This window comes from Musca vetustissima, unplaced genomic scaffold (genome assembly GCF_032173495.1).
Source record: "Musca vetustissima isolate MV318-11 ecotype Yass unplaced genomic scaffold, APGP_CSIRO_Mvet_v1 utg5888, whole genome shotgun sequence".
NCBI classification, from domain to species: Eukaryota; Metazoa; Arthropoda; class Insecta; order Diptera; family Muscidae; genus Musca; species Musca vetustissima.
Window position 1 is genome coordinate 293,402 of NW_026885167.1, and position 144,179 is coordinate 437,580.

The 144,179-nt window shown below is 33.5% G+C and overlaps 7 protein-coding genes across 11 annotated transcripts; 4 read left to right on the top strand and 3 right to left on the bottom strand.

Annotated features, from left to right (window-relative positions):
* The first annotated feature begins 16,987 nt into the window (after nt 1–16,987).
* LOC133332296 (peptide transporter family 1) lies at nt 16,988–58,567 on the top strand. Its single transcript, XM_061540699.1, has 6 exons — nt 16,988–17,023; nt 49,111–49,189; nt 53,795–54,023; nt 54,085–55,414; nt 55,479–55,715; nt 58,277–58,567. The coding sequence occupies exons 1-6, from the start codon at nt 16,988–16,990 to the stop codon at nt 58,565–58,567; spliced, it is 2,202 nt and encodes a 733-aa protein (XP_061396683.1).
* A 5,061-nt stretch (nt 58,568–63,628) lies between these two features.
* LOC133332289 (microsomal glutathione S-transferase 1) lies at nt 63,629–67,424 on the top strand. Its single transcript, XM_061540690.1, has 3 exons — nt 63,629–63,779; nt 67,026–67,105; nt 67,171–67,424. The coding sequence occupies exons 1-3, from the start codon at nt 63,630–63,632 to the stop codon at nt 67,421–67,423; spliced, it is 483 nt and encodes a 160-aa protein (XP_061396674.1). The 5' UTR covers nt 63,629; the 3' UTR covers nt 67,424.
* A 298-nt stretch (nt 67,425–67,722) lies between these two features.
* LOC133332297 (uncharacterized) lies at nt 67,723–78,617 on the bottom strand. Its single transcript, XM_061540700.1, has 4 exons — nt 78,499–78,617; nt 73,147–73,285; nt 69,750–73,087; nt 67,723–67,807 (listed from the first exon to the last, which is right to left on the bottom strand). Exons 1-4 carry the CDS (start codon nt 78,615–78,617, stop codon nt 67,723–67,725), a joined length of 3,681 nt encoding a protein of 1,226 aa, XP_061396684.1.
* LOC133332298 (translation machinery-associated protein 16 homolog) lies at nt 78,616–80,058 on the top strand. The gene is made up of 3 exons (XM_061540701.1): nt 78,616–78,651; nt 79,401–79,773; nt 79,844–80,058. Exons 1-3 carry the CDS (start codon nt 78,616–78,618, stop codon nt 80,056–80,058), a joined length of 624 nt encoding a protein of 207 aa, XP_061396685.1.
* A 95-nt stretch (nt 80,059–80,153) lies between these two features.
* Nucleotides 80,154–80,767, bottom strand: LOC133332309 (dynein axonemal light chain 1). The gene is made up of 2 exons (XM_061540712.1): nt 80,502–80,767; nt 80,154–80,444 (listed from the first exon to the last, which is right to left on the bottom strand). Exons 1-2 carry the CDS (start codon nt 80,763–80,765, stop codon nt 80,154–80,156), a joined length of 555 nt encoding a protein of 184 aa, XP_061396696.1. The 5' UTR covers nt 80,766–80,767.
* Nucleotides 80,768–81,470: 703 nt separating this feature from the next.
* On the bottom strand, nt 81,471–84,312 carry LOC133332291 (uncharacterized). 5 transcript variants are annotated; one of them, XM_061540693.1, is made up of 5 exons: nt 84,034–84,312; nt 82,276–82,388; nt 82,007–82,209; nt 81,796–81,946; nt 81,471–81,736 (listed from the first exon to the last, which is right to left on the bottom strand). In XM_061540693.1, the coding sequence occupies exons 2-5, from the start codon at nt 82,331–82,333 to the stop codon at nt 81,588–81,590; spliced, it is 561 nt and encodes a 186-aa protein (XP_061396677.1). In that variant the 5' UTR covers nt 82,334–82,388; nt 84,034–84,312; the 3' UTR covers nt 81,471–81,587. The 5 variants fall into 5 exon arrangements, 2 of the variants coding, with proteins under 2 accessions (XP_061396677.1, XP_061396676.1); XM_061540692.1 differs by lacking the exon at nt 84,034–84,312 and adding an exon at nt 83,484–83,782; XR_009754414.1 differs by lacking the exon at nt 84,034–84,312 and having other exon boundaries at nt 81,471–82,209; nt 82,276–83,782.
* On the top strand, nt 84,290–90,964 carry LOC133332299 (lipoamide acyltransferase component of branched-chain alpha-keto acid dehydrogenase complex, mitochondrial). The gene is made up of 5 exons (XM_061540702.1): nt 84,290–84,338; nt 89,385–89,538; nt 89,600–90,188; nt 90,254–90,724; nt 90,792–90,964. Exons 1-5 carry the CDS (start codon nt 84,290–84,292, stop codon nt 90,951–90,953), a joined length of 1,425 nt encoding a protein of 474 aa, XP_061396686.1. The 3' UTR covers nt 90,954–90,964.
* The last annotated feature ends 53,215 nt before the right edge of the window (nt 90,965–144,179 follow it).

Consider the following 144,179-nt stretch of genomic DNA (forward strand, 5'->3'; position numbering starts at 1 on the left):
TAATATTTTAATCATGTCTGCATAATGTTAGTATCGGTACGCTCCTTCTAGTAACTCCCCCACAAAGGGTCAACATTTTGAAAAATTGTAAATTTCATATTACGGAATATCCAATTTCATTAAACTTTGCCCATATTTACTTTACATAGATCAAGCTTGAATATGGAACCCGTTCGTCCACTCCTTCTGTTACCTTCCCACAAAGTGTTGGCAACATAATAATACTATTATATATGGGAGATATAAAGCAGAATGTGATCTAATTGACAGAAACAGGTTTTTGTGCACAAATTACAATCATATTGACTGAAAAATGCGCCTAGGATCATCAATCCACCTAAAATTATATTGATAATTTTTGAAAAGATGTTTTCCACCTTCCAAGAATCCAGAATGCACAATTAAATTCACATTGGAAAAGTTGGTATATGGTGAATTACAGTCTTCATTACAATACCCAACAAAGGCGGGAACTATGTAGAATAATTTGAACAATCCAATGAACTGGGAATGCCAAATAACTTTCCACAAAGAAGCCTTATTCTATTATTTCATGTAGAAAACAAGCCATTACTCAAAATGGAACTAAACTATACCCCAACACAATTCAATTTTTCTTTGAATACTAAAATAACAAATTTTACTGGAAAATCCGGCATGAGAAATAAGTCAACACATGGACCTCTAATAGAAATGTTTTGCCAGGTGATTTGTTTATACTCTGAAACCACGACATTCTCTGAAACCACAAAACGTTTGTGAGATTATTTCTGCTCATGTTTCTTGCCCTCATGGTGTAGAGGATTCAATAAAAATAGAGTATTCAATAATCAATAAAAATATTATCGTTTGGAAAATAGGTGTGGTAGTCAAATACAATAATTTTTGGATGTTATAAAATCATAATAAAAATGTTTAAAGATTTGATAACTTTTATTTTCACACGAATGCACGCGTTGTTAATTAAATATTTACCTAAACATAAATGTTATCATGATTATCAAAAATGCTTCCAATAAATCACGTGGCGATAATTGGATAATCAAATTTTTCTAACTCCCACAAAAATGGTCCAAATTGAACAAAACGTAAAAATCGCTCATATTGAAAATACTTTATTTTTAATAAAAATAAAAGAAATTGAGATACATAGAAATAAATGTTTTTATTTTTGACTATAAAAGGTTCGTACGACTTTAATAAAGTTTTGGTTAAATTTGGACCTTTTTTGTGGGAGTTAGAGTGATAAGAAACTGAATTCGATGTTTTAACATGAAATACGAACCCCATGGTAGTATTAAAAAATTCAATTTATAATACAAGGTCGCGAAACTGCAAAAAAAGTTATAAATAGTTATCAATGATTTTATTTCACAAAACGACACCATGAAATTGAAAAGCATTTAACAAATTCGAGTCATATAAATAGTGAACAATTTTTCTGAAAAATATGTATCCGGGCAAAAACTCTGGTGAACGACGAGGAAATTCGAGATTGTAAATTTTATAATCCTCTTGGAAAGCCGAAGTCTACGTAATGTGGATAAGAATATCTACCAACTCATGCACTATGGGCCAGAGATCTAATTTTTTGGTTATTATTGGAGCAGTGTGCTTATGAAAAAATAAATATCACATGTAAAGGTTTCGGGGACGTTGATTACAATCCTGCAAGAAAAAAGTATAAATTCAATAGGGTGGATCGAAAATTGTGGCCAAATTTTTAATTTATCAAATTATTTTTGAACTCGTTTTGTAGAATTATGTTCACTGATTGCAAATTTGAAATCAGATTTTGAATATCAAACAAAATTAATACAATATAGGAAAACATAAACATAAGAAAACATTGAATTAAAAAAAAATAAATCAAAATCAACTCTTCTATTTTTGGAAAAAAATATATGTATTTATTATGTCATCAGTATTCACTTCAGATTTATGCATAGACATAAGGCTTTGAATTTCATTTCTCAGATACGTTTTTACTCGACATAGGGTAGGTAGAAATCTTTCTTACCGGCATTGTTATTATGATTTGTAACAATATATTTATATTTGAAAATATAATTTCGTCACATACTAAGGTCGCATCAAGCGGATTAGATATAGCCGGGGATCTTTCGCTTTCCACATAGTGATTCACATATCCACTTAAGTTTATACTTCCTGCTTACAATTTCGATAAACTTTTTCAAAAAATCGTATGATTTCTTAAAAATATTTGATAATGTTTTACCTATTTCATTTTCGTCTAAACATGGAACAACTAATGTACTTCTATTCGATTCGGAGATCGAACTCATTATATTTGACCTGTAGTTTTGCGTAACAACCTTTCATGGCACCAAATCATAAAATCCTATGTCCTTATCATCGCGTCTTTGTAATAATCCGTTTTTTTCTTGGAAGATTAAGCATTAAATAGAATTTTTATACCCTTCACCACACTATGTCTTTGTGCATATGTTTGTAACAGGCAAAAGGAAACGAGATACACTCATGGTTCCTTTTGAGAATATGCATAGAATCACTTTCTAAGTCGATTTATGCATGTCCGTCCGTCCGTCTGTCTGTCTGTCCATGTATTTTTGTGAGCAAAGTACAGGTCGCATTTATGATCCGAATTGGATGAAATTTGTCACAGCTCATTTGTTTGGCCCAAGGACGAACCCTATTAAAATTGGGAAAAATCGGTTTAGATTTAGATATAGCTCCCATATATATTTTCGTCCGATTTAATGTAAATGGTGTACCAAAGTCCCTATATATCTTTCGATTTGCACGAAATTCGGTATAACGTACTGAATTGGGCCTAGAGTGATGTCTGCCAAATTTCTTGAAAATCGGTCAAGATTTAGATATAGCTCCCATATATAGTTTCGTCCGATTTCATGTAAATGGTGCACCAAAATCCCTATATATCTTTCGATTTGCACGAAATTTGGTATAAGGTATTGAATTGAGCCTAGAGTGATGTATGCTAAGTTTCGTAAAAATCGGTCCAGATTAAGATATAGCTCCCATATATAATTTCGTCCGATTTCATTTAAATGGTGCACCAAAGTCCTTAAATATCTTTCGATTTGCACGAATGTATGCTAAGTTTCGTAAAAATCGGTCCAGATTAAGATATAGCTCCCATATATAATTTCGTCCGATTTCATTTAAATGGTGCACCAAAGTCCTTAAATATCTTTCGATTTGCACGAATTTTGACATAACGTACTGAATTGAGCCTAGGGTGATGTCTGCCAAGTTTCGTGAAAATCGGTCCAGATTAAGATATAGCTCCCATATATAATTTCGTCCGATTTCATTTAATTGGTGCACCAAAGTCCTTATATATCTTTCGATTTGCACGAATTTTGACATAACGTACTGAATTGAGCCTAGAATGATGTCTGCCAAGTTTCGAGAAAATCGGTATAGATTTAGATATAGCTCCCATATATAGTTTCGCCCGATTTTAGTACATAGTCCACTAAAGTCCCTATATATCTTTCGATTTGCACGAAATTTGGCATAACGTACTAAATTGAATGATGTCTGGTATGTTTCGTGAATATCGGTCCAGATTTAGATATAGCTCCCACATATAGTTTCTTCCGATTTCATGTAAATTGTGCACCAAAGTCCCTATATATCTTTCGATTTGCACGAAATTTTGGCATAACGTACTGAATTGAGCCTAGAGTGATGTCTGCCAAGTTTCGTGAAAATCGGTCCAGATTAAGATATAGCTCCCATATATATAGAAGGACTGTACGGAATATTAGTAATATTATGAAAATATGTCCGTTTAAGGAGGAGGTGCTGTTGATCGGTGCAAATATCACGAAATATTGCCAAGGCTCGGAATAAACATCAGCAGAATGTTAGAGTTCCGTGGTAGTTGTGTAGGGTATCATATGGTCGGCCCGATTACACTGCTCCGCTCACTGGTTAATAATAATTTTGTCCCATTGTACACAAACGTCTCTCAATCTGATCAAATGAAATAAAATTTAGCATAGGTTAATGAGAATGACATATGTATGGATAGGTTTATGTCGGGTTCATTTAGATAAATATCGAATATTTATGTTCGTTCAATTTCATGTCACAAAGGGCCTTCCGAATTCACTACTTTCCTTACTGGTTTTATCTGAAGGGACAATCAAAGCGTGGGCAAGACCTTCAATATACCAAAAATGAGGCAGCACAATTATGGGGACTGTGTCAAAAAATGTCTGTCGATATATTCCATATCCAAAATGCTAGGATTTCAAAAGGCCGAAATTGTTAAATCAACATTAAAGTTTATTCTGATCAAGAATATATGTAATATATGGCGTCTTCAACGAATATTTCGACATGTTGCAAAAGAAATGTCAAATTTAATATAAACTCCATCTTATGGTTCGAGGGCAGACTGCGATTCTGAAGTGTAATCACATTTATGTATGAGGTAGTTTAAGTCCAAGGGTATATTTTTCCGCTCAATATTTTATATTTTGAAAGGGGTTTCTGTCAAAGTTTTGTGTTGAAAGATATCTGTAACCAATATTCCATTCAACTCAACCATTTAGTAAATGTGATCACAGGTTAACAATAAATTAATACCGAACAAAATACACCCCAAAAACATGTGTATGCCAATAACAACAACAATAAAATTTCTCCATTCATGCATATATACATAATATATATTGTTTATCGTTATAATTTATAATCAGACGAAGTAATAATATATGATTGTACGTTTAATAAAATTGTCGCTACAATAAGCCAAAGCGTTTAATCCCCCCACCATGTTCGTATTTTATGTCGATGACAATTCGCTAATACAAAACTCGTACAGAGGGTAATACGACGACGACATCGATACGATTGCATGGTTATCGAATGGCGTTTATCTGTGGCACATTTTGATACAGGCTACAGAATTCTTATCATCCTCCTTTCGACTTGGTGTTTGGGGGTTTTGCTTCGTTATATTGTTATTGGGAAATAACAACTACTAACCTGAACAAGAACAAGAATCGCAAACAACAACAACAACAAAAATGACCATTTGATAAGAATGGTATTTATACGCTGAGAGTGTGTATAGACCTGCGAATATATCTGTGTGTGTGTAAATGTGCTTGTCAGATATCAAAAACAAAATCTATAATCTCATATTTTATACAAACGATTTCCGATAAGAATTAATATTTATAAAAAATTATTTTTCAGTTTATTTGTAAGTGAAATCAAAAAGTAAAAATATTGATCATATCGATCGTTAATACAAAAAAACAGTTGCCACCGTCCGATGTAATCTTTTCTGAGGTTGTTAACACACGCGGTACGGCTAAATCCTTTTGTTTTGATTGAAATTCTTTGTGTTTTTATTTATTGCCAATTGTGGAGGACAACATTGGCCAATAAAGATATTCAATATTTATCAGCAATTTTTTGCAAATCAATCAGAAGATTGGTGGTGTTGAGCGACGACATATTCGCATGTTGATACCACGTCGGCAGACATTGAACGAACAGTGTTTCCCACCCTAAATCAAAATTACAGTTTATGGCAAAAAACATAAAATCTATAGTATGACGTACTAAAAAAATCAAATATTTTTTTTTTTATTTTTATTGAAAAAATGAAATAAAATTTCCTCTTGAGATAGATAGTAATGCAGTAATCGACGAAGGTATTTTAAATCACATGAATTTATAATTTTGCTTGTACACTTCAAAGTACTGTGATTTATTATTTTTTTTTTTTATTTCCATCAGTCAAAGTTTACCGGCGATACGTACATAGAACAACTCATGTTTTTTTATTTAGAAAACATCCTGTTTATAAGTATTTTTAGCTATTGCAGTTTTATGATGGAATACGTAAATAAATTCCAGACATCGGATATGATAAGTTTAAATATATATTATCTAATCCATTTATAGTTATAAAGAGGTATATTAATAAAATTGCATATTTTGGGTTCATTTTTATAACTATCCGCATAAATTGGTGTGTATTTTAAATTATATTTGAGAATAAAAATTATCTAAGAATAAAAAGGTGTGAACTTGCCGAAGTTAAGGCCCTCAATACAGTGAAGTAATTTTCTAATAAAAGTCCTGATCATGATATACTGTGGCGGCACAAAGTAGAAGCAAAGTTCAAAAACGTCGAATTTTTGCCGTCCTCTTCTATAGAGTTTTATCTGGAGGACATCAATCAATTGCCCTTCAATAATCGTTTTTCTGGGACAAACACTAGGGGGACTGGGGTACATTCGTCACCGTTTTTACTACTCTATATCTTAGTACTTATTCAACAGATACAAAAACTTTATGGCAGGTTATTGTCGTCTCATACTTAATTAAAAAAAAACAAGTACCAAAAATATATAATACGTTAGTATTAGTTAAAAAATTGATTGAGTTTTGTAAAAAAAGTAAAATTCGCAGGGCACATTCGGCACTATAGTCATAGCCTGTCAATTATCACCGCTATTAGTCTGGTTGGAATTCAGACACTCTAATTGTTCCATTTTGTTTTAGTATGCGACTCAAAGGTTGGCATTTAAGGCTATTTTTTCTAGCGACGGACGTTGACATCTCAAGGTCACACACCATCAGAAATAGCTTCTTTCTTTGGCATTCTCCTCAATACAAGTACGTTTGGTCTTATATATGTAATTTCGAACCATATTAAAGGAATATTTTTAATGACAAACTCAAAAAATTTAAGGAACTTTAAAATATCGAATCTACCCCGAAAGAACTTGTTATAGTTTTTTTATTATTTTCTATCAATCTTCTAAAAAGTTTATATTTTTTATTATTTTTATAAGAATGCACATTGTAATTAACTACTTTTTAATAATACTGCTCCAAAAATTTAAAAGTTTTATTCACGAAATACTTACGGAATGGAATGGAAATATCAGAAAAACATCTGTAACAATACAAAAAACGTGCATCTAAATAAGCTTATTAGCTAGAGATTTCAAACTTTGCGAAACTCAAAAGTCGGACAGGGCCGACTATATGATACCCTCCACCACTTTGGATACATACAAAAGATGCTAATATATACAATATCCTGTATATAGAAATGGAATCCGGCGAAATTAAATGTGCACATAGATATTTGAATCTATTAAAAACCCCATACATATACCATTCTGAAATCTATAAAAAATTCAATGTCAATCGGGAAATTGGAATCTTTAGTGTACCTTTTGTATGAAACCGAGCAAATTATGTATGTGTGTACCTAATTGAGCAACCGTTGTTGTTGTCAAAGTGGGCCAAAATATTGGACGTTTGATGTACAATTTACCTATAATCAGACGAAACTATATATGGGAGCTATATCTAAATCTGAACTTCACAGACATCAAATTGGACTTAATTCAGTACGCTGTGCAAAATTTTGTATGAATCGGATAAGTACTGGGAGTTTACATAAAATCGGACGAAACTATATATGGGAGCTATATCTAAATCTGTACTGATTTCAAAAAAAAAAAAAACTTCACGGATACCAAACTCGACTTAAACCAGTGCGCTGTGTAAAATTTTGTTTGAGTCGGACAGATATTGGAAGTTTGGTGGACTCTTTACAAAAAATTGGACGAAACTATATATTGGAGCTATATCTAAATCTGAACCGATTTCTATAAAATATCGTACATCATTATGGACTTATTTCAATACGCTTTGCAAAATTTCGTATCAATTGGACAATCCTTGGGAGTTTGGTGCACCATTTACCAAAAATCTGAACCGATTTCCACAAAACTTCGTATACATCAATATGGTTCTATTTCAGTACGCTGTACAAAATTTTGTATCAATCGGACAAATATTGGATGTTTGGTACACCATTAAGATACAATCGGACGAAACTGTATATGGGAGCTATATCTAAATCTAACAGATTTTCTTTAATTTCAATAGGGTTCGTCCTTGGGCCAAATAAGGCAAATTTCATCTAAATCGGATCATAAATGCGACCTGTACTTTGTTTACAATTTAACATCAACAGACGGAAAGACGGACGGATGGACATGTATAAATCGTCTCTGATAGTGAGTCTATGTATATTCCCAAAAGGAACCATGTGTCTATCTCGTTTCATTTTACCTGTTACATACATATGAACAAAGCCATATTACGGTGTACCACAGTGTGGTGAAGGGTATGAAAAGGATTTTTTTTAATATAGAAAAAATTGTCATTGACCATGGGGGTTTCAGAATTATTTTCTACAGAAAAATTATCCATTGACTCGGGGATTTCAGAATTATATTCTATACAAAGGAATCGATCAAGTGGCCTCTGATTATAGTCATTTACCTCTCTTCATTCTACTACCTGTGGACGAATTCTCACTATTTCACCAGCAGTGTTTAAACTTCGAGTTTGTTGTAAACGTTGTGTTTTAAGCTCTTAGTCAGAGGTTGGGTCGCGATTGTTCTTCTCACACTTTGAATTTATGTATAAATTCGAAGCTTCGAAAATTTAAGATTATCTTTATTATCTGAAAATTCTGTTAAGAAATTAGTGATTCAGATATGTCTGCGAATTTGTCTACATATGTTCGGTTACGAAGACTAACCCGACAACAAATATTGGATGTTTGGTGCACCATTTAGATACAATCGGACGAAACTATATATGGGAGCTATATCTTAATCTAACCGATTTTCTTTAATTTCAATAGGGTTCGTCCTTGGGCCAAATAAGGCAAATTTCATCTAAATCGGATCATAAATGTGACCTGTACTTTGTTTACAATTAACATCAACAGACGGAAAGACAGACGGATGGACATGTATAAATCGACTCTGATAGTGAGTCTATGTATATTCCCAAAAGGAACCATGTGTCTATCTCGTTTCATTTTACCTGTTACATACATATGAACAAAGCCATATTACGGTGTACCACAGTGTGGTGAAGGGTATGAAAAGGATTTTTTTTAATATAGAAAAAATTGTCATTGACCATGGGGGTTTCAGAATTATTTTCTACAGAAAAATTATCCATTGACTCGGGGATTTCAGAATTATATTCTATACAAAGGAATCGATCAAGTGGCCTCTGATTATAGTCATTTACCTCTCTTCATTCTACTCCCTGTGGAAGAACTCTCACTATTTCACCAGCAGTGTTTAAACTTCGAGTTTGTTGTAAACGTTGTGTTTTAAGCTCTTAGTCAGAGGTTGGGTCGCGATTGTTCTTCTCACACTTTGAATTTATGTATAAATTCGAAGCTTCGAAGATTTAAGATTATCTTTATTATCTGAAAATTCTGTTAAGAAATTAGTGATTCAGATATGTCTGCGAATTTGTCTACATATGTTCGGTTACGAAGACTAACCCGACAACAAAAAATTGGCGGATTCGGTAGAATTTATTCGAAAATTATTAATATTTAGAGATATAAGGTTTTCTAGGTAAAAGCGGAAATGGACAATGAAAACAAGCGAATATCTTTTTCTGAGATCAATATCAAAAGTCTTACATACGGCAAACTACGCAGCAGAAAATCTTATCGACCATTAAGCCTAACCTAATTTCGACTCCAAACCATAGAACGGGCAGTAGACACGGATATATAAACATGCGTATATTATAGGGATATCAGTGAAAACAACTCTACATGAATGAACCTTCGACAAGAAAATAACCACACCAGATGTTTGAATTGACATCGATGAAGCTTTTAAAGCAAACCTTTAAAACCCTGATATCGGACAGAGACTGAAATTTCACATCGCCTCCGAGATCAATCATGGGGATGTCAGAATTGTTTTTGTAGAAAAAATAGTCATCGACAGTTGAGGTTTCAGAAGTCGGTGTTGCCTTGAATATCCGTTGGATATATTTAACACACCTTAACAAGGGACTGTAATTGGGCATTTCTAGCCTCAGAGACATTTATTTAGTATTTCAGGTATTAGTAAATACTGACAGGCAATTTACAATGGCATATACAACATATATACAATTCCCGACTGATTTAAGGAATTTGGAATGCATCCCAAATTTTAAAGGTGTATGCTATAAATAATTTTTCCAAATCATATAATACTTCAATAACAATATATATAAGGTACACAATTAGTTTGGGAATCATATTAGGGTTAATAGTTCAGCTTTAAAAGCTCTCGTTCCAAGCTCTATCACGACTCAAACTGAGCTTTAATGTAATACAAATAAATTGAGTGAACGATCAAAACATGAACACGACCAACATCAATTTAATTGGAATTGTGCAAGCGCGTCTCTCATAAACAAATTATTTGAGCTTTGCAAATAAAAGCTTAAGAAAAACAACGGTCATATAAGTCATTCAACACTCAATTGTAATCAACAACGACACTATTTAAATGAAATGTTTATAGTAGTTACACTTTTCACTGTCATGAAACTTTCTTGAACTTGCCGGCTGTTTGCTAAAGGTTATAAACCTCTAGAGAAAAAAAGGTGTTATCTTCGCGTCGGAGAGAATAGCTATGAAGATGGGACATTTGTAATCAGTCATTGCTGGTATCTGAAAAGTAATAAACAAAAAGTTGTTGAGAAGATGAGTTTTACGTCATCTGTAAATGACTTTCAATTTTCAGGCTATAGCCTACAATACAGACCATCTACATAAGGGCGACCATGTGGTAGTTTACACAACTGCACAAATTCATAATGTTTTTGTCCATCTAAATTGCCGAAACTACCATATGAAATATCTTATTGATACTTGTAAACACGGGCAACAGTTCCCATGCTTTCCCAGCATTAATCTAAATTGCCGTAAAAAGTCTTCGAAATCATTGTCTAGTTTCCAGATGGAGTTTTTGACTAAATGTGGAGAGGGACAGGGTATTATGTCTTTGTGCATATGTTTGTAACAGGCAAAATGAATCGAGATAGACCCATTGTTCCTTTTGATAATATGCATAGAATCACTTTCTGAGTCAATTTATGCATGTCCGCTTGTCCGTCTATGTATTTTTGTGAACAAAGGGAAGGTCACATTTATGATCCGATTTGGATGAAATTTGGCACAGGTCACTTATTTGGTCCAAAGACGAACCCTATTGAAATTGGAAGAAATCGGTTCGGATTTAGATATAGCTCAAATACATATTTTCATCCGATTTTATCTAAATTGTGCACCAAACATCAGATATTTGTCCGATGGAAACAACATTTTGTACAGCGTACTGAATTAGGTCCATATTGATGTATACGAAGTTTTGTGGATATCTGTTCAGATTTAGATATAGCTCCCATATATGGTTTCGTCCGATTTTTGGTAAATGGTTCACCAAACACACAATATTTGTCCGATTCAAAATTTTTCACAGCGTACTGAACTAGGCCCAGTTTAATGTCTGTGAAGTTTTGTTTGAAATCGGTTCAGATGTAGATATAGCTCCCATATATAGTTTCGTCCGATTTTATGTAAATGGTGCACCAAACACCCAAGGATTGTTCGATGAATAGAAAATTTTGCATAGCGCATTGAAATAGGTCCCATAATGATATATACGAAATTTTGTGGAAATCGGTTCAGATTTAGATATAGCTTCCACATATAGTTTCGTTCGATATTATCTAAGTGGTGCACCAAACACCCAAGGATTGTCCGATTAAGATAGAATCTTGCACAGCGTACTGAATGAAGTCCAATTTAATGTCTATGGAGTTTTTTTGAAATCAGTTCAGATTTATAACTCCCATATATAGTTTCGTCAGATTTTATTGAAAGGTGCACCGGACCCCATGGTTGCCAAATAACGTCCAGATTTACATACAGCTCCACATACATTATTTTGTGTCGATTTCATGGTACACCAAAGAATCCGAATCGGATGGTACAGCAAATAATCTGATTGACATACAATTTTTCATAGATTTCAGAATGGTATGTGTATGAGTTTATATATCTATGTAGATCACACACTTAGTTTCGCCCTAAAGATTATGTTTTATCTGTCTGTTTTATCTACAGGATATTGTATATTTTAACAACTCTTGTGTGTATCCAAAGTGGTGAAGGGTATCATATAGTCGGCCCCGTCCGACTTTTGAACAACCCTTACTGGTTCAAGATGGACCTCTGAAATTTAGCACGTTTGGCGTAGCCCCCATATAACGGTACTCCCTAATATTTGTTATTTTGGAAGCGTTTTAACCGAATTGGCTTTAACTTGTATTCTCATTGTACAGCACAGCTTCAGGGTAGCCTCCATATAACGGTACTCCACAATACTCAACATTTTGGGGATTTTAGTCAGATTTCCCAACCGAATTGGCTGTAATTTTGCGCATTGACCAGGGTACCTATGTAAACGAATATTTGGTATTTTGAACGCATTTACCAACCGAACTGGCTTTAACATAGTATTTTGGATTCTCATTTAATAACAAATTTCAGGTTAGCCCCCATATAACGGTACTCCCCAATACTCGGTAATTTGAAGATTTTGGACAGGTTTTCAAACCAAATTAGATATAATTTTGTATTTTTGTTTCTCATAGCGGTATCACCTTAAACGGTTGCCCACATAATATGGATCCCCCCAATATGGGGTCAATCAAATTGATTGTAAATTGGTATTTTGGATTCTCACAGCGTTATCACCTCGTCTCCGCATTAAAAATTGACCCAATTTGGTATTTTGACAATTTTGGAGGCGTTTTTTCAAAGAAATTGGCTGTAGTTGATATTTTTTTATTCTAATTGGCTGTCAAATCTCACTACCAAAAATATCAATATTGATCACCGGGGATATGCCCCACTATGAGATATTTTGAAAAATTCAATTATATTTTTCTCACACATTTTTCGGTATGTTCAAGGTCCTATCATAACATGAGTTTTCTCCTAGGAGCCTCCATTAATTTTACATGATTTTATTGTCTCCCTCATGGTGGTGGGTATAAAAAGTTCGGCCGGGCCGAACGCACATCGTTATTACTTTTACTTTTTTTAAATGGGGATTTATTAGCCGGATCTATTTCCAATAAATTTTATATACATATCATTTAAATGCAAATAAAATAGTCAAATCAAATAAATTGTCTTCTCAATAGTAAACTGGATCCGATGCTGAAACAAAACCAAATAAATAAAATGTTCAGCAAGTATACTATTTTTTATCTTTTTGACAATTTAGTTAAGCTCATACCATATATTGGATCCCATAAAAAGTAATTTTGTGTTACATTATGAATCCACCCTCGTATTTTAATTATTCTCAGGTAATACATTCTCAAACAATAATTAAATAATTTATGAGAACAGCAGCAGTACCCTAATAAGAAACAAAGTAATTAGAGAGTATAAAATATTTCTCTCAAACGTTTTCTTCAGTGATCGTCGAAGAAATCCACCAAAAACAAAACAGTGGAGAGAGGCAAATTGCAATGCAATGCATTTTTTCGTAACAAATTCAATGCCAGCAGCAGAGGCGGCAGCAGCAGCAGCAATAACAACAAAAACCCCAACTCAGACAAAAATGAAGCTCAGAAACTTTGAGTGACGGACGGTTAAGTCAGCAACAAAACCAACAACAACAATTGTATTGGACGAACAGTCAAGAGATTAGTGTGTGTTTGTGTGATTTTTGGTATTACAGCTTGGTTTTTGTTTTGGATTTTTGTTGGATGCTTTAAGTCGTTCGTTGACATAACACACACACAGAAGCTGAGAAAGAGATTGATGCATTATTTGCTCTTGTAATAACCGCACATTACACTTGTCAGCCGGGCGGTAGCAGCAGCAGCCGCCGTCGTCAACATCGCCATCATCACATCGCCCAACAATAACACTTGTAACCTGTGTAAACGATGCTTTATTTGTGCAACAACAGTTGCCCAGAACAGACGTTCGTTCAAATTTGTTTGTTGCTTCGATCGGACGATCGGTCGGTCAATCGGTCATTGTTGCAGTCCGTGGTCAGTATTCAGTGTCAATAGTACTTTATTGTTGTTGGCGACAAGAAGAAGAAAACAGAAAAAAGAAACGGTGTCTGTTTTTGTGAAGTTCGAAAAAGTGCAAGTGACTCGTGTTTAATGTCATTTCATGAAGTTGATGATTAAAAAGAAGAATTATTGTTGGCATTTTGTAGCAAATTAAGTTTTTAGTTTGGGCAATTTCGTTTTGTTCTTGCATTTACCGAGGTGATAATATTTTCATAAGAAAATCACGCACTCCACGAAAATGACCCTCAAAATTTGTGCCCGAATTTAGTTGTGTTCTTTTGTTGTTATGACATACATATATGCGAGTAAATACCTGTCTATTTAACAAAAACGAAAAATAATGGGAATAGAATTTTAATTATTTTAACTGTTCTGTTCAATAACACAGCAAACACATCGGCGACGACATACATAAATATTTACATAGTCACAATTGTTGTGTTTTGTTGTATATAACACATGTGTGTCGTATTGCATACCGTGGCTCATAGAAGAAAATGTGTTTGTTGGGCAAGGAGAATTTAAGATCACAAAAATGTGTGATATCTAAATAAATTTAAATAAACTTGGTTTAAGCGTCGATGGTGGAGAGTTTTTTTTTATATTTTTACCATAAGATTGCCTTACAAGCCTTGTGGTAGTTCTTAAAAAATATTTTTTTTTTAATCCACGCCGTGTGTTAGTACTTAAAAATATATTTTAAAAATACACGCCTTGTGTTAGTCCTTAAAGAAATATATATTTTTTAAAAATACACGCCTTGTGTTAGTCCTTGAAGAAATATTTTTAAAAAATCCACGACTTGTATTAGTCCATAATTTTTTTTTTAAATCCACGCCTTGTGGCAGTCCTTACATACTTATCTGGCTTGTTACAGAACGGTTGTTCCATAAGTCGAGCTTAAAAAGCGTGTCGGTCTGGTGCGCATCTCCTCCAATTTGAAATACCACGTTCCAAGATGTTGTTTTCCACTTGGTCTTTCCACCTCATTCGTGGCTCACTTTTATAGGCCTTCCCCTTATACAGGTACCATCAGTATGTCAATGTCCGCTGACTATGTCGATGTCCGCGTATAAATTGTAAAGCTCGTGGTTCATTCGACGCCGATATTCTTTCGGAGAAATTTGCTTCAGATCCATATAACAGCAGGGGTAGTATCAGCTTCCTGTATAGTGTGAGTTTGGTCCGACGGTAGGTGGCCTTGTTTCTAAACTGTTTACTTAGACCATAGTAGCATCAGTTGGCCATCACAATCCTTCTCCGAATTCCAAAAGTGATGTCATTCCTTTTATTTATGGCGGCATCAAGGTATATAAAATCTTTAACTACATTGAAGCTGTAGTTCTCAAGTTCCACAGTTGGTCCGAGTCTACTGGACGTCTTGCGCGTTGATACCATCAGCTTGCTCTTCTCGCCGTTAACTGCCAGGCCCACTTTGGCAGACTCCTTCTCAAATTGTTCAAAGGCGGCTGTTACCGCTCGCAATGTTCGACCCATTATATCGATGTCATCGGCGTAGGCAGGGTGCCATTTCTATTCACATTTTCCAGCGGGATGTTAAAAAGATCACACGAGAAACTGTCACCTTGTCTGAATCCTCGTTCAGTATTGAAGGGCTCCGATAGGCTCTTTCCGACTTTAACTGCTGACCTTGTGCCACTTAAAGTTATCCGGCATAGCCGAATTAATTTTGCAGGAATGTTGAACGTAGACATGGCTTTAAACACCTCTGACCGTATAGGGCTGTCGAATGCGGCTTTATAGTCGTTTTTTTTCAGGATTTGGCGCAGAGTGAAAATCTGGTCAATGGTGGATTCGCCAGGTCTGAAGCCGCAACGGGTGATGAAAATAGCTACCGCAGGTGACACCGCGGGGAGGTCAGTGTTCACAATTGAAATGAAAGAGGGACCAAGATAAGCCTGGACTTCGCCATGTTAAAGCCAATCAGAGCCGTTGCTTGGTATCTATCATCCCCTACGCCACACGTGCCAATTGCAGTTTTTAAAAAATATAAATAAATACACAAAGCAATTTGTTAATAGTTACAAATTCCAAAAAACAAAATCAACCAGAAATTTTTAAAAAATCACCTTTTAACTTTTGTTTAATATTTTTTGCATATTTGGAAAACGTATATTAGTTTTTAAAAAAATACAAATAAATACACAAAGCAATTTTTTATTAGTTACAAATACCAAAAACCAACAACCAACAAACTGAAATTTTTAAAAAATCACCAATATCTACTTTGAGCGGTAAAATAGTCTTTCAAAACGCTTTACTTGTTCTACTTAATAAATTCACATACATACATATATTCCATTATTAGCCACAGTATGCAACACATGCCAGTACATATTTAGCCATATTCTTGACAGACAGCCTTTATACCAAAATTGCTTCCTCTGCTGCTACCCCTCCGATATAGAGTACCAGAATACTACTGACTGTCTCGCATTAATTAACATTTCAACTCACGTCTTCGGAGCAGCCAACCCAACAATTGTCAATGCAAATTTTGTTGCTGTAGTTATTCACTTTTTTTGCTTGGCTTTCAAATTGCATTTATTGAAGTGTTTGGTTAAGTGTCAGGTCGATTCTCTCATTTCGATTTTGATGACTACTTTGTCTAAGGTTGTCAATATTTGCTGCATTTTCAATTCTGTATTTTAATTAGAGAACAGGAAAATTTGCAACGGCGTGCGTGGGGGTGTGCATGTGTTATGTAAATAGTAATTATTACTAAATGCGAAAAATTTAATAGGGGAATTTTTAATATCAACCTATTTTCAATACTTTTCTTTTGAATTCAATTTATTTGCCATATATATTTTTTGTTTTTGTTAAAATGTCATGAATGTGCTTTTTATAGATATGCATTAATAAAACACATCGGAATTAGTTTTCTTTGTTAAATGTATGTGTATTGAAAAAAACCGTCATTCCAAAATATTTATTGAAAAACTTTTCTTGGAAATACTAAAAGTTTAATAAAAACAATAACAAAATGGTCAGCAGTTCTTTTAAAATAACGGAAAAGGAGGTAAGTTATGTATTATTTTATTTTGAACTTCTATAAATACACTATAATTGTATAATCGTATTGCAGATTTAAACGGATAGTTTAGTTAGAACGAGTATTATAGTGGTTCTAGTGTATATTGTATGCTTACAATTTAGTCGGCTTTATGACGATTTTAATTGTATTTCAAAAATAATTTAAAACCGACATTAACTTTTTAATATATATATATGAAAAAGCTCTGACGCATCTCTTAAATTTATTGTAGTAATTTAAAAAGAAATTTCCATATTAAAATTTGGTAATGAGGGTTGATATCTTTCGGAAATCCTAAATGGAATATTTTTCAAGGCTTTGTAAAAGTAATAATGAACATTCAAAAAACGTGCTATGAATATTTTTGGTAAACAAATTATTTTTCAAGAACCGACATATAGTTAAATTTATTAATACAAATTAATTATATAAACTAGTAAGGAAATATCAAAAGTTGGACGGAGCCGACTATATGATACCCTTCACCACTATAGGTACAAGAGATGATAATGTGTACAATATACTGTAGATAGAAGAGATATATCATCTTTGGAAGACCATTTAAATGGAATTACTTGCTTACTTAGCTGGCTTCTTACAGAACGGTTGTTCCATAAGCCGAGCTTAAAAAAGATTCCCAAGCGCGTCGGTCTTGTGCGCATCTCCTCCAATTTGAATGAATATGTTCCGATATGTTGTATTCTACTTGATCTTTCAATCTAATTCGTGGCCTTCCCCTTCTGTGTGAACCATCAATAGGCTCGTTTTGTATATGCCTTTCAAGCTTTGACATTCTCATTCATTCGCTTAACATGGCCTAGCCACCGTAGTCGCTGCAGCTCAATACGACCGACTATGTCGATGTCCGCGCATAGATTGTAAAGCTCGTGGTTCATTCGACGCCGATATTCATCGTCGACGCAGATCGGCCCGTAGGTCTTTCGAAGAATTTTTCAAACACCCCACGAGTTGCTTCATCTGCTTGTGCAAATACCCATGCTTCTGATCTATATAACAGCACGAGTAGTATCAGCGTCCTGTAAAGTGTGCGTTTGGTCTGGCGGAAGGTGGCATTGTTTCTAATCATTCGAATGCTCGATATGCTGTTTGGACTCATACCCTTCGTTTTCATACCTTGCGATTTATTATGGGCTTTCACAATTTAAGTGAAATTTACTGTAGACATTTTTAATATTTTTTTCCTAAATTGATGAATATTTGGTGCAATTGTGCATTTTCTTTGATTTTGTATTTCCTCCTAACAGACGTCGCCTTTTCGAAAGAACATTGAGGTGAACTTGAATATGTGATATTTATTCCTTTCTAAATTCTATTAACCTATGCTAAATTTCATTTCATTTGGGCAAGTTTAACGTCGTTTGCGTACAAGGGGAGACATTTGTGCAAATCAATTTAGAGCAAGCTTGATACACGCTATTCGGTACGCCGCACTTTTCCAAATGCATCTGTCTCAATTTAATACGTTGTGCAAAATTTCGTGTCACTAGATGCACCATTTGCCTACAATCAAACGAAAATATATATGAGAGCTATATCTAAATCTGAACCGATTTCAACGAAACTTGCCAGATATTAATTTATATTAACTTTAGTATATTGTACAAAATTGTAATATCGGAGGAAAATATATATGGGAGGTATATCTAAATCTGAACCGATTTTACGAAATTTACCACATATCATTCTAGACTCAGTTCAGTACGCTATGCCAAATTGCTTGCAAATCGTTAGATATATAGGGGTTTTGGCGCATCATTTACAAAAAATCGGACGAAAATAATTATGGGAGCTATATCTAAATCGAAACCGATTTGCACGTAGCTAAGCAGACATCATTTTATACTCTATTCAAACGACTCTAAACTATGCCAAATTTCGTGCAAATCGGAATATATTTAGGAACTTTGGTTCATCATTTCTTTTAAATCGGACGAATATATATGTGGGAGCTATATCAAAATCTTAACGATTTTCACGAAACTTGACACACATCATTATAGACTAAATTCAAAACGCTATGCAAAATTTCGTGGAAATCGAGAGAAATATAGGGACTTTGGTGCACCATTTACATTAAATCGGATAAAAATATATATGGGAGCTATATCTAAATCTGAATCGATATTTCAATATTTCAAAGGGGTTCGTCCTTGGCCAAACAAATGACCTGTGCCAAATTTCATCCAAATCGGATCATAAATGCGACCTGTACTTCGTTTACAATTTTACATGCACAGACGGACGGGCATGCTGGGTTCTTAATGAATGACATTATCTATATCAAATGACAAAAGTTGAAGCATAAGTGTAAATTGATCTAGATTACTACAATGTGTTTTTATTATTATCATTTAACATCGGTTTGGAATTCTAATTATTTTATTTAATGAACGCAAACTAATGTTCATTACGAATTTGCCAAATATAGTATCAAGATCAATGTTACTGATAAATTTGAGAATGATCTGATAGCTCATCTTTATGTGCTATCTAAAATGTATTATTGTTCATTACCCTTGACGTAATTCCATAGCCCTACATCCATATCATACACAACTGTAGTCTAGTGTAATATGCAGCAAATAAATACTACTCCAACGATTTTATATAAACGCTTAATGGAGACTGTACAAGTTCCGATAAAGGCGTATGGACTTGTAGAGGTTCTAAATCTACAGAGTAGCTTCAGAGTCGGAGAGTATTTGTTGCACAAAGATGAAACACAATAAATGTATATTTGACAGCACAACAAATATATAGACTATGCTTACGTGTTGCTAATTAGGAACTGGTTGTAGTTGGTAAAAATAAAACACTTGTTTAATTTAAAGACGCTGACCGTCTGAATTCATGTTTTATTCCTTTTAAAACTATTATTCATGTTTTTGCGGCAAAATATTTAATCTTTCTGCTTCTTCTTTCTTAGCGACCGTTCTTCTCTGATGAAGATATATATTCGTTGAGGTACCAATAAATAGATTTATTGATGACATAATCGATGGAACCTCAACAGAGACTTAAATTATGTATGAACCTGCCGTCACAGATATATGTCACAAACTGAAAATAATTAAAAACTTCACCAAGTCTGATAGGTTAAATTTTTAATATCGTCCCCAATAAATTGAAATTTCTTAAAATATTAGGTTGGGGAAAAATAAATCGATATTTTTTATAAGATTTGAGTTATTTTTATAAGAGTGAGTTGTTGCATGATTTGTCATTTTAAAGGTATCTTCACAATGCCTCCCTCATAAAAGTCCTGCTCTCTATTTGCAAAAAACTCCAGTAGTCGATTTTCACAATCCTCATCATTAAAGAAACTTTGCAATACAAGAAAAATATGATAATCGCTGGGTGGCAAGTCCGGACTGTATGGCGGATGCATTAAAACTTCCCAACCAAGCTCCAGAAGTTTCTGCTGAGTCACTGTAAATGTGTGTGGCCTAGCGTTGCCCTGATGACCAATTCTGGCCGTTTCTGGTCAATTGTAAATGGTTTAAAACAGTTTTATGGTCGATTTTTAGCTCCTGTGTGATGTTACGACTGCCAACATGCTGGTCAACATCGATCATTTCTCCGAGGTGCATCTTTAACATCAAAAATTCCCGAACGGAATCTACGAAACCAAAATTGCACATAATTCGCTGTTTAGCCGCTTGGCTTGCATTTTCGCCTTTGTCAAAGAAAAACTATATAATGTACCGAATTTTCTCTTTGTTCACTTCCAAAGAATTTTCAAAAATAACTCATGGGTTAAGATGAAGTGAAAATGGATCTAAGCAGTCAATATGAAATTCAGATCTTGTTCATGGATTTCAAAGCCCCGATCAACAAAAGAAGCCTAAAACCCCAAATAATTCAAAACACCGCAAATACTCCTCTCTTGTTGTAAACCCTTTTATATCTATAGATATGTCGCAGATATTTTATATTGAACGAATTTAATCGACTTTCACTTTCAAAAATAATTTAAATAACTCCCCATTTAATCAGTCATTAAAACAATGTCAATAATTGTCGTAATATTCGAAATTTATTTGTTGCTTAAAAAATTACAAAACCGGAAATTCGAAAACATTCAACTCTCCTCAGATATAAAGCTAAAATATCGGACATTCACCACCACTACTTGATGCCTTGACCAGATAACAAAAATGTCTGAGAATGTTGACCCTTACCCTGCATTTTTATTAAACAATCACATTTTGTTTAATAGTTTTCTAAATAAACGAATGTAAAACGCAATATAGTTAAATAGAACAATTTAAGGATGAACATTAACAAAGACCTAAAAAACACCACCAATATGCAGGCCATAAATCATCAAATGCTTTGATGATTTATAAATGACAGTTGTACACGCGATATTTTTTAAATTAATAATTTTTGAACGATTTCAGGGTCTTACCTCACACCAGAATTTCCAACATATTAGGCAACCACAATTCAATTGAAATTTAATTGATTTGAATGGTCGGGAGGGGGTTAGTGTGTCAATAAAAGGATTCCACTTGAATGACTAGGGTTGAATGATTTTTTTGTGACTGAAACTAGGTGGCATTGCCATTTTTTTTTTTTTTTTTTTTTTTTGGCGAATAAGAAGAACTTGACCTAAATTTTATCAGACATTTATTTTGGGAGAAATAAGGAAGCTCAGTTTTTTTATTGGCTTTATTTTAGCGCGTAATTTATGGCAGGTCGACAAACTTTGGAGAAATTAAATCAAAGGGTTCAATAACACGAGTAATAAATTTTCAAATCAATTTGAAAATTTTTATTGATATTTAATATTACGAAATGCTAATCGAATGTTTGACTTTTTATTTATTTTCACAATATTTTAACGATTTTATAAAAATATTTTTGGGAGTGAAAACCTCGATACTGCGAAAATGCGAATAAAACCTACAAAATGCAGAAAATGGGGCCAACATTTTATGTCAAGGCTATGTCAAAACATGGACTTATATGGACTCCAAAATGGAAATTAAGAGCTATGTCAAAATGTGAGCCTATATCGAAAATTTGTTAAAAAGAAATATTCCCCTCTCTGGAATTTCGATTTGGTTGGAAATAGCGGATGAAACGGAAAATATGTGGAAATTTTTATTTAGGTCCAAATAGGGTCCTATATCCAAAATTCGTTAAAACAATATTTTCCATTCTCCAAGAAGCTAAAATCCCGATTTAAAGTCCCTTGGTTTGGAAAATGAGCATAACACCTATAAAACCCCAACATGGGGGGACAACTTTATATGGGGGTCATTCCAAAAAATGGAAAATTTTTGCAAAATTTATATTTACCATCCGAAAACCCATAATACCGATTTAAATCCGAATTAGTGGAAAATGCGTCTAAAACCTTTAAAATATCGAAAATTTGAAGGACCTTTATGAGGGGTGGTTATGTGAAAACATGGACCTATATCGAAAATTTGCTGAACATATATTTTTTACTTTCCAAAAGCCCATAATGGGAGATTCGAAATACCGGAAATGGGTTTGGTCTAGTAACAAAATGCGTCTAAAACCTTGAAAATCCGTCTATATATTTTTATCCCTTAAATGACAAATTATAATTATAATCACATATGTCAAAACGTGGACCTATCCTGATGATTTTACACATGTCCGTTTGTCGTTTGTGATCACTCTAGGCTCTAATCGAATGGAGATAGATCGCCAAAATTTTGTTTACCGGCAGGTCAAGTTTGAAGTTGGCCTACATCAGTCAAAGTTTAGGTATAGCCCATACAAGGGTACTCCACTACCCCCCATCCTCCCCTCCAATCTTTGATTTTTTTACTATATTCGTTATAACGTGGTACTTTAAGTTCTAATGGGGTAAACATGTTCTCGCCAAAAATTAATTTTTTCGGTTAGCCCACAATAACAGTTCCCCCAATTTTTGGCACATTGGGGTTTGTCGACCGAATACTCTGTAGTTTAGTATTTTAGATTCCTATTGGGTACCAAAGCTCTCCACTAAGTATTATCAATATAAGTCCACTTTTTCGTTAGCCCCCACATAACGGTACCAACAATTTTCCGTATTTTGGGTGTTTTGAGCGCGTTCGTTGTAATGTACGTTGTAATGGTACGTTGTATTCGTATTTGGTAACAAATATCTCTAGCCAAAAGTATTAATATTCGCCGCACTTTGGGGGTAATCCTCATATAACCCCCAATTTTAATTATAACAGTTAACTGCTTTGTTCCGCGTTTTGTGGTTGCCCATATAACCGTATTCTGGATATTCTGTATTCGAAGTTGTCAGTTTATACCCTACAAAGTATAGAATACTAAGACAATTTAGACATCATTCTACCTTCGAGGATATCGGAATTAAAAACTAGAACCTCAGGTTCGGTCCACGTTTAGGCATAGCTCCCATATAAGGGTACCCCCAAATTTTCGGTATTTTGAGGTTCTTGAGCGCGTTTTTTAACTGAATTCGCTGAAATTTGGTACTTTGAGTTCTTATAGGGTAGCAAATCTCCCTACCAAAAATTATAAATAAAGGTCCATTTTTTCGGATAGCCCCCATATAAGGGTACCCACAATTTTCGGTATTTTGGTGGTTTTGATCGCATTTTTCGACCGAATTCGCTGAAATTTGGTACTTTGAGTTCTTATAGGGTAGCAAATCTCCCTACCAAAAATTATAAATAAAGGTCCATTTTTTCGGATAGCCCCCATATAAGGGTACCCACAATTTTCGGTATTTTGGGGGTTTTTATCGCATTTTTCGACCGAATTCGCTGAAATTTGGTACTTTGAGTTCTTATTGGGTAGTAAATCTACCTACTAAAAATTATAAATAAAGGTCCATTTTTTCTGATAGCCCCCATATAAGGGTACCCCCAATTTTCGGTATTTTCGGGTTCTTGGGCTCGATTTATAACTGAATTCTCTGAAATTTTGTAAATTGGGTTCTTATTGGGTACCAAATTACTCCACTAAAAATTATAAATATAGATCCAGTTTTTCTGGTAGTCCCCATATAACGGTACCCCCAATTTTTGGTATTTTGGGGGTTCTGATCGTACTTTTCGTCCGAATAGATTGTAATTTAGTACGTCGAGTTCTTATTAGGTAGCAAATCTCCCCACTATAAATTATAAATATAGGTCAATTTTTTCGGTTAGCCCCCATATAAGGTACCCCCCAATTTTCGGTATTTTTGGGTTCTTGAACCAAATTCATTTTTGTAATTTGGTTTTTTGTAGTCGTCTATGGCAACAAACCTCCCTCCCAAAAATTAATAATATTCGCCCCCTGTAAGGGTAGTCCCCGTAAAACCTCCTTTTTATACCCTTCACCACACTGTGGTAAAGGGTATTATGTCTTTGTGCATATGTTTGTAACAGGCAAAAAGAATCGGGATAGACCCATGGTTCCTTTTGAGTATATGCATAGAATCACTTTCTGAGTCCGTCCATGTAGTTTTGTTAACAATGCATTTATGATTCGAGTTTTGTTGAAATCGGTTCAGATTTATATATAGCAATAGTTTCGTTCTCTCGTCCGATTTTTTGTACCCTTCACCACACTGTTGTACAGGGTATTATGCCTTTAGGCAAATAGGCACATGGTTCCTTTTGAAAATATGCACAGAATCACTTTCTGAGTTGACTCCCATATACATTTTCGTCCGATTTAAGGTAAATGGGGTACCAAAGCCCCTATTATCTTTCGGTTTGCACCAAATTTAGCGTAGCGTAATGAATTAGGTCTAGAATGATGTGTGTTAAGTTTCATGAAATCGGTTCAGAATTAGATATAGCTTCTATATCTGACCAAATGAAAACATTAGTATAGGTCGCAGAATGACATGTTTATGGATCCAATTTCATTTTACTGGTCCTTTAAAAATGCGACATTTGTTAAGATTAATCTGTTAAATATACCCAAAGTGGTGAAGGGTATCATATAGTCGGCCCCGTCCGACTTTACTACTTTCCTTACTGGTTTATATTTAGCTTGAAGGAAAATATTGCGATACAAAAACGATTAGGTTCGAAATTGAGATATTTCGTCTCAATTGGCCATTTCCCTTCGTATAATGATAACTCCAAATATTCGTTAATTTCTACGCTTTGGGTATATCAGATAGTCTATTGTTAGTTTAAATATTAAGGTCTGCTAAGTTTATACCCCCCGGATTCTTAATTCGATTTAGATTATGTTATATTTCAAACAAATCGGAAATCGGGGCAATATGTCCAATCGTAATCCTTATTAGTTTCGTTTTAAATATTAAACTGTCATGGGTATTAGCAATGTATGATGAAAATCCACCCTCTTTTTTTAATATAGTGAATTATAGGTAGTGATTTAAACAGGCAGAGTAAAATACTGAGTTGATCACAGGAATCAACACAGTATTTTACTCTGACCAACAATATATTTCTTTTATTTCACCTCTGACTACTATTTCCCCAGGCGTTGCAAATTTATACACCATACGTTTTACGTTACCAATAATAATCCCCATACCTCAATATGGAGTAGGGCATAAACACTTCATAAGCTGAGATAGGTTCCCATGTTAACTGACCAACTGATACGCTCAAAAGAAAGCCGGTACTGGCACATTTTTATACCTCCCTTCATCCGCAAAGTTTGAAAGTAGATTTCGTAAGATTGCTTTGATGTCTCGTGTAAGTGTCGCAAGCAAGTGTGTCTTAATTAATATGGGAACATAAGATTAGTTATGACTTTTTCCACTTACTGAAATGTCCAATAATTAGTACCTTGTCAAAGAGTAATAGAGAAATTGGAAATGATATTAATATGTTGTTGTTCTTCTTCTTTTTATCTATATATATAAAAATGAATTGCTGTTCGTTAGTCTCGCTAAAACTCGAGAACGGCTGAACGGATTTTTCTTATCTTAGTCTTAAAATATTCGTAGAGCTTCAGGGAAGGTTTAAAAGGTGAGAAAAATTTAAAAATCGCGAAAAATTTGCAAAAAAGAAAAAATATTATGAAAAAAAAAATATTATGAAAAACAATATTTGAAAAAAAAAAAATATTCATTTGTCAAATATTGAAAATTTTCAAAATATTTTATTTTATTCAATTGGCATTGTAACGAAACTTTTTTTCTGAGAATGAAAAACAATAATTGAGATGAATTCGCGATCATTGTATGTACACGTTTTCCATAAAATTCACTTACATTTTGGAACAAATGCAAGGATGAAAATCTGAAGATTCAGAAAGAGTTCTGATTCTAAGACATGTGCCCTAGATTATTCTTCTTGAAAATAATAATAGGAACATAGGAACATGTTGTTATTGAAGTACCTAAAATGTACCATTATATGGTGGTTATATGCCTAATCGTTGGTCGATGTCTTTAATCGCATACGTGTATCACAGAGAAAGGTAAGTTCATATTGAAAGAGAATAACTATAAAAAGCATTTCTTATAACAAAGAGTCTTATGATGTTACCTCAATATGTCAACTACCGATATATTTAATACCATGAAAAATCGTTGTTAAGATCGAACTTTTGTACTTCCTAATATGTAGATTCCTTAAATCGGCCGGGACATTTATATGGGGACTATGTTACACAGTATGTGTAGTAGATTGGAAAACGGGGGTAAGAACTTCAACATACTGAAAATTAAACGGGAAATATGTATGGCTCCTTTTTTTTGCATTAAGCCAAATCCATGATCCATTCCGTCAAATTCTTTACAAAACCGAAAATGGTGCGGGACCCGTATGTAGGAGCTATACAAAACTTGGTCGTGAATAGAAATGTTTCCGCAAATGTGTTTTACCCTTTCAATATCACGGAATGATATATGATATGAATGATATACGATACTACAATGGGTATGGATATATACTAATACCACATGAGAAAATACCGAACAATAAGAGTATATCATTATATGCATATCATTATATGGGGCTACCCGGACCAATTTGCACCAATATTGATAATTTTTTGTAAACAGGTTTTCTTCATCCAAAATAAAACATTACAGCTCTTCGGCTGAAGCACTCCCTAAAATACCGAACTCCTTAAAGTACCGACTATTGTGGGCACCTCAAAGATTTAACCAATATTGACAATTTCAGTACGATTCATTCTACCAAATATACAACCAAACGTGCCCAAATCCCCCACAGTATCGAAAAAGGTGGATTACTATTACATGGGGGATATTTGAAAGCTTGGGCGAACATAACATTGCAGCCAAACACCGAATATTAAGGGATGCCGTTAGATGGGGATATCCGAATACTTGAGTCAATATGGAAAATTCTAATTAGGGAGAATTTCTGCCCAATAAGTATCCCTAATATTACATTTGGGAAAAAGAAATCCATTATACCGGTGGAACGATCGAATTTTACAGGCATGTCGTAACATCATCTAGGAGCTAAAAATTAAACCATTCACACAAAGGTGGATTCAAAAAGAAGCTCAATGGTTGGGTGCCTCACCAATTAACAGAAAAAATGAAATGGATCGAATTTCCATCTGCGAAGTCTTGACCAAACGGAATGAGATACTCTTATTTTTATAAACGGATGGTGACTGGAAATGAGAAATGGATCACATACGATAACCCTATGCAAAAACGATCGTGGTCAAAGAGCGGTGAAGCACCTCAAACGGTGACCAAACCAGGACTAACGACCAGGAAGGTTCTGCTATGCATTTGGTGGGACTGGAATGGGATTATTTATTATGAGTTGCTTTCATATGGCCAAACGCTAAATTCTGATCTCTACTGCCAACAACTGTACCGTTTGAAGATAGCAATTGGCCAGAATTGGCCAACAGGGGAGGTGTCGTGTTTCACCAGTAGGCCTATGCTGTAACTTTTAACAACAATCGATATTGTTTAAATTTCTTTTGTTATTGTAAAAACAATAAAACTAACAAATGAAATTGTTGTAAAATAGACAATATCGAATGTTGTTAAAAAGTTACAGAATACAGGGGCAGGACAACGCTAGGCCATCTTATGAGTAGTACAAATGTATGTGCAAATATAAAATGTATATCTTAAATCGTGGAGGGAGCAACAAAACTCACTCATAAACATCAAATTCAGTTTTGTAATGTTACCCTATGTGTGCTCTGATAAATACCAAAAATATATACAAATCACCTTATGATGGTGGGTATAAAAACAACCGAAAATGCCGAAAATTATACATCAAAAATATTGTTTGCAAGACAGCGTTTGCCGGGCCCGCTAGTTATCTTATATATTTTTATTTCTTTATTTAATGTATTTTCCTCACTCATTTCTTTTTTGAAATCACGTGCCCAAGTTTTCCCATCTGAGTATTTTCATTTAAGCTATTTGATATCACATTATTCACAATGGGTGACATGACGATGATGACGAGATGACAATCGGATTTTGTGGACCACAAGTTGAATAAAATGTTTTGTAACAACAATTGTAACTTGTCAGCTATCTGTCTGTCGGTTGGTTGGGCGTTTGGTTTGTTGGTCGCATCATTTTCATTTTGTGTCACGATCATTCACTTGTAACTATCGTTTAACTGGACTACTGGTATTGCCCGATTGTCTGCTGAAGTGTCAGCAGTAGTGCATCGCATTATAATCGAATATAATTCTCAGTTTGGTTTTCCGCATAATCGCCCGAAGTGCACTCTGTTAGTAAAGCTATAATCTTTGCACTTGACTTAATTTAAACGGGTTCGCTAGTTATGTGTGTGATTAACTGGTAGTTCGTTTTTCTTCCTCCACCACCGCATTATCTTCCTGGGTTTAAAGTTTATCTTTTTTGCTGGTAGTGTAGTCGTTGTGACTCATTTATTGTTTGAATTAAAGGTTAGTGATTTTCGAATCGTTTTTTTTCAAATGAGGGGAATTAATAGTTCTAAGTAAATATACAACATGATATAGCACAACAGCCGTTGGCTTAGGTAAATTTCTAATTGTTCAAATTTTTGAGGTTGGGTTAAAATATGCCAATAAATCAAATTGCATTTTTTTGCCAGAAAGTGGTTTATCCTTTGAGAAACTGAAATATGACAGTACCGAGCCTCTGGTTGGAAATATCGAACTTCGAAATATGTGTATCTGAGTTATATCACAATATATAGACCCGCGTTAAAAATTCTCTGCCAAGAGGTATTTTATTCTTCAAATAAATTTACCACACTGTGGTACAGGGTATTATGTCTTTGTGCATATGTTTCTAATGTCCATGTATTTTTCTGAACAAAGTACAGGTCGAATTTATAATCCGATTTGGCACATGTCACTTATTTGGCCCAAGGACGAATTGGAGGAGATCGGTTCAGATTTAGATATAACTCCTCCGATTTTATGTAAATGGAACACCATACGGCCAATATTGGTCATATTGAGACGTAATTTTGCGCAGAGTGCTGAATTAGGTCTAGATAGATATATGACAACTTCTATTGGAACCGGTTCAGATTTAGATATAGCTTCCATATATATTTTCCTCCGATTTTTTGTAAATGACGCACCGAGGAGTCTATGTTTGTTCTATATTCACGAAATTTAGCAGCGGGAATGGAATTTAGTTTAGAATGTTTTTTGTTAAGTTTAAAATCGTTTCAGATTTAGATATAGCTCATTTTATATATACTTTGGTCCCATTTTATGTAAATGATGTACCATAAATCCTGTTATATTTGCACTATATTTTGTTGTTGATATCGATTCAGATGTAGATAGCTCCCATCGCTTTACGTGAAATATTACATAGCGTATTGGATTGAATACGTTTCAGGTTTAGATATAGCTTCCGTATATATTTCCATCCGATTTCGTCAAAATGATGTATCAAATAACTAACGTTTGTCGTCTTTGGACGAATTAGTGCACAACTTACCAAATCGAACCTAGAATAACGTGTATTGGATTTTGTGTCTAGATAAAGATGCTATGTCTATTCTATCTAACGGATATTGTACATATGAGCATATCTGTTATGTACCCAAAGTGGTGAAGGGTATCATATAGTAGGCCCCGTCCGTCCCGTCTATTCTATCTAACGGATATTGTACATATGAGCATATCTATTATGTACCCAAAGTGGTGAAGGGTATCATATAGTAGGTTCCGTTCGACTTTTGAACTTTCCTTACTCGTTTTTCACTTACACTTGGAACGTGCAACCGATTTTCCACTCCGATGGGGTTTGAACGCTTCAACAGCATCCTCTACTGACGTTGACCACTAAATTGTCCTAGAGCGTTTGTTCATAAAAGCATTAGTCACAATTTCCTGAATTTTTCTACCCAAGTGGCTATATTTCATGTTTTGACCTAGATCCTGTATAGAGGTCCCACCTCATCTTCAATCTTTTAAAAGTGTAAACCGCAGTTCCGATTTCTTTTAGCGCTTTCTTTGACACAACCCCCACATAAAGTTTCGACACAAATATACAGCCCGGAAACATTGCCAGTAGGGGAGGCTGGGCCACCTTCGACACTTTTGGTTTAGAGCTCTATATCTCAGTACTTATTCAACATATATAAAAACTTTCTGTTTAATTATTGTCCTCTGATTCTCAATTATAAAAACTAGTACCAAACATATAATAAATTATTATTAGTTATACATTTTTACAGTTTTGCAAAGTCAAATTCGCCGAATGTGCCCCTACCCGCGGTATCTTCGCCATTTGATGGGGAACATTCGGCAACATAGTCATAGCCTCCTCTAAGTGTTCCATTTTATTTTAATATTCGACTCAAAGTTTGACTTTTAAGGCTATATTTTCTATCGGCGGGCATTGACATCTCAAGGTCACACACACCATCCAAAAATAGCTTTTTTCTATCGCATTTTCGTCAATGCATCAAGTTCGGTCTAATATATGTAATTTCAAACCATATTAAGGGATTATTTTTAAAGACAAACTCAAAAACATTTTTATTTGCTATATTTGCACCCACTTGACCGATTATAGGTCAAAGGCTCCTGACTGACATAATTTCCAAATCTTGTTTTCCCGAGGTGAATAATTACGCCATAAAATGTTGGGGTGATATTTAGGGCCAAATATAAATATCATCGCAACATCACCGAAAATTACAGGCGTTGTCCTTGATCACAACCGGTACTTGATGTAAAATTTCAAAGCGATCAGCGCACATTTCCGCCCTATGTTGGTCTAATAGTAATACTAAACAATATCATAACACATAGACACCTTTAAATATTTACGTATAACTCCCACATCCGAGTACGCAGAACAATATAATTGGAACCAATTTAAAGCTCAACCACTCCTCTTGGATGTGCTGTCAACTTCTCCGGTATATGTCCTTCAGGAGTAAATATATACGCCCCAGGATACAAATTTTGCCATTTTTCAAACAAAAGTCGGGGTCAATTTTACCCTCTAAATATTGACCTGTATTCATCAAAACAGTCATGCTTATTCTATGGTCAAACTCGTTTCATTGTGTACAATTTCGTGACGTTCGGTTCATATTTGTGAACTCTAGAGTGTCCAGAAAAACCGATAAAAAATAAAGTTTTTGGTCCATTTCATACCATAAACATTAACGGATCATTACCAAAAATAATAGGGTGTTCATTGGCCAGAATAGGACCTACATGCAATATAATGGACAGACGGACAAACATACATGTCTAGATCGACTCAGGTAGTCGAGATATGACTATGATCGGTATACTTCCACACTCTTCACACTTCACGAATAGAGGTCAACAGCACCTCTTCCTTACACTGGCATATTTTCCGAATATTACTAATATTCAGTACAGTCTCTCTAATTACTGGTTCCCTTCACCGTGGGTTATGTTGTTATGTTCGGCTTATAATTGTGGCCTATAGATCGACTCAAAAAATAAGTTTTCCTTTCACTTCATCCCAAAATAATTATTTTTTTTCCCATGGAAAATGTAAAAGCTATCAGCGCTATATTTCCACACTCCAGTGTGGTAATGGGTCTCTAAATAATATCTGAATACGTAAGCACCTGTAAATATTTAAGTGTAACTCCACATCCGAGTACATACGACAATATAATTGGTATCCATTTAAAGGCCAACTACTGCTCTTGGATATACTATCAACTTCTATGTCCTTCAGAAGTAAATATATACGCTATAGAAAAAATATGTTGTCATTTTTCACACAAAAGTCAGGGTCCATTTGACCCGCTAAATATTGACCGATCTTTATCAAAACATGCATGCTTATTCTTTGGCCCGATCCTCTTCTCCATATAAAAAATCGATTACTTACTTACTTAGCTGGCTTGTTACAGAACGGTTGTTCCATAAGCCGAGCTTAAAAAAGATTTCCAAGCGCGTCGGTCTTGTGCGCAAATCCACCAATTTGGAAGACCACGTTCCAAGATGTTGTTTTCTACTTGGTCTTTCCATCTGATTCGTGGCCTTCCCCTTCTACGGGAACCATCAGTAGGATCATTTTTATATGCCTTTTGAGCTGGGGCATCTTCATTCATCCGCACAACATGGCCTAGCCACCGTAGTCGCTGCAGCTCAATACGACTGACTATGTCGATGTCCGCGTATAATGGCCCAAATCGATGTTTGGGCCATAATTGCGGGTTCTGGAACGACCAGAAAAACCAACAAAAATTAAGTATTTTATCCATTTCATCCCGTAAATATTAAACGATCTTTACCAAAAACAATAGGGGTCTTTATTGCCGATCGGTATACTTAAAGGTGGGTCTAGGACCAATATTTTGCGGCGTTACAAACTCTTGGGGCTGCACACAGCTATAATACCCTGACAACATAGTTGTGTAGGGTATAAATATATTTTAAAGTCTACACTATCTTATGATTTTTAATACCGATTTTTTACTTTGTGTAATTTGAATAAATTAAACATTAATGTATTCAATTCCATGCCGTAAATTTCCAATTGAAATAGGGAAAATATTCCCAAGCTAATCATTTTCAAATTGCATATGTTCGACATGACCCTCGTTCCTCTATTTGTTAATTGACACTTGAGATGTTAGATTTTTTTTTATCTCGTCGAATGCTTTTATCGCTTTGTATCTGTTTGCAGTAGTTATTGGTGTTGTTGCCGGTGTTTTAGTTTTTTTGCTTTTTGCAATTTATTTCTTGTGAATCACTTGTTGCTGAACTATTTGTGTTTTGATTTTGATTGTTTGGGCGCATCTGAGATGCTTCTGTTTTGTCTCTTCCTCAGCTTTGTTTGCCACGTTTTTTTTATTTTACCGATCAAAAAAAAGCGCAGCTCAATTTATTTCGACGTCACACACACAAGTTAGGCTACCAAAACAATTAAAAATGGTTAATTTTGTTGTCTCCGTACAACAAATTCATTGAATCGTTGTTGTTGTTTGTATTGCTATTACATTTGCTGTTGTTGTTGTTTAAATTCACAGTTCTGTGTTTAGTTCGCTTCACACATTTGATTTGATTTGTAGTTTTCTTTATTTTTTGGTGAATTTATTTCCGGTCTATATGGGTCTCTCGCTCTCCCTAGATGAGCATACAAAACAAAGTAATAGTACTAAAAAAACACAGCGGTAATAACGACAACAACAACAAAAACTACATCATATTTCCATAGTTCAAAGCCATTAAGCCAATGCCGGTCTATAACCAAGTATCAGTCGATATTTAAACGTTTGAAGCTACGCTTCGTCGGTTAGGTTGTGAGTTGTGAAGTCCCGTGTACCGTGATTGACCATCATTTCTGTTTTTGGCTGGCCATAATTTCGAATTTAAATAACCAAAATAAATAACAAAACAAAAATTGAACAAAGAAGAAAAAAAATATAAATATAAACGAAAATTGTGTTTGATGTGAAATTATATTGGCCAATTCCATTGTTACTTTGTTTGTCAGCCAGTACCCTAACGTGTGCAATATTCGCTTTTTAAGAGCGTGTTTTTCATTTTAGTTTTTTATCTGCAAACTAATGAAATTGTGTTAAAATTTAACATTTTCTACTCGAATTTTAAAATACATAAAACATGTCCGAAGAGGCTTTAGTGGTAAGTTAAAATTCTATATTACCAAAAAGTTTCCATTCCTATAACAAGTTCTGAATTTGTGTTTAATATTGAAATGTTATTGTGGAACAAAATTTCAAATTATATATTCGCACGGGCAATAACCTGAGGGAATTAGTGGTGTGTTTCAATTAATTTATTTGCATATTTCGAGACGCCTTTCGTTTCGGAGGTGTCAGAATCGTAGTGAAAAAGTGTTTCGATAACAATCGAGGACCGTGAAAATCTGAAAGCTTTTGATGGTAGAAGAAAAATCCTGTCTGGGTTTTCAATTATTAGCTAAGGTTTTTGTTTAACCCCGGTTTTAATTTTCCGGTTTGGGGCGGATTTTCAAATAATACGTATTGATTCTCAATCTTCAGCAATGTTTTACCCCGTAATAAGATCTAAAAAATTTTGCTTTGAGATGAAATCCAAAACCAACAACATCATACTTAAAATGGCACATCTGTCCAAAAAACATACATTTTAGAAGCTTTTTTCTTTTAATTCGACCAACAATATAAGACTGGAAGATAGTCAAAGGAAAAACAAACAACTCTTCTTAAAACCTTCCGTTCTTAAACCCTTCTTTTTTACACAAAAGTCAGGGTCCATTTGACCCGCTAAATATTGATCGATCAAAACAGGCAATGCTTATTCATAGGCCCATCTCCATGTGAAAAATAGCGATATTCAAGCCATTCATTCTGGAGAGCCCAGAAAACCGACAAAAGTGAAGTATTTGGTCCATTTCATCCTCTAAATATATACCGATCTTTACCAGAAATATAGGGGTCTTGATTGGCCAGAACCTGCAATACATGCAAAATTTCACGGAGATTGGTCCATAACTGTGGCCTGTATCGTGTTTACAAATTATAATGGATCGTCTCAGCTAGTCGAGATACGGGGGGTCTAGGACCAATAGTTGGTGGCGTTACAAAATTGTGGTGCTGCCCAAGGACAACATAGTTGTGTAGTTGTACCCTACACAAAACCCCTCAAAATACCGAATAATTAGGATTAATATTATATGCGGGCTAACCGGAAACATGGACCCATGTTGATAATTGTTGGTAGGGAAATGTTCAACTCAATGAGAATCCATTAAATTTTTAAATTACTCCCAAATTGGTTGAAACACAAGCTCAAGCTCTCAAAATACCGTCATTTGGGATGTAGTGACAAATTTATGGTGAGGGCATAATTAATCAGGACCAAACAATTGTTGGGGCGTTTAAAAAACATGGACACATTTTTTTTTAAGTTTCTGTAGGGAAGCCTTTTTTATTCACCAAGAATTCGGAATGCAGCCACTTTTGTGAAAAAATATGTCTCAGACCTGAAAACTGTCGAAAATGGGGAGAGGCCTATGTATGTAGGTAACGTCAAAACATTGATGTTTATCAATCTCTAAGAATCCCATATACCAAACTGCAGTCACTTTGGTTAGCAAATGACCAAATATGATTACATTTAACTGGCCGAACTTTATATATCCTACACATTTAATAAAATTGACATATCTCGATAATTTTCAGCAGATAGGTTTCTATGAACTCGTAATAATAAATTACAGCCAGTTACAAAATGTTGCAACAACTTTCAAAATGCCGAAAATGAGGAGGTGATTTTATATGGGATTATGACACGGACAAATCGACATAAGATTATATATGGAGTCTCCTATACATATATCGAGGTGATGCAAACGAAACGACAATTTTTATTATTGTCGAGGGTGCACAAATACGATTGTTATACTTTAAAAGGTCGTTTATAAGTAATACATCCAGCATAAAACATTTTGTTGGTTACTCCGCTACAAAATATTTTTTCCATATGGATTCTCCATAATATTCCATAAATTATTAAATTACAAACTTCACATAGTTGTTCATCCCTTGCGATAAACAATTTTCTATACATATCGTATTATAAATTCAATTAATTTTAATAACACAAAAATATATCCGCATTATTAGTTAAATCTGTAAAATATTTAAATTGAATAAATATTTACAAGCCGGGTTGAATGCAAACATTGAATACGTGTTCGTCAAATTTTCCGGAAAATAGACAAAATTTAAGTACCTATGTGTTAACGGTAACGGCAAAATCATGTACAATTATTAAATTCGTCTACAATTAGATTTTTGTTTATTTTATTATACATGAGTATACTGGACAACAATATTGCCATGCAATACACCGATGTACATTAGAGATACGAATTTTTTCTCTATAAAAATTCTAAATATTTTCTATTAACGCAAAAAGAAAAAGTTAAACTGACTAATTTATTTTTTCTCATTTTTATTTTGTTTTTTTATGTATTTTAATTACTCACAATTTAAACCAGTGAGTATAGTTGGAAGGGGCCAACCATATGATACCCAACACAACTACCACTGGAGTCAACGTTTCTGTGATCTATATTCTGCCAATATTTCGCGATATTTGTATTCTCAAGTATTTGGTCAGATCCCCTTCATCATGTAAAATATGTGATGTTCTGCATATAATAGCGACTAGCAAATCTAACAAAAATAAAGTTTTCGGTTCATTGTATTAGGCATCGTCATTGACCAAAACCGGAAATGTATGTAAAATGTGTGGGATAATAGTAATACTTAACAATATCAGAATACGTAGACCCCTGTAAATAATTACGTGTAACTCCTACATCCAAGTACATACAACAATTTAATTGGTATCAAATTGAAGGCCAAGCACCCCTCTTTCATAAAATATCAACTATCTCGGGTCTATGTCTTTCAGGAGTAAAATATATACGCCCCAGAATACAAATTTTGTAATTTTTCACAAACTAGTCTGAGTCTATTTGATCCGCTAAATACTGAAAGATCTTTATCATAATATGACCGGTATACTTAAAGGTGGGTCTAGGACCAATATTTCGCGGTGTTCCAGCTATAATACCAAAACAACAAAGTTGTGTAGGGTAGGGCATAAAATGGTATAAAATTATCAAACATACTATCAGGGTTTGGAAAAATAGTTTCGAAGAATTACATTAGTATATAATTAATAAATTAAAATTAAAATTTAACAAAAAAATAATATATCCAATTAGAAATCACACAATCAGCATCTATCATACGAAATTCCCCTAATTTTGCACTCCAAAAAAACTATATCCCTAATGTACACAATCACTTTACTTTTATGACGTAGTTATGTACAAAGCGATTGCAGTTTAAATAAACGTAACCAATTTCGTGGCGTGGCTGCTTTGTTTTTTGGTTGAAGTCAAGGATGGCCATTGGCACGCTTTGATGAAAAAGGCATTAAACAGCAATCAAGTGTATCGTGTAAAATAAGATTCGATCAAAATTTTAAAAATTGATTTCTTAAAAATAACAAAATTTGTGTGGTACCGTTATATGGAATGCTACACAAAATTGTTGACCTGGGTATATCGGTCAATATTCTGGAAATAGTTAAAATGACTGTGTCAAACCTTAAAGTTCTACCTTAAATATTGCGATCGCTATCGTAAATTCAACAGAGAGACGGATAGACAGATGGACTAAAATGGGTATAATATTTTTTCCAATCAAGAATTAAAATATATATTATAAAATATTTCGAAGGGTCGTAAACAAATGATATCTTTAATATACACATTCCGTTATAATGGAGGGTATAATAAATTAGCATTCACGTTTTTATACCCTTCACCACACTGTGGTACAGGGTATTATGTCTTTGTGCATATGTTTGTAACAGGCAAAAATAATCGCATAGAACACAGTTCTTTTTGAGAATATTCATAGAATCACTTTCTGAGTCGATCTATGCAAAAACTATTTTTCCGAAATGTCCGTCCGTCCGTCCGTCCATGTATTTTTGTGAGCAAAGTACAGGTCGCATTTATGATCCGAATTGGATGAAATTTGGCACAGGCCATTGGTTTGGCCCAAGGACGAACCCTATTGAAATTGGAAAAAATCGGTTCAGATTTAGATAGAGCTCCCATATATATTTTCATCCGATTTTAGGTAAATGGTGCACCAAAGACCCTGAAAATCATTAGATTTGCACGAAATTTGGCATAGAGTAGTGAATTAGGTCGACAATGATGTGTGCTAAATTTCGGGAAAATCGGTTCAGATTTAGATATAGTTCCGATGTATAGTTTGGCCCGATTTTAGGTAAATGGTGTACCAAAGTCCCTGAAAATCGTAAGATTTGCTCGAATTTTGGCATAGCGTACTGAATTAAGTCGACAATGATGTGTGCTAAATTTCGGGAAAATCGGTTCAGATTTAGATATAGCTCCCATATATAGTTTCGCCCGATTTTAGGTAAATGGTGCACCAAAGTCCCTGAAAATCATTAGATATGCCCGAATTTTGGCATAGCGTACTGAATTAAGTGTAATATGACGTGTGATAAGTTTAGTGCAAATCGGTTCGGATTTAGATATAGCTCCCATATATAGTGTTGCCCGATTTTAAGTAAATGTTCCGTCAAAGTCCCTGCAAATCTTGTGATTTGCGCGAATCTTGGTATAGCGTACTGAATTAAGCCTATAATGATGTGTGTTAAGTTTCGTGCAAATCGGCTCAGATTTCGATGTAGCTCTCATATATAGTTTCGCCCGATTTTAGGTAAATGTTCCATCAAAGTCCGTGCAAATCTTTAGATTTTCACGAATTTGGGCATAGCGTACTAAATTAAGTCTAGAATGACGTATGCAAAGTTTCGTAGAAATCGTTTCAGAGTTAGATATAGCTCACATACATATTTTGGCCCGATTTTAAGTAAACGGTGCATCTAAGTCCCTGCAAATATTTTGATTTGAACGAATTTTGGCATAGCGTACTACATTAAGTCTAGAATGACGTGTGCAAAGTTTCGTGAACATCGGTTCAAATTTAGATTTTAAGTAAATGGTGGACCAAAGTCCTTGAAAATCATTAGATTTGCACGAATAGCGTACTGAACTAAGTCTAGAATGACGTGTGCCAAGTTTCGTGAAAATAGTTCATATTTAGATATAGCTCCCTTATGTAGTTTCACCCGATTTTAGGTAAATGGTGCGAAAAATTCCTGGCAAATCTTTTGATTTGCACGAATTTTGGTATAGCGTACTAAATTAAGTCTAGAATAATGTGTGTAAAGTTTCATGAAAATCGGTTCAGATTTAGATATAGCACCCATATATATTTTCGTCACATTTTATGTAAATGCTGCACCAAAGCCCCCTATATCTTTCGATTTTGGGTATAGCGTACTGAATTACGTCTAGAATGATGTGTACAAAGTTTCGTGAAAATCGGATCAGATTTACAAAAATCTTCTATATATATTTTCGTTCGATTTTAATGGTGCACTAAAGACCCCTAGCTAGGCCGATTGACACAACATACTGAAATTGAAATCGGTTCAGATATAGCATAGCTTCCATATATAATTTCGACTTATTCATGTTTATTGTACACCAAACAATCAATGGGTGTTTGATTGAGATTAAATTTTAAACAGTGTAGCATACCTAATACGGTGTGTCAAGTTTGCTTTAAATCGATTTACAAAATTTAGCATAGGTAGCAGAATGGCATGTGTAGGGATTGATGTTATTCGGTTTAGATATAGATAAAGATCACATATTTAAGTTCGTTCAATTTCATTCCAATGTTCCTTCGAAAAGGCGACGTCTTTTAGGATACTTATGTATAATATGCCCAAAGTGGTGAAGGGTATTATATAGTCGGCCCAGTCCGACTTTTCTACTTTCCTTACTGGTTTCTATTATAACTGAGCTTATGGCTCAGAAATTTTTATTTCAAAATCCCCGCACACTCAACACACTTATGACGCCGATAGTCCACCTATGGCTCTGGTAGTTCATCAAAAACTATTTTTTTTTCAAAAATGTAATGTTTATTATTTTGATTGAAGGATTATCAAATGATAAACATTTAATTTAAAAAATGAACTACCAAAGGTTCTTGACAAAGCTTCTGGCCCCCTTTTGTTTTTGGAATTTATCCGTTAATATTTAGGGTATGAAATGGACCAAAAACTTTTTTGGTCTGATTTTCTGGTCGATCTAGAGACCACAATTATGACAGCAACACCAATAAGCATAACTGTTGTCATGAAGATCGGCCAATATATAGCGGGGCAAAATTTGTATTCTATGGCGTATATATTTTCTCCTGAAGGACATAGACCCGAGAAGTCGATAGTGTAACCAAGAGGAGTGGTTGACGTTTAATTATGTTGTTGTAAGTACTTGGATGAGGAAGCTATACGTAAATAGTTATAGGTGTAAATGTGTTATGATACTATTACTACCTCAATAGAGGGGGCAAATGTCGCTGTGATCACCTTGAAATTTTAAATGAAGTTCAAGTTATGGTCAAGGACGACACCTATAATGTTCGGTGATGATGTGATGAAATTTAAGGGGTGCGATGAACCGAAAACTTAATTTCGTCAGATTTTCTAATCGCTCTAGAGGTCATTATTATATACAGAACATCACATATTTTACACAGTGAATCACGGTGATTAAATACTTAGAACGGCTGTTAAAGTGATGATCGGTCATATTCCGACGGTCAAATCAACTAACTATGGCGTAAGTATTCACCTCGGGAAAACAAGATTTGCAAAATATTCCAGAGCTAATAAATGGAGCTGTTGACTTATAATCGGTCACGAAATATTGCCCAGGCTCAGAATATAGAACCGCAGAATGTTAGATTTTCGTGGTAGTTGTGTAGGATATATGGTAGGCCCTGTACGATATCAAAAAAATGTGGATATGAAAAAAATATGGAGATCAATCAGAGCAGATCATTAGAGATCGATCATTAAGAATATTTTATAAAGGACTATGCGAAGGATATGCATGGTCATACGCGTATTTTTTATTTCTATTGGATAAATAACTATTGGAACCGACGTAAGTTTGATAAATGGTTTTAAATATGTACCAAGTTTAAACATTTCTCAACTATGAATAAGATGTAGCCGTAAACTATTAACTAATTATTTCAAACAAAACAGTTAATTAAATGCCTTTAAACCTATTACATAATTTTCGTATAAGAAAATTCATTAACAAACGCGTTACATACCTAAATGATTTTTTTTCGTACAGCGAACACTACTTATGAGCTCTATAACTAACCTTAGCTAATTGTGTATTTGACATTTCTTCTTAATTGCTTTTTTTAATACAAATGGTTACGAATTTACAGGCATTACAGTAAGTCATAGCAACCATCAAGTGTCATTTGAAACAAAATAAAATTTGAAGTTGGCGGGAATTATCTGCCATCCTATCACCAACCTTCCAGTCCACTCGTAAATGCCTACGTCTACCATCAATAAAGAAATGCTCAAAACAAGTAAACACATTTCTTGGCCGTTAAGTGGGTCATTTACACTTTCATTGTAAAATTCAAGCACTTAATAAACTGACCAGTCATGCTGAACGGGGCTAAAGAGATATATCGAATATTTTTTTTCTTTTTGTGGAAGTTGTTGAAGTTGAACAAAATAGCTATATACAATTGAATTGCTGTGTGTCTGTCTGTCGTTGTGTTAGTGCTACAGGTGATTTTGATTTTGTTTTTATATGATAATAATAGTGTAGTTTGCCTCAGGTAAAATTACAACAACAAAAACAATTAAAATAATTTTGCATAAAAAATTTTAAAAAATATTTTGTAAAAAAATTCAAAATATTACATAAGGTGAAATTATCTGTTATTCGCTGTTCCATGCCTTGTTCGAAAAAAATGTAAATGTTCGTGATATGATATGAAAAGTAAGGAAATATCTGATTAAGAAATTATTTTCTGACGACACTAATTTGAAAAATTCGGTTTCAGGAGCTGAAAAAAAATATTTGCAATAATAACTTATAAAAATATTAAAATTAGTTTATGATGGAATACATGAAGTTTTAGAGAATGTATTATAAAAGAATAATATATATTTTAAGAATATTTTCTGAAGAACTATAAGAGCCACAAGCGTGGACTCTACAGGAGCGATTTATGTAGAACTATCTGAACCATAGGCGTGAATTTTAAAAAAATATTTTATGAATGACCATCAGAGGCGTAAGTTTGATTTTTCACGAATTTTTAAAATAATGTGTTAATTATTTATCAAGAATAGATTTTATAAAAATATATTTTTAAATACCATCAACTTTTTTAAAGAGCAATTTTGAAAGACTTAAAATTTTCAGGGTGTGTTTATAAAATAATATTTTTATGAACCCTCTGATTTGTTCACGAAGATTTTATGAATGATGTTAGATATTAGATTGGATTTCTATGAATATTTTATGAAGGATTTAAAGAGGCATATGCATTGTTTTTTTTTCTCTTAAGCACAATTAGAGTCATAAGCATGGATTTTTAAGAAACTTTTATGAATGACTATCATTGTAGTATGCGTGGATATTTAAGAAAATTTTCTAAAAAAAATACTGTGAACTTTTTCGGAATGGGCTTTGAAGGACTATCAGAGTCATATTTTTTTTAATATTTTGGGGAAAAAGAAATCCATTATTTAATTATGGACTATCGGACTTTATGTAACATGCTTCGGAATGTCCGATTTGGGCCAAATATGCACCGTTTTGTTGTATGATTTTTGCCATTTTAAAGGTAACTTCATAATGCCTCTATCATAGAAGTCCTCGCTTGGTGCCAAGTCCAGACTTCCCAACCAAGCTCCCGAAGTTTCTGACGAGTCACTGGAGATGTGTGTGACCTAGCATTGTCCTGGTCGATTTTGGCTGTTTTAGGCCAATTTTAAATAGTTTAAAACAGTTTATGGTCGATTTTTAGCTCCTGGGCGATGTTACGACTGCTGAGATGCTGGTCAACATCGATCAACGATACCAAAATTTCACATAATTGGCTGTTGCAGTATCGGAACCATAAACACCAATCACAGTGTCAGCCGCTTGGCTTGCATTTTCCCCTTTGTCAAAGAAAAACCGTAAAATGTACCAAATGTTCTCTATGTTCACTTCCACTTTTAACACCCTGTAGCTCACAACTGAATGTACCAAACAAAAAAACAGCAATTTTTATACCCTTCACCACATTGTGTAAATGGGACACTTAACTCGCAATATTGGTCCGAATTAGACAAAATGTTGCACAGAGTACAGAATAATGTCCAGTTTAATGTCTGTTGAAATCGGTTCAAATTTACATATATCTTTCATATAAGGTATTCCGGATTTCATACAAATCTTACACCAAAAATTCCATTCTGACCGATTGATATTTAATATTTTTATAGATTTCAGAATGGAATGATGCTATGTGGCTTCTATCAACAGGATATTGTACACATTATCATCTCTTGTATGTAGCCATATTGGTGAGGGGTATCATATAGTCGACGAAATCCGACTTATGAACTTTCCTTGCTGGTTTTTACTGTGAAATGCCACCCTTCTAACTAACATAAATCTGAATATTTTTGATCGATACTTTACGAGAAATCTATCAATACAGCCATCTGCCGAAAAAATTCACGCTCATCACACTTGTAGTCCTCGACAAGAAAAAAACTTAAAAAAAAATCCGTTTACGACATATGTTGTCCTTGAGTAAACATTCATAAAAATGAAATGCATTTGGAACTGATGCTCCTCCATTAAAGATCTTTTTAAAAAATCCTTTGTAAATATATTACGCTTATGACACTGATAGTCCTTCAGAAAATAAACTTAAAAAATTCTTGCTTTATGGTACGATTGTCCTTTCTTCAAATTTTCATTATAAATCCACACTTACTGGTCTAATCAGACATTGGGAAAAATATTATTTAAGCCACTTTTATTAATCACCAAAATCAATATTTCCAAAAAAAAAAAATCAGCAGGTTATATAATTTATTTTTTATACGGCCAATTATTTTTCGGAATGTCCTTGACCAATTAATATATGCATAGTCCATGTTTGGTTAAAACCATAACCAAAACAATTCTCTATACCATAACTGAATGATAACTGCAAAAAAAGTATTAATACCAATAATAATTTATCTTTTAACTATTTTGTATAAATATTAAAATTAAAAAAATGTATTGTGTCCAAATAAAGGCCTAAAGCAAAAATCACCCACCCACAACAAGTGTCTGTCTATGTCATGAATATGGCTAATTAATCACAAAAAAAATACAATTAACGATGACATTGAGGTAAATCTTCCTAAATCCCAAATTAAATTTGTCAAACAAATGTTTTATTTTTCTAATTAAAAAGTCAATGTGTGTCTTATTTGTTTATGAACAAAAAAACGTATGTATGTGTTTGTTTTGAAGTTCAATACCATTTGATGCCTAAATGGCTTTGCAAAAATAAAATTAAACTGAAGTTCAATATCAGCTGACATTTACGTGTATGTACTCCATAATGCGTGTAAAATTAATTCAATTGCGATACAACGTCACAATCCACCATTATGCGGTGTTGGTTTATGATCATGACATACACACAATGTCACTTGATATTGGATTTTGTCACCTCAGTAGTTGTTTTTATATTCAAATCGCATAAAATTCCTAACATAAAACGAACTATTGTATTGAAAACGTCCCCAAAATAGACATGTGTTTAATAGAAAAAACTCTGTCAATATTTTTCTGCTTGAATATAAATAAAAAATGCTGGCTAAGTATGTGGCGTGGGATTTGTTCTACATTCTACAAATGATATACTGTTACTGGTTCTAAATCAGTTAACTCCGAACTAAAGTTTAAGACCTTGACTAGTTTCGCATTTTGTTATTCTGTTTTTGCTGTGTCATTCGCATATTCATATATGCAAAAAAAATACCATAATTCAAATAATTTAAATATACATACATAAATGTATTCGATTTTAAATCGGCTATTAGTATTTTATGATAACTCACCACGTGGTGGAGATGTTTTAAATTCATACAAAATATAGGGCCATAGGATTAGATTTTAAAGAATATTTTATGAAGGTCTATCAGATCTATAGTCGTGGATTTTTAAAGTATATTTTACGAAGAACTATTGGAGCCATAGGCGTAGATTTTTTATATATTAATAGGAGTGGATTTTTTAATATAAGAGTAATGGGCGTTGGTTTTTTAGAGAATATTTTATGAAGGATTATTAGAGCCATAGGCGTGAATTTTTTTAATATAAGGGTCATTGGCGTGAATTTTTTTTTAAGAAAATTTTATGAAAGACTATCAGAGCCTTAGGCGTGGATTTTTTAAAAATATTTTATGAAGGACTATTAGAGACATAGGCGTGGATTTTTTAAATAATATTTTATGAAGGACTATTAGAGACATAGGCGTGGACTTTTATAGAATATTTTATGAACGACTATCAGAGAATTAGGTGTGGACTTTTTGAAGAATATTTTAAAGAATATTTTATGAAGTAATATTAGATGCATAGGCATGGATTTTTTTAAAGAATATATATATATATATATATATATAATATTATCTAAAGGACTATGGGAATATATTCTCAGCATTATTCCATCAATAAAGGGGAATTTTTAAAGCGGGTTTTATAAACCACTATTTTACCCATAAAGGGAATTTTTAAAAATATTTTCTTATGGAAAGTATTTCTAAACAGAGGCCAATATTAACGTACGAGAATAAGATAAATACAGAAATGACAGGAGATTAAGGTCAAACTAAATAAGCAAGGACCCAAACCCATATAAAATTCTAGACACCGATAGATGGCAGCCACCATCACCTGGGACAGGCTACAGTATACATAGAATGACTTTTACTTTATATATGCACCATAGACCCTACCTTTGTTGTATTGATACGAAATGTTGAGACGAAATTTTGCTCAGCCTACCAAATTGTACTAGAATGACGTATATAAATATTTGTTGTAATCAGTTCAGAAGTAGATATAGCTTCTGTATATTAGGTTGGGGAAAAACAAAACCATTATTTTTATATGAAATATATGACTTTTTTAACAAGATTCGGAATGTCCGATTTGGGCCAAATATGCCATTTTTAATGTAACTTCATAACGCCTCTCTCCTGCTCTCTATTTGCAAAAAACTTTAGTAGTCGATTTTCACAATCCTTCTTACAGCCTGTTTTTGTAATTTGTTCCGGCAGTCACACGTATCGTTCGTATTAAAACGTATACGTCGAAAATTTGGTTTTTGTAATAATTGTAAAAGCTTTCGTCTAGAAACGATTGAGCCTTTTCATTCGTTTTTAACCATTAGTGCCAAAGTGTTTCTTTTGGTATCTTGTTGCAAATTTTCCAATAGAATTATTGCAAAATGAGGGTAACTCTGTTTATTGTTTACAAACAGTTTTTTTTTTACATAAAAAGTGTCAAAATAGAAAATTCAAAATGTTTGGTACGATTGCAATTAATTTTAATTATAAAGAAAAGCAAAATATTCCCCAAAGGAGAATACCTATGGCATTTAATGATACAGCTACATTATTCCACTTGTTATCCACTTCAAATTTATTGGATCCGAAAACAGGACGGCCAGTTGCTAATTGTGGGTAAAGTTCCATGAGATCAACCAATTTTTGGAATTGGGCAATCGTTGTCCTTTTGTTGCTAGGGGTTCAAACAATTCAATATAATTTTTTACATTTCATAGGGATATATAATTTTTTACAAACCATTTCTTCTTATATATTTCATCAGTATTTTCCATATTTGTTGCGTTCTTTTCACTAACAACACACAAATTGTAATGAACAAATAGTTTTCTTTATTATTTTTTTTAAACGAATGGTATTTTCTCTTCGTTTGTTTTTGACATTTTTGTTCGTAAATAACGCACCGTTTTGTATAACAAAAACCAAAAAAATACGAATACCAAAAGCTCTTTCCTATTTCTCACTCACTACAACCGGTAATTTGTTTGCGAAAACCAAAATGAGTAATCGTTCGTTTTTTCGACGAACGAATAGACATTTTACATTTACAAAAACAGGCTGTTAGATACAAATTTTTTTATCATTAAAAAAATTTGCAATGTAAAAAATGATTATAATCGCTTTGTGCCAAGTCCGGACTGTATGGAGGATGCATTAAATCTTCTCAACCAAGCTCCAGAAGTTTCCGGCTAGTCACTGTAGATGTGTGTGGCCTAGCGTTGTCCTGATGTAACACGACACCTGTCCTATTGGCCAATTCTGGCCGTTTCTGGTCAATTATTCTTCAAACGGTCCAGTTGTTGACAGTAGAGATCAGAATTTAGCGTTTGGACATATGGAAGCAACTCATAAAAAATAATTCCCTTCCAGTCCCACACAAACGCATAGCAGAACCTTCCGGCCATTAGTCCTGGTTTGGACGCCGTTTGAGGTGCTTCACCGCTCTTTGACCACGATTGTTTCCGCTTAGGGTTATCGTATATGATCCATTTCTCATCTCCAATCACCATCCCTTTAAGAAATGGCTCAATCTTCCGTTCCGTTTGACCAATGCTTCGCATATGAAAATTCGATTCATCCTATTTTTTCTGTTAATTGGTGTGGCACCCAAACATCGAGCTTCATTTTAAATCCTGCTTTGTGTAAATGGTTTAAAACAGTTTAATGGCCGGTTTTAACGCCAGGGCGATGTTTGATAAATTCTCCGATTTTATCGGCATTTTCAACGACCGGCCTAATGGATTTCTTTTTCCCCAAACTAATATATTTTTGGCCAAATTCATCTAAATGGTGCATTAACTACTCAGAGTTTGTCCAATTACCAACAAATTTTGCAAATTAATCTAAAAAATAATGACGTGTATTAAGTACTGTGCAAATTGGTCCATATTTGATACAGCTCCCAAATATATCTTTTACCAATTTGATGTAAATAGTGGAGTATTTGGTCCGGTTTCATATTTTGATGAAATCATGTGAATGGTTCTATAAAAGATGATACGCCTGTCGAATCGACAGAGGAACATTGTTGAAGCTTGGCTTAAATCGGAATACTCTATATTAAAACCGCATTTACATAAGAACTTTTTACCGGGTTAACCTACTTTACCACTGGGTAAATGCGAAATGCAGTACATTGTAAACTTATAATGTAGGCTACAATAAAAATCTAAGGATCATATATTGTTTATACCCAAAGTTATGCAGGGTATCATAAAGTCTACCCCTCTCAAGAACTATCCGAACTACAGATCTAAATTTTTAATGAATAGTACTGAGCCATAGGCGTGAAGTCCTACATAAATCGACAAGCGATCAAAATTTTTCATGGATCTTCCATTCTTTCACAATTTTTTGAGTGTAGTTATTAAATATTTGCAAATTGTTTGTTAAAAACTGAAAAAAGATTTTAAACAATAAAAAAAAATCCATTGAAAAACTCATTATCGTCGGCTATCGTCGTCGACATCATAAACTAATATTTTATTAAACAAAAGTGTATACTGAAAATGTGTCTTATTTGAAAACCTGTTCTATTCAGTCTCGAGTATTATTTTTTGCGACAAACTCTCACTTGTTGTATTTTTGTGTGTCACATAAGATTTGATTGATACTTGTTTGGCTATTGTTGCCGTTGTTGTTGCTGCTTGGGAGTTATGCTACCAAGTTATGTTTGTCTGTTGCTTTTTGTTTACCGCACAAACAGACATACACAGAAAATGACAACAACATGAGAATAATTATCTGAGTATTCAATTAAGAGCCATATGCTGAGAGATAAAAAAAACGAAGAAACAGCTATTCAATCTGACAGATTGCCACAACAAATCGACTCAAATCACTTGTAATGAAATTTCTTACATTGTTTTGAAGAAAATACATTTTTTTCTTATTTTCCCAACTCGCTTCATCAATTGCATTGCATTGTCGTCGGAATGACATTTCTCGTTTCTTTAGTTTATAAACTCAAGTTTGTTGTAGCATTTTACTTTAATGGAACGTGATGGAATGCCAAATAATATTAATCATTAATTGTGTTTTTTTTTCTTCTTTTTGTCTTTCTTTATTTGCAGCCGGTAAAATATCCCAAGTCGGTGGGTTTTATTATCAGCAATGAGTTCTGTGAACGTTTCAATTATTATGGCATGCGAAGTAAGTATTTAAAACATATTTTTTGTTATTCATTTCCGTGTTGTTTGTCTGCATAATGTAACTTTAAAATGCTGTTAGAATATTAAATTGCTTTTGGAATACCTTATGTGGGGTTGTGTCAAAACATGGACTTACAATGAATATTAAAGTAAATATATTACCAACAGGTATATACATATGGGTGAGCTATGTCAAAACATGACCTATACATCCGATTTTAAGTACTGAACATCCTAGGAGTATATATGTATATATATATATATTGCTGGTAAATTTAATGTTCATAAAGAAATGATATTACATAGGATATTTAAAGACAAGACGTCAATATTCGTATGTTTTCCGCATAATCCGTCCGATGTGTAGTTAGTTATTTCAATCTCTTACAGAAAGGTCTTTTGTTTCAAATAGTCTCCCTGTTTCAATATTTTATTAATCCTAGACGCCAATGTCGATGTTATAGGGGTCAGATTCGATTTCGGATCATTTTATGGCCAGAATATCATGTCTATAGAATATCGTGTTTTCCGAATAACTAAGGGATGTATTTCCTCCACAAAACGATAAAATTTTCTGTGTTCAGAGGATCTGAGGCTTTTCTATTTAGTTAAGGGGAGGTATGACATTTCAATTTTACCATACCTTGATTTCTCCCTAAAGACCTTACAATTTGGCGACCGAATGACGAAAATAAATAATGTAAAGTTCTGGTTCTTTTTGCATAAGTTTTGAACTACATTTTAGCAGAGCTATTTCATAACAAAGCGTCATCTATTGAAGCAATAGATTGAAATGTCGAAAGTAAAAAAGAATGTTCTGGGTTTTGTGGCTTAACTTTCGAACTACTGGTGGTGTTGTAATAAAATTGGTGCCATAATAAAGGTGGGTTTGTACAAAGAGATGAATCCTCTGATGCCCACAAAGGGATCCCTGTCCAGAAAGAAGATCTCCTTTTTATAGAAAAGCCGTTGAAAATCATCTGTCTCGTAGATGATATCCTATCTTCCTTCTATAAGAGACCTAAATAAGGGCACGCATAGTCAAAAGAACAAAACATCTTAAGAAGGCATAAAAAAGAAGATATTCTGTCTATAGAAAATCCACAGAGGAATCGGCAGTTGATTTTTTATGTGGTGAAGCCCATAAATTAGAATTTACTCTTTACAACGTTACCTAAAATTCAACGGAGCGTACAGAAAAATTCAACTTCCCCACTTTTGCAAAATGTTTTGTACGGCCGTATTACCCAAATACGTCGAAACCATATCTTCAAGCGAATAATAGAAACCGCAAAACAAAATCGAAAATTTATTAAAGTAATCCAAATATTTTATGTTCACATTCGAAATTTCATATTTTCTGAATGTTTTGTTTTTATTTTCAATAAAAGAAAAAAACAAAGAATACGTTCTGTCAAAGTTGAAATTTGTCAACTTTAAATTTTGTACGCTCGACGTATTTCGTTAACATTCATATAAATACATGTGTTCTACTTTTGTGGTGAAAAACGTCGAACGAGCTAGTTGAATTTTAGGTAGGGCTGTTAGAAGTAAAATAATGTTCGTTTATAAAAGGCCTACATAGTCTTGATTTAGATTAGACGAGTTTACTTGCGGCAATTCTTGTCGTTCTCTTTTGAACTTGCTTCATGCGTTTATACAAGGCAATTCGGTTTCCAAAATATTTTTCTATTTGTTGTTTTTTCACATTTAAATCTATATAAAATGTCAACAAATACGAAATACACAAAACGAATTGCCAGAAAATTGTCGGTACGAGCAATTTTTTTTCATTTCTATTCCCCTTGCCCCTCTCTCCTACAAACAAAGACTTGCCGCAAGTATACTCGCCTAATCTAAATCAAGACATAGTTTTAGGGGTTTACCGTCTATTTAATACTTGTATAGAGCCTTAGGTTAGCAGAATTCCGAAAAAGGATGCTTGTCTACAACCAAGGTCCCCCGTCAAAAAAATGCCATAAAGATCTTCTTCTGTACATATGACATATAAAAGTTATTGTGTCCATACCGAATGTAGAGAGGAACTTAAATTCTTAGAATCCCATGTATGTAAGATCTCGTCCGTCTATAGAATATCTGTATAGCGTCTTCTCTTTGCAGAATATCCAAAATGGACTCTTGTCCACGAAGAAAGTCCTCTGTTTGCTAGATCATGGGTCTATTGAAGACCCATGTTGTACTTCTGCCTGTTGATGTCCAGAAAATTAAAATTTAGTCATTAGAAAATCAAAATAAGAATGTTTTTCTGTATAAGGTGTTCTGGGTGATAGGTGCAGCTGCCTAAAGAAGGACTGTATAAGGCCGTCTGTTTTCAGAAAATCCGAAAAAAATTACAACATTTTTATTCTGGGATTATATATTTGCTCCTGAATGATATAGGCCCGAGAAGTTGATAGTATATCCACGAAGAGTGGTTGACCTTTAAATTGATACCAATTATATTGTCATATATACACGAATGTGGGAGTTGCACTTAAATATTTACAGGTATTCATGTATTATTTTGTAACCCATTACCACACAGGGCGGAAATAAAGCGCTGATCGCTTTGAAATTTTTCATGAGGATCCAACTATAGTCAAGGACAACGCATATCATTTTCGGTGATGATATTATTATATATTATTTTCTTTTGTTTTTCCTAGTCGATCTATAGGCCACAATTGAAAGCCGAACATATTAGTAATATTTGTTGACCTCTATTCGGTCAAGAGGATGCAAATATCGCGAAATATTGTCCATGCTCAGAATAATAAACTACAAAAAGTTATGGTCGGCCCTGTCTGACTATACTGCTCCGCTCACTGGTTTTACAGCCTGTTTTAGTAAAATTCCAAACGATCGAATTCGAGTGACATACGACCAAACCTTTATTTATGTTTATAAAGGTTTTCTGATTCAAAACAAAAATAAATGACATATTTTTCAAAACCAATGAGTTTGGTCGTAAGTCACTCTAATTCGTTCGTTTGGAACAAGGTGTATTTAATAAGGTGTATACATCAGATACAACAACAAACATTTTACAAAAACAACATTGTTGTTATAGAAATTAAATTGTCATGCTGACAAATAGGTTTTGACAAAAGTAAATAAAAACAATTATACATTTCTTCAGGTCGAATAATTTTGAAAAGTGTCCCACATGTAAGCCTTGGTTCCTTGGGGATTTTGCTTATATTTTAAATTAAAATATAATTTTCGAAGAAGTGGCTTCTTGGTAGGACATAAATCCTCGGTCAAACACCACAAACCCGTATGCAATCTATCAATATACTACGCAACAGAATCTCATTTTAAATTGTAAAAAAAATGTATTTAGCCAGGCGTTTGTTGAAAACTAATGGACAAATTCTAATACAAACTATATAACACCATTTCCTTGATTTTGAGGGAAACAGGGGATTTAGGGGCTGATTTCTTTTTCTTTAACAATCTCCTTTTGGTATTAAATCGATCATAAGAACACACATATACATATGTATATTTGCAATCTGGAACCCACGTTGTACTTGCGGCAAATATGTGGAACAAATCAGCGGCCGGATTTAGAACTGATTTAAGCTCACGCTTCCTTGTCGTCACTTGGGGCATTAACAAATATTCCGTCCCTATAAATTCATTATTATCGCTCTTTTATTAATAAAAAATAGTAATCGAAAACAAAAGACAACATTTTAAATCGAAATGAAACGTTGACAAATATTTTTGACAATTTACTTTACAAACAATAAAGAAAAAAGTTGAAAACCATATGATTGTCACTTACACCTTATTAAATACACCTTGGTTTGGAATTTTACATGGTATAATAATAGAAGGTAACAGCAAGTGTTGTTGTACAAAAAACGATACAACAACCACATGGAAATTTGTTTTTGTAAGTTCTACTAGTGTCAACTCATTTGACAGAAAAATGTAAATAAACAAACAAATTATCATCAAATTATTTTTATTTTGAAAAGGAAATATTTTCGAATCCTCAAAATAAAAATTGAAAAACATGAATGAAAATCTATAAAATTTATATTTCTATCTATTCCACATCTTTCCTATAATTGAGCCATTGCCATATATATGTGTAACACATATGAAAATGCTGGGAATAGCGAGTTATTCCTTGAAGAAAGATTTGCTTCCTCAAACTTTCCCAGCAGGCAGATTGAGTAAATTGAATACAGGAGCACATTTAATAAAGAACAATTTTAAATTGTATGCGTTCCCAATTTTCCTGTTGGGTGATTTTTAAAAACATAATTTGTCAAATTCATATTGACACTAGTATAACGTTGGAATCAAATCAGCTGGGATTTGCTGTTACCTTTTATAATTGTACCATGGGAATTTTACAAAAACAGGCTGTTAATATTTCTTATTTTTTTATATCAGAACAATTCTCCATATTGAGAGTTAAAAATGTTGTTCATCTTTGAGGAAATTTTTCATTAAAAGAGGAATTTCAATGAAAGTAAAATCATACCTACATGTGAGATGATAGGTTATTAATTATAATATACCTCAAAAAATAATGAAATAAAAATTAAATAATTTACTGATAAATTTTCCAATCTGTCTTTCTTTACAGCCATCTTGGTTCTATATCTGACCAGTAAACTGCAATACGATGATGACACGTCGACAGTTCTGTTTCATGTATTTACAATGTTGGTGTATTTGTGTCCCCTGGTGGGCGCCATAGTTGCTGACAGTTGGCTGGGCAAATTTAAGACAATTCTGAATTTGTCCATTGTTTATGCCATTGGTGGTGTTATAATGGCCTTGGGTGCCGTACCAGTGTTACAGCTACCAGTACAGTAAGTAAACCAAAATTTCATTCAATTGTGTTTTCTAAATTATTTCATATTATTCTTTCAGAGCTGTAACAATATTGGGTCTGGTCCTCATAGCCATTGGCACAGGTGGCATAAAACCTTGTGTATCGGCATTTGGTGGTGACCAATTTCGTTTACCCGAACAAGAAAAACAATTGGCCACATTTTTCTCCCTCTTCTATTTTGCCATTAATGCCGGGTCGATGATCTCCACCTCGGTGACACCAATTCTACGTGAAGATGTCCATTGTTTTGGTGATAACGATTGTTTCTCCTTGGCCTTTGGTGTTCCTGCCGTTCTTATGTTATTGTCCGTTGTAATTTTTGTCGCGGGCAAGAAATTGTACATCATGAAACCTCCTGCAGGTAATATGATTTTGGGAGTTTCACGTTGCATTAGCCAAGCCATCGGTGGCTGGAGAAGAGAACGCAAAACAAAACCAAGAAATCATTGGTTGGATTATGCTGAACCAGCGGTGGGCTCGAAAATGGTTTCCGATGTAAAAACATTGCTGAAGATTTTGGTGTTATTCTTGCCTTTCCCTGTTTTCTGGGCTCTGTTCGATCAACAAGGTTCCCGTTGGACATTCCAAGCCACACGTATGGATGGTGAAATTTTTGGTTTCTTTATTAAGCCCGATCAAATGCAAGTCATCAATCCTTTGCTGATTTTGGCCTTTATTCCATTGTTCGATTATGTCGTTTATCCATTGCTGTCAATGGTCGGTATTCGCAGACCCTTGCAAAAGTTAACATTGGGTGGATTATTGGCTGCTGGAGCATTTTTACTGTCCGCCTTTGTGGAACTGAAATTGGAAGCCGTTGCACCCGTGGTGCCTGGCCCAACAACATCGCAGCTGAGAATTTACAATGGCATGCCATGTGATTATAAATTCTTAACCGAATTCCCCGTCAGTGATATGAGCAATGAAAGTCATGTCCCCGCCTTGGGTTTGTGGATGGAAAAAGAGGTCCAAACCGCAATGCTTACCTCATATCGTTTTGATGCCTCCTCCTCGGATCCAGCATGTCCTGGTATATCAGATATGTTGAAAGTTATGCCAGGAAAGGCCGTGAGCTATTTCATTGCCAATGATCGAATGCATGAATTTATGGATAGTCCGGAACAACCGAAATTGGGTAACCCCTTGGTTCGGGTAATGTTAAATATTCCTGCTGGTCAGGGTAATTTTACACTTATTGATGCTGCCCATACTGCAACAGCATTAGCTTCCTACAACACCTCGCAATTAATAACTGTGGCAAGAGGCAAGGCGGTTTTGACCTTAAACGATCAAGTGGTTATGAATTTGACCGCAAGGGCTGGCGGTGTTTATGTCATCATGGCTAATGGCAATTTCAAGGAAGGATTTGTAAGTAGATTTGGAATTTTTCAGTATTTGAGAAAGATTTTTAAATAATTTCTTTGTTTTGTAGAATTATCAACAACATGTGGTAACTGAACCCAATTCCGTCCACATGATGTGGCAGTTGCCTCAAATCATTGTCATTACGGCTGCTGAAATTATGTTCTCCATTACTGGGCTGGAATTCTCATTTACGCAAGCCCCTCAGAGCATGAAATCTGTATTGCAGGCCTGCTGGCTTTTATCTGTGGCCATTGGTAATATGTTGGTCGTTGTCATAGCGGAACTTAAATTCTTTGAATCTCAGGTATGTATAAATATTTGTTTAGAAGTTTTGACAGAAGTTGGTTCTCTACCTATAGAAGCTCAGAAATTTAAATTTAGCTTTTAGAAGACCTTTGTTTGGTAAGCTTCTCTTGTAGATGATGTTGGGAGATTCCTTTGTCTATAGAAGACATTTAGAAGGCCTTCTGTTAGCAGAAAAATTGTAAAAGGCGTTATCTATAAAATACCAGTAGAAGACAGTTTTTAAAGGCCTAAAGAAGGTGTTATATTTATAGAGGATGTTATTTTGTCTACAGAAGTCTATGATATGACCTTCTGTGTCCAACACCAAAAAAGACACCTGTCTATAAGTTAAGAAGTCCTCCGTTCTAAGGATGAGGTTATACTGCCTATAGGGACCTGAAAAGGTTCTTCTCCTCTAAGACTTCCAAAAATTTCAGCTGAAGTTGGGTTTTTGTGCACAGAATATCTAGAGATACATAGAATACCTTTATACGACCTGTCTTTAGAATAACTGTAGCTGTAGAAAAGCTGGGATACTATCTATAGCAACCCTAAAAATACCTTGAAGGCAAATTATTAATAAAAGATCTTCTGTCTTTTGACCTGACGAAGGTTTTCTATACATACAATATCTATAGAAATTTTTGTGTCCATAACATCTAATGAAATTCTTTTGGAGAAGATTCACTTCAATTGAAAGACCAAGTCTAGTCTTCCGTCGTGGGAATGAAGAGGGGCTTCGGTATATTGAAATGATAAAGTGGGGTTCTCTGTATATTCAGCCCATAGATGAAATGAAGAAGGACACTGCAGTAGGTTTCCACTCCATAGATTATTTGAAAATCGTATTCTGTCTATAGAAGACCTGATGAAGATCACCTGCCTTTAAAATATCAAGGGAAAATTAACTTTTTTAGAAAGTACATCAAGTCTTCCTCCTTAAGAAGTATGTAAAGGCTATGACTACAGTATATTGACGACTTAAACAATTTAATTGTTCGGTTCATAAAATACTTTCCATTAAAATATCTGAAGAAGATGTTTGGTCTATTAAAGACTCAAAAAGGGTGTTCTCTCAATAGAATATGTAGGTTCTCCATCTATGGATGTTCTGAAGAGGGTCTATTGTTGGAATAGATTATCTATTCGAACAATAAAAGTAAAATTCCTGTTGGAGGTCTTCTGTCCTCTTAGAAAGTCTGTTTAGGTTAAGAAGAGGACTTTGGTCTATTGATGACATAAAGAGGAGGTATAAGTCCTGTCCATAGAAAAACTTTTGAAGCTCACATGTCTAAAAAATATCTGGAAAAGCTTCACTTCTTAGTAAATCTGTAGAGACATGAAGACTGACATCATTTTATTTAAGACTTAAGAAGGGTATTTTCAACAAAGCAAAATTTGGTATCTTCTATGGACGTTCTGAAGAGGGTATTCGGTCAATAGAATATTTGTTTGATCATGAAAGACCTGAAGAAGGTCTTCCGTCCTTAAAAGATCTGCTTTCTCAGCTTCCAGAACTCTATGTAATAGTAGATATGGAGAACAATTTCTCTCCTTCGTAGGCCTGCAAAAATAGTATACATTTGAAAGATCTGAATAAAGTTCAAAAGCTATAGACGCTTGTAGATCCATATTGGCTGAATTGTCCTTGACATATATTTTTGAAAAACCCAAAAAACCACCATGTTCTGGAGAAAAATATTCTTTAACAAACCTACGCCTCGGATAGGGCGAAAAAAAAATTCTTTAAAAACTCCACGCCTCGAATGGTGTGAGAAAAATATTCTTTAAAAAATCTACGCCTCGGATGGCGTGAGAAAAAAATATTCTTTAAAAAATCTACGCCGCGGATGGTGTGAGAAAAAAATATTCTTTAAAAAATCTACGCCTCGGATGGCCTGGAAAAAATATTCTCTATAAAATCTAAGCCTCTGATGGTCTGGAAAAAATATTCTTTAACAAATTTACGCCTCGGATAGTCTGTGAAAAATGGTCCTTGAAAAATAATCTTTAAAAAATCGATGCTTATAGTTCTAACGATCCTTGAAGATGTGCTTTAAAACCTCGCGATTATATATGGTATATTCCTTAAAAATATTCTTTAAAAACTATTCTTTAAAAACCCGCACTTGTATAGTTGGAAAGCCCTTTAAAAATATGGTCCTGTGAAAAATGTTCTTAAAAAAATCCACAAATATAGTACTAATGGTCCTTGAAAAATAATCTTTAAAAAATCGATGCTTATAGTTCTAATGATCCTTGAATATTTGCTTAAAAACCACGCGATTATATATGGTATATTACTTAAAAATATTCTTTAAAAACTATTCCTAAAAAAACACGCACTTGTATAGTTGGAAAGCCCTTTAAAAATATGGTCCCTAAATATATTCTTAACAAATTGGTCTTTAAAATAGACCCTGTGTGGTCTTCTCTCTCAAAAATTCATAAACATCGCCCTCACTCTGCAAAGGACCTGGTGAGGTCCTTCTGTACTCAGAAGACAAATATGTGTCACATTTATACCAGTTCAGATCAAAAAAATAATTTTTCATTGCATTCTATTTCATTTTTTCTTAGGCTGCTGAATTTGCTCTCTTTGCCGGTCTCATGATCATCGATATGTTCATCTTTATGCTATTGGCAATGCGTTATCAGTATGTAAAACACACCGAAGAAGGAGATCCCGAAGTTGGTGATAAATCCATTAAAGCCAATAATGAACAGATGCCACAATTACCCGCCGCACCAACAACGAAAACAAAAATGACAAATGGCGAAAGCAACAATATGGACAATAATCACCATCATGATCAGGAAAGCAATGGTGTTACAAATGAGGCCTACGATCACAGTGAAGATATGAAATAAAATTCATTGGAATGAAAAAAGAAAATAAGCTAAAAAAATAAGGAATGCTGATATTTATTCATCAGTCATTTTCCTGACTGTGATGTGTACTTACTTAAGAGCGAATTAGTGAAGCAAATACACAAAATCCCCCAATTTTGTATACTCTCAATCCCTCTCTTTATATGTATATTTCAAAATACATCCTATTTTTGTAATATACGCCTTTTGTCATAGTTATCTCCTTTGTTGTTTTCTTATAAACATTTATTTCATTTGTAATTTATTTACTCTCTCGTTCTTTCTCATCTTATTATTTTTAATTTTATACACTTTTTTTGTGTTTTCTTTATTTTTTCTAATTGTTTTTAGTTTTTAATCTGTTATATTAACATAAATTGTTATACATACGTACATCGTTTTTGTTAAATATAATATTCGAATATGCATGTATTAGTGTTAAGTTTGTACAATTGTATATTTTGTAAAAATATTAGTTATATATTGTTTTAGTACAATTAATAATAAAACAAAAGTCTCCCTTTAAAGTCTGTAAAAGTTTTTAAAAAGCAATATATTTTTTAAACAGAAAAGTAGTTGTTAAATATTTTTTTTTTAATAAAACGAAAATAAAAACTTTGTTTTTGAATAAAATAAAAAAAAACAAAATATTTCCCTAAGTTATCATCAAACATTCTAAATTTAGTAGCAATGTATGTGCAATGTAATAGCAATGTATTATCGTGATGTCAACGGATATACAGGCGGACATGAAAAAACAGCATAGTTTATTCTGATCAAATTTTTTAGATAAATATGTTGAGGTGTTGAGAACGGAAGGACAAAATTAAAATACAGTTTACATAATGGTTTATTTAATATTATTCAGTAGATATCGGATATAAGAAACTCAAAAATGCCGGAGATTTCTTTCTTATATGCGTTTTTTATATAGAATTATCGGATATAAGAAAGTTGTTTCTTATAAGCGTACTTACTATTAGAGATTTTTGCAAATAGAGAGCAGGACTTCTATGAGAGAGGCATTGAGAAGTTACCTTAAAATTGTCAACAAATCGGTGTATTTTGGGCCCAAATCGGAAATTCTGAAGCATATTAAATAAAATCCTATAGTTCATATAAAAATAATGGATTTATTTTTCCCCAACCTAGTAATATTCTTTTTAAGTTTGTTCATATTTTCTTATATGAAACGTTTTCAAATACCTTTGTCAGCTTTGGTGTTTGACAAATATTTCTTATATCAGTGTTTTTCTTATTCGCGTTTTTCTTATATGAAGTAATATTTATACTGATGAAATGTAAAAAGGCTCGGTGTTTTTTATAATCTTTCTCATATGCGATTTTTTCTTATATGAGATGTGCTTATATCCAATATCTACTTACCATTTATCTTTTAGGCAGTGACTTACTAATATTGATTGAAAAACGCTAATTTTATATTTGTAAATTACATTAAGTCTAGCTTATAAATAATTATTTACAAAATTTGAACAATCGGATATAAGAAAGTTGTTTCTTATAAGCGTACTTACTTTTAGAGATTTTTGCAAATAGAGAGCAGGACTTCTATGAGAGAGGCATTGAGAAGTTACCTTAAAATTGCCAACAAATCGGTGTATTTTGGGCCCAAATCGGACATTCTGAAGCATATTAAATAAAATCCTATAGTTCATATAAAAATAATGGATTTATTTTTCCCCAACCTAGTAATATTCTTTTTAAGTTTTTTATTTTTCTTTGTTTTCTTTCATTTTTAATGTTAATAAATTGGCCAATAATTGTTCATATTTTCTTATATGAAACGTTTTCAAATACCTTTGTCAGCTTTGGTGTTTGACAAATATTTCTTATATCAGTGTTTTTCTTATATGAAGTAATATTTATACTGATGAAATTTAAAAAGGCTCGGTGTTTTTTATAATCTTTCTCATATGCGATTTTTTCTTATATGAGATGTGCTTATATCCAATATCTACTTACCATTTATCTTTTAGGCAGTGACTTACTAATATTGATTGAAAAACGCTAATTTTATATTTGTAAATTACATTAAGTCTAGCTTATAAATAATTATTTACAAAATTTGAACAATTTTATGATCAATTGTCCGTGATATTTTAAATAAACCTTTACACCATTACGTGAAATTTCAGTAATCTTATGAGGATTTATTTCAAAATTTATTTAATTAAATTAATGGAATGGTGTAATACTTCATTTCATGTAAATATTTTATCATTTCATCCTTCAGTAATGCAGAAACAGTTGGAAGACGACCAAACTTAGTTGACAGGATGTGTCATTAAATGAGTTAAAAGTGAATAACAATTTAATTTTCTTCATAACCTCCATTTCTAATTTCACCCATTTGGGGCCCACGGGATAATTAAAAAAAATTATTAATTAAAAAGACTAAGTAAATACATGGTTAACGTTGAATTCAAATATTTACAAAAGAACTTGCCTTTGACTTATTTAAAATACTTTTAACTGAATATAATAGTACGTTTACATTGAACCAGATTTCGTTAACCCAGTGGGTTTCTATTGTCAATTCCTTTCAATATATGTCAAATAAATCCTCATAAAGTAGGTTAACCCGGTAAAATGTTCTAATGTAACTAATGGTTTTTAGTATCATATTTTCTTTTATAGTATTTAAAAAAGCATGGAACATCATTTGGAAATCACAAAAGCTATACGGTAAGTCATAAAATAAACTCAAATAAACTCAAATTTTTAATTTGCAAAAAATATAAGTTTTCTTTCAGCTATTTTTTCTATACTTATTTATATATTCATATATTTAAGATAATATTTGTAATAAAATTGGTTATAAATTGTAAAAAATAACATTACATTATATTAATAAAACATAAATGATTGAAGTTATTTAAGTACGTATATTGTTTTATTTGCGCCTAAAAGTATGCTCAACTATACACAAGTACTTTATTATAGTACAATGATACAGTTGGCAACACCGGCAATGACATGTTAATGGCGTCATCTATTGAAAGACCTGATTGAAATTTTAAAATCAAATTTTTATTTTAATTATTTTTATCAAAAATGACAAGTCGTTAAAATTTGGAAAAATGGTTAATTTGAATGTTATAACTAACTATATTGATTTAATACGTACTGAAAAGCTTTTTTAATGAAACATTCTTTAAAACGTCCCAACTCAGTTGGAAAACATCGTATATTATGGTCTTGATCATCCGATTTATAAAAAACTCGGTAATCCGTATAATTGATTGCAGACCCCAATCAGGATTATCGAGATTTCTGGACTATCAAGTTTTTTTTAATGTTTTAAATTTATATTAATTTAATTAATTAATGTATATTAATTTATTATTAAAATAATAATATTATTCATTGCAAAAATATGAACTTTGAACATAATAGGTACCATTTTCATTAAAATTTGCAAAGGTTTTAATAAAAAATAATTCGGATTTTTGAGCCAAATAGAGTTAATCAATCTGGATTTTAAGATACGCAATGGGTTGTGAAATACAGTTCGGATTACCGAATAATCCGGATTAGCGAGGTCTGGATTATCGAATTTATACTGTATATGAATTTTGAAAAATAAAAATAGTCCCGGTAGATTGTAAAGTTCGTGCTTCATTCGACGCAGTTCGACCCGTAGATCTTACGGAGAATTTTTTTCTCAAACACACCAAGAGCTGCCTCATCTGATTGCGCAATTACCCATGCTTCAGATCCATACAACAGCACGGGTAGTATCAACGTCTTCTTAAGTGTGAGTTTGGTCTGGCGTGAGGTGGCCTTGTTTCCAAACTGCTTACTTAGACCATAGTAGCATCTATTGGCCAACACTATCCTTCTCCGAATTTAGTCAAACCGGTCTCACCTACTGCAATACATTAACAAACACTTTGCGATGCAGAAAATAAAATTGTATGCGATTTTTTCATTTTTGAAAACGCATTTATTTTGTCTCTTTTGCCTTTGGTCTCAGCTAACTCAATACATACGTTTGCTAACATAAAGCGATGCAGAAAATAAAATTGTATGAGATTTTTGTTGATAAAGCTTTAATTTTCACATAGAGCTCAAAGCCATAAAAGTTATCTAAAAATCTTACATTCGAGTTCTAAACGTTGTCAAAGTAACATCAAATCGGAAAATAATTTGTATTCAATTGATACATTCTAATCAATGTAAGTTGTACAATAACACATACGAGCAGGGTTAATATTAAATTGTTAATAGTTCAATATTCAATAAAAAAGCTACAATTAAGTATAGCGTTAAAAAAATAATTACACTAAACACCATTGACATTTGAAAAAATCAAGATCAATATTAATATGCATCATTATTTTGTCTAAGAAAAATATATGAAAATGAAGTAGTTTCAATAAATACCGCGCTAATAATTGTTGTTGTTAGTTGTGTGCATCGTCATTGTTGTGAAATGAAGTGATCCGAACATTTGTTTTGAAATAAACAAAAATAAAGATATCTGTGTTTGGTATTTTTTTAACAAAGAAAAAACCTGCAAGGAAATTACAAAAAAAAAACGTTTCGTTCTACAATCTATAAAAACTTAAGACTTTGGAATGCTATTTTCAAGACATCCGTCTCCCATTGTGAATAGTTTTTTTTTTTTCAAAGATCTTAAGCATAACTTCAAATATTCTCATTTCTATGGGGCAAAAATATATATAGTATATATAAAGGATTCAATAAAAAGCAAATAATAACAACAATAATACATATCAATACTCCAAAGGTTTTTGATGAAATACAAGTCCAGAATTTCTATATTATTTACAAAAAAATTATCATAACCCGATCAAATGTCATATAATGCATACGTTCTACACCAAATATTATTTATTTGAACATTCTAATTTTGCCTTACCTTGGATATAACGAACTAATTTACTTGGTCCCTACGAGTTCGTTATAACCGTACTCGACTGTATTACGTTGCATTTTTATAACCCATCATTAAAATTAAACAAGTTTTATTTATTTATTTGTTTTTGTTTTAGAATTTAATATGGACTCATCATCAATGCCCAACAACAAATCGCCGACTGGTGGATTCTCTCTGTTAAACCTTGAAAATCGTGTCTTTTGTTGTTTTCTGGTATGGACCAGCGTCTTGGTTGGCAAAATGCTATTGATGTCGATGCTAACAGCATTGCAACGCTTCCGTAATAAGGTAAGATAGGAAATGCGATTTAATTATTATTATTATTTAGTATTTTAAATAGACTGTACATGTTGTGTATCATTTAGAACCCTAACAAAATTATGACCAAAATTATACTTTGTAATATTGATAAAGTTACAATTTATTTACTTATATATTCCAAAGATTTACATACGTCAATTGAATTGACGTACACAAACCTGTTGTCAGTTAAATTATTATTTTAAATTAAAACAAATTTCGGAAGGTAAAGGGGTTACCCCTTCACCACACTGTGGTACAGGGTATTATGTCTTTGGTCATATGTTTGTAACAGGCAAAAGGAAACGAGTTAGACACATGGTTCCTTTTAAGAATATGCATAGAATCGATTTAGGCATGTCCGCCCGTCTGTCTATGTTAAATTGTAAACAAAGTACAGTTCGCATTTATGATCCGAATTGGATGAAATTTGGCATAGGTCACTTATTTGGCCCAAGGGCAAACCCGATTGAAATTGGGAAAAATCGGTTCAAACTTAGATATAGCACCCATATATATTTTCGTCCGATTTAATGTGAATGGTGCACAAAATTCACTATATATCCTACGATTTCCACGAAATTAGGCATAGCGTAATGAATTAGGTCTAGAATGATGTGTGTTAAGTTTCGTGAGAATCGCTCCAGATTTAGATATAGCTCCCATATATATTTTCGTCCGATTTAATGTGAATGGTGAACAAAAGTCCTAATATCTCCTAAGATTTTCACGATATTAGGCGTAGCGTAATGAATTAGGTCTAGAATGATGTGTGTTAAATTTCGTGAAAATTTGTCCAGATTTAGATATAGCTCCCATATACATTTCCGTCCGATTATATGTAAATGGTGTACCAAAGTCCCTATATATCTTTCAATTTGCACGAAATTGGCATAGCGTAATGAATTAGGTCTAGAATGCTGTGTGCAAAGTTTCCTGTGAATCGGTCTAGATCCCATATATATTTTCGTGAAAATCGGTCCAGATTAAGATATAGCTCCCATATATATATTTTCGTAATATTTAATGTAAATGGTGTACCAGAGTCCCTATATACCTTTCGATTTGCACGAAGTTTGGTATAGTGTAATCAATTAGGTCGTGAATGACGTTTGTTAAGTTTCCTGAAAATCGGTACAGATTTAGATATAGATCCCATATATATTTTCGACCGATTTAATGTAAATGGTGTACAAAAGTCTTCTTCTTTAAATTTGCACGAAATATGGTAAAGTTTACTGAATTAGGTCCAGAATGATGTGTGTTAAGTTTTCTGAAAATCGGTCCAGATTTAGATATAGTTCCCATATAGTTTCGTCCGATTTTAACTAAATGTTGCACCAAAGTCCCAAAGTTAAGCCGATTGACACAAAATCTTGCTCGTGGAAAGTTTTAAAATCGTTTCAGATTTAAATAGAGCTACTATATATATTTTCTCCCTATTTTAAGTACATGATGCACGAATAACTCAAAATGTGTTCGATATGCACAAAACATTCTGAAATTAGTATAACTTAACCTGTGACAAGTTCCTATGAAATCGGTAGATTTCGATATAGAGCACCAAACTACCCATGTTTATCTAATCGGTCACCCGGATTGATACTTGCTTTAAATTGATTTACATAATTTTGTCCTATTGTAAGAAGCAACTCTATATCTGACCAAATGAATAATATAGTATAGGTTGCAGAATGGCATGTGTATGGATCCATTTTCATGTTAGTAGTCCTTCAAAAATGCGACGTCTGTTAGGATTCATCTGTTAAATATACCCATAGTGGTGAAGGGTATCATATAGTCGGCCCGTCCGACTTTACTACTTTCCTTACTGGTTTATTCATCATTATGTATTTTAAGGATGTTATACAAGCGATCCTCGAACTTTCGGAACAATTTTTGCAAGGCGATTGGTCACTTGTTTCAAAAAGGGTCTCAGATTCTGTATTACCTCTTTAACAATTCACACTTAAAGCTCTGACAGTTACTCGAAAAATAAATAAATACAAAATACAGTCCCATATGAATATAATTTATTGAAAAATATTCTTTGCAAATCTACGCTTAATGGTATGAACGTTCCCCGAAAACTACTCTTTAAAAATGTATGCTCATTGTCTGAAATTTCCCCAAGAGCTACTCTTTAAAAATGTGCCCTCAATGACCTGATAATTTCTTTAAAAATTCACGCTTAGCCTTGAAAAATATTCTTTACCTACATACTCTTTAAAAATGCACGCTCATTGGTCTGAACGTTCCCCCAGAACCACTCTTTAAAAATGCACGCTCATTGACCTTATAGTTCCTCTTAAAAATATTTTTAAAAATCTTGAAAAATGTTCTTTAAAAATTCACACTTAACTTATAGCTCCCCTTAAATATATTTCTTAAAAATCCACGCTTAGGCCTTGAAAATTTTTTTTCAAATCCACGATTAGGCCCTAATTTTTTTAATATTCACAATTAGGCCCTTAAAAATATTGTTTAAATAGCTTAGATCTTTAAAAATGTACAAACCCTAAGGCATTGAAAAAAATTCTTTAAACATCCTAGGTTAGACCTTCAAAAATATTCTTTAAAAATCCATGCTTAGGCTTCGAAAAATATTATTTAAAGATCCAAAAACATTCTTTAAAAACCCTAGATTAGGCCTTCAAAAATATTCTTTAAAAATCCCCCGTTAGATCTTAAACATATTCTTTAAAAATCCACGCTTAGGCTTCGAAAAATATTATTTAAAGATGCACCACTAAACCTTGAAAAATCCACGCTTAGGTCTAATATAATATTCTTTAAAAGTCCACGTTAAAGTATTGACTTAGGCCTTGAAAAATATCACTTAAAAATCCACGCTTAAGCCTTGAAAAATATTGTTCAAAATTCCAATATAATATAAATCTAAATATCTTATAACTGATGATGATCCTTCAATATAATATCAAAAACCTCTCATAGTCCTTCAACAAATCTCCTCAAAAATCCTCGTTCAAAGCATGTGATAGTACTTCCTTGAAGCAATATTCCTTAGAAGCTCAACTAACAAAACTAAAATTAACAAAATTTGGAAATCAAAGGTGTTAAAATGTTTTCAAAATTTTACAGATATTGGGTCTAATGCCACACAGTCTTCTCAAAAAGGTAGACTATTTTTTCTATAAATTTTTAAAAAGTTAAACAACTTATTTAAAATTTTTTTGAACGGGTAATATTATTTTACAATTCATTTATTTTTAGGTATTCCCCAACCAAGAGGATCTGTTCTTTAAAAATATAGAAGTTACATTCAATGATCCACATGTTGAAAGAGTACGAAGGTAAACAATTATTAAACAACACTTTAAATACAAAACATTACTTACATTATTTATTTTTTTTACAGAGCCCATCGCAATGACATGGAAAATATTCTACCCTATTTCACAATGGCTTTGCTGTATATTTGTACCAATCCAAATCCCACAATTGCCTGTAATTTATTCCGTGTAGCAGCGGTGGCTCGTATTATACACACCTTGGTATATGCCTTCCGCCCCGTACCACAGCCATCAAGATTTTTGGCCTTCTTCACCATGTATTTAATAACCATTTATATGGCATTAGTTGTTGGTATTGAAAATTTGAAATATCTTTAAAGGGCCATCAAATAAAATAAACAATTGTAAATATACTTTAATAATGTTATTTTTTGTTTTATTTTAAATTTTAACATAGTTTTTGTTTTGTTTCAATAAATTAAGCGCTTTATTTTGTATTTGTAATAACACATAATAATGACTACACATTGTTTGAAAGTTTTTCTGAAATTTGGCCATTACAGAAAATCGAGATTTGGGTAGGATTTGTAAAATGATATTTTCAATAACATAAACAATAAAGAAATAAAGTAATCAAATTATAATATAGCATCTAGCCAAGTTAATTATAATCGTTTTTAAATGTTAAATCCTTGTTCCCGCATGCACTTTTTGTGAGCCTCAATTAGATCGCCACATTCAGATTCGCCGCGTTCAATAATACTGAAATGAAAAATGGAAATAATAATTATTAATATTATTTTCGATTTTGTAATTGGATTGCACTGCAATTTAAAGATTAATTAAGACAAATACAAATAAAATAAATAAAAATAGCGAATCCATAGGTCATATTCGAAATTTAGTTCAATTACTTATTAAATATATATTAAATAAAAGTATGTCCCCATACGTGGCATGGGCTAATATAAAGGGATACTATGTTCTAATTCATACAAACCTGGGTGACGTAGGGGATGACAGATATCAAGCATATCTAGGCTCCGATTGGGTTATCTTGGTCCCTCTTTCATCTCTATTGTGGACACTGACCTCCCCGCGGTGTCACCTGGGGTAACTACTTTCATCATCCATTGAAATAGTGAGCTAATATGTGCCGCGAGTTCACCCATAAGAACTATAAAAAATGGGTTGAGGCGTCGGGTTAATTGCCCCGCACAGAATGTGCAGATTCGCTCACGTTGGACAGGAAGAACTCAAGAAGTACAAATCCGATATTATTGCTATATAGGAAAGGTACTGGCGTAAGTAATCAGATGATTATGCCCTATATTATAGCTGCCATGAAATGAGGCGTGAATTTGGCTGTTGCTACAATCCGTATAAAAGCGAAGCTCTTTTACATCAGCCTTATTTGCGCCCATGCTCCGACGGAAGACAAAGACGAAGAATAATATAGAAGCACAATGGCAAAAAAATTCCCACTCCCTACAAACTGCAGCAAAATCAACACTTGGGTACCAAAAACCAAAGGGTACTTGGGCGCCAAGGGAGTGTCGTAATGCTATTGCAGACAGTAGTAACACGTAATGCGATGGAAAATTATCGGGAGAAAAGGAGAGAGGAGAAACATATTTTCAGAAAAAAGAAGAAATAACAAGAAAAAGGTGAGGGTGATCAAATCGATATGTACAGGAGTCAGAATGAAACCCGGAAGTTTTACCAACAAGTAAAATACCAAGCCGAAGGCTTTGGTGCAGGCACATCCTCCAGTAGAGATTAAGATGGAAACCAGGTGACAGATACAGATAGTGGTCTGAGGATCTGGAAGGAGCATCTTGAAACGCTGCTGGTATCAAATAGCGGCGAAGAGGATACCCCAGAACCAATAATAGATGACGGTATAGAGTGTGTACCATCTAGCCAAGATGAGGTCAGAATAGCAATCAATCGGCTGAAGAATAATAAAGCACCAGGTGCTGATGCATTACCGGCCGAACTATTCAAGGCCGGTGGTCAGCAACATGCACCAACTGATTAGTACAGTTGGGGTAGAGGTAACATGCACCAACTGATTAGTACAGTTGGGCTAGAGGCATACATGTCCAATGATTGGAACATCATATATCCCGTGCACAAGAAAGGAAACAAGACGATATGTGCCAACTATAGAGTAATTAGTCTCCTTCCCATCGCATTTAAAATGCTATCCAACGTGCTGTGTGAACGTCTGAAGCCTAGGGTTTCAGTCCTGGCAAATCCACCATAGACCAGATTTTCCAAATCCTGGAAAAGACCCACGAAAAATACATCGACACATTCCACATATTCGTCGAATAATCCATATATAAAAATCTATATTATATAAAAAACAAAAGTAAAAGGATCTACTGATTTCCTATATAATAATACGAACTCATATTTACAGAAAAAATCCCATTAAATTTAAATCAAGTTAATTGTTTATTATAAATTTTACGTTACATGAACTAAAATAATTTGGTATTTATTTTTGCTATTATAAAAAATCTTAAAATCTAAATATTTTACTTATTGGTAAAAATAAATATTGTGCGTTAAATTGTATCAAAAAAATTATGCATTATTTACAGATTGTATACGTTGCAGCCATAAATCATAGGCTATTTTAATATTGTCGTCATTGCTTAGAGGTATGTTCTTTAAATCGTTTAAAATTACTGACTTTGAAATATCTTGGCCAATATTTAAGTGCTCTATTAAATCCCATAATTTACATAAACTATAATATTTATAATTATTTTTAAGACAATAATTCTCTTCTAAAGTTTTGTTAATTTTCTGAATTACATTTGTTAATGTCTCCTCATTGACAACATATTTCAAATCATGTTGTAATTTTAAAACACCCTGATGTAGCGTTTGTATTAAACCTTCGAAAAAGTTTTCATTTTTCACCTTGTATAGTATTTCGGCAATTTGCGATAAAGCATTTGGCAATTCATGACTAAATTCATGGGAACGTACAAAACATTTTGCCGATAATTTGCGTACTTTTTCACATGGATGATGCAGCAGAGACCACATCATTTCACGAAATTCTAGAACTTTTTTTGGTGCTTGAGTATCTTGTTTGTGAATGTATTCTACTTTGTGTAGAAATTCTAAAAACAAAATTATTGAACCTGTGGCAGTTTTTTCAGCTAGACAATAATTGAGAATATACTCATAAGAAAGATTAAATTTCCGAGTTATTTCACAAAATGTGACTTCCGACGGTTCCCATAGCAATTCTTCTTCAAATTCCGTGGCCTGGCGTTGACCAACAATCTTGGGTACCAAAGCGCCCAAGAGTTGTAGGGCAGCATTGCGTACCGTCCACTCGGGATTATCAATGTGGCTAACGGCAGTCATCATGATGTCATTGTAGTACTTTGACATTGCCTCCCGCAGTTCTGTGTCTCTTACTAAAACGCAGAGATAATGTAAATGCAAGGATTCAATACGATCACAATTAAAAGAGGAGTCCAAGGAAGAAGTATTATCTTTATTAGTGGCCATTAGCAGATTTCGTATAACTTTTCTTAGAATGGGTCTACCACGGTTATCTTCATTTTTCACAATATGCAAAAACATTATGGAAAATCCAGCACCCCTACGTGTGGTGCTTACTTCCCTCTTGCCTCCACAATCATAAAGTTGTTGCAGATATGTGTGGAAGAGCTGATATTCCGGGGTGTGTGGTGGTAACTGAGAAGTTATAGATTTTGTAATTTTACCAATTGTAACACCGGCAGCTTCTATGGCACCTTTATGTCGACATTTTGTCAATACTATTACACTAATATTTATGCATCTCTCCAAGAAATGCAATTTGCTATCGATTGGGGAATTATTGTTTGTTGTTACAATAAATTCCGCCATAGATGCTGCCAAATCACAACATGATTTAAGAGTAAGCCAAAATGACATTAATAAATATTTACGTATTTGTTCATGATCATTTTCATCACAACTGAATTGACTTCGAGATACTAAGATTTCTAAACTTTTATCCATATCTTCAAATGAAGCTGCGGACAGCTCCTCCTCTTTGGTATCACCCTTAATATTATTACAAATATTAAGCATATTTAAAATTATCAATTCAATTTGTTCTATGATATTCAAAATGTCCAGAAAATGTTCTAGAAATAAATTAGGTTTATAGTGGACAAATTCATTTAAGACATTAATGGAACTAAATAAATGCCAGCCTTTTGTTTTACACACACACAATGGATCCTCTCTAAAGGAAGGTAATCTTATTCTAATATCTTCCAAAGTGTTTTCAAAAATATCCAATAAAAATGAATTATTGTCGGAATTTTGTACAACAACTTTGGAATAGAGAAAACTTAAATTTGCCTCATCCACATCGTTAAGATTCCTGCAATCCGAACATCTTTCCTTGGCCTGCTGGGCTAGTTCTTCATTCTGGCTTTTAATGAGACCTATAAGTGTTACTATTAAATCCAAGGCATCATCAAAACCACAGGGATCATGAAGAAACCTAAATAAATGTTGGGAAATTTTCTCCGCCTGAAATATTCTCTTTTGCTTCAAAAATTTCGCTAAAATTTGATTATGTTTTAGGCAACAATTCTTAGTATTTCTGGTAACAGTTTCTCCATATAGGGAACGTATTAAAATTTCCAAAAGTTTTAGACCATATATTTTTGGTTGATATAACTGTTCGGAAATACCCAGCTCAACATCTTTTTGTAAATTTTCAAAATAGTTTAATATAACCGATTCAAAATTATCTTCTTGTTCCCCTTTATTTTTACTAAACAACTTGGCAAGGTGATTTATAATTATGGACATTTTGGCTAAAATTGTATTACGAAATTGAGAATTTTCAACATTCATATGAGCTCTTGAAAAGCTCACAACAAATTCTAGACAATTTTCAATTTTTAAATTATTTAAATTATCTACTACAAATTTATAAATTAGCAATTGTGATTCCAAATCGTATTGAGAATAATTTGTTAAAAATTCATTACTTAATTTTGAAAAACATTCTGGGGATATTTGTAAAATTTCTTTGGCAAACATGGAACATAACAGAACATGTCGATAAGTCTTGGTATCCTTATCACCCACGTCTTTTATTGCAAGATCTTTCCAAAACATTTCAAAGAGTTCCTCTTTCTGTTGTAATCGGGAAAACCATTGCAAATGTAAATTTCGCATTTCCTGCAGAGAACCATTTTGTAAAATATCATTGCACATTATTAACAGATCGTTGGATCTTTGTCCACTTAAAGCTTTTATGACATGTTGACTAGCTGGTAATAGGTTTTTATAACACAAGGTGGATCGAAGACCTTTAAAAAATTCCCCTCTGTTACATCCACTTTTAGCCATCAATTCTTGCAAGGAATTTTTATTTAATATAGCCGATAGCATATAAAGTTTGTTACGATATGTCCATGGCCAAAAATTCACAATGCGTATAAAATAATCCAAAGCTCTGGCACGGCACAAACACACTTGTTGTAAAAATGTTAACATTTCATCCCTCATGCCCAGCTGATTTGATTGTAGACAAAAATAAATATGTTCCAGGGAAAGATCCGCATCTTCCACCTCTAAATCTGGCCATTTCTTGAATATCAAATTGAGACACTTTAAAACATCCAATAAATGGCTATCATTATTGTCCACAGCCACAGCGAAAGCCTTCAGGCAACGTTGTTTAATAGTTTCAGGTTCCATATCAATATTCTGCTGGCAGGTCATTAGTACATAATACAATATGACAAAATTCTCCTTTCCATTTCCATTGGCCGTTTCGGCTATGTAACCATGAAAATAATTATCTTCCAAATTATATTTTTGCAAAAATTGGTAGTAATGGCGGAAACAAACATTCACTATTATTTGATTATAATTTGTACAAGAATCCTCCGCGGCTTCTCCGCCTTGGCCCAATCGTAGTTCTTTATTAATAATTGCCTTTATATGTGCAATTAAATGTTCCACATCGGGCAATTCCAGTTGCACATTTTGTAGTTGCTAAAAACGAAATGTAGCATTAATTTTTTGTTGCCATTAGGTACGACTGTCGGACGTACCTGTATAAAGTGTATACTCTCCGTAGGGTTAATATCATCAGCATTCAGGGGTAATTTTTGTATTTGACTTGCATCCATTTTGTTAACGTTTTGTAATGGAATTGTGGTGTCCAATGAAGTATTTCTTCCAAGAAAATCACTATTCCCAAAATATTGTAGTGTTTTTAATTCAATTTCATTCACAATATATTTTATATCACTATTTTCTTTCACAAATCGCGAGTTTGTCTCTGTCGTTTGAAAATGACCGACCTAACCTAAAAACGTTTCACATGCTGCGAATTGAGACAGACATCAAAGAATGACTGATGAATACTACGATCGAAACAAAATGGAAGACAACCCATCATGTTTACGAATGAATGTGAAGCATAATGTTTAGAAAGAGGCATGAAAGAATGTTAATCAGCTGATTTTATGAAGGAAACAAAAGAAAAGAGTTACCATACGTTTTGAACAAATATTTAGTACTCTTCATTTGCAGATTTATGCCTCCAAAGAATTCAATCGTATAACAAGAAAAAAATGATTTATACCTTGTGCCAGTAATATGTTTGTACTATAAGTCCATATGATTTCAACCGACCTGTCAAAATGCTTCAACTTTGACTTAATCGTAAGAAAACGTAAACAAAACCTGTTTAATGGAACTTGGTTCATACTATCCACCATGAAAATTCTAAATACCTATAATCGAACTTCGGTACCTTTTTGAGTAAAAAGTTACTAAAAAATACCTTTGTTCTGAATATTCGATTACTGATATCAACAAATTATGCTGTTAAATTTTCACTATTTATTATCCATCTCTACGACCGAAGAGACGATCTTCGTTAAGTCTCTTTCAGGAAACGAGAATCGACTTATATTTATTGTGAGCAAAATACACAATTTGTATTACATATCTTCCACGCACATATAATCCTTTGTCCATTTCCCCTTATGCCCATTTTTTGGTTTTGGTTGGGTCACTCGGTTCATATAAAAAATAAGAGTTTTATTTTGAAATATTTATTTTCTTTAAATCCACATAAAATCGGAAATGTTAAATACGGCGTTTATTACCCCTCTTTCCATCCATTCCTTCCATTTCCCTTATAACTCCTCTCAGAGTTATTTTGAAATATTTATTTTCCTCCTGTCAGAGGCAATGGGCCTAATTCCACTACTCTCTCTTAATAGTCAATGGAATCCCATATAACCAATATTCGTTTGAACATCCTTCGTTATGTCATAGACAAATGAAAGCATAGACATAGACAAATGAAGGAATAGACACCAAAATGCTCTCACCAGCGCTCTGTCAAATTGAGTTAGCTAACAGGTATTTTCCGTTTTTAATCGATTTTATAATATTTTAAAGGCGGAAGACAATAAATATACTAAGATTTTTGTAAAATCTATAACATAGGATAAATATATTACATAATATCTTCATACTTTTGCCACAAATTGGCTTTGAGTTTTTTGGTTTGAGTCACTTCACTAGCACTTTCTTGAGCACTTTGGTGTCTATACATTCATTAGTCTATGGCATAGACACCAAAATGCTCTCACCATCGCTCTCTCAAATTGAGTTAGCTAACAGCTATTTTCCTTTTTAAATCGAATTTATAAAGTTTTTACGGTGGAAGGCAATATATATAGTTAGATTTTTGCAAAATCTATAACACAATATAAATATATTTTATAAAATATTGATACTTTAGCTACAAATTGGCTTTGAGTTTTATGGTTTGAGTCACTTCACTAGCACTTTCCTGAGTACTTTGGTGTCTATACATTCGTTTGTCTATGATTTGTCTATGGTTATGTCAGCCTTCATACTTTCCAGCATTCCAGTATGAGAGATTTTTAGAAATGTTCAATCATAAGGTTACGAAACTGGAACATATTCCCGTTCCTCCAGTTTCCATTGCCGCTATTTCAGAGATGCGAAAATGTTGTTAAGTTCGGTCGGCGCCATCTTAAGTACTCACTCTTAAAAATCAAATTGCACTCTTAAAAAATAATGTTCCTCTTTAAGTCAGACCTGTTCAATTACTCTTCCCATTATACCAATTAGAGAGAGTTTTACAAGAGGATAATTTTTTGTTGCAAAATAATAAAAAAAAATAATTTAAAAAACTTTAATACAACACAAAATAGTTTAAAATCAGTTCTTCATATTGAATAAAAAATATATTCTGCAATATTCCTTGATCCAAAATCCTAAAATGTTTTTGCTTTAGACGGTATTGTTTGTTCGATGTTCGATCTGTGTGCGTTTGGCTACAAAAGCTCTTTATTAATAAAAAATATTCCTTTTGCAACAACGTTTCCGTATCGCTGTTGAAAGAGTAAAACTTTCATCTCCTCCCAGTTTACTCTCCGTTTTTCGGTTAACAAGTGTTAGTTAATTTTGTTTTTCTTTGTATTTGTTATTGTGGTGCAGTTTTGGTTTACTACAAAAGCTTCTTTAGATAAAATTATGTTTATCGACTAGTGTGTATTTCAACCATAAAAAGTGGTAACATTTCAGCCGTATATATTCGAAATTCAATGTAAATAATCAAAAAGTATAAGTTCAAGTGTAAAACCAATAAATTTTATTATAGCAGCGCCATAGGATTTTAAAAAATAACCTAACTGCGATTCTATTAGACCCCCCTCTACTGTTGTGTTATTATTTACAAATACAGGGTTTGTGACTCGGCTGTTGTGTGTGCTACAGCGAACAGAGGTGAATTAATTTATACGGATCAAATAATTTGTGATGTTGGTATATTATTTTTATTCTGAAATCGGAAAGGAACAAAGTTAAACGCGAAAATTAAATTATTTGCCACTAATTTTTAATTAATAAACATATAATAGTACGTTTACATTATACCGGATTTCGTTAACCCAGTCGGTTTCAATTGTCAATTCCATTGTATACATGTCAAATAAATCCTTATAGAGTAGGTTAACCCGGTAAAAAGCTCTAATGTAAATGCCGTTTAAGAACTAAGAAAACCAATTGGAAGGTTTAGGCGTGACAAGCACAAAATTCGGATACTATAACATATAATTTATTTGTTGTGTTTTGTAGCTGAATTGTTACCTTTAAGAAAACTTGAGTTCCTTTTCCCGTTTTTTTCATATCCGCCTATCGGTTGTGATTACAATAGAGATAGAGCTTGGGTCGCACTTCGTTTTGGTGTATCCCCCATATAATAGTAACTCAAACATTTAGTACTTCGAAGATTTCAGGCAAATTTTTGAACGGAAATATGTTTCTATCAAAAATAATCACTTTCATCGTAGCCCACTATCACTGTCAATCCCAAATTTCGGTATTTTGTAAAGTTTTAGCACGATGCAGCACATGTTTCGATATTTTAGGTGTTTCGGCATGGTTTTAAATGAAGTGGTTTATATTTTTGGGATTCTCATTCTAAATAGAATTTTGGGAATCTCCATTAGAGTTGGCGGTTTATTTGGGATACCATTTATATTTGGTTTTTGCAAAATAGTCAGGCTGAATCCCAGTTTGTTGTTTTTATAAAAAACAACAAAATATTCAATATTGGCTCATTCGGTTTATTGTCAAATCTTCCTATCAAAAAATATCAATATTGATTTAAAAGTTGGTATATCCTATATAACGGTACCGAGACATTGTCTGCATTTAGCCGCATTTCCCACCCACATATATGTAGAAAATTATTAATACAGACAGATTTTGACGAATCCCGCATAGTTAACAATTGTTTTGAAGGTTTAAGCCGCATTTTCTGAGTATAGTGGTTGTGAGGCATTCCGTAATATGGAAATTTAAAACATATTTTTTTTCCAAAAGAGTGTTCATATAGAGTGATGGTGTAGAGTGTACACCACCTAGCCAAGATGAGATCATAAAAGCAATTAATCGGCTCAAGAACAATAAAGCAGCAGGAGCCGACGATTTAGCAACCGAACTATTCAAGACTGATGGTCAGATGCTGGTCAGGAGCAAGCACCAGCTGATTAGTACAATTTGGCTAGAGGAATGCATGCCCAATGATTGGAACCTCAGACATGGCATATCCACCATTGACCAGATTTTCACTCCGCGCCAAATCCTGGAAAAGACCCACGAAAAACACATCGACACATACCACCTATTCGTCGACTATAAAGCCGCATTTGACAGCCCGTCCAGAAACAAGGCCACCTCCCGCCAGACCAAACTCACACTTTACATGACACGGATCTGAAGCTTGCGCAAGCAGACGAGTCAGCTCTTGAGGTATTTGAAAGAAAAATTATCCGAAAGATCTACGGGCCGATCTCCGTAGACGGTGAATATCGGCGTCGAATGAACCACGAGCTTTACAATTTATACGCGGTCATCGACATAGTCAGTCGTATTGAGCTGTAGCGACAAGGATGGCTGGGCCATGTTCTGCGAATGAATGAGAATGCCCCAGCTCAAAAGGCATATAAAAGCGAGCCAAGTAATGGTTCACGCAGAAGCGGAAGGCCACAAATCCGAAGGAAAGATCAAGTAGAAGACAACATCCCGGAAAATGGTCTTTCAAATTAGATGAAATGCACACAAGACCGACGTGCTTGGAAATCGTTTTTAAGCTCGGCTTATGGAACAACCGTTCTGTCACAAGCCAGCTAAATAAGTAGAAAGTATATGAAAGTATGTCGATATCGAATTGTTTTCCAACGATGTAATATGCCTGGTGCCTGATGGAATTAAACACCTACATTATCATTATTGAATATTTATCAATTTTTATGTGTTTCAAACACTAGGGCACTAGAACATATATTTTTATGTCAAATCTATTAGACAAGCATCATGAAATATTGATGATGTCAAAAATTCGAATATATTTCATTACCTTTCTTATAGTGATAACTTAAATTTTAATATCAAATCCATTATCTCAGTTTTCCAAAATGATTAAGTTGTCATATGAAATGGTGGATTTTTCATATGATATCATTATGACTTTCAAATTTTACACATAGGTACAACAACAACATCGATACATATAGCTAAAATAATTATGGAGAAATTATTTCAGTCCATACTTCAAGTGGTATTATACCATTTTGTTTTCTACGTATGTAAATAGATCTATTTTTAAGCCATCAATAACCCACATGTGTTAAATAAAAAAACATATCAAATACTCGTCTAAAGTGAGATGGAAGTACTCCTATTGTTCCATGTTCCTAATTTTAATTGCAGTAGTGGACATATGCACCAAATTCGAAATACCTCGAATGTCTATTCCCTTAATCATTAATGAAATTTCCCTTGTCCTCATAGCAGATGTATGACACACACTTAAAACTACCCAATAAATGACTAACATCTCAAAAACTTACCATTGATCGCGAACCTTCTTGGTTTCTGGACAAGCACAGCAGGCTTTACATTTTGGTTTGGCAGCGGGAGCCTCTACAGTACTGCTATTGGCAACTTCTTTGACTGGAGCATTACCCATGGCTGTTCAGTTTGTTGTGTTATTTAGGTGTTGTGTAAGTTCCAAGAATATTCTGGAATAGCAGAAGAAACCCCGTTAGTGAAAAGTATCAACAAATATAATACAAAAAAATATTTGGAATTGTTTTGGACACTGTTTTGTTTACATAATAGAACTTATTTCACAATTGTTTGGATTTTTTTAATAACACTTCTCTAGCCTACCTCTTCTGCACGAGTTTGTTATGCTTTTCGTTGGGGATTTGCATCTAAAGGGGGTTGAAGAGAAATGACAGTTGTCATACGATAAGTGGAGCTGTCGAAAGCAATTGTACTGTACACACAAAATATGTTGTGGTTTTATAACAGGGTGTTTCACACAAAATTGTTTTACAAAACGTTGAAGTAATCTTTGGGAAATGTTTTCTTAATATTATTTAAATTAAAATATCATTATGTGTTTTAAATAAATATTTTTTAATAAATAAATCAGATCTATCTCTTTACTACACTACTCTGTTTTTATTTTAATTGTTTACAAATATTGAAATCTGGATTAAAAATTATTTACTTATCTCGTTCTCAATCCTATTGGCATATCAATGATACCAATTGAGAAGAAGAAGAAGAATTTAATAAACCAAAACAAAAACAACGTGCACGTGAAAAACAGAGACTACGTCTTCAGAACAACCGAATTGATCGGAATTAATTGGATTTGGATTAATATTTATAAAAATGGTAAATATTTTAATAATAAAGAACTTATTTGTGTTTAATACTAATAAGTGTTTAACTGTTTTAGACAAATCTACGTAAAGAATTGGAAAAATGTAAACATCCTAACAGCCGTAAGACCAAGGCACTGAGTAAGAAGGCACGACGCCAAAATAACAAACATAAACAACGACTGGGACATGCCATTAAATCCAATATTATGGGAGAGAAGCTTACTTGGTTTTTGGAACATATTGAAGAGGGACGTAAACATCCGTTGACACCAGTTGAATTCGAAGAACTGATTGAATTGTATTTGAAACGATTCGATGAAGAACTTGAACAAATTGCCCTGAAGCAATCCATTAGTAAAAACCGGGCCAATCAACACAAAGCCAGAGAAGATGTTATTAAAATTACACTGGAAAAGGAGATCAATGAATACAAGGCTGGTGGCATGGGTAGGTTTATTTAAAAAAACCATAATCATATTTGCAATGATTTTTAAATATTATTTCTTCTTCCTTGCAGAACTGTTAAACCTTTGTGATCCACTGAAATTTAAATCCCTTATGGATTGGGATGGCAGTGCCATTAATGTACAACATTTGAAATTGGATTTAGTTTCACACAATATGTTACAACGGCTTAAAAAGGAATATGAAACAGCCAAGGGAGCCACGCCTGCAAACGAAGTTACACCCTCAACAAGTCAACAATCGGAAGAAGTTATGGAAACATCATAGTAATAAAAATATAAATTAAGATTTTATAGATTTCAATATATATTTTTTTATTTAGCTAAACTATTAATAAAAATAACTAAAACCAAACCGAACGTCTAATCTCCTCTAATAACCGGTTCACCATCTAATTTCTTAAGATTTGGTAAACGTCGAATGGCTTCACTGCGAAATGTATTCTCTTCCATTGATTCATACAGAGGATTACCAATGAAGGAAATCTCTTCCAATTTAGGAGCAGCACCCATACGATTGAACTCCGCCCAATCTTTAATCGAATTATTAGATATATAAAATACCTTCAAAGCCTTCATAACTTCAATGGGTTTAATTTTCTCTATGACATTATAGCTAACCCATAATTCCTCCAATGTGTCGGCTAACGGTTCCTGAAAATATTTCAAATTGTAGATTTATATGGTAACCTTTCTTGTTTACTCTAGTACAATTCCACTGATAGCCTTTAAATTATTTCGCGCCAAGGAGAGTATACGCAAATTTTTCAAATTGCCAATTCCGGTAATTTTTTCAATCATATTCGAAGATAAACTTAATTTACGACATTCCAGCAATGTATTAAGAGTACCATCCATTTTCTCAATTGGCGGCCATTGAAATTGTAAACCAATATCGACAGCTTTGGTTGAATCTTCTTTTGTACGTTCTTCCCATTTGGTTAAGGCATCTTTGATTGTTGTCGCTTTAGCCATTTGAAAATTTGTTTTTAGTTTAGTATATTTTTTGAAAATTGTAACAACCCTGCAGCGAGCAGCTTTAGTAAAATTGTAGTGTTTTACTGGTGACATTGTCGCTAGTACTAGTGAAAAAGTATACCACAACCAATGTAATTTCCTATGGACATTTAACATAGGCTTGTCATAGGAGAAGTACCAGTAGACCTTGACTATATTGACTAAGTAGTTCTTTTGGGACTATATGGTGACATTTGAACCAAATAGTCACTAGAAAAAGATTATATCTTTTGAGATTATGTGATGACGTGTATACCAAATAATCACTACATTATATTGGGTTTCCTGAGCTATATGTAGACATTTGAACCAAATAATCACTAGAAAAAGATTAGATCTTTTAAGTTTATATGGTGACGTTTGAACCAAATAATCACTGCATTTTATTGGGTATCCTGAGCTATATGTAGACATTTGAACCAAATAAACACTAGAAGACCATTAGTCCTTTCGAGATCATATGGAGGCATTCGAACCAAATAGTCATTTGAGATTTTTAGGAAAATGCTTGTAATAGAATAAGTATTTAACAACGTTACATTTTTAACGCAGTTATTAAGTAACAAAAACAAAAGTAAAGCACAGTTCAATCTACACACAATATATTTAATTAATCTAAAACAGTCTGCGAATTTTAGGCAAGGTAATAAATTAAGAAATGGATTACATATATAGCTCACTTTTTTCAAGGCTGGCCAAACCTTGTCTTATTTTTAATAAAACTGAATAGTGTTAGAACTAGGATTTTAAAATTATATAGTATAACATAAAAACATTCAGTTAAATTTGTGGTTCTTCATCATTTTCATCTTGTTCCTTTTCTTCGGTGCGCCTGCTTCGTTTGTTGATCTTAAAATACTTTTTCTTTTGGCGTTGGAACGCTGCTCGTAAAGTCTTGTCAGGTAATTTATTAAATGTTGATATAACTTCTGTTTTATAAACTATATTTTAGCATTACTTATTTGAAACAAAAACAAACACGTTTTACCTATTATGGCGGCAAGTACATTACCAAAATCTCGTAGACCTTTTTTCCCGAAAGTTCCGTCAACATTAAAATCCATAATAATATTTCTTCCAAATACTTTATGCAAATTACGTTCAGCGTTACCTGCAATGAGATTTTTCATTTGTCGAGTCTGCAATTGTAAAAATTGTTTTAGTTATGAATTTGTTATTCCCAAAACGCAGATACGTACATATAGATCTGCTTGTGTTGCGAGAATTCGATCAAATTCTCGAAGTTTTTCTTCCGATTCAATTGGAAAAATTGTCATAATATTGTCCACAAATGCGTTCTGAGAAATAACACGATCCAGTAAAACTTTATGCTCCGCCAAAATATCAATAATCGTGTCTAGTTTTCTGGCATTTTCTTGGCAGGAAGAACATTTTGCATTAGCTATCAAAAATATGAACTCAATTTTGTTATACTGTTAAAAATTTAGTGATAATCTTTGGAGATTACCTTGTGGAGCAAAATATTTCATTTTTCCTTTGGAAGGGTTGGCATTTTCGTTCGACATGTTTATGTGCGGGAGTTGTGTACTTAGGAGGTAAAAATTTGTGCTTGATATTTCTCTGGAAAGCAGGAATGTAAAATGGGCACGATTACAAAATCAGAATCAATTGGCAAGCATACAAATTTGAACTGAATGTCTTTAATACAAAATGTCTCTTTTTCCCCTAGAGTCAGATTCGTTTTGAAAATACCAATCTCACAAGAATTCACCGGTTCTTCGTAGAAACTTTCTAATGCCAAAATTCGACTGCCTTCAATATATATTTCGCCCTTTTTCTTTATATTATCAATTTTTATTGGAATGCATGAATTCACCGCGCAAATATTATCTGGTTCTTTGCAGGATATGTAGCAATCATTTACAAAAGCTCCAACGATAACACCTTTTTCATATTTTAACCCATCCTGAATAGTGTTGACAATCATGCAATTTTTTTCCTTTTGAATAATTTGTTGAAAGATATGTGATGGTTTTCGAACATGTTTTTTCAGTGTTTGCAGTTTATTTTCAAATGCATATGCAGAAAACGAAATAAGGGGACCATACTTTTCTGCGCAAGAAGCCAAATGAAGCAGATTATGAACGTTAAAAGAAATGCTGTTCGAACCAAATACAGTTGAGAAGTTCTCGACAAATAATTGAAGCAAATTATTAGCTTGAACAATATTTTGATCCATATGTCGTGCATTGTTAAGAAGTCGATAAGCACAATGTAAAGTTAAAAATTCATAATAAATATCTTCGTGTACATTATTATAAAGAGCAATAATTCCTGTATAAGCAAGGAACTGGTGAAATTCAGTCGCTTTCCAATGACAAAGATCATCTAAAGGCCTGGGTTTTCTTGGGAATTCCCTTGGAATGTATTTTTTAAATTTCACCAATTCAGAAGATATTTTTGAAATATTTTGTTTTGAGGTTTTCTTTTCAGTTTTATTATGCATTATTCTGGTTAGCATTTTTTTGGTGACTCCGAGGTCAATGAGATGCATGCTATCTAAAGGAGTCTGATTTATCATACCAAATCCAATTTCTTCGAGAGGAGTTTTTTCTTGAACATTTGGGAATGGTGGCATGGATACTTTCGCACAGCAAAGTCCTCATCGGAGATTAGGGAACCACTCTCGCTACTATAAGTCAAGACATTGTTTACCTTCTTCGCAATTTGAGTACACTTGGTGCAGCCATGTGTTGATGTATGTCCAGGAACTCCACAAACGAAAGCTTTTGCTGGTGCGTCACATATTAAGCAACGAAACTTCAATTTTAAATGTTTTTGTTGTATGATAAACTGACCTTTTAGTAGAATCACTTCATCAATGAAGTCTTTCAAATACACATTCACACTACCCGGCTTGGTGTTTCCCAAGTATAATCCAACAACAAACGGTTTTGTTTTCTCCTGAATATTAACGATTCTGCAAAGGATTGGCCACAATTGCACACGAGAGCTCTTTGAAGGATTCGTTTCCATGCACCACTTTTTAAGTTTGTCCCGCAACATTAATTTCGGAACTGCAAAATCTTCCATTCCATTTTCCACGAAATCATTTATAAAATCTCCACCGTTTGACACAAATTCACTTTCACTATTTTCTTGTTCACATTGCAAACTTCTGTTTTTATACAATATTTTTTGTTTTTTAATTAATCTTTTATAATTTCTTTTACTCATTTTGTTTATATATTTAATAAATAATCACCTTTTTAACAATAAAACACACAAAACAAATTAATTGCCGATAAAAACGCGTTGTTTCGATGCGATCTACAAAAAAATTACATAAAAATGTGTATATATTCAATATGTTTTAATGACAATAAAAGAAAAGCCAACTGTCGACATTGTCAGTAGAAATACACTACAATCAGTGTCCCAAACCAAACTCTACTCGTAAATTGTTGAAATTTGAACTAGTACAATTGTCTGTAGAAATAAAGTGGTAATATAAGATACACATGGATCTTTGCTCGCAGCAGGGAAAGAATCGTAGTAATGTTTTGAATAGTATTTTATAGTCATAGAAATCACGTGATAAGTAGTATGTATTATTTAAAAATCCACTCCAAATCGAAAAACGCAAAACCATGCTTAAACAAAACCCTTAGCTCATAATTCAAAACCCATATATAGATTTTCTTATACTATCATAAGCTTTCAGATTTTGGTCGTTTCGATTGGTTCAAGATTTTAGTGATGCATATTGTAATAGTTCGGTATTTTCAAGGTTTTAGCCGCCAACCGAAGTGGCAGTTAATTTCGGGTTCATGGAGGTTTATAAATATCTTTGCAGATTTGAGATTCATATTTTGAAATGTTTTTAGAATTAAGTTTCCCTTGAAGATTCCCCATCCTACGTAAAACATGCCGGATGGATAATGCTCGATAGTAAAGTATAAAATGGTGCGACCGAAATAATATTGATCTTTCGAAATCGATAGTTTTAAGACAACTTCAAGAAGAGGCTATATAAGCTTTAAAGAAATATCGCTTTGTTCAGAGGTTTTCAGTATGGAAATAATGTCATAACGATGAGGGCTTGTATATATATTAGGTTTGGAAAAAGAGATCCATTGTTTTTATATGAACTGTATGACTTTGTTTAACATGCCGGTTTATTGTATAATTTGTTGTCATTTTAAAGCTATCTTCATAATGCCTCTCTCGAGTCACTGTAGATGTGTGTGGCCTAGCGTTGTCCTGGTGGAACACGACACCTCTCCTGTTGGCCAATTTTGGCCGTTTCTGGTCAATTGCTATCTTCAAACGGTCCAGTTGTTGACAGTAGAGATCAGAATTTAGCTTTTGGCCATATGGAAGCAGCTCATCATAAATAAACCCCTTACAGTCCCACCAAATGCATAGCAGAACGTTAGTTCTAGTTTGGCCACCGTGCTTGAGGTGCTTCACCGATCTTTGATCACATCGTTTTCGCACAGGGTTATCGTATGTGTGAAATGGGTCTATATCATTCCGTTTGACCAAGGCTTCGCAGATGGAAATTCGATCCATCCTATTTTTTTCTGTTAATTGGTGTGTCACGCAAACATCGAGCTTCTTTTTGAATCCAGCTTTGTATTATTGGCTCCTGTGCGATGTTACGACTGTTACCTCAAATTGATTCAGTTGATTATTGATTTGGGGCCTATATTTTAGGAAATATATATTTCCACAAGAAAAGAAATATATATTATTTTAATCGTAAGTCCATATTTTTCCAAAAAAGCACTAGGATGATTTTGTTTTCTTTTCAAACACGTGTTGTTATTTTTTAATTATTTAAATATACCTATACTAAATTCAATAAAAAATGCAATTTGACTAGGCCTCTATGCATTTTTAAAATTATTTTTCGGTTATAAAATCATTTGCTCTCAACATAGAACTCTCTATGGATCGTATTCTCTCAGTTTGTATTGATAGTTTGCTCCAACCCGCAACGTCAGAAAGTATCTTCTGATACCAGCTGTTACTGAGTGGACAAGTTCAAAACAACTTTATGTTAATTAATGAAAAAAAATCAGTGAGGAAGAGTGGAGAACTAGAAAGAACACGAAAAAAATATATTTCATATTTAGTTGCTTTCGTTTTCTTGGCTTTGGCGGACGTGGTTCTTCTCTGGGCATTTAGATTTGAATTGGAATAAAAAAGACAAAAACTAAAAACACAAATTAGTTGTAAATTAAAATAATATTAAGAAAAGTGTTTAGTGATCTATATAAAATCTAAATAAATATAATGTCCGCCCATATTTTGAGAAATCGCAATGCCGTGGCAGTTCTAAAAAAATACTTACCCCGCCAGTTAAACAACAGCAATCTTCTCAAAGTAATTTCTTAACTAAATTTTATAAAATATTGAATTCCAATTTAATTTTTGAAAGTTATGTTTTTTTTCTATTTTTTTCTATAAGAAAAATTGAAAGAAAAGAAATCTACATTACATAATTTGGTGATAATTTCTCCTATTCGCCTATTCGTACGTTCGTCGAGAATCGCTTGGAAAAAAATGCGTACAAATAAAAACATATAGAAAAAAATCTGACAGTTTTGCACAAACAACAACATACAAGTTGAGTGAGTGAACAGCAGAGCTCTCGTTTTTTGTGTGAGAGACAATAGCGTTATCTGTCTGTATGAATGGAACGACGAACAAATACAGAGAATGCCAATAAATATGATGATGAAGAAGACATAAACTTGACAACAACTTGGACTCCATGGAAAATAAAGACCCCCAAACATGTGTTTATAATCAGGTGGTAGCAACCGGCCGTGCCTCCCAATACTCTTCTGTAGTGACGATCATTCTTTGTTTTTGCACAACGAGTTGATGTTGTTTTTGTGGCAGTCATAGAAGAAATAGAGAGAGGGCGTGAGATTAAACTTATTTTTCTCAATTGTTTACGTCGGCTAGTCATTTGTTTTGACAATTGTATTTTCTAATCGCGAATTAACTGATTTAAAAATAGTTTCAATTACAAAATAATGAGTGAATTTTGATAAAAAATTTAATCGACTAATGGGCTTGTGTATATAAATAATATTTAGTTCATTATATTTGCGAGGGTGCATCTCAAATAGCCACACTATGAGAATGACGAAATATGCATAGATAATAATCTGCTGGCTCTACAATTATGTATTTCTCACTGGAATCAATCATTTGGAATAAATAGACTTATGCTTTGAAATTTTCGATAACTTTTCATTCAATTCTTTTTAACACAGATGTTCACCCAAATACGCCGACCGTTACTTTGCGTCGATTGTTAACGCTGCACTACGGTATAACTAATTTTAATTTTTCCTATCCTAAAAATCTCAAGAAAATAGAAGACAGAAGATCAGGATATCAGTTCCCTGTAGTAGAGCAGTACTGATTTGTTATTTTAAACATATTAGGTTGGGGAAAAAGAAATCCATTATTTTTATATGAACTACAGGACTTTACTTAACATGCTTCGGAATGTCCAATTTAGGTCAAATATTCACAATTTTCTTGTATGATTTGTTATCATTTTAAAGACGTGAGGTGCATCTTTAACATCAAAAAATTCTGAACGGAATCTACGAAACCAAAATTGCACATAATTGGCTGTTATCATAACCACAATTTTAGCCGCTTGACTTGAATTTTCGCCTTTGTCAAAGAAAAACTGTAAAATGTACCGAATTTTCTCATTGTTCACTTCCATTGTTCACTGTAACCCACAACTGAATGCACCAAACAAAAAAAAGCGAAATATTTTTTTACTGCAAAATGTCACCCTTCCAACGAGCATAAATATGAAATTGTTTGGTCGATACTTTACGAGAAATCAATCAGTACAGCCATCTGCCGAAAAAATAATGAATTTATTTTTCCGCAGCCTAATATTTCATTCAGCGTTTCCTGTGATATGGGCCTCCAAAGCTCTGCATGGGTATCTGAAACGGTTCATGGGAGAAATTCTTAAATGCTCGACCGAAGAGGAGATACTGTCGTTTTGCCGATTTTTGCTTCTGTTCATAGGATAAGGATTCCAGTGGAATTATTCTATTGAAAATTGTATCGCGTAGCCGGTATTGGCATCTGTTTAGAGGAGAAAGTGTTGAACACTCGATCGAATGATGTAAACCCACAAAAACTATTCTATTTGATAGGAGCATCTGTAACGTCGATGTAAGAGTCTCAATGCAATTTTTGAAGCCTATAATCCGTAATCCGATGCTTCAAATTGATACCAATATATAAGGCAAGGCAAAATTCAAGTTTGTCCGCGGTAAGCCACCTTACTTTCTGGGAGTTTCATAAAATTTAAAAATAATCTATCGATGTGGGTGAATAAGGAGTGTATAAGCTTTTTAACTCTGTTGGAAATGACAAATTAAAATATAACTAGGGAAATATACGTTCTTCCCAAAATATATAATGTCCCGGTAATCAGGATTCAAGAGATATCTCGTGTAAAAATTTCAATTCATTCGGATAGGTGGCCTTTAAGGAAATTGTTCGCATAGACTATCGCTTAGCCCATGTCCCAACGTTTCGTCTCAATATTTCGAAAAAAATTTAGAGTTAGCGATTGCTATATATGTAGATTGTGATCCTCGCCTAGCTAGTTTGTCTGTTTTTATACCCTTCACACTGTGGTACATGGTATTAGTCTTGGTGCATATGTTTGTAACAGGCAAAAGGAATCGAGATAGACCCATGGTTCCTTTTGAGAATATGCATAAAATCACTTTCTGAGTCGATTTATGCATGTCCGTCCGTCTGTTGATGTTGAATTGCAAACAAAGTACAGGTCGCATTTATAATCTGATTTGGATGAAATTTTGCACAAGTCACTTATATGGCCCAAAGACGAACTCTATTGAAATTGGAGAAAATTGGATCAGATTTAGATATAGTTCCCATATATATTTTCGTCCGATTTTAGGTAAATGGTGCACGAATTGTGGCATAGAGTACTGAATTAAATTTAGAATGATGTGTGCTAAGTTTCGTGAAAATCGGCTCAGATTTAGATATAGCTCCCATATATAGTTTCGCTGATTTTAGGTAAATAGTGCTCCAAAGTCCCTGAAAATCTTTTGATTTGCACGAATTTTGCAGAGTACTGAGTTAAGTCAAGCATGGTGTGTGCTAAGTTTCGTAAAACCAGTGCAGATTTAGATATAGCTCCCATATATAGTTTCGCCCGATTTTAGGTAGATTTGATAATTATTTAATAATTAATAATTTTTTATGGACATTTATTATGTGTGCTAAGTTTCGTAAAATCAGTGCAGATTTAGATATAGCTCCCATATATAGATTCGCCCGATTTTAGGTAGATTTGATAATTATTTAATAATTAATAATTTTTTATGGACATTTATTACCCAATTAGAAATTAAAATATGAGTTTTTTTTTAAAAAGATGACAGATTATAGGAATCGATGACTGATAGAGGACATAAATAAATGATTGTCCTCTAAAAAAGAGGACCTATGGTCACCTGTTCCATTGGGCATACATAAATTCCATTCTAAACATTTAAAAATAATCTGGAAAAATTCCAATAGTAATTTCATTATTTTCTTATATTTTTCTATTACAGGTCAATATCTTGCAAGAACAATTCCGTTGTTTACATTTAACACCATGTCTGGATAAAATTGTCTCATTCAATCTTAGTGATATTGGAGAAGGTATTCGTGAAGTTACAGTTAAGGAATGGTAAGTACCTTAGATCACAATACTCAACATTCAGTAAACCATATACATTTTTATATTACAGGTTCGTCAAAGTCGGAGATACAGTAGAGCAATTCGATAATCTATGTGAGGTACAGTCGGATAAGGCATCTGTCACAATTACCAGTCGTTATGATGGTAAAATTACCAAACTTCATTATAACGTCGATGATGTGGCTTTGGTTGGTAAAGCTTTATTAGATTTTGAAGTTGATGATGAAGAGGGTTCAGATAGTTCCGATTCCGATGATGAGGTAGCAAAAGCTAAATCCACAACAGAAGACAAAAAATCCACTGATAATAAACCTCAAGCTGCCACTGATGAAGAAGTAAATCGTCATATAACATTGGCCACCCCGGCCGTAAGACGTATTGCCAAAGAAAACAAAGTTGATTTGTCCAAAGTGAAACCAACTGGTAAAAATGGTCGCGTCCTAAAGGGTGATGTTTTGGAATATTTGGGTATGGTACCGGCTGGTACAAATATACCACATCCCACAATTGCTGCCAAGAATTTGCAAGCATCATCTGAATGTGCTGGCAAGGCTGCAGCAGCTCCCGTTCCAGCTGACCGCGTTGAGCCATTGAAGGGTGTACGCAAGGCCATGCTTAAATCTATGACGGAATCATTGGTAAGATGAGTTGTTTAAAATAATATTGAATTTTAAAATTATTTTATTCTTGTCCTCCTTCGCAGAAAATCCCTCACTTTGCCTATAGTGATGAAATCGATATGACCCGCCTTATGGAATTCCGTGACCAATTAAAAGATGTTGCCAAAGAACAAGGTGTTGGTAAATTAACCTTTATGCCATTCTGCATTAAGGCCGCATCCATTGCTTTAAGTAAATTCCCCATTGTAAATAGCTCCTTGGATTTGCAAAACGAAACTCTGATATACAAGGGTGCCCATAACATCAGTGTGGCCATTGATACACCCCAAGGTTTGGTGGTGCCAAATATTAAGAATGTGCAAAATAAAAATATTATGGAAATTGCAAAGGATTTAAATGAGTTGGTTGAACGTGGACGTAAGGGTACACTTACACCTCAAGATTTTGCCGATGGTACATTCTCTTTGTCGAATATTGGTGTGATCGGTGGTACTTATACACATCCCTGTATAATGGCACCTCAGGTTGCCATTGGAGCCATGGGTCGTACTAAGGTATGTTCAATGAAATCAATAAAAATGTTTTATTTCCGATTTTTATAACCCTAAATTAATTTTGCAGGCTGTTCCCCGTTTCAACGAAAAGGATGAAATTGTCAAGGCCTATATTATGAGTGTCAGTTGGTCAGCCGATCATCGTGTAATCGATGGTGTCACCATGGCCAGTTTCTCTAATGTATGGAAGAAATATTTGGAAAATCCCGCCTTATTCTTGCTAAACTAATTGACTACTAAGGCAAACGAACGACCTGCATCTACTTCCTAAAACTAAGGCTGTTGTGTTGCATTTATTTTCTTGAGATCATGGGGTCTCAAATTCTAAATAAAATTAGTTTTAAATGTTTGTATGTCCTTGTAGTAGAACCGGTTTACTGTAACTGTTTAAAGTGCATTTATATTTTCGTTTAATTTTAAGATTGGTTACAGTTAACCAAAATACGGTTTTAATTATTCAAACTCCCCAATGTTCCAGTTGTTTTTCAAATCTCTGTATTGGTTTAAGTGATAAAGAAAAAAAATAATAATAATGTTATAGAAATAAAATTGCATTTATTTACAGAAGAAATTTGGAAATGGATTTTTTAAAGGAATTTTATTACAATATTCCAGGGACACAAGGCGAGGAGTTTTTTAAAGGAATTTAATTACAATATTCAAAGGATTTAAGGCGTGAATTTTTAAAGGAATTTTATTACAATATTCAAAGGACTCAAGGCGTGGATTTTTAAAGGAATTTTATTACAATATTCAAAGGACTCAAGGCGTGGATTTTTAAAGGAATTTTATTACAATATTCAGAGTACTCAAGGCGTGGATTTTTAAAGGAATTTTATTACAATATTCAAAAGACTCCAGACGTGGATTTTTAAAGGAATTTTATTACAATATTCAAAGGACTCAAGGCGTATAGTTCTGAATTTTTAAAGGAATTTTAATATCAATATTACTTACAAATAAGATTTTTAAAGGAAATCCACAATATTCAAAGGACTCAAGGCGTGGATTTTTAAAGGAATTTTATCACCTACTAAATTTGGTACCAAAAAATATCTGTCAAAGACCAACATTCTAAATTTTAGGTTTCCAGCTCTCTCCGTTATCCAAGATTTTTAAAAATTTTATTACCATACTCATAGGTAAGAATTTCTAAAACTACATCAATCCATCAATCCTAATCTTACTTCCACCAAAGTCCAAATTGTTCCAAATTATTTTTAAGTCCAAATATTAGGATTCCCGCTTACACAAAACGAATTGTACCATATTTAGTACCAATTAGGTCTTCTCGTATCCATAAGTACGAAATTCCAATACTTCCTTAATCTTGCAATTTTAATAACAAATTTACGTTTACTATCTCTATCCGTTAACTCGAATCAAAATTGTACCAATTTTTTTACCATTCAGTACACATAATGACGAATTTTAAAAAATTACCGACATATCTCAATTCTGCACTCAAACTGTAATATTAATTCAAAATTTTAGAATACAGCCCTATCCGTTCACACATTTGTAAGATTTCCGGACCCATTTAGTACTTTTTGTTTCTATAATTAACAATTTCCTAAACTATGTCAATCTTACGCTCCAACAGTAATTTTAATTAAAAAATTCGGAAGTCCAGCTCTATCCGTTCACACATAATCAAGTTGTACGAAATATAGTACTATTTAGTACACATAGGTACTATGCTTCCATATCTCAATTCTATATTCAAACATCAACCATTAATCCAAATTATGCGTTTCCAGCTTTCTCCGTTCACCCAAATCCATCTAGTGCCGTTTATTACTTTTCGTACACATAAATACGAGTTTCCAAAGATGTCTCTATAGCTCAATCTTCAACAGAAATCTTAATTCCAAATTTCAGGTTTTCAGTTCTATCCTTTCAAGCAAAATCCAAATTGTACTAAATTTAGTACCATATAGTACCAATAAGTACGAATTTCATAATCTACCTCAGTCCTACATTCCAACAGTCATTTTAATTCCCAATTTGAAGACTTCAGCTCTGTCTGTTCACCTAAATCCAACTTCCACCAAATTTAGTACCATTTAGTACTTTTCGTACAAATAAGTACGATTTTTTAAAGCTAATTCCGATTATCAAGATTCCATCTCTACACACTCAACTGAATGTAAATAGTACGAAATTTAGTACCATTTTACACTTTTTATACACATAAGTACGAATGTACTTATTTCCGTACATCAACACTACTTCCCAACCAGTATTCCATTTCATATGCCAAGATTCATGCTATATATGTTCAATATATATACAACAGGAAGTAAATTCAGTAAAGTTTAGTACCTTTAGTACACTTATAGGTCGAATTTCCAACAACCCTTTGCACATCATTCTAACTTTCCATCAGTGACCAACATTCCAAATTTCAGAATTCTAGCTCTTCCCGTTCGCTAATAAAAAGGGTACCATATTTGGTTCATTTTAGTACTTTAGTACCCTTCTACTTCCAACAAGACTTCCTGCATACCCCGATCCTACACACCCATAATGACTGTACACTGTAGTATGAATTTCCAAAACTTCCTACTTAACCCAAACCTACACTTCACAGTGATCCTAAATCCAAGTTTCAGGATTCCAACTCTATCGGTTCACCCCCAATTCTAATTGTACCAAATTTAGCACACAGTAGTATGAATTTCCAAAACCTCCAACTTACCCTAACCCTACAACCCCACAGTGACCCTAAATCCAAGTTTCAGGATTACAACTCTATCGGTTCACTCACAATTCAAATTGTACCAAATTTAGTACACAGTAGTACGAATTTCCCAAACCTCCTACTTACCCCAATCCTACACCACCACAGTGATCCTAACACCAAGTTTCAGGATTCCAACTCTATCTGTTCGCCCACAATTAAAATTGTACCACATTTAGTACCAATTTCCAAAACATCCTACATACCCCAATCCTACACCCCCACAATGATCCTAAATCCAAGTTTTAGGATTCCAACTCTATCGGTTCACCCTCAATTCAAATTGTACCAAATTAAGTACATAGTAGTACCAATTTCCAAAACTTCCTACATACCACAATCCTACACCCCCACAGTGATCCTAAATCCAAGTTTCAGGATTCCAACTCCATCGGTTTATCCCCAATTCAATTTGTACCAAATTTAGTACACTGTAGTACGAATTTCCAAAACTACAGAGCCCAATCCTACACCCTCACAGTGATCCTAAATCCAAGTTTCAGGATTCCAACTCTATCGGTTCACCCCCATTCTAATTGTACCACATTTAGTACACAGTACTATGAATTTCCAAAACTTCCTACAGACCCCAATCCTACACCCCCACAGTGATCCTATATCCAAGTTTCAGGATTCCAACTCTATCGGTTCACCCTCAATTCAAATTGTACCAAATTTAGTACATAGTAGTACCAATTTCCAAAACTTCCTACATACCCCAATTCTACACCCCCACAGTGATCCTAAATCCAAGTTTCAGGATTCCAACTCTATCGGTTCATCCACAATTCAATTTGTACCAAATTTAGTACACTGTAGTACGAATTTCCAAAACTTCCTACATACCCCAATTCTACACCCCCACAGTGATCCTAAATCAAAGTTTCAAGATTCCAACTCTATCGATTCATCCACAATTCAATTTGTACCAAATTTAGTACACTGAAGTACGAATTTCCAAAAATTCCTACAGACCCCAATCCTACACCCTCACAGTGATCCTAAATCCAAGTTTCTGGATTCCAACTCTATCGGTTCACCTACAGTTCAAATTGTACGATATTTAGTACACAGTAGTACGAATTTCGAAAACTTCTTACTTACCCTAAACAGAGATGCTAAATCCAAGTTTCAGGATTACAACTCTTTCGGTTCACTCACAATTCAAATTGTACCAAATTTAGTACACAGTAGTACGAATTTCCAAAACGTCCCACTTAACCCAAACTTTCACCCCCAGACTGATCCTAAATCCAAGATTTATGATTCCAACTCTATCGGTTCACCCACAATTCAAATTGTACCAAATTTAGTACTCATTAGTAAAAATTTTTAAAACTTCCTACATATCTCGATCTTACACCCCAACAGTTATCCTGACTCCAAATTTTATGATTCTAGCTCTATTGGTTCGCATAAAATTCAAATTGTACCAAATTTAGTACCATTTAGTACCCATGAATATAAATTACTGAAACTCGGTAAAAAAATTCCAAAACTACGTACATTCCCAATCCTACACTCAGATGTCCAACTCCTAATGTTAATTTCAGGATTCCAGCTCGATTTGTATCTCCAAATTAAATTTGTACCAAATATAGTATCATATAGTACTTTTCGTACACATGAGTACACGCTTTCAAAACCATCTCCTTAAATAGACTCTACATCTCAACCCTAAGTCGCATTCCAAATTTCAAGTTTTTAGCTCTATCAATTCACATGCTACGAAATTGTACAAAATTAAGTACATTTTAGTACTTTTCGTACCCTTCTATTTCGAATTTCCAAAAACCCGAATACGTTATCATTCCTTTAAAAGCTCCAAGCTCCTTTCGGAATAGACAAACAGGTGGTTACTGACAACTGTTGTCAGTAAAATGTTATTGAATTTAGGATTACACAAAAAATCGTCAAAGAAGAAATCAACAATTCCAACCAAACAATTCAGCTCGGCTAACATGTGTTACAACTTTCCCAGACCTGCGCGTTGGCCACCAATGCACATGTTATCCTCATACCAAGGATGCAATGTTTGTAAACAAACCGGCATGGAAGGCAATAGAAATAACAACAAAACATGCGCACTACGACCCTAACAAATCCAACAAGTGTTGTTGGATTTTTCCAAATCCAGGAATTACAATGATAAAGCTCGGTGGAATGAAGCTTTTAGAAAATGCTTTTGAGCTTAAAGCGTAGCCAATAGATATGCTTATGACAGTCAAAGTTACAACTTTAACAGTTATTATTTAGACTTTCAGGTGTTTGGACGTTTTGAGCGGAACAAAAAGCAAGTGAAGTAATTGGAGAAGCCACTACCACATTGTGGATACATACCTAGCACCAGCAGCAGTAGCAGATTTTTTATACATAATTTGTAACTAAAAGTAATAATTGCTAGCTGAGCTGGTGAAAGAAAATTTGTGTGTAGATATAATTGAAATAAAAAATAGAAGAAAAGTATTGAAATTTAAAAATAGTTATGAAACGGTTTTGAAAAGAAAGTAAAAGTATTGTGAAATTAAACAAATTTTTGTATACAAACAAAAACCGAGAAAAAATTTCCCATAGCGAAAAAGAAAAGTTTTTTCATCACTCTCAGTGTGCATAAAAGAAGGGAAGAAAAAAAGGAGCCACCAGTTTTGCAGAATACTATTAGGAATTGTTCGTTCATGGCCGCTGCTCACAAATTATAGAAGAAGCTGAGCTATGTAGGTAAGTGGGTCTTTTGTAATTGCTTTCCCCCAATTTATTTTTTGTTGATTTAAAACTGATGAAATTGGAATTTTTACTTAATTTTCATATGCCAATATCAACGACATAAAAAAAGCTTTAATAAAAATCCCCAAGAAAAATTATCCGAAAAATAGGCACATCTTGAATATTATTTTTTTCCTACCCTGCGTGTGTGTATACTTTAGGAATTTTTCTTTCTTTCGTCTTTGCTTTAACGATTTTTCCAGTGACCTTGTTGTGTTAGTGTGCGAGTGTGTATTGTACGTTGATTTTCAGATCGTTGTCGTCGTAGTCGTTGTTGTAGTTGCCGCTGTGTTCTGACTGCTGTTATGTTTGGTTGCTATTTTGCTTTGCGTTCTTCTTCTATACATTGTTCATACGTAGCAGTGTACGTTTGTTACAGTGGTGTTATACGGGGAAATTCGTGTTGGTAAAACTGAAATATACTACCATTCCTGTGTTAGGATTTTCAATTAATTCAAAATATGTATGGAAATATTTTTAAAAGAAAATTTGGACATTTTTTTATTATTTTTTCAAATCCTTATAGAAGAATTGATGCCATGACCTCAATTTTATAAGGGTATACATTCTTTGCTATAATAAAAATGTGCCTCATCGAAATATCGGTTGTAGAGTCCAAGTTTCTTTGGATAAAATATAAATAATAATTTAATGTCGATTTACAAATGTCTGTTTGTCTGTCTGTCAAGATAACAGTCGGAGGTATAAACCGTAATATTTCGTCCGAATTGAGATTATTTTCGAAAATGCTCAAAATTGTGCTGAGAATTAATTTTATAATATAATGCAAAAGAGGTATGCGAATCAAGAGATGTACAACCAAATATTGTAAACGAACCTTCATAATATTTGAAGATGGTGCTCATTCAAGTACCTCCCACACAATGGGTTTAAATTGGGAAAATTTGTAGATCTCGTATGTAGCGAATGGAATATCCAATTTTATTCAAACTTGACGTTTCACCATATTTTACCCAGACTTTGAACAAGTCTGAAGACGAGCTATTCGATCCACCCCTTCTGGTACTTCCCTCACAAAGTGTAAAAATTTGTAAATCCAATATCAATCGAATTGAGTGTTCGATTTAATCTATCCGATTTGCACATTGTAATATTTTTATTTATATAAACCGAATGGTGAATCCTGTGTTGTCTAAATTTAGCAAAGTTTAATATTTATAGTAACCATAGATTTGGTGCATCATCTCTGGTACCTCCACTACAAAGTTCAGGATTAGAAGTATATAGAATAATATCTGATTCGTAGTATCTTTCCTTAGTTATAGAGACTTGAAATTTATTTTTGTTATCTGTGCGTCAAGATTTTTTTGTGCTGGAGGTTTAGTTGGAAAATGCCTATTGAGGATAAAATACCTTGTCGAGTATATGAAAACCCCTGAATGAAAATTCGCCAGAGTTCAAAGTTCGAAAATATGAGGTGATAATCATCACACTGTGGCTCAGGGTATTATGTCTTTGTGCATATGCTTGTAACAGGCAAAAGGAAACGAGATAGACACATGGTGAGAATATGGATAGAATCACTTTCTGATTCGAATTATGCATGCCCGTCCGTCCGCCTGACTGTCTGTCCATGTTAAATTGTAAACAAAGTACAGGTCGCACTTATTATCCGAATTGAATGAAATTTGGCACAGCTCATTTGTTTGACCTAAGGATGAACATTGTTTGACACAGCGTACTGTGACTTTACTTTGACCCACAGTCCAGAATGATGTGTGTTAACTTTCGTGATATATATTTTCGTCCGATTTGTTAATGGTGTATTGTTAATGGTGTACTAAAGTCTCTGTATATCTTTCGATTTGCAAGAAATTTGGCATAGCGTACTTAATTAAGTCTAGAATAACGTGTGTTAAGTTTCGTGAAAATCGGTTCAGATTTAGATATAGCTTCTACATATATATTTTCGTCCAATTTAATATAAATTGTGCAACAAAGTCCTTATGGCACAGCGGTTCAGACTTAGATACAGCTTCCATATATATTTTTTTCTCTGATTTTAAGTAAGTGATGCACCAAAGACCCAAAATACTGAAATTCGTATAAACTAACCTGTGACATTTTTTTTTTGCAATCGGTTCAGATTTAGATGTGGCTCCTATATATAGATTTGTTCGATTTTAGATTTACACCAAAGACCCAATGTTAGGCAATGTTAGGACACAATGTTAAACAACGTACTGAAGTATGTTGAAGCCTAACGTGTGGTAAGTTTCGTTCTCCGATTTTAAGTAAATGATGTACCAAATTGGTTTAGATATAGCTTCCATTAATATTTTCGTCCGATTTTATGTAAATAGTGCCCCAAACTCTTACTTTTTTGTCAGATTGACACGAAATTTTGCACAACGTACAAAATTGAGTATAGAATTACGTTTTTGCTTTTTGTAGATGTTCAGACATAAGCCATATATATTTTTGAAATAATAAACCAGTGTCCAATTGAGATTTGCTGTAAATCGATTTACATAATTATGTCTGATTCTCTATCTATCCAAATAAAGAGTTTATTATAGGTTTCAGAATTACATGTTTATGAATTGATCTATGTCGGTTCTCATCTAGATATATATCACATATTTTAGTTCATCCAATTTCATGTCAATTGTCTTTCAAAAATGCATCGTCTGTTAGAATGCAGCTGTTAAATATTACTAAAGTGGTGTAGGGTATAGTAAAGTTGGTCCCGTCTGACTTTACTACTTTCCTTACTGGTTTTTATAATCGTATTTGGGCTATCCAGAGGTTTTTCCTCTAGTGGGGGTTAAGATGAGCCATAATCGTAAACGATTGAAGAGAGACTTCTCACTGTGCTGTTGGATTATTTCCTTGTGATCTTCAAAACGAAATTGAGATTCTTCGGTATAATATTTGGTGGTGATGGATCTTCCTCAATGACATTTTGCCTCGGTAAAGTTGGCTTGCCACTTGTCGCTATGGAGTTGTGTTTCCATCTTCGTCAATATAATTATTCTTTCCTAACCTAACCTTTGATATTTCACCAGTGCGAATTATCCAAGAAATAGTGGGTCACTTTCTCAATTTAATTGAGGAGAAGGACGGTGAAAAACGTATTAAGGCGCCCAGCCATTAAAAAGGATCCCTTCAAATACAGACTGAAAACTGTGAAACACTGATGGGCACGAGATCGCTAAACATCTAGGGAAATCACAATAGGTGAGAAGTAATCTAAGACCTGACACCCGCACATTTCCTCCAAGAGATATTTCCAAATCTTGCTAACGGTTCGCGACTGCTTACTTGATTTGCAGCTACACAGTTGGTTAGCGTTTGATTTTCACTATCCTGCAGCTGTTCAGTTGGCTTCCCATAGGCTTGTATAGTCAACGATTTTATTTGCGTTTTGGAGGTGTCTCAATCGAAGTGGAAAAGGTACATGATCCATAAAACAATTTTTTATGACAAATATTTCCATTTTCATTTTTGACCTCGTATTACTATGGTCATGGGCATTCATTATTAAGAACCCACAAGGGCAAATTCGCCATAGGTCAAATTATCAGTTTAGAGTTAGGTATAGCTCCCATATGAATATAATTTCGTTCGATTTCACACACGTTTATCCGATTGATACGAAGTTTTGCATATCGTACTGAATGGATACTAGAATGACAACCTCAATACAGGTTGTTGAAATTGGTTCAGATTTAAATATAGCTCCAATTCTCTTCAATTTGCGTAAGAAATAATCAACAATTTGCGGCGCGCTGTGCTGCGAATAGCGTATGTCAAGTTTGTTTTAAATCGGTTCAGATTTTTAATCTTTCTAATTTCGTTTTTGGGAATGTATATCTGTCCCGTATATATTCCACAACCATATATCTGATATATTCAAGAAATAGAGCTGCAGAAAGCTTTTACAGGAACCCTCCATTTTAGTTCAGTCTTATAAAAATTGTTTACAATGTTTTTTATTTAAATTCCCGATTGGGCCCACTGTTCCCAGACTGTTGATAGTAAGGGACATTACTGCTTTTGGCGTTACTCCACATCCACAATACATACATACAAAAATACTACTAATGTGGCAAATGCAAACAAATTCATAAAAAAAGAAAACACGACCCAAACCCTTAACAATACAGCCCTTACTCACGCTGCTATACAAACTAGCACACAAACTCATAGGCAGACGCAAATTCTGCCAACAATTTGCTGCTCATATTGTGGGGAAGGAAAGTCTCTTCGGCCCACCTCGTCAGCCAAAGTAAATGTTCGCGCCAGTCCATTCTTTTTTTAGTCACAACAAAAACAAGAAAAATGAACTGATATTGGGGTTTTGTGTTATTCTTTTTTCACACCCCCATCGACTGCCAACGAACCCACAATCCACCCTGGCAGCAGTTCGTAGTATTATCATGTTTATGTGTAGTTGTCACTTCTTTGTTGTTGTTGTTTTTTCAAAAATTTGTTATTCAACTCGGCTTTTAGGTTGTATTCTTTTGGGAGGTGTGGTAGAACAATACAAAAAAATCGTATTCGTAACATTGTAACAAAATTACACACACATAGTCGCTTCGGAGACAGACAACCAGTATTTTGTTGTTGGCTGGTAATGTGGAATGAAGGAAAAAAACAACAAAAACCTCATATTCCCGGTTGAGGTGCGTTTTGACTTACATTAAACATTATTAACAGTGGTGTACAAGAAAATATTTGGAATATGAAAAAATCGAAATAAGGTTTCAATTACGATAGAAATTATTATGTTTATACAACAGCTACCTTTAATTATATGACAAATGTATTTCTGGGATGAATTTTTTTTTTGACGTGTGCCAATGAAAATAGGCTGCCTGGGTGCCAAGTTACGGCTGAATGGCGGGTAATCGATTAATTTCACACTTTGGTCTGTGAAAATAGCAGTTGTTTGAGTTGACGTGTCACCACATGGCTAGTTATGTCGAAGAAACTGGCGATTATTCACCTCCCTACAAGTGTATATCGATGAACTAAAATCTTTGAATGATGATAAAAAATCATCCTATTGTACTGGGAAAACCTAGCCAAATGATACCCTACACAACTTCCACGAAAATATAACTTGCTGTGGTACTAAATTTTGAGCTTGGGCAATATTTCGCGATATTTGCACCCTCTTGACCGACTAGAGGTCAAACACACACAAAAAATTAAGTTTTCGGTACACTTCATCCCAATATTATTATCTGATCATCACCGCAAATTATATGCGTTATCCTTCACCATACCTGGATCGTCATGGAAAATTTCAAAGCGATCAGCGCTATATTTCCACCATCTAGTGGCTAATGGCTTGCTAAATAATACATGAATACGTAAGCACCTGTAAATATTTAAGTGTATCTCTCACATCCGAGTACATACGACAATATAAATGGTATAAATTTAAACCACTCTTCTTGGATATATTATCAACTTCTCAGATCTATATCCTTCAGAATACTAATTTTGTCTTCATTGGACAGAATCCATCCTTAAAGCAAAATTTCGTGAAGATTGGCCCCTAACTGTAGTCTGTATCGTGTTTACAAATTATTATAGACAGACAAGGTGGGTCTACGACCAATATTTCGCGGCGTTACAATCTCTTAGGGCTGCACAGGGTAGGTAGGGTATAAGAACGACCTTTATATCACAGAACATTGGTGTCGTGCTTAAACTGATAATGCATGATCCTCATGTGACATATTGTAATTTATGGGAATTATTGGGAATTTTTCCATCAGCATACATTCGATGTTGCATGAAAACCTAGTAAAAGTATTGTTTTCGATGGATCCCGCATCATTTGACATTTCGATGCGCAGACCTCATTTGGTACAAAATGACTTCCTTTATTTGAGTATTTCTAGAATTTTTGACGATTCTTGTCGTCATAAGTTGTGATTTAAGAGTTTGGAAGCATCCCAATCGGAGTGGAAAAAGCGTTCAACGATTGGTTTGTGGTTATGTCTAAAAGTATGTGATGCTGAAGGATACTTAGAAACGTAATAAAGCAATTTCTGATGATAAGAATTCGCTTCTTCATAATTAGGTCTGAAATATATACATATAGTAGCCCTCGACAAACCTTTTCTAGACCATTTCGATAGAAGACTATTCGAATGTTTTCTGTAAAGTTTTCTATCTTCTATAGAAGGTGACCATGTGTATAATACCTCGAGAAAGTATTTAATCTATAGAAGAAATTGACCTTTCTTGATGGACCTATCTAACGAGATGTTAATGATATTTTTACTTACATCTTTGATAATCAATTGTTCATTCAATATCGATTGTGCGCTGGTGGAATAAATGCCTATTACAAGGCTATATTTAGTAGATCTACTAGAGTATTTTATACATAGAAGAGGTTTTAGGGTTTAGAATGACATGGATTCCTAACAATATTTTAAAATAGGTTATGGTATTAGGTTGGGGAAAAAATAATCCATTATTTTTTCGGCAGATCACTGTACTGATAGATTTCTCGTAAAGTATCAATCAAACAATTTCAGATTGTCGTTGGAAGGATGATATTTCCGTTTTTTTTTCGTTTGGTGCATTCACTTGTGAGTTGCAGGGTATTGAAAAAGGAAGTGAAATAAGAGAAAATTCGGTACATTTTTACATTTTGGTTTTGTAGATTCCGTTGAGGAATTTTTGATATTAAATATGCACCTGCACAGGTAGCTCGGTCGTCGAAAATGTCGATAAAATCGGAGAAATGATCGAAGTTGACCGGTATGTTAGCAGTCGTAACATCGCCCAGGATCTAACTAACAGTAGTAAACGATTTACAAAAAAAAAATGATTTATTTTTCCCCAACCTAATATTTTCAAAGTCCCCACATAAAGGTTCAGCCCCATTTTAGTGGGGTCGATGTTGTATCCCAAGCGATTCAATGCTGTTGTTAAAGGTATGCATTAATGTTTCTCACAGTATAAAATACATATAATGCACTTCAGAATCAGAATATTCAGTGATTTTCACAAGCTTTAAGGACGTTTTATCGCATGATGTTGTATGACAAGCGATTGGACTTTGGATTGAGGTATGGCTGTGTGATCACTTGCTTTTGAAAGGTATTCGACAAAAATTATTCCACATACATGTCGAAATACAGACCTCATAATATTGTTAGTTGATTTTCACAAGCATATATTAAATTAATCGTGTTTACCAGAGAAGGCATTAGTGTATCAAGGAATTGTGTTTGATATTTAAATTGATGTAAAAACTCCGATATGGACTTTACTATGACGTTATGATTTGCCATGTGTCTGATTATTGCTTTCTGGAAAACTATTCTAATTTATCAAAAAATCTTCATATTTTGTCAGAAGTGGAGTGAAATCCAGTGGTAGGTGTGTTGGGTATCACATTGTAGACCCCATTTGACAATACCACATATTGTTATTTTTGTATAATGTGTAGAAAAGAAGGAGTGGAGAATTTACCGACAGCGTATCCGTTATGCTTGGGTCAGACATGGAAATAATCAATCATCCGTGTACGTTGTAATTAAAACACCATCGGCATAAATTACCCCAAATTATCTGCTTAACTCTCCAGGTCTTTCGTATATTTCATATTTCCTACGACAATTATCCACACACAAAACATTCGTCAGTCCAAATTTTTTGATGTAACTGTCAGTATCACATACCTACGATGTCTGCCCGCACATTCCAATGATAGTGCCTCATTACTCTGAAATATAACAAAACGAAATAAAATTTACTAAATACTATGCAATACGAATCTCTGCAAATATGACAATGAAAACTACTGTGCCTATAATCAACAAAGTTTGAAATATACGATTATTCCTTCAAACATGGAAAACACAAACACTGACTTCCCCACATCCCCATAGCATTTACCAACTTCATGGGTACAATGTTGCGAACTTGGATATTATGTATAATCAGTAAAGTTGGAGAGCGTGTGTATATGGAATATGGGGAGTACGTCGAATGTTGAGGTGGAGAGGGGTGGAGGGAAGCACCATGAGAGTCATGGTTCATTAAAATTTATTTTGGTTACTTTTTGGGGGGAATATTATATATAAAACTATAAGTTTTTGGCTTTGTTGTGGTTATCACACAATTTTGTACTTTGGAGGTTATACTGGAGGCCAATTACCAGTTGAAGCAACAGTTTTTTTACACCATACATATAAATTTGGTAACGAGTTTGTTTCTGTTGTATATTTTTAATTTGGAATAAGAACATAAAGGTGAACATAATTAGATATGATAGAAGCTATTAGTGATTTTTTCGGTAAATATCTTGGTATTGTTGGAAAACAAGATCTTTTGGTAGCCTTGTTTTAATTTTAGAGGTCTGTCCTTAATACAGGGATACATGGGTCTCTTTTTATAGGTAGAACGCCAAGTTTTTTTCTATGGAATACAAATCTTGAGATGTAGAAGACCTTTCATCTATGAAAGATAGAAGACATGGTAGAGGTCTATTATAGGTGCATTATAGTAGTATTTCTCGAATGACGACATTCTTCAGATCTTCTGAAGATAAAATAAATTCAAGAGATATTAAAGGTTTTCCAGATAAAGAGCCTTATAGAACACATCAATAGATATAAAATATTTTGTAGGGCTTTCAATACCTTCAATAGAGGGTCGTAGATTGATCTCTTCTCGAGAGAAGAATGCCTTTCCTAATTTTCTATATATAGAAGACCCTGTTAGCGCTATATATTGAATTCTACAAATCCGTTGATATCTTTTATATATGAATCCGTTGATATCTTTTATATATAAATCGGCTTCTCGGCACTTCATAGAAAGATCAAAAGTCGGACGGGCCGACTGTATGATACCCTTCAAACGGACGTATAAAATCGGACGAAACTATATATGGGAGCAATATCAAAATCTGAACCGATTTCAACAAAACTTGGCACATATCAATCTAGACCTACTTCATTACTCTGTGCTCTCTGGAGCACCTACTGCCAGTATTGGCAAGATATTCTACATTCTCGATATATCTTTAAGCATGTATCATATAAATATAAATATCGAAGTCTTCCATATACATTTTTTTTACAAATAGAAATCACTTTTAATCTCATCAGCCCCTTCTCATTCCTTCCCATTGATTTTAAATCGAAACAAATGAATGGCGTACAATGTAAAACAAAATTAAGTGGCAATGTCCTAATAGCTTTTTTGCCTATGAATTTATCACACTTTTTCAGTTAGTCATTCAGTCTGTTAGCCAACGATTGTGACGACATTTGACAATAGTTGTGTTTATTTGTAACGATTATTTAGTTGGCGGCGGTACCTTTGCTCTGCACACGTTTGGTGAACTCTCGCCCCAGTCATTCAAGGTTAATGGTGTACAAAGAACTTTGCCTCGTCGCTATTCTTTGTCATTGTTCATGAACATGAACGAACGACAAACGAAGGAAGACATTTTGTTCTGTTGTTACTTGGCAAATTTACAAGACACGAATGCCGGCAAACACAACAAAAGCAAAAATTTAAATTTAAAATTGAACTGAGAAAAAAAAAATCACAACTGGGCGAACATCCTTCTTATTTGCCGCAATGCACGCTTTCCACATAAAGAGAAATGGAAATTTGTCATGTAGTCGGGGTACATTCCACTTTGAACTTTTACATGTCATGGTATTTGCAATTTGTATCGAAAACCATGTAGCTGAATGACTGGCTTGCTTAAGAGAATACCGATTTTGTTGTTTGTTTTCATTAATAGTGGTATGGGGGTTTTCTAATAAACATTTGTTGGCCTAAAATGAAATGAAATGTTTTTTCTTTGAAAACATGACATGGCAAGCGATTTGTGTTATTTTGTATTGTTTCCTATTACAAGCGGTTTTGGATTCGGACCTTAAAAAGTTCTATAGAGGACCCTTGAAGGGTATTGCATTCACGAGAAGACCTTCATTGAAGCCCTTTACATGTGTATCTACGGAAAACCTTAAATTGAAGCCCTAGAAGTGTATTAACAAAATGTTTATATGTGGACCCTGACTTAACATGAAAAGGCAATATGTCCACTTTGTCTAGATTTTGATACATGCAGGGTGAGATGAAAAATCTGCAACCAACTTCAGACTGATGTCATTTCTAAGCCACTCGTCTAATAGCTGTTAAAAGAGTTCCAGTGACAGCTCATTATATTGTTTACAAGCGTAGAAAAGCATTTTGGTGAGAATTTTCCAGAAAAAAAGATATTCCTGATGGAATTCAAGCGTGATAATGTTATTTCTTTATATTTGGCTGGAAACCACAAGTGGCTATCGTTAGAACACTCCAGCATTTAAATGTGAATAAATCTTTTGTGTCTCGTGCCATCGCTCGTTACCGTTATACTGGTAGCGTAGCCCGACGTCAAGGAAGTGGACGGAAGAAAACAGGAACATTAGCAAAAATGGTTGGAAAAGTAAAGGAGCGAGTTGATCGAAACCCGAGTCGCAGTGGCCGAAAAATGACTCGAGAGCTGAACATATCGCAATATTCCATTCGGCAAATATTGAAATTCCAAAAAGTACAAGACTTGCACCGCAACAGAAAGAAAATAGATTCAAAATAGCTAACGAGTTGATTCGCTTGGCCGAAAGTGTTGAACTGCCGAATTTGGTTTTCTCCGATGAGAAAATATTCGTTCTCCAGCGGTTTGTACACAAAAAAAAAGATCGTGGTTACTTGCCAAAGAGGTCAGCTGAAAATGTGCACCTTTGGTTGGCCACCAAAACTCAACGATCACCTCAAGCAACCGCTTCGCCGGTTTCATTGGCCATTTGAAGGCCATAATTCGTGCCAAAGGTGACCAATTCGTACAACAATTCGATTTAATAAAAAATATACAATTATCTCAATTGTTGTTGTTATTTTGTAGTAATGAGTAAAGACGTAAAGTCCGATTTATCACATGTCTCTGGATTTTTTGTCTCTCCTGTAAAATTGCAAAATATGGACTCAATGTCTTTATATGTGAAGACAGCGATATATTAGGTTGGGGAAAAGAAATCCATTATTTGTTTGTAAATGGTTTAAAACAGTTATGGTCGATTATTAGCTCCGATGTTACGACTGCTAATATGCCGGTCAACTTCTATTATTTCTCTGATTTTATCGACATTTTAGATTACCGGCCTACCTGTGCGAGGTGCATCTTTAACTTTCCTGAACGGAATCTACGAAACCAAAATTGCACATAATTGGCTGTTACCGTGTCGTAACGATAAATACCATTCACAATTTTAGCCGCTTGGCTCGCATTTTCGACTTAAAAAAAAACTAAAATGTACCGAATTTCTCTTTGTTCACTTCCATTTTTAACACCCTGTAACTCACAAACGAATGCACCAAAAAAAAAAAAAGCAAAATATATTACTGCAAAATGTCAACCTTGCAAAGATCATAAATCTGAAATTGTTTGATCGATACTTTACGCGAAATCTATCAGTACAGCCATCTGCCGAACAAATTAATGATTTCTTTTTGCCCAACCTAATATGTACTTTATAGGGTCGGAAATGGTTATTTCGTTCAGTTACATACGGAAAAACAATCTTAATAAACTCACCATATTATGTTGATCGTAGGGTTAAGTCGGTTCACATATAGACACAGATCACATTTTTAATTTAGTCCAATTTCATGTCAATGGCCCTTCAAAAATACGAGTTCTGTTAGGATGCATCTCTTGAATATAGCCAAAGTTGTAAAGGGTATCATATAGTTACTCCTTTTGAGAGTTATCGTTAGCACCATCCAGACAGACGGACGGACATTTTTAAATCAACTCCATATTGTCAGAAATGGATGTGGTTCAAAGAAACATGGGGTCTTATATTAAAGTGTATGTACCATCATTAGTCATGAGGGTATAAAAAAAATAATATTTAAAAAATTTAAACTTATAAAGGTATTCCTTTGAAAAGTTTCACTTATAATGGTCTTCGAAAGAAAAACATATTAAAATGATAGTGTATGTGTGCCGATACAGGAGCATGGACTTTAGGGGGTTGAAAATTATTATTTATAAAATTTCTCGCTTCTAATAGCCTACGAAAAAAATGTTCTATAAATAATCCGCGCTTCTAATCGTATTTAAAAAATATTTATTTTAAAATCCATGTTAAATAGGCGCTTCAAATTGTCCTTTAAAATATATATTTTTCATAATCCGATCTTCGAATGGGCCTTTAACAAAATATTATTAAAGAAATACAAGTCTGTATTGGCGCTTGAAAATAACTTTTCTACAAATCCACGATTTTAATGGTCTTTGTAGACATATTTTTCGCGTAGAGCTTTAAAAAATATTTCTATGAATGTTATTTCAAAAATCCACCCATTTCTTTAAAAAATCGAAACGTGTTGTTTAAAAAATGTAGTTTCGTATTCATTATTTTTTTTATTAATTCAAAAATACCAACCTCAACATATCACCACAATATACTTCAGGCATTAATCTCCAAGCAACCTCCCCGTTCAAACATAACTTCTTCAAGAAAAAAAAAACAAATAACTTTGGGTCACAGCACTTCATAAATTCCAAATATGTGTGTATATGTATGTCATGCAAGCAACCAACATCTTTCTAAAACAAAAAATTGTGAACATAAAGTGGCCTTTGGAAAATTTGTTTAAGGTATGCCCTGGCATTTCTGCAACCAACCCACCAAAGGAGTCAGTCATCCAACCAGCCAGCCACCAAGCGAGCCATAATGTCGGCACGTTCTACAAAAAGAAAAAAATATTCAAATATCAAAAACAAAGAAACCCATAAAAATGCAATGCAATATTTTTATTGGTGGCAAACGCATGGTTCAAATCTCCTCTTTTGCGATATGAAACTGCGTGCGTCACGAAGTCATTCACATTTAGGACAGAAGCATACATCTACAATGAAAAAACACACACACACACACATTGTCGGGGCAATTGCCAAAAGACTAAGAAGACGATGATGGCCATGAAGAAAAAAAAAACCTGCCAAAAGGAATCTATCCATCTATCTACTCGTATGTATGGATGTGCCAAAGCAAAATGGATTTATGTGTGATTGTGAATGTGGAAATGGTTTCTGACTGACTCTTTTGCACAATAACCAGGACAACTGTGAACGATGAAAGAAATATGGAAAGAGAATGAAAGAAGGCGATGGAGAATGAGGTTGAATATGTCGTGAATATTACGCAAAGTGAATGCACGACCCTGACTGATTGATTATGACGATATGATTATTTGAGATTATAAAAATCAATGGTTCAATGGTTTCCTACATGAAATATTACATTGTTGAAAACTGACAGTTTTGACTGTTTAGTTAGTTTTTGAAAACTATTTTGAATGGAAATCTTTCAAATCGTCGTAGAATCTATCCATAAATGTCGCTTATATAAAGAGCTCAGTTATACGGAATGTAAAAGAGACTTCCTGGGGTTTGAATTCATGAACGACCTCCATGAAAAAATGTCCTCCAACTTTAGAAGTCCTCTTCTCTATTTCAATAAGAGTAAATAAGAGAGAGTATTAAATCCAAGAAATAAGAGGCCTCTTTTATATAGAATCCATCCAGAAGACCTTCATTCTAGTGAAGGCCCCTAGAAGATTTTCTTTTATACAGAAGACCTTATATATAGACTTATATATATTAAACATTCATAAAACGTCTATGCATAGAAATACTAAAATACAAGAAGGGAATTGATTATGTATTGTCTGGATCTAGCTCGTCTGGATTACGGAAGAATGCATCCTGTATGTGCAGCGTTCATAGGAATTCGGAGATAGATGAGTAGGCTTAGTTGGGCATTTGAATAGCAACGTATCGTTTGGTCTTAATCAAAATGCTGGGAATATTACCTACATACCCAGCATCTCGTCACGTTCATTGGCCAATACCGTCGTTTCTGCTGAGAAGATTGGTCATACAACGTGTATTCGTCCAGCAGGTACAATGCGAACGGCAATAGTAGTGACGTATATTCATTGAGCTACCCGTGAGGGGATGAGCAGTTCTCTGAGGCGGTATTTGGAAAACACTACCCATGACAAATGTTTAAACAAGTCTTTAGAAGCTTCGGTTAAATGTAAATTAAATTGATTTTAATGTAGTAGGCCCATATATATGTGTTGTATTGGGAACTTTTGAACTAACCTTCTGAATATACCATCCATCTAATTATGGAACGTATAAAATTGTAATTTAGCATACTACTGAAGCACCCAGGGAAGCGCCTCAGTATGCCACACACACTATTAAGCCTGAAATAACTTTACTTCTAACTTGTCATGGCCTGTAATTAAATTCTCCTCCTTAGGGACGATTCTATTTGGCACGATGTAATAAATTCTTCAAATGCATTATAAATAAGAAATGGTCAAATGTCCTGCCCTGTGTGTGATCTGCATAATATTATTATATTATTATTATTCTTATTGTTGTCATTTACATGCCATCATGACAGGCAAGTGGATATCTTCGGAATGCCATTGGAATGGAAAAAACGACGACGGTATTTTCTTGTCATTACAACAATGACATGGTCGAGAAAGCACTTAACACTCATTGGCAAACTTTGCATAGATTCCATTATGGCCAGGAAAATGCGAATGACGATGAAGATGATGAGGATGGTGATGTCAAAATCAATTGAATTATTTATTGACTATAGTCGATACATAAATATGTAGGGGAGAGGGGGCACCTTTGAACACTTTTTGCTTTCAAGCCTTATAAAATTTTTTTTTTATAATTTTTGGTTTCTTATAAATTTTAACTAATAGGTACATATGTAACCTTTAAAATGAATATACATATGACATACTATAAGCGTCATAAATATGTTTTATTACTGTTTTAATGGACGAACTCAAAGTGTTCAAAACTGCCCCGGAATTGGCATTTTTGAACGACATGGTTTTTTTACAGTGTTTATGTTCAAATATGTATGCATTTTATTCATACATATCAGAAATGCATTAATTCATTAAAAAAATATATAAAAAATGTTAAAAATTTAAAAAAATTTAGAACAAAAGTTATTAAGACATAATATGACTTAAAACACAAATTAATATGGTGAAAAATGCAGTTAATTTCGTAATATTATTAGCCCATTTGAAATTTTGAGAAATTGAAGCCAAAAGTTAAAAACTCATTTTTTTACTCGAGTTTAATGGACATGTTCAAAGGTGCCCCACCCATGGCATTTTACGGAAATTTAAAATAACTTTTTTTGTAATAAATATATATGAAAGAAATTACATTAGTTATGTTTGAAATGATTGTTGGAATGCAAAAAAAATGTTTGACGAAAGAAAACTATCACAGAATTCTTCCTGCGCCCTTACAACCAAATGAATAAAAGTTTACAATGACACTGAGAAAACATGGTCACCCGTGCACAATTTTTCGACAACTGAAAAAGCAAACCAAAATGGTTTACGCATGTAGAGAACAAGATTGCCATATACAAAAATGTGGTTGCGGGTCGGAAAAATATTAAACAAAGATTTTATGAGCGCTGTTCAAAGGTGCCCCACGTTCAAAGGTGCCCCCCTCTCCCCTACTTATGTATAGATATTAGGGTGGAGTTAAAAATTAAGTGTGGAATACAAAAATATTTTTTTTAGAAATTTTAAAAAATTAGAATTTAAAAAATCCACCTTCGAGTGGGTCCTTGAATATTTATTTTTTAAAAAAATCCACGCTGGTGTGGATCCCTGAAAAAATATTTTAAAAAATCTGCTCCTGAGTGGATTCTTTAGTCCTTGAAAACATAAAGTCCTTGTTGGTCCATTTTCGCCCTACATCCCCATGCTATAAGAACTCCATCTCATCCTAATGCATTCCGAGGACAATACTTAAAGTTGTCAACCCACATATATGTCTGTCTATGTGTGTGTGTGTGGAAAAACTGGAGTACTCTCTACTAGCAGACAAGTACTCAACATTCCACCCGCCTTCGTATGCCATTCAGTCATGTCATCAAGTAAAACGAAACGCGTTTACTTTTGTGTAAATGAGAAACGGTGTTTGTTGTTGGCATGTTGTGTTTGAAAATAATAACAACAACAACGACAATATGAATATTCCATGAAAAAAAGAAAGAATTTTCTAATTTACTCCCAAAGAACAAATGAAGTGCATTCATTCCTTTAGTCAGTCACTCAGTCATTCATACAAATAGGCAAAAAGGAAGAAATTCTTCAACTCTGATGCAGAACTTCAATGCCTTCCTCGTTCCCTTCACTTCGTTTTTTTTATTTATTTTTCCTTTGAGTTTGTCATCGTCCAGGAAACAGAGCAAGAGAAAAGGCGAAACAACAACAAGAAGAAATAAGCACTTAGCCATTCTTGTTGGGTATTTCTCAAAAGAATGGTTGGTGTTCCATCTCCCCCGCTATGTCATACCATGCATTTTTGTCATTGCCTTAACAGAAGAAAACGAAGAAGATGAACAAGAAGCAGAACATGCCTTTCGTCGTATATCCGCCAAGAAAGTTGGCTGTTATTGGCATATTTTAGCTTTTAGCTGCTTTTGCTGCTGCTGCCATATCTGCAGCTGATGGTTTTGGTACGCGAAGGACGGATTTTTTTAGACAACATTTGTTCCTACGTTCGCTTGTTCATTGCAGGAAATCTCGAAAATACTTAAAGATTTTTGTCTTCATTCCTTCCTACACTCTCGCATACACACACATACACACGCATACATACGCTAATGCAATGCCATATATTTCCTTATATGGTTGATAGTAGGCGTCTTTTCTTGGCATTGGAAGAAGAATGGACGATGCCGTTGCGGACGATGATGATAGCGATTTATCTAATACTTTTATTACATGAAGAGATTTATTTAGTTTGCTGCATCTAGTCATACGTAATTCCATAAAAAGGATAACGGTTTATCAAAACCAAACAACCAACCAAAATGCCAATCACGTACATCTCGAAATTGTGGAGGTTTTTCTTTCGTAATGCAATATTGTGAAAAATCAATAAAAAGGGATAAAGGCAACAAGGGTGATAATTTATCAGTCCTACAACACCACAATTAAACATAAACTATTTTTAAAAAATACTTAATAAGGATCTGTTAAAAATGAATAAGACTCCTTCTGGTACCTCCAACACAAACGGTCAACATTTTCAATATGTATAACTCTAATATTAGCTAATTGAAGAGTCCGATTGGAAAACCTAATACCAATAATAACCTTTACTAAGTCTAGATCAAGTCCGAAGGTTGACCCGTCAGACCTACCCTTCTGGTATCTCGCCCACAAAGAGCCACTATTTTATAAACTAGTAAATTTAATTTGAAGCGACCGATTTGATAAACATTGAATCCGAAACCTCTTCGATAACATTTCGAAGACCTGATAGGCTGATATATATCTGTATATTGCCGACTGACACTTTTTTATATGTTCAATGATATTTTAAAATATATATTTTTAGAACCATTGTAAGCATGGATTTTTAAAGAACACTTTGCAAGGATATTTATATATTTTTTAAATATTTTTCAAGGACTGTAGCAAGTGTGGATATTTAAAAGAATATTTTTAAGGCTCAACACAAGAGTGGATTTTATAAAGAATTTTTTTCAAGGGCCAACACATGATTGAATTTCTGAAAGAAAATTTTAATAAGACCGTTAAATGCGTGGATTATTTAAGTACTAGTTTTCATATATTTTTTTAAGGAATCGAAACAAGCATGAAATTTTTTCAGAATATTTATATCCTACAGAACTATTTTGTCAGGGTATTATAGCTTTGTGTGGCCTCGAGAGTTTAAACGCCGCGAAATATGGTCCTAGAACTACCTTTTAGTCATATATCGACTAGTTGAGTCGATCCAGACGTATATTTCCGTCCGTCCGTCTGTCCATTATAATTTCTAAACACGATACAGGCCACTGTTGTTAAAGAAGATGGCAACTAATATTTGGGGGATGAAATGGACCAAACACTTTATTTTTGTATTTTTTCTAGTCGCTCTAGAGGCCACAATTATGACCCGAACATCACGAAATTTTACACAGAGAAAGTTGTCTGACCATAGAATTAGTATGATTAGCATTTGATGAATATCAGCCAATTTAGCGGATCAAATGGAATCATTTCTGTCAAAAATGGTAAAATTTTCATGCTATGGCGTATATATTTACATCTTAAGGTCATAGATTTAAGAAGTTGATGTTGACATTTGTATATGAACTATAGGACTTTATTTAACATGATTCGGAATGTCCGATTTAGGCCAAATATGCACCGTTTTGTTGTATGATTTGCTGCCATTTTAAAGGTAACTTCATAATGCATCTCTCATAGAAGTCCTGCTCTATATTTGGAAAAAACTCTAGTAGCCAATTTTCACAATCCTCCCTGTATACCAATTTGTTGTCATTAAAGAAATTTTGCAATGCAAGAAAAATATGATAATCGTTTGGTGCCAAGTCCGGACTGTATGGCGGATGCATTAAAACTTTCCAACCAAGCTCCCGAATTTTCTGGCGAGTCACTGTGTGTAGCATAGTGTTGTCCTGGTGGCCAATTCTGGCCGTTTCTGGTCAATTTCTATCTTCAAACGGTCCAGTTGTTGTAGAGTAGAGATCAGAATTTAGCGTTTGGCAATATGTAAGCAACTCATAATAAATAATCCCTTTCCAGTCCCACCAAATGCGTAACAGAACCTTCCTGGCCGTTAGTCCTGGTTTGACCACCGTTTGAGGAGCTTCACCGCTCTTTGACTACGATCGTTTTCGCTCGGTGTTATCGCATGTGATCAATTTCTCATCTCCAGTCACCATATTATCATTACCAGACTAGAAGGCGAACATGTCGCGTGGATCGCTTTCAAATTTTATAGGAAGATCTGGGTTCGGTCAAGGACGAAACCTACAAATTTCGGTTATGATAAGATGGTATTTAGGGAATGGAATGGATCTATTGTATGTCGAATATCACAAATTTTACACGTCCGATCATTTCGACCGATCACTTTTAAAACAGCCATTCTAAATAGATGGCCAGATACCATATCCAACTATATAGAATGACTGTTTTAATAGTGGCCGGTCTATATTTGGAGGGTCAACTGAACCAAAACATTTGTGTGTAAAATAACCAAATTTGGCGTAAATGTTTACTCCGAAAAATGACCTCTAATCGTTTAAGAGGATGCAAATATCGTGAATATTGCCCAGACTCGGAATATAGATCTGTAGAAAATTATAGTTCGATGGTGATTGTGTAGGGTATCATATGGTCGATAACACCTTGTGTGTATAATTGATTGCGTCAAAATCGCTTATATATGTGGAGGGACATTTTTACCGAAAAAAGTATCGTATCGTATCTACCAGAAAAGGATATATATGTACCTTTAGTCCCATGTTATTTACACCCAAATTCTTTTCATGCAGTTTGGAGTCGCCGTCTGTCCGGCTTTCGCGTACGAAGGGAGTACCAAAATCCAAACTTTGGACATCGTAATATTTCTTCGCATATATTTTAAAATATCATGTATAAATGATTGCGTCAAAAGCGCTTATATATGTGGAGGGACATTTTTACCTAAAAAAGTATCTACCAGAAAAGGATATATCTGTACCTTTAGTCCCATGTTATTTACACCCAAATTATTTTCACGCAATTTGGAGTCGTTGTCTGTCCGGCTGTTGCGTACGAAGGGAGTAGCAAAATCCAAACATTGCACATCGTAATATTTCTTTAAAATTTTGTTCAAGTTCCTCTTTGTACCTCCCACAAAAAAGGTCAAAATAGTGCTATTCGCATATATTTTAAAATATAATGCGAACAGATAATCGGATTCAAAGCAAACTTTGTACATCATAACATTTTGACCATACTTGTATATTGTTGAGAAATGGAACTTATCGGTCTACTCCTTGTGGCACCTTCCCCACAAACGGTAAAAATGTTGAAACTTTGTAAATCTCATATAAAACGAACGGAAGATCTAAATTTCATCAAGACTTAGCCCACCTTAATGTTTTTATGTAGCAGGATTCGATTTAGGCTAGGTAAACATTTTGATTAGGTCCCAATTTAGAAAATTTTGGATTGCCTGCCAAATATGCACATCGTAAAATTTATTTCAAACCTAATTCAATTTGGAAGATGGTCAAAATTGTAATGAAAATTAATTTCATAATTTCCATCTGATTTTCACTCATTTCCCCACAAATTGTCAATATTTTGAAAATTTGTTAATCCAATATCAAGATAATGAAATGTCTGATTTGATTAATATTTTTCCAAACCTACATTAAATTCTAAGTTAGAATGTCCTTCTTTTTCTGCTTCGCCCTTAGTTCCCCTTTCCATCGTGTCCTATTTGTCAAACCATAGATGTATCAATGATGTGGTAACAATACTTGACGATGGATTAAAATGTTATATAAAATAGTTTCATTATCCCTTTGAATTTTTTCTCATTATTTAGTTCAAGTACTTAAATGACAATTCAAATCCCAAAGAACAATGTCCTTTTTCTCTACAAATGATGTCATGTCATTTTGATGGTCACAAAATGATAAAAAGAAAAAATTGTCATTTTATAGTTTTTTTTTCTTCTTCAAATAAATCTATGAGATATGCATGGATATTTAAATAATAATATTGAATGTGATAATGGTTGGTTGGAAATGGAACTAAATATAAGGTAACTGTAATAAGTAGAAATTGGGAACTATATAATGTAGAATAGGCGATTTTGAAATTATGAGTGTAATAGAGAACTTAAAATAATTCATTTCATAAAATATATATTTTTTATTTTTCCTTCTAACATTTCCGTTAGTCACCTGGGGTAAAATGTCACTTTAAAACTATGTGGAAAACCAAATCTACAAATCCCTTGTTATGGTCGATGCAAATACTGTAAAAACATAAGCATTTCCATGTATGCGAATGTGTGCTAAGCATGTCCTTTCATTGCTAAAACATAGTTTGTATAAAAAACCCAGGGGAACAGTGGACACCCTCCATACTAAACAATTATATAAAGGAAAATATTTTTATTACAATTTAACATTTATTTACTTTTTTACATTGATTTGTTATAAATTTTTTCTTAAATATAATATTTGCTGAGGTTCCACTGTTCTGCACAGTTGTTAAAAATTTCGACATAAACATTTGTATGTTGTGATTCAATTTTGATAGTAATGGAATTTCCTCTTCCTCCTGCTCGTGTGTGTGTGTGTGCGTCTATACTCAGATTTACAGAAATTCGATAAAACAGAGATTACTGTTTGTTGACACACTGTGTGTGTGTGTGTGTGCGGTGGAGATATAGAGGATGGCGAGGAGCGTGGGAGTTGACAACACGATTTGAAAATTTTTACTAGTTTAGGAAAATTCTATTAACCCAATTGAGAAAAAAAAAATGGAAACAAATTGTTGTCATTGCCGGTAGGTTATGAATGTTTGAATAAATTGAAACTATGAATAAAATTGTAGTTAACATGAAAAAATAGAAAACAAATCCAATTTTGCTGCTGAGGGAATTGTAGTTGGATTTGTATGTTTTCTATGTTGTTTTAAAGTAAAATTTTCAGGTTGAATGCGAATAATAATCTATAAATATGCATCAATGTGCATTAAAGACCAACAAAAGTTTTGACTTTTTAAATAATATTTTTTCAATATTCAATACAAATGACACTTTTTTTCTTTTTATAATTTTGAGGACATCAAAATGACATGACATCACTTGTAGAGAGAAAGGATAAGAATTTATATTTAAGTCCTTGAAATAAAAAAAAAATAATGAGAAAAATGTTCAAAAAGGATGACATTATTTTGTACCACATCATCTATAAAGATGATAAGATTTGTAAAATTTATATACCATAATTCACACGTACATAAATCGACAAACTGGATGTGTTAAACAGAAGGAGTAAGGGCGAACGAGAAATACCTCATTGTGAGTTCAGATCTTTGATGTTTTGTAAAGTTAATTCGCAATGTTGTTCATTATTCGAGAAATTATTTTTTCTAAAGTTATTAGGTTGGAGAAAAAGAACCCCATTATTTTTTCGGCAGATGGCTGTACTGATAGATTTCCCGTAAAGTATAGTAAAGTACCAGATTCATGCTCGTTGGAAGGATGACATTTCGCAGTAAAAAAAAAACAATTATTTTGCTGTTTTTTGTCTGGTGCATTCAGTTCAGTTACAGGGTGTTAAAAATCGAAGTGAACAAAGAGAAAATTCGGAATATTTTACAGTTTTTTCATGACAAATGCGAAAATTAAAGCCAAGCGGCTAAACTTGTGAATGGTGTTTATGGGTCCGATATTGTAACAGCCAATTATGTGCAATATTGGTTTCATAGATTCCGTTCAGGAATTTTTGCTGTTAAATATGCACCTCGCCGGTCGTCGATAATGTGGATAAAATCGGAGAAATGATAGAAGTTGACTGGCATGTTAGCAGTCGTAACATCGCCCAGGAGCTAAAATTCGATCATGAAACTGTTTTAAACCAGAGACGGCCAGAATTGGCCAACAGGTGAGGCGTCGTGTTCCACCAGGACAACGCTAGGACACACACAACTACAGTGATTCGCCAGAAACTTCAGGAGCTTGGTTGGGAAGTTTTAATGCATCCGCCATACAGTCCGGACTTAGCACAAGCGATTAACATATTTTTCTTGCATTGCAAAATATCTTTAATGGCAAAAAATTTGTATCTAGGGAGGATTATGAAAATTGACTACTGGAGTTTTTTGCAAATAGAGAGTAGGACTTCTATGAGAGAGGCATTATCTTCTATGAGCGAACCTTTAAAATGGAAACAAATCAACAACAAAACGGTGCATATTTGGCCTAAATCGGACATTCATATAAAACGAATGCATTTCTTTTTCCAAAACTTAATACGTTATAGTCCATAGTAGACTATGAGGGTATGTATTTATACCATTCACCACACTGTGGTACAGGGTATTATGTCTTTGTGCATATCTTTGTAACAGGCAAAAGGAAACGAGAAATTTGGCATAGGCCAAGGACGAGCCCTATTGATATTGGGAAAAATCGGTTCAGATTTAGATATAGCTCCCATATATATTTTCGTCCGATTTTAGCAAAATAATGCACCAAATTCCCTATATATCTCTCGATTTGCACGAAATTTGGCACAGCGTAATGAATTACGTCTAGAATGATGTGTGTTAAGTTTCCTGAAAATCGGTTCAGAGTTAGATATAGTTCCCATATATATATTTTCGCCCGATTTAATGTAAATGGTTCACCAAAGTCCCTATATATATTTCGATTTGCACGAAATTTGGCACAGCGTAATGAAATAGGTCTAGAATGATGTGTGTTAAGTTTCCTGAAAATCGGTCCCGATTTAGATATAGCTTCTATATCTGACCGAATGAAAAATTTAGTATCGGTTGCAAAATGACATGTTTTAGGATCCAATTTCATTTTACTGGTCCTTTAAAAATGCGACGTCTGTTAAGATTCATCTGTTGAATATACCCAAGTGGTTAAGGGTATCATATAGTCGACCCCGTCCGACTTTACTACTTTCCTTACTGTTTTTTAAATAATATTCTTCAAGAACCACTATTAAAAATATATTTAAAGGTCATTAAAAGAATATTTTCGTTATTTTCAGGCCTTCAGACACATTCCAATTATAACAAATACCCAAGTGGTTAAGGGTATCATATAGTCGACCCCGTCCGACTTTACTACTTTCCTTACTGTTTTTTAAATAATATTTTTGGATCCATTGTTTTTGTAAAATATTCTTCAAGAACCACTATTAAAAATATATTTAAAGGTCATTAAAAGAATATTTTCGTTATTTTCAGGCCTTCAGACACATTCCAATTATAACATATTACCATTACTATTATAACGCATAGTCCCCATATAATGATACCCCTAATGATCGACACTTTGAGGATTTTATACTGACTGTGTTAGCTCTAATTTCATTTCTCATAATCTTCCATAAATTATAAATCGATTTTTGGATATAGCTCCTATATAAATGTTCAGCGCATTTGTAGTTATTTTGATAGTCCAAGGTGTATCTTTCAATCAAAGTGAATATTTTTGGACCTTACGAAGTGGTTATAATGTGGAATTCGGAAATCTTGATGGGTAAACAACTTTTCATAGAAGATTTTCAATAAAAGTCCATGTATCATCTAAGTCGCCCCCCTTCCATACGAAGATCATGCGTCATTTTCAGAATTTTCAATGACTTAGTTCAATGTTCCAATAAGAGTATCTGTAGTTTGATTTTTGGTATTCTCGTGGAGTAGACGGACGGGTCCCATCTTCGAACATAATTAAAGTACAGTAAATATATTACGTTTTGCAAAATTTCGATGAAATCAGATATTCGGTTCGTTTCATATGAGATGAACAAGTTTTCAAAGTTGCATCCCCCTGTGGGATGGTTAAAAAGTCATGGTTAAAATATCAGGTTGTGCAAAATTAAGTACAAATCGGACCGTCCCACTGTGGGCGAAATGGACGATCTAGCGTCGTTTAATTCAATTTTCAAAGTGTTTAATTGGGCCAAAATTGTGTCTCTATCGATTACTACTATCCCACTGATCTGATATATCGATTCTATTCTGATTGATATGATCTAGTTGAATAGCTGTGAGCTGTCAAACACAACATATGTTTCAGCCTATGTATAACTAAGCTTCAACACGTGTTTTCTTTGCATTGCCAAATTTTCTCTAAAGTAGCATTTGTCTCAATTAAGTGAATGAAAAGTTGATTTATTTATTATTAGAGGTATGTATTAACTAAAAAAAATTTTGTTTGTGACCTGTGCTTAAGTGTTGTAGAAAAAATATAGTTCAAGTGTACTATACCACTCATCTGCTTGAAAAAAATCCAAAGTAAGACTTCCATAGACCGGAACTTCTGATATTCGTGTGTATTCGCGCTAGAATGTGTTTTTTTAAATTACTACGTCATCTTGTGATTATAAAATGCCCAAATGATCTGCAGCCACCTGCAACTTTACAAGATATTGCATTTTTTTAGGAAAAATGTCGATGCTCAGACGAGAAGTTTATTTACTATGGCGCAACGAGCCTGTGTGTACTAAAAAAATTTCTGTCATTGAAACTTATATATTTAATAATATTATTAATATCAACATGTGCAATGCTAATAAAGATCTTCTAATAAACAAAAAAATAGAAAATTTGTAGCAAAATTGGCTGAGAAATGGAAATTCGACCATAGAAACCGCCACAAATTTGAAGAAAACAACAAGGAGTGGTTAGACGGATAACTTTTATAAGTTAATCCACTGACTAATCGTGGAACACCCGATAAGAAGTTTGACGAATGCTCCAACAAAACGAAACTAAAATGTTATCCAAATGGAGTCCAATTTACGAACTATTCAGCTCAAGTGCCTTTACAAGATATGGTAGATCATATTGTTACGCGCCTCGAAGAAGCTCATTTTTCTATCAGAATTTAATGTTGCTGAACGGAGTGTGCAGAATCTCATTTCTTGCGGGCTCAAAATCGATATTGAATCTTTTATGGAATATGCATTACAAAACGCAGAACTTTTTATCATACTGTATCCTTGGTTTTATATGCCGTGTTCCATACATAAAATCTTAATACATGGAGCCCATATATTTTACAACTTTTGTCAGAACATTGTGTATCCAAATCGGAATAACAAACTATTATTACAATAGTAATAATAGTTTCTTATTTCGATTTGTATTTTTTCCTGTTTTTATTTATAATTAAATTTTTGTTATGAAAACAACTGAAATATGTGAAGTCTTAATAAGGCCAAAAATATTATTAAAAAAATAATAAATAAATGTTTAAAAAAATGTTTTTATTATTAAAGTTTAATATATTCTTGGCCCCAAAGAATGAGAAACATTAAATATACTAACCTTATCATGTTTTCCTGAATGTAATAAACAAAGTCTAAAAAATGAAAAAAATTGCAACTTTCAAAAAAAAAAAAAATAAATAAAATATATAAAATATATAAATACATTAATTTTTTTTGTTTAACTCTGTAGTTTAATCTATTTTCAACTAAAAAAAAATATTACAAAAAATAAAATACAAAATCCCTAAGCGCTATTAATTAAACGCCGCTAGATGAGCCTTTTCGCCCACTGTGCGTCCGTTCGAATAATTTTGTAAAATAAATTTTCAGCAACATTTTTAACATTTTATGGGGGAGGTACCACAAGGTGTGGACCGATATTCTCTATCTTCGAACTTGATCCAAGCTTGGAATAACTATTATGATGTGGAAATTTGAATGAAAGAGTTAACATGTGCCCGAGCCGGCCAGACAAATTGTCTGAAACGGATTTGGTCAAAAAAAAAAAAAAAAAAAAAAAAAAACATGGTGTGTAAAACTAATATTTCGATAAGGCACATTTTTGCTGGTTGTTTAATTAAATTAGCTAAGGGTATAATTATGGTCAATTCGGTTAAAAACGTGCCCAAAATGTACATCAATTTTGTTAAGTAGATATATGTAATTTTTTCCATTATTTTTGTTCGCCTTTCGGCACATTTTACACAAACATGTTGCATTTTTCTATTCTCTTATTCTAAGATAATGTTCTGATCCGATTTAATAGAATTCCATAATAAAGTTTACTTTGGCATTTACATTATTAGTATCTATAAATTCAAGATAATTGTTATTTTATTTTCATAAATTTTTAATAATTTCTAAAGAAAATTCCAGAATTGTTCATATTATTAAAATTTCCACTTCGAACCATTAGTTTTATTATTATGATTATTTAAAAATTTATTGCCTAACATTTGCCGTTTCACCTCCCACAGGGTGGCATATTGCTGTCCGGCGAAGAAGAAGACACATAATTCACATCTGCTGGGATGATGGTGTTGATGTTGCTTTTGTTTGCATAAATTATTGTCTTCTTACTAAAAATTTTCAAATTGCTTTTGTTAGGATTACTTGGATTTTCTTTTCGAAATCTGACAAATGTACATAAATTGTGGATTTTAATTCAAAGAAAACAGGACAGTTTAGATTATCCCTAATCAAGAGCAATGACATGACACTTTTTATTTTGACAGGTATACACACATAAAATGTCATAATAAATAAAAAAAGGAAATTGCTTTTCTTTGTAATTCAAGGAAGGTCGGGGTATTACGGTGCGTATAAGTAACAATAATGGAAAAGCGTAAAAGGTTGCTAATACGTCAATGACCTCATGGTGAGGAGAATTTATTATTAAAATGGAAAGGCATTTTAAGTGCATTTATTTAAAACAAAATTACAATATATATTTTTCCTATTATTAAATTTATATTTAATAAAAAACTGTCCTCCAGCTGATGGTAAAATTATATGTCATAACAATTTGTTGTTGTTGTTTTTGATTTTTTTTTTCAATCCCATTTCCAAACAAAAATTTAAAAATTGAAATATATTTGAAAATAAAGAAAAAAAGGATAAAAGGTATAACGGTAGGCTATGGAGATGATATTTCTTTAAGAAGACCATGGAATCAAAAACAAGACTTTGGGATCAAAAATAAGATTTGGTTCGATAGGACCTTTTTGTCTTCTTTATATATTGTTTTCAAAAAATTCATGTGAGGGCATGACAAAACTACGTAAAGAATAGCTTAAATCTTGTTATCTCTCACTACATCCGATGTCATTAACATTATCACATTTAAGGCGCACTTTTGATGTATCTTTCTACTCAAAAATCAGATACTAACACAACTTATTTTAAAAATTTTCAATTTTCAAAAAGTAAACAAATATTTTTCTTTTTTTTTTCAAAAAGCTTAATTCTGATTGGTTGAATTTAATTTGCTTCGAGTTTTTTATGTCACGGCGAAATTAGTATTATTCGCCTGGTAAACAATTTTTACATATCATGTTCCCAATTCGTCGATGCGGCTACCTTGTGTATCTACCTTGCTGTCCTCGAAAATAAAGTTTGAGGCAATTTAATTTTGTCGTTTATTTAATAACTATAAATCATTTATTTAAAACCGTTTATTTTAATTTACAATTCATTTAACATTTTTAATAACACATTCGACATTTAACACTAATGATAATGAATTTTAATGTATGTGTGTGTTTTTTTACATTCTAAATAAATTCATTACTGTGAATACATTTTCACTTCAATGAACATAAATGATCGATGTGGGTGGGTGTGTGTAAGTGTAGCGAAAGCGAAACTATACACACACACCCGTACACGCTCACGCTCGGCGTAAAGTAATTGTATTCTGGAGTTTTCCTTGAACTCAATTCACATTGTACAAGTTTGCTGTCCTCAATAATAATGGCGATAATAAATGTGGGAGTTATTGAATTCATGCTAGAGTGAATAAACTCTTACACACAGAGGACATATTAAAGTCAAATTTTGTAAATGGTGGGATATTGATTGAATCTAAATAAAAAGAATGTATATATTTAAATATTGGTTAATATATATTTAATTTAGGGTACAATATAATTAAAGGTAATATGAATTTAATTTAGGGGTTGCTTAAATGATTATAACCAAAATATAGTATTTTTGTTATAAATTCAGTGAACTGAGATCTACGATTTTTTTCCATGCTCAAAAATATAGGTTTGCGGATTTTTTTTTTATAAATTTTACCATAAGGTGGAATATACGATACATTTTTAACTCCGTTTTCAACACTCCAAAATATTCACCGGAGATCCCATTAATAACAAATATTCTTGATCGGTATAAAATTCTACGTCAGATTAGCTCATGTTGAAATCAAGGTAGAGCTAGCAAAATTTACGATACAGCTTTGAAATTTTGCATGCACATTGCTAATACTCTTTGGATTGAAAAATTATATTGAAAATGAGACAATTGGCAGTAATTTTACATATTAGGTTGGGGAAAAAGAAATCCATTACGAAAATGTCGAGCTAAAAATCGACCATAAAAGCATTTTAAATCATTTACACATGGCTGGATTAAAAAAAAAGCTCGAAGTTTGGGTGCCAAACCAATTAACAGAAAAAATAGGATGGATCGAATTTCCACCTCCAATTAATTTCCACTAACACAAAATTTCGAAGCCTTGGACAAAGCACCTCAAACGGTGGCCCAACCAGGACTAACGTCCAGGAAGGTTCTGCTATGCATTTGGTGGGACTCGAAGGGGATTATTTATTATGAGTAGTTTCAATATGGCCAAAAGCGAAATTCTGGTCTCTACTGTCAACAACTGGGACGTTTGACAGAAACGGCCAGAATTGGCCAGCAGGAGAGTTACCGTGTTCCACCAGGACAGGAAATTTTAATTCATCCGCCATACAGTCCGTACTTGGCACCAAACGATTATCAATTTTTTCTTGCATTGCAAAATTTCTTTAATGATAAAAAATTGGTATCTGGGGAGGATTGTGAAAAGCGACTACTAGAGTTTTTTTTTTTGCAAATAGAGCATGACTTCTATGAAAGAGGCATTATGAAGTTACCTTTAAAATGGCAACAAATCATACAACAAAAGTTTCAAGGTAGTCCACACCAGTAGTACACCCCATAATTCGGTATTCTGGTGATTTTATCAACTGAACTGAAATGTTTTCATGCTGGAAAATCTTTCTGATTGAAATTTAACAATATCGTTCTATGATCAGGTATTGCCCCCATGGGTCAACTTAATTTAATTTTTTGCAAATAAAATATTAACACTTTGTGGGGGAGGTTTCAGAAGAACGAGTCCCATCTTCGGACTTCATATAGGCTTGGTAGATATATTAGGTTGTGCATAGTTTGGTTCAAATCGGATAGCCCCTTCACATGATATTATAAAATTAATTTTTTGCAGAGTTTTGACCAATTTGTGGGGGAGGTACCAGAAAGAGTTGACCGATATACCACATCTTCGAACTTAAACTAAGTTTGGACGAAATATTAAAAAGAGCAAAGTTTGAATAAAATCGATTATTCCCTTCGAGAGTTATCGTGCGCACCAGGCTGCCACACGGACATTTGTAAATCGACTCCATATTTTCTGAAACAGATTTGGTCCAAAAATTCGCGGTGTCGAAATTCAATATTTCGTAGAGACATTTTCAACGTATGAAAGTGTACATACAAATCCACTTTTGTTATGGTCCTTGAACAAATTATATCCTTCTAAAATGTATATACTTAAAAGTTATTTTAAAAAACGACGCTTTCTTTGATCTTTAAAAAAATCGCGTCTATAAAAATATTCGATAAAAAATCCACTCTTATGTTGAAAAAATATACTTCATAATATCCACGTAAATGTTGATGCTTGAAAAATATTCTTTAACCAAATTCACGACTATGTAGATTTTTGAAAAAAAAAACATCCTTTAAAAATCAAATATTCATTTAAAAATTCCCGCCTATGTTTATCCCTGAAAAATATTCTTTAAAAAATAGCTTGAACTTTTTTTTAGAAGCCACGCTAATTCTTGAAAAAATTCACGTCGGTGATCATTGAAAAAATATTTATTGAAATTACACGCCTATGTTGACTCTTAAAAAATATTCTTTAAAAAACTCACACTTTCCTGATCCTCTAAAAATAATTCTTCAAAAATTCACGTTTCCCTGAACATTAAAATCGGTTCTATCAAAAATTCACGACTATATTGATTCTTAAAAATATATACTTTAAAAAACCAACGCTTTCCTGACCCTATAAAAAATTAGTCTTCAAAAATCCACGTTTTACCGATATTTAAAAATGTTTATTTCAAAAATCCACGCTTATGCAGATTCTAAAAAAATATTCGTTAACAAATTCGCACCTGTGTTGAGGCTTCAATCTTCAAGATAACTCAGAAAACTAGTTATTCTTATTTTTTTCTTTGAGTGTAAACATAATGCCTATTCTGTGCACTTTTATGTATGTATCAGTGAACCATGAAACGGAGTGTGTGCTTTTGCTTGCGTGTGTTGGTAATCAATAAATGTAATTATTATTATTACCTTCATAAATACAGACGCATAGAGATTCATACATACATGTCTGTACCTTCACTTGGTGATAAACAAATAAACCCCATTAGAAATGGAGTCGAAATCTTATCTGCCTCACGTACCGTATGGCTTATGATTAACAACAACAAACATGTACACATTAATCATACGTCATCTAGTAAATTATATGGTACATAATAATGCTGCCCAGGAATGGAGAGCGAGAGACAGATAACAAATTGGTATGAGCCAGAAAGAGTTTAATTCTAATTTGTGCAAATATATTATTTAGGACGAGACATGAAATCGGATATGTGAAATTCTGTATTGGATCTGTAACCTACATTACATAAGTAGTAGAGGTCACATATAGGTAATGAATGTTTATTTCATTATAAGTGTTGAATATTCTCAAAGGTCCACGACGTGAGTTGAAATATCTAATATTCGACTGTGAGAAATCTTATTGGCTTCTTTTATTATAATATCTCTGTCCATTGAGTATCCATAAAATTTAAAATTCAAATATTTGCCATTGTTGAAAAAAGTATTTTTACGATCTCCCAAATGGATGCTGAGACTTTGCAGAATTTACGTCAATCAGACTTCGCAGTGTTTTTTTATTGACGCCACTTCGCCAGAAAAAAAATTCTAGCAAATAAAAATTTACATTTCCACTTTAAGGGAAAATGGAAGACATGGCGGAATGGTAGACATTATAATCATGTCATAACCACTGCCACGTGCATAAATATGATATTTCATCCTGCAGTAATTGTTGGGAAGATGATGATTGGTTGTCTCTACTCACTGACTGACAGACGCACACATGCAGACACACCCAGCATTCAAATATATATTTTTGATAATACCAAACCACTATATGCTGAGCACGAACTCCTGTGGTGTTGAGGATGTGGTTAGAAAATACGTCACTAGAAATATATTTTCAAATGAATCTGAATATCGACGAAAAAAATGTTGGTTACTTTTTTCTGGTTAAATAATCACATTTTGGGAATTATGGATAAATTGATAGTGGTTAGACAAATGAAGTGTAATTAATGAATGAAATCGTGTTAAAATGTTATTCAAATAATAAAAAAAGTATTGATAATAGCTAAAATATTATTTAAAAATCCATTCATTTGTTGATCGGCGAAAAAATTATCTTTAACGAAAAACGAGTGTTGTTGCCCTTGAAAACAAATCTTTGAATAATCATTGAAAAATAATAATTAAAATATTTTTTTTAGAGAATCAATCAATTGGCGATACTTTTAAAAACATTATTTAAACATGTAAAGCCTATGCCGATCGTTTCAAAAAAATCCAAGTATGTGCCGGTCCTTGAAAAATTAAAAAAAATCTACGCTTGTCATTATCTTTGAAAACTAGTAAAGTCTCAGTCGGTGTCGTCTACAGAAATATATCTTCAGTCTATGGTTTGCGGAGGTTTCGGAATTACACACAGGCTTCATTATTCGCTTTATATGAGGCTTATCAAAGAGGTTTCGGATTTAATGTTGATCTTATTGGAGATTCAATTTAAATTAAATTAACAAATTTTTTTTTAAATATTGACCCTTTGTGGGGGTCGTACCAGAAGGAGTGGACCAATGGGTTCCACCTTCGGACTTTATATAGGCTTGTTATAGATAATAGATTTTCCAAAGTTTTGTTCAAATTGGACATTCCTTTCGCCTAATATTCAATTTATAAATATTGAAAATTTTGACTATTTGTAGGGGAAGTATCAGAAGGAGTAGACCAATTGGTCCCATTTTCGGAATTTTTATAGGTTTGGTGAATACGATTTGGTTCAAATCGAAAAATTTTAAAATTTTGACTATTTTTAGGGAAGATACCAGACGGAGTGGACCAATTGGTCCCATTTCCGGACCTGATCTATTATTATTGGATTTGTATGGAAGGTACCAGAAGGAGTGAACCGAAGGGTCCCATCTTCGAACATTATTTAGGCTTGCAAAATATAATAGGTTATACAAAGTTTGAATCAAATCGGATAATCCGTTCGCATGATATTATAAAATTAATTTTTTGTACATTCTCTGGGGAAGGTACCAGAAGGAGGTTGCAGATATTTCTTATCTTCGAACTTGGACTAAGTTTTGGGAGAAATATTACAATGTCCAGAGTTTGGTTGAAATCGATTACGCCCTTCGAGAATTATCATACGCATCAGCCGGACATTTGTAAATCGACTGAAATTGTCTTGACCAAATCGACGAAATTTTCTGAAACGGATTTGGTCCAAAGAAACATGGGTTCTAAAATCAATATGTCGATTCTTTGCATTTTGTTTATTCACCAAGGTCTAAGAATACTAAAATATAGTCACTTCGACCCAGGACTACTACAATATCAATTAGGGTACTTTATATGTGGACTATAACCAAAAATCGACGGATGTTTATAATATCGCGTAGAAATGATACCTCAACACTATAATAATTAAATTAGGTGTAACAGGTAAAGACCTGATCACGGTCAAATTTGGATAAATCGATTGGAAGTCTTCAAACAATTCTAGAACTACTAAAATATCAATTAAGGTCCTTTATATATGGGCTATAACCAAAAATCGACGGATGTTTATAATATCGCGTAGAAATGATACCTCAACACTATAATAATTAAATTAGGTGTAACAGGTAAAGACCTGATCACGGTCAAATTTGGATAAATCGATCGAAGTCTTCAAGATACCGAAAATTACGGACAATGTTATATAACACTCGATATTGATAATTTTTGACAGATGTTTGTATACCAAATGAGAACCCTAAATGTCCAATTAGGACCAATTTGGTCGAAAAATCTGCACAAATTCTTCAAAATACAGACATTTTGTGAGGCACCCTATTATGGAACCAATTTCAATAATTTGTAGAAGTATGACCACTTTTTAGAAGAACCTTACCAAAAACTATGTTAAAATCGTGAAAAAAAAATCTAAAATACCAAAAATTCAAAAAATTAAAAATGCGTTAAAAGTCAACGTTTTACAAAACTGTAAAACAAAAAATCGATTTTTATCATGTGATTATCCTTAAAAAAAAGTATTTAAAATACCACGATTTCAAAAATAATTGCCACTAATTTTCTTTTAATGAAATCTATGCTACTTCAACTATTTATACCCTACACAATTATGTTGTCAGGGTATTATAGCTTTGTGCAGCCCCAAGAGTTTGTAACGCCGCGAAATATTGGTCCTAGATGCACCTTTAAGTATACCGATTGTCATATCTCGACTAGCTGTGTCGATCTAGACATGTGTGCCCGTCCATCCGTCTGTCCATTATAATTTGTAAACACGATACAGACCACAGTTATTGACCAATCTTCACGAAATTTTGCATGTTGGATAAGTTCTGGCCAATGAAGACCCTATTGTTTTTGGTAAAGATCGGTTAATATTTAGGGGATGAAATGGACCAAATACTTAATTTTTGTCGGTTTTTATGGTCGCTCCAGAGGCAGCAATTATGGCCCAAACATCTCGAATTTTTACATGGAGAAGGGGATCGGACCAAAGAATAAGCATACTTGTTTTGATAAAGATCGGTCAATATTTAGCGGGTCAAATGGACCCTGACTTTTGTGTGAAAACTTACAAAATTTGTATTCTATGGCGTATTTATTTACTCCTGATGGACATAGACCCGAGAAGTTGATACTATATCCATGAGGAGTGATTGACCTTTAAATTGATACCAATTATATTGTCGTAGGTACTCGGATGAGGGATTTACACTTAAATATGTAAGGTGTTTACGTATTCATATATTATTTAGTAACCTATTACCACATTAGGGTGCGAAATATAGCGCTGATAGCTTTGAAATGTTCCATGAGGTTCCAGTTATGGCCAAGGACAACGCCTAAAATGTTAGGTGATGATCAGATAATAATTTTGAAGTGGACCGAAATCTTAATTATTTGTACTTTTCGAGTCGAAAGCCGAACATCACAACACAACCCACGGTGAAGGGAATCTGGAAAAGTAATTAGAGGGAATGTATTGATTATTAGTAACATTTGCTGACCTCTAGCCAGTCAGAAGTGTGCAAATATCGCGAAATAGTGCCCAATCTTAGAATATAGAACCACAGAAAGTTAGATTTTCTTGAAAGTTGTGTAGGATATCATATGGTCGCACCCGTCCGACTATACTACTCCGCTTACTGGTTTTATTTTATACAATTTGCCTAATTATTCTGAAATTTCTCTGATTAATAAAAACAATTCTCAAGGCAATATTTAACATTCTGTTTTGTTATTATATTGGCATTTAAAGAAAATTGTAACATAAAAGTTTCCATCATTAAAATTTAATGTTGTGGTGGAAAATGTCAGTTAGCAATGAAAAAAGTTTGGACGAGAATACAATAAAAAAAACAAACAGTTTACGAGCGCTCAACTCAAACTCGTTGAAAGTAAACAGGATAGGTCAAAGGGAAAATGAAATGACTGGAATTATAAGATTTTGATTTAGGTATTCTTCGACATAACATTGATGCTGCAGAATATTTTTCTATTCGAAACTAAAATCGAACTCATGGATATCCTCTATTACCAACTACTCGCCCTGCAGGCGACAATTGACAACAAACTTCATTGGTGGGGCCCAATTAGGTTATTATCCTGTTTGTGTGTTTGCACATACATATATGCATGGTGGTTTTTTTCACACATACATGTATAGAAAAAGAAGTTTTTTCTCTGTACGCAACATTAGCTTGTCAATCAATGTCAAAGTTCCAAAAAAAGTTGTATGTGGCATGAAAACGTTAAGCATTCAACAGCAGATTATTTACGAAGCCATTCAAAGTGACGAGAGAGAGGAAACACTAAGCTAGGTAGAAGTTTGTAAAAAAAACATAGAAATGATATTCCCCCTCAAATTTAACCATAATTCATTAATTGATTGATTGCTCCCCACAAAAAGAGCACCATTAAAAACCACTTTAAGGGAAATTTATTGGAAATTGGTTTAGGGAAAAAATATTAGTGATGTTGAATCTAAACAAGAAAAAACAAAATGGGAAATAACATGGAAACCACAAATAGACAAATATTTCTTAAGGATATGTTGAGAGGAATTTTTGGCTCAGCATAGATTTTATGTTTTATTTTTAGCGGATCAACCAAAGTGTAGATTTATAAAGAGTATACTTCGACACAAGAGTGGTCTAAATAAAATCCATATCGGAGCGTTAACCTTTAAAACTAACATTTTTCATGGATTAATATAAGTATATTATTTAAAATATTTTTAAAGGAAAGGTGAATTTAAGCGGACGTCCGCCATTCTCGATTTTAAATTTTCAAGATTTTCATTGCATGTTATGGTTTGGTTTTGGTTTAGTTTACACATATATAATTGAAGATTTAAAAGAGAAGAAAAATAATTAGCAAAATTTGGTTGTAGTTTTTGGTGATTAAAGAAAAGTCGTTATTTTTGAAATTCCAAGGGTGTTAGAAAGAGTAAATGTCTGGCTCTCGTATGAACTAGGGTTATTAACTTCGCTAAAAAATTAACAAAATGGTGAACCTTTGAAAAAATGTTTTTGGAAATTCGCCTATTTTTTACCACAAACTAAGTAAGAAATTTCTTCGCCGATTGGCTTTATCCTAGTTCATACGACAACTATACACTCCCAGAGAAACGTGTCAAAATTTGGAACCGATTGGATTATTAGTTTTTGAGTAATAGTCTCGCCATTCGTAAAAACACTGCTTCGAGAAAAATGCGTTTAAAGTTTGAGAATCACTCTTTCCGTCACTTGATGCTGATACAAAAAATCGGAAATATTTTCAAGAATTTTTGAGATTTTCACTTGAATTTTTTGAAGCTATCTCTGCTTTAGGACCAATTTCAACAAAACGCAATAACGTCATTCTAGTCTCAATTTGATAAGCTATGCAAAATTTCGTGTCAATCGAAAAAAAAAACATTAGGAGTTTGGTGCTCCATTTACCTCAAATGGGACGAATATATATATGGAAGCTATATTCAAATCGAAACCAATTTTCGCGAAACTTAGAGCATATCATTCTAGACTCAATTCAGTACGCTATGTCAAATTTCATGCAAATTGAAGTATATATATAGATTATTAGGTGCACCATATACAATAAATCGGACGAAAATATATCTAAATCTGAACTGATATTCCGAAACTTAGCACACATCATTATAGACTTAATTCATTATGCTGTGCTAAATATCGTGTAAATCGAAGGATATATAAGATTTTTCTTAAATATTTATGGTTTGTGGTCCTTGAAGTTTTCTTCAAGATTTCCAATTGGCACCCATTGACGACTTTTAATTCCTGCTCATGAGAAAAAACGATGGGTAACAACATTCATCGCCAGATAATGCCGTTTGGATATATTTGTAGACTATGAATATGTCTAGTACTTATACCGAAGTTGTATAATTATTAAGATGTCATTTATTCCATTTGGTATACGTTCAACCAATTTCAGTACAGATCCCTGCCAAATCTCGTCTAAAATTGTAGAGACTGATTGGTACTGTCCAATCCGTCTGTTCACGATTGTACACAAATTATCATTCGGATTGAGGTCGAAACTTTGTGTTGGCCACTGCCTTAATTAAAAAGTTTACTCACCAATATATTCTCGCACGATTTTGGACGTATATTTTGGATCAATGTCCTGCTCAAAAATACTTCTTCTATGGGATAGGTGTTCTCAGTAGTTCTCAATAGACTTCTTTCATTATTATACCCTACACAACTATGTTGTCAGGGTATTATAGCTTTGTGCAGCCCCAAAAGTTTGTATCGCCGCGAAATATTGGTCCTAGACCCACCTTTAAGTATACCGATCATCATATATCGACTAGCTGAGTCGATCTAGACATGTGTGTCCGTTCGCCCGTCCATTATAATTTGTAAACACGATACATGCCACAGTTATGGACCAATCTTCACGAAATTTTGCATGTAGGATGGGTTCTGGCCAAAAAGGACCCCTATGTTTTTTTGGAAAAGATCGACTAATATTTAGGGGATGAAATGGACCAAAAACTTTATTTTTGTCGGTTTTTCTGGTCGCTCCAGAGGCCGATGGCCCAAACATCGCATGGAGAAGGGTATTAGGCCAAGTAATAAGGATGCCTGTTTAGCGGGTCAAATGGGCCCTGCCTTTTGTGTGGAAAATTACAAAATTTGTATTCTATAGCGTATATATTTACCCCTGAAGAACAAAGACCCGAGAAGATGCATATCCAAGAGGAGTGGTTGACCTTTAAATTGATACCAAGATAAGAATTTGGGATGAAGTGGACCTAAAACTTAATTTGTTGTGTTTTTCACCTTGCGTTGTGTTTTCACAACACAAGGGAACTGGACAAGTAATTATAAGGACTGCACAGAATATTAGTAATACTGGGAAAATATGTCCGTGTACGGAAGAGGTGCTATTGACCTCTAATCGGCAACAGGGTGTAGATATCACGAAATATTACCCAGGCTTGGAATAAACATCCACAGAAAGTTACAGTTCGGTTGTAGTTGTGTAGGTATCGCATGGTCGGTCCCGCCCGACTATATTGCCCCGCTCAAATTTATTTGCATAGTTCCAAACTTCCACAATTTATAACTATCTCATGCCATGACGATCCGTCAACCGTGCTTCACATTGGGCCTTTGATCAGTAATAATTTTCGGATTGAAAAGGTTGAATACAGATTCGTTGGACCCGAATACAAGTTACCAGTAGATCACTGTTCATCTGTTGGGTTCCTTGAACAATTTTCTCCGATAGTACAGGTTTTTGGTTTTTGTTACTGCTGGGCCTAGGTTAACGTATATTAAGTTTTAATAACATCGATTATGATTTAAAAGTTGCAACATATACCCAACGTTTAGCCGAATACAGCGGAATTTTACACGACGGAATTTTTTTAAAATCGGTTTAGATTTAAATATAGCTCACCTATATATTTTCGTTCGATTTCATGCTAATCTGCATCAAACACCCAATGTTTGTCCATACATACATAATGACGTTGACGTTATTTTAAATCCGCCCTTATTTATAATTTTGTCCGATTTTATATACATGATACACAAAAGAGCCTTTGTCTGCCCGATGGAGATGAAATTTTGCATATATTGCCGAATAACCTGGGTATGGATTAATTAAAGTCACTTCATATGCAGATATAAATCTCATATTAAATTTTGTCCGGTTTCATATCAAGAAACCATTAAAGAAGCTACGACTGCTCTATAGAGCAATCAATGTTTGAAAGGAATATTTGTTAATGTTGGTTTAAATCGGCATATATACATATTATTATAGGTTAGGTACACCTTTATCCCTACTTTGATACTTTCCTTACGGTTTTTCTATGAAAAAAAATCTCTGTTGTTACCACAAATGGAATTTTGTTTTAAACTTTTGTTTTAAACATATTTTCCGACAAAAAATGCTACAAAATTTTAGCAAATGAATAAAATATAACTTTACATACACCAAATGGAAAAACGTATATGTATAACAGCAAACAACCAAAAAATTTCATGACAACAATTGCCCAAATATTGGAACCAAAAAACAAAATACGTGGGTGTTTGGTAAACTTAAATATGTATCCCTTCCTTTGTTGCCACCACTAGATATTGGTTGGTGATGGCGATGATGACAAATAGGCGAGGGAGTGTGGGCAATATGGTTTGGCGACAATGTAACACCACTACGTTGCATTCATTGTTCTAATCAGTTTGGCCAACAACAAACAATGGTAGTCACTGGAGACAAACATGGACATATACAACACACAATGTCATATATTTATTTATGCATGTTTGTTTTGGGCTAAAATGCAAAATGGACTAAAAGTTCCATTAGAATTTTATGAAACAATGAATGATTGGCAATTCTTAAAAAAAATTAAATATAATTCTAACAGGCTTGAATACACAAATTAAATCCCATTTAAAAAAAAATTAAAATCAATTAAAATAAATCAAAAAAATTTAATCAATTTTTTTTCAGAATTGACACAATGTGAACATAATGACTGGTAAGTTTCCTTCGTAGAAAAAATTGGAATTAAAATTCTTGGTTAGGGTATGCTAAGAGATGTTTGTCAGTATTTCATAGCAAGCCACGGCAATACGACCCAATCTCAAAATAATATTAGTATTCGCATTCTTAAAATGTTTCAAAATCATTAATATTTTTATAGTTAAAATAATGTTTATACCACTTTGCATTTGATTGCATTACTTCGTTATGCTTCTGTATGGGGTAATACACTCTACCACCTACATATTTGTAATATATTCGGTTGTGCTGAAATGACGATTGCTTTTAAGTTTTATAAAAAAAATACGGAAATGGTTTGTCAGAATCACGTTATGCTATTATACACATTGGTGTTTGGTGGAAACATACTTTCTCTTAGAATCTACATATGTGTGTGTGTGTAAATCAAAACATGACAACTACCCGAAACAAAAGAGAAAAACTTGTAATCTGCATGAATCACTGGTACCGACCGGTAGCTAAAATTGTTGTGGATGAAAATGACTTTTCAAAATAAAATCTGAAAATATGTCTCGTGGAAGAATGTCATTAAAATATTTTAAATTCTAAAAATTGATGTTTAGAAAAATACATTTCTTGTATTATTTAAAGTAAGTAATATTTTTAAAAATAAATAAAGGCTTAGTCCTTTGAAAAAATATAAATTTACTAGCTGTAGCCAATAAGTTCTAGAATAAATTGAAAACACCTGTTCATAAATATCAAAAAAAAAAAAAAAAACTAAATTTTAAAAATGACACGGTTAGCGCTCGAATAAATATTAAAAAACCGTCGATATTCTTTTAAAAACATATCATTAAAAAGTCAAGGGTTAGTCCTAAGTTTGTTTAATTTTATAAAAAATATCATATGGGTCCTGGTCAGAAAATTTAAAAAAAATTAAGATTTTGTGATGGTTTTGAAAAATATATTTTTTTGTTTTTGTAATTCAATCTGATTTTGTTTTTTGTGAAGTCTATTTAAAAAACAGTGAAAAATAAGCGGAGCAATAAAGTCGGCCCTGTCCGACTATGCCGTCTAGAGGTCAACAAATATTACTAAGATTCAGTAAAGCCCTTGTGATTACTTGTCCAGATTCCCTTCACCGTGGGTAGTGTTGTGATCGACTCGAAAAACACAAAAAAAAAATAAGTTTTCAGTCCACTTCATCCCAATATTATTATCTGGTGATCATCGAAAATTATAGCCGTTGTCCCTGACTATACCTGGATCTTCATGGAAAATTTCAAAACGATCGCTCTCTAGTGTGAATACGTAAGAACCTGTAAATATTTAAGTGTAACTCCCACATCCATGTACATACGACAATATAATTGGTATCAAATTAAAAGTCAACCACTCCTCTTAGATATTCTATCAACTTCTCGGGACTATGTCCCTTAGGGGTTGTAGAATACAAATTTTGTCATTTTTCACACAAAAGTCAGGATTCATTTGACCTGCTAAATATCGACCGATCTTTATCAAAACAGCCATGCTTATTCTTCGGCCCGAACCCCTTCCCCGGCCCGAACCCAAAACAATGTTTTTGTTCCATTTCATTCCCTTAATATTAACCGATCTTTACCAAGGGGATGATCTTTACCAATATTAACCGGACTTCATTGGCCAGAACCCATCCTATATGCAAAATTTCGTGAAGATTAGTCCATAAATGTGGCCTGTATCGTGTTTACAAATTATAATGGACATACGGACGGACGGACACACATGTCTAGGTCGACTAGTCGAGATATGACAATCGGTATACTTAAAGGTGGATCTAGGACCAATATTTCGCGGCGTTACAAACTCTTTGGGCTGCACAAAGCTATAACACCCTGGCAACATAGTTGTGTAGGTTATAAAAACCCACGCAGGCTTTATTCCATGAAAAATATTTAAAAATTGGTTTAATTCTTGAAAAGTATATTTAAAAAAGCTAGCTTAGATACTTGAATAAATTAAATATTAAATTTGTTTTTAATTAATATTCATTTTAAAAAAGCAGCCTTGATATGGTCTTTGGAAAAATATATCCTTAACATATTCACCCTATTATAGTCATTGAAAAAAATATGATTTAATAATTAGTTGATGATTGAAAGAATATCCTTGAAAATCCGCTTTGAAAATATGCGAGATGCTTAAAAAATCGATGCTTGTGTTGATCCTTGAAAACAATTGTTTAAAAATCTGAGCTTGTGTTGTTCCTTGAAAAAAGTTGTTTAAAATATTCACGCCTACAATCATCCTTGAAAAATATTTTTTTAAAATATCCATGACTGAGTTGGACCTTGAAAAATATTTTTTTAAAATATCCATGACTGAGTTGGACCTTGAAAAAAATATTTAAAAAAAAATCCACTCCTGTTTGGATAAAAACAGTTTGATCCTTGAAAAAATATTTTTATTAAATCCAAGATTTTTTTAATCAAATCAATTTGATCCTTAAAAAATATTCCTTATAAATCCAAGCCTGTTTTGATCCTTGAAAAAATATTTTTAAAAATCCACGACTGTTTTGATCCTTGAAAAAATATTTTTTAAAAATCCACGCCTGCTTTGGCTCTTGAAAAAATATTCTTTAACAAATCCTCGCAGTCAAAGGTCAATGAAACAATTGGAAATATTTAATTAAATTTATTTTTTTCAAAATTAAATTGTCAATTTCTTTACCTCCAATAAAATTCTCCAAGTGTAATTCAACGGAAAACTGATTGCTTTAAAGCCTCCGTTCTCCACACAAAATAGGTTGGGAACGTACACAAAAAAATAAATACCTACAGCTAAATTACCTACTATTTCCAGTGGCAGATAGTTTTTTGCAAAGCAAAGCAAAATGGGATAAATGCATACGACGCGCTGTGTCAGGCCAATGAACCTCTTGGGGGAGTATTTTGTATCGCTCATCTACCCATGGAGCAATTCAGCGCAAAAAAAACAGAACATGTAGTCCTATGTTAAGATAAATCGGATAGCGGTAATGCCTCCTCTGGTATCGTATTCATGAATTCATTGCATTTCATTCATTCATGAGATGCATACGTTGATGTTGAATGAGGTGTTAAGCCGGGTAGTTATATCAAAGCTAGCACCACCACCCACAATTGCCCAACTGCCAACGAAACAGCTGTTAGCAAAACCACATGAAAAAAACACAACAGAAACAAAACAGCGGTTAATTAGAACAGAAATAATAAATAAACGAACTAAAGTGCAATGCCTGACTGACTGTCTGACTAAATGACGAACGAGATGACGGTTGGTAGGTAGGTAAACATGCTCTAAATTTCAAAACAAATGTTTTCTTCTCAACTTTAAACCACTTTTCTGCTCAGTTGCCGTTCGTTGTTGGGGCAATCGAATTAAGGTGAAATTAATAATTGAGAGTTTTTGTTTTTTTTTTTTCGAAAACAAAATTAGAAAATTTAAAGGATAATATTTTTGAAGGACCATTATAACAACACAAGCGTGAACTCTTAAAAATTGTTTCACGGTTTCCAAAGCAGGGATTTTATTATTATTATTTTTTTGAGTTGTACCAAGGCGTGGATTTATTAAAGAATATTTTTCCAAATTGTTGTCCCAAGGCGTGGATTTATTAAAGAATATTTTTCCAGGGGCCAACTGAGGCGTGGATTTATTAAAGAATATTTTTCCAGGGCCAACTGAGGCGTGGATTTATTAAAGAATACTTTTCCAAATTGTTCTACCAAGGCGTGGATTTATTAAAGAATATTTTTCCAAATTGTTGTCCCAAGGCGTAGATTTATTAAAGAATATTTTTCCAAATTGTTGTCCCAAGGAGTATGAAAACCCAAAAACCCTATTGTTGACAGCCATCCCTTTTCTTTCATGGCATAAATATTTGTCTGCCCTGTGTTGTACCCAATTAAACGTCGCCAATTGTCTCAACTTTCCGCAAACTCATCATTAACATTTACCATGACCTCAGATATGTTGCTTTGTAATGAAAAAAAAAAAAAAAAAATACAAAGAATACAAAAGTTCACAATACCAGCACACCCCATCAATCAGGGACGTAGTCTAAGTGGGTGGTTGGTCCGTGGAACTTAATGCCACTCTGCAAGCAATCATATTAACAACGCGTTTTTACATCTTTGTGAAAATCGCGGTCACGTCACTGACCTCGATAATATTGCCCCTTCCCACAACCCCTTCTACCAACCCACATAAAAACGACTGCCGCCAAGTACAATTCACAGCATTTATATCCGTTTTCTTCACTTCAGGCTGCGGCTCAGCTGGGCCGAGGGAGGGATAATAATGAAAATCGTGTGCTGCTGATGATGGCGATGAATAATCTACATTTAGAAATGGTTTTTTGTTACAAGGTCATTGGAATGACGACGATGTTCTTTTTTCACGATGGTTGATTTTTTTCTTTTAATTTCTTCGTATAAATTTTCAATGAAAACTTTTTCATTCATGTGAAAAGTGGAGTGTTTTTTCACAAAAAATTTTAATTCCTTGAACTCTGTTGCTAGGAAAAAAATATTCTGGGGGAGGGTATATGTTACAGGGATGACGCAAACTGGGACCACCAACCCACATCCAGCACGTACTAGAAAACTCTTTCTTTCATTACTTCGTAAAATACATCCAGTCGAATTCTAATTTGTTTTACTTTTGGTTTTTAGTTTCATCTCGCCATTGTTGTTTTTGTTATTTAATGAATGCAGAGGCATATCATAGTTGTTGCTTTATACTCTTCGTTTTTGTTGTTGTTACTATGTTTTTGACTAACTTTTAAATGAATGCACAAAACTAACTAACCTCGAAACAGATGCAAAGCAAACACATAGACATACATATACAGCATCCATTATCCTTCCCCATTCAGGCAATTTCGAATCCTGCAAATGAATTTCATCATTTTTAAGGGTTTTCATGATTTCAAAACCATTTCATTTTCTTTATGAAGCTAATTGAGGCTTCGTTTTGTTTTATGGCCAATTAAAACTCGGACAATGAATGATGCAATGGGGGGTAGGGTTAATGGAGTGATAACAAAATGGAGAACGACCAACGATTTAATAGAAAACCGTCCACATTTCATTTTTCAATTTAAAAAATTAAAATAATCATTTGAATAAAAGCTATTTTTTTATTGAAAAAAATACAGCTTTGGTTCTCTGGGGAATTTTTTCTATAGAAAAAATCTGGAGACCTCAGTTCACTGAGGCCATTTTTTTTCTATAAAAAAAAATATGGAGACCTCAGTTCACTGAGGCCATTTTTTTCTATAGAAAAAAAATCTGGAGACCTCAGTTCACTGAGGCCATTTTTTTCTATAGAAAAAAATCTGGAGACCTCAGTTCACTGAGGCCATTTTTTTCTATAGAAAAAAATCTGGAGACCTCAGTTCACTGAGGCCATTTTTTTTTGAAAAAAATCTTTGTGACCTCAGTTCACTGAGGCCATTTTTTGTAACAGAAAAAAATCTGGAATAGTTCACTGAGGCAATTTTTTTTCTATAGAAAAAAATCTGGAGACCTCAGTTCACTGAGGCCATTTTGTTCTATAGAAAAAAATCTGGAGACCTCAGTTCACTGAGGCCATTTTTTTTCTATAGAAAAAAATCTGGAGACCTCAGTTCACTGAGGCCATTTTTTTTCTATAGAAAAAAATCTGGAGACCTCAGTTCACTGAGGCCATTTTTTTTCTATAGAAAAAAATCTGGAGACCTCAGTTCACTGAGGCCATTTTTTTCTATAGACCCATGGTTCCTTTTGAGAATATGCATAGAATCACTTTCTGAGTCGATTTATGCATGTCCGTCCGTCTGTAGATGTTAAATTGTAAACAAAGTACAGGTCGCATTTATGATCCGAATTGGATGAAATTTGGCACAGCTCATTTGTTTGGCACAAGGACGAACCCTATTGAAGTTGGGAAAAATCGGTTCAGATTTAGATATAGCTCTCATATATATTTTCATCCGATTTGGGGAAATCTTTTAATTTGCACGAATTTTGGCATCGCGTACTGAATTAAGTCTAGCTTCGTGAAAATCGGTTCAGATTTAGATATAGCTCCATATGTATTTTCATCCGATTTTAAGTAATTGGTGCACCAAAGTCTCTGAAAATCATTCGATTTGCACGAAATTTGTCATAGTGTACTGAATTAAAGCTAGAATTAAATGTGCTAAGTTTCGAGAATATCGGTTCAGATTTAGATATAGCTCCCATATATAGCTTCGCCCCATTTTAGGTAAATAGTCCACTAAAGTCCCTGGAAATCTTTTGATTTGCACGAATTTTGACATAGCGTACTAAATTAAGTCTAGAATGATGTGTGCAAAGTTTGTTAAAAATCGTTTCAGATTTAGATATAGCTCCCATATATATTTTCATCCGATTTAAGGCAATTGGTGCACCAAAGTCCCTAGAAATCTTTTAATTTGCACGAATTTTGGCATAGCGTACTGAATTAAATCTAGAATGATATGTGCAAAGTTTCGTGAAAATCGGTCCAGATTTAGATATAGCTCCCATATATTTTTTCGTCCGATTTATGGTAAATGGTGCACCAAAGTCCCTATATATATGTTTCGATTTGACGAAAATTGGCACAGCGTACTAAATTAAGTCTAGAATGATGTGTACAAAGTTTCGGGAAAATCGGTTCAGATTTAGATATAGCTCCCATATATAGCTTCGCCCGATTTTATGTAAATAGTCCACTAAAGTCCCTGGAAATCTTTTGATTTGCACGAATTTTGGCACAGCGTACTGAATTAAGTCTAGAATGATGTGTGCAAAGTTTCTTAAAAATCTTTTCAGATTTAGATATAGCTCCCATATATATATTTTCATCCGATTTATGGTAATTTGTGCACCAAAGTCCCTGGAAATCTTTTAATTTGCACGAATTTTGGCATAGCATACTGAATTAAGTCTAGAATGATGAGTGCAGAGTTTCGTGAAAATCGGTTCAGATTTAGATATAGCTCGCATATGTATTTTCATCCGATTTTAAGTAATTGGTGCACCATTGAAAATCTTAAAAAATTAAAATTGAGAATTTGTCATAGTGTACTGAATTAAGGCTAGAATGATGTGTGCAAAGTTTTGTAAAAATCGGTTACGATTTAGATATAGCTCCCATATATATTTTCGTCCGATTTTATGTAGTTGGTGCACCAAAGTCTTTATATATCTTTTATTTGCATGAAATTTGTCAAAAGTGTACTGAATATGATGGCTATAATGTCATAGCTAGACCTCATTGACACAACACTGATGGCCATTTTGTTTATAGAAAAAAACTGAAAATCTCAGTTCACTGAAGCCATTTTTTTTCTATAGAAAATAACAGCCTCCGTTTTCCGAGGCGTCATTACCTTAGGCTTGATTTGTTTTCGAATAGAAAATGAGAAAATTTTTTTTTTCTATAAAAAAAGCAAGTCTAAAGTTAAGCTTCAGTTAATGAGGCATTTCTTTAAAAAATCAAGTTTCGGTTAATGAATAATTTTTTCTATAGAAAAAAATCAAGTCTCAATTAATGAAGCATTTTTTTCTATAGAGAAAAATCAAGCCTGAATTAATGAGGCATTTTTTCTATCAAATTAGCTACATTATGGTACTTTGATTGAAACTCTTGGGCCACATATACTTATAATAACCTTACAATATATTTGTATAAGGTATAAGTATCCTCATCATTTCTGAGCATATCTCTTTTTATTGTAAAATTATTCATTCTTCGTTTGAAAAAATTGCGTAAAAAAATAATTTCAGTTCTTTGTTGTTATTGTTTTTATTGTTGATGTGCATAA

Excerpts from the sequence above, each read along its gene's own strand:
- LOC133332296 (XM_061540699.1), top strand. The coding sequence starts at position 16,988 with ATGGTCAGCAGTTCTTTTAAAATAACGGAAAAGGAG. Across the intron at positions 54,024-54,084 it reads GTGTTACAGCTACCAGTACA|AGCTGTAACAATATTGGGTC; the intron begins GTAAGTAAACCA and ends TTATTCTTTCAG. Across the intron at positions 55,415-55,478 it reads GCAATTTCAAGGAAGGATTT|AATTATCAACAACATGTGGT; the intron begins GTAAGTAGATTT and ends TTTGTTTTGTAG.
- LOC133332289 (XM_061540690.1), top strand. The coding sequence starts at position 63,630 with ATGCCCAACAACAAATCGCCGACTGGTGGATTCTCTCTGTTAAACCTT. Across the intron at positions 63,780-67,025 it reads TGCAACGCTTCCGTAATAAG|GTATTCCCCAACCAAGAGGA; the intron begins GTAAGATAGGAA and ends ATTTATTTTTAG. Across the intron at positions 67,106-67,170 it reads CATGTTGAAAGAGTACGAAG|AGCCCATCGCAATGACATGG; the intron begins GTAAACAATTAT and ends TTTTTTTTACAG.
- LOC133332298 (XM_061540701.1), top strand. The coding sequence starts at position 78,616 with ATGGCTGTTCAGTTTGTTGTGTTATTTAGGTGTTGT. Across the intron at positions 78,652-79,400 it reads TTGTGTTATTTAGGTGTTGT|ACAAATCTACGTAAAGAATT; the intron begins GTAAGTTCCAAG and ends TAACTGTTTTAG. Across the intron at positions 79,774-79,843 it reads ATACAAGGCTGGTGGCATGG|AACTGTTAAACCTTTGTGAT; the intron begins GTAGGTTTATTT and ends TCTTCCTTGCAG.
- LOC133332297 (XM_061540700.1), bottom strand. The coding sequence starts at position 78,617 with ATGGGTAATGCTCCAGTCAAAGAAGTTGCCAATAGCAGTACTGTAGAG. Across the intron at positions 73,286-78,498 it reads AAGAAGGTTCGCGATCAATG|TGATTTTCTTGGAAGAAATA; the intron begins GTAAGTTTTTGA and ends TTTTGGGAATAG. Across the intron at positions 73,088-73,146 it reads AGAGTATACACTTTATACAG|CAACTACAAAATGTGCAACT; the intron begins GTACGTCCGACA and ends TTTCGTTTTTAG.
- LOC133332309 (XM_061540712.1), bottom strand. The coding sequence starts at position 80,765 with ATGGCTAAAGCGACAACAATCAAAGATGCCTTAACCAAATGGGAAGAA. Across the intron at positions 80,445-80,501 it reads TAAAGGCTATCAGTGGAATT|GAACCGTTAGCCGACACATT; the intron begins GTACTAGAGTAA and ends AAATATTTTCAG.
- LOC133332291 (XM_061540692.1), bottom strand. The coding sequence starts at position 83,518 with ATGGCTGCACCAAGTGTACTCAAATTGCGAAGAAG. Across the intron at positions 82,389-83,483 it reads GTACTCAAATTGCGAAGAAG|AGAAATATCAAGCACAAATT; the intron begins GTAAACAATGTC and ends CCTGCTTTCCAG. Across the intron at positions 81,737-81,795 it reads TGTACTTGCCGCCATAATAG|AAGTTATATCAACATTTAAT; the intron begins GTAAAACGTGTT and ends TTTATAAAACAG.
- LOC133332299 (XM_061540702.1), top strand. The coding sequence starts at position 84,290 with ATGGATCTTTGCTCGCAGCAGGGAAAGAATCGTAGTAATGTTTTGAAT. Across the intron at positions 84,339-89,384 it reads TCGTAGTAATGTTTTGAATA|TAATTTCATTATTTTCTTAT; the intron begins GTATTTTATAGT and ends AAATTCCAATAG. Across the intron at positions 89,539-89,599 it reads GAAGTTACAGTTAAGGAATG|GTTCGTCAAAGTCGGAGATA; the intron begins GTAAGTACCTTA and ends TTTATATTACAG.